The sequence below is a fragment of the Rhinatrema bivittatum genome, chromosome 11, assembly GCF_901001135.1.
Source record: "Rhinatrema bivittatum chromosome 11, aRhiBiv1.1, whole genome shotgun sequence".
Lineage (NCBI taxonomy): Eukaryota > Metazoa > Chordata > Amphibia > Gymnophiona > Rhinatrematidae > Rhinatrema > Rhinatrema bivittatum.
The window spans coordinates 86,828,955-86,973,133 of NC_042625.1; the positions used below are offsets into that span (position 1 = coordinate 86,828,955).

At 43.8% G+C, this 144,179-nt stretch overlaps 1 protein-coding gene and 1 long non-coding RNA gene across 2 annotated transcripts; both read left to right on the forward strand.

The window, feature by feature from the left end:
• Nucleotides 1–3,845: 3,845 nt before the first annotated feature.
• Nucleotides 3,846–21,296, forward strand: LOC115100596. The gene is made up of 3 exons (XR_003859143.1): nt 3,846–4,062; nt 11,012–11,097; nt 20,970–21,296. It is a non-coding gene; the product is annotated as an uncharacterized LOC115100596 (long non-coding RNA).
• Nucleotides 21,297–50,781: 29,485 nt separating this feature from the next.
• OPRD1 (opioid receptor delta 1) lies at nt 50,782–96,417 on the forward strand. The gene is made up of 3 exons (XM_029571895.1): nt 50,782–51,011; nt 93,173–93,525; nt 95,426–96,417. The coding sequence occupies exons 1-3, from the start codon at nt 50,782–50,784 to the stop codon at nt 95,956–95,958; spliced, it is 1,116 nt and encodes a 371-aa protein (XP_029427755.1). The 3' UTR covers nt 95,959–96,417.
• The last annotated feature ends 47,762 nt before the right edge of the window (nt 96,418–144,179 follow it).

Here is a 144,179-nt window from a genome sequence, read left to right on the forward strand (position 1 = left end):
CACCAGTGACCCTTCCTCCGCATTGCCCTGCTGCAGGCCAGGTGCACCCTGGGAGGGAAAGGCTAAAAGGATGACCACCCTGGGATTCACCCTCCCCGCACTGCATGGAAGCCCCGCCCTCCTGTCCTGGCCCTGGGTCTCAGTACTTCCAAGTTTCCCTTGCATTGCTCCATTGTGGTGGCGCCAACCTCACATGCCTAGATGCAGCCTGTGCCATGGCTGTTCCCCTCCCGCTCCTATCTGACTGCCACAGCGGGTGGGGAAGGGTCAGGGAGGAGCCCTGCTCCTTCAGCTCTGGCTCTGGCATCCTAGTTGTTGTGGGTGATGTCATCAACCCGCGATGACCACAGCAGGAAAAAGTGAGAGGGTGGTTTCTAGGCTGCTGGGCCGAGCAGTCAACATATCCGAGTGTCTCATGGGATTGGTAGGGGATCCCCCACCTGTCACGTTCGTCTGGGGGGGGGGGGGGGGAGGTTGAGAAGAGAGCTTGACTGACAATTGGTGGCAGTTTATCTGGGGGGAGGGGTGCAGAAGGGAAGATAAAAGGCCCAGGTGGTAGCTAAGCCTGGCTTCTTTCTCCTTCCTCCAGAGGGTGGCCTGAGCTGCTGAGCGTTGAACCCACCCTCCCTATTGTGAGAGCAGGAAGTTCCTTTGGGATTAGGTAGACTTCAGGCCATGTTTTAGATTCCGGTATATTGTTGCAGTTGAGTGGGTACCCAAGCCTAAAGCGGAGGCGGGAAGAATAATATTTACATTTTGGGCACTGTCTTTGCAGAAAGGCTCAAGAAACTGGTGGGAGACATCTGCCTCCTAGAGGACAGAAGACAGTTCTGAGGCAGCCCAGTGACAATGTTACAGGTTGGAGGGCCAGGCTGTCCTGAAGGTCTGGCCCTGCATCCTCAATGCTTGCATGGGGTGAGAGAGGGGAAGCTCTCTTTATCCTGCTTAGTTTAATATCAAATGTTAGTGAAGGCTCGGGGATGTAGATTAGACCTATTGTCAGGGTTTTGACTCTGTAATCAAGTTGCGGCCTGTTTATTTCCACTCAAATTCTATCTGCGGGTATTTGTGGCTGTTGAATGGTACTGAGATGGGGTATGGACCTGGCCTGGCTGCCCTGGTTACTTGTGGCCAGCTCATGAGTTATTGAATAAACGGTCCTGATTCAGGACCGGTGACGTCCCATCTCATTCTATTTATTTTGCTTATTGTTACGCACTTTGATTACTTTTATCTATTTATTTAAAATCTTTTTTAATCCACCTATACAATGGTAGTCGGCCTAAGCAGTTTACAAAAATAAAATATTAATAGTTAATTAAAAACATAAAACAAATGAGACAAGCAGGTAATAAAAAACAAATTCAGGTCAAAAACCAAAAATGAAAGCTCAATGAACTCCTTTTGATAGAAAGGTGTGAGAATGAGAATTCTTGGCAGGTGGATATTGCTGCTGCCTTCTCTATCAGAGAATCCCAGCTGCTTCCACACTGCTGCCTCATTGCTTCTGATCACCGGCAGTACTCTGGTGTCTTCCTAGGACGGTGCTAGGTCTGGGAGGTTAGAAAGGAAACACCACATAACCAACCAAAAGCCTGGAATAGGAACCTGGGGCTCATTAGAACCGAATTCACTAGAACACTGGCAGAAGGGGCCTCCAGCATAACATCAGCAATCCAATGTTCACGTCTCCTTTGCAAAGAACTGGTGAAGATTTGATAAATGAATCTGGCCTTGGTGCGCTGTGACCACCCCTCCAAGGACTAGAAAAAGAATGAAAATGAATTGCTAATGAACTGATTGAAGTCGGAGAAGAAAGAGCTGGGGCAAAGGGCACCATGGACTTGTAAGACAAGAACAGACTGTTAGGGCTGGTTATCATCTTTATAGTTCTACTAGATGTGTGCACACACACACACAAACAAGCCCATGCAGATGATTCATTCGCACACCAAATTTGCATGAACATACACATGCAAGACCTATTTCTTCATTCCATCAGAAATCACTTCTTAAAACATTACTTCCATACAACCTTTCAGCACAGTGGTTCAGCAAAGGGAGAGGGAGATCCAAGCTGAGCCCCAGATGGTGGGGGCAGAAGGCAGAAATCATTTTACAAACCATGTGCAAGGAACTGTGTGCTCCACCCTGCACACAAGGGCTCTTCCCTGCCATAAACTGCATTATCACTAATGGATCACTTGTCACCTCCCAATGACCTAGTGAGAATCTGCTTATGCTCATGGCAGTGCTCTGGAGCCTTAGGCAGATCAGGAACCCATTACCAGAGATTAGTGAGGCATGGAGATGGGAGGAGGTGGTGGTGGGGAACAAAATTTAAATTCAGTGCTTAAAAGCAAGGGTTGAGTGAGCTGAACCTGGGAAAGAGACCGAGTATAGTAACCAAGTTGTTCAAGATACGGGCGTGGATAGGAAACACTGTTCTATTTGTTGCTGACCTGGGCAGGGCCGGTGCTTCCATTTGGCAAACTAGGCATCACCTAGAGAACCAAATATCTGGGGGTGGTAAACTCTCGCCGGCATGAGGCACGGGGGGGGAGGGGCTGTGCCAGAGCCAGTACTACTAAAGAAGGGAATGCTGTGCTGGAGCCACTGCCACAGATAGGAGGGAGCGCTGAGCTGGAGCCACTGCCACAGATAGGAGGGAGCGCTGTGCTGGAGCCACTGCCACAGATAGGAGGGAGCGCTCAGCTGGAGCCACTGCCACAGATAGGAGGGAGCGCTGTGCTGGAGCCACTGCCACAGATAGGAGGGAGCGCTGTGCTGGAGCTGCCACCATTAGGTCAGTTTGGGGAAGGGGGTGCATGACCAAAGGTTTGCCCAGACCACCAAATACTCTTGCACCAGCTTGGACCTACCAAACATGTGCTAAATGACTATATTTGTGCTCAGGCGTGGATTTCCTGTCTATCTGACCATTGACATGTAAATTGCTTTATGCTACATGTGTGGGAATAATAATGAAAAAATCCCGAAGGGATCTTTGTAGGCAGCAATACCTTTTTCTTGGGACCACCCCTAAAGATATTGGAGACCATAAATGTCCTTCCTTATGGGACCGCAGCGTCCAAAAGGAAGGAGGAATATATATGACCCCTTGGCACCATCTGCAGATGACTAATGTGGACTTTTCCACCTCACAACATTCTGTGGCTATGAATGCTTCCGTCTTCCAGCTGTGCAGTCACATCTGCACAAGGGACCTGAGTCATCTCTGAAGCTCCTGCATTACAGCAATACGGAAACTAAGATTTGGCAGGAGTCCAAGGAATTAATCTTGGAAATCATACATTTTATAGCAAAGTTTGACTGTACAGAGAAACTTTTCTTAGTTTGAGATATATAAAAATGCTTTTATATCAATGGTAAATTTGTAAGGTTCTTATAGTTAGATCTAAGTGTGTGTCCTAATGCTCTGTGACATACTGTTTCATAGACTGGGGTGTTAATCATTGTTATCACCCATCGGGTTCTTTACTTGTTCTGCACCTTAACCAGGCAGGGAGGGGGTCAGCTCTTCAGGGCAGGTACAGGTGGATGGCATAACAAAGGGAAGCGGTGAGAGGGGGCAGCTAGGCTATTGACAAGGTGTTTTTCAGTACAATAGAAGCTGAAGTCTGCAACTAAGAGAGAGATTTACTGTTTAATTATGCACCATCTGCTGTTTTCTTCTCCTGGAATGTAGACTCATGAAAAACTCAGAAGGAAGATTTAAGGGACAAAACGAATGGGAGCCTGGAATTCAAATCAAGCAAGGTAAGAATGAAAGAAATCTCTGGAAGAATTTTCAAAGCAGGCCACATCAGAGGAGTGCAGGCAGAAGCCGCAATCTTGTTTTTGTGAGCCATCAGAGCTCTGGAGACTTGAGAGTTCAAATCCTACCTGCCCACAGGTGACCAGACTTTCTTCCCTGGTGAAAATGCTGTGGGCTCTAGTTTGACATGAAAGTCACCTTATGGGAACAAAATTACAGAGCGAAGGATCCACTTCAGGCATTAGCCAGCTAGAAGCACGGGGTTGAAAGATGTCCATTGTTGGGTGAGTAAATATGGCTGCCTGGTTTCACTATTTTTTCCCATTGATAAAAGAGATGGGGGCTCAGTATTACTGTGTCTGTATTGTTTTTCAAATATATGTGCATATTCTCCAGCATGAGTCAACCCACAGTTGTACCTGCTTACCTTGTAGCTAACTCTCAAAGAGAAACAACCTGTGGACCTTGCACCTAGGTGAAATTTTCCCCTATATTAATAACAATGAATCTTGGTTACAGCAAACTGAAATTAAGATCTCCAGAGCAACTTTTGTTGAGTTGTTGGGCTTATAGCACTTAGAATATGGTACATTATTGTGAAGAATACAATTACTATTGCTTCTATTATTATTACTACTATTATTATTATTCAATAGTATTACTGGATATACAGTCTTGTAGAGAAACACACAGAAGACAACCCTTGCTCCATGGAGTTTAAAGTGTAATCAAGATATATAAATCAATCAAATCAAGACAGATAAATAAGAGTCTTGCATTAAAATCAATAATTGAAGAATGGGATTGCTTATTATTATTATTATTGTTAAATGTATATACTGCCTATCAATATTGCTAAGCAGTTTTAAAAAACATACACAATTAATAATAAACATACACAATAATGCAAATAAAACAATAAAAATGGTAAAAATAATTTTAAAATTACATAAAATCAACATAAATATCTTAAAAACAAGAGACATTAGGTGGAGCAAACTTTTTTTTTACCTCTGAGAGTCTATAAAAGGGAAACAGGAACTGGGGTGGGAGTGTGCAGGGTAGGATGAGAGGGGCCATAAGTCAGATATTTAATTTGCACAACAGATGCAACTACTCTGCAAATAAAATTCTAAACCAAAATCACCTCTTAGCAGATGCCTAGGGCCAAAATTGAAAATATCCAGTTAACTGTCCCATTCCTAACTCTTGTTTCTGGGACTGACAGGTAGTCAAAGTTCTAAGCAATTGGAAAAGCTTCCTTGGTCTGTTTTCAACCCATTTCCACCTTTGCTCCACAGGGTTTTCATACCATTATAAGACAAGAATGATTAAGCAGTCTGGATGGGGTGATTATATTTTACAAAGTTTCTTTGCAACTTAAAGCAGATGAAGATAGTGAGGGTGGAACTTCTGATTGCATTTCTTTTGGATTATTGAGAGAGGAGACTATTAGATTTCTGTTGGTTTATCGGCCTCCTTCTCAGGAAGCTGCCTTATTTGATAATCTTATGGGTTGGAGATCTGAGAAGAGTATGGGGGCTCATAAGTGGGTGATTTTCATATTCACATCGAGACCTGCTTCCTAGCGCCACTGCAATTAACTGAGGTTCTGTAGTGGTTCAAGAATCTGAGCCTCTTTCCAGCTAGCATGCATTTCTTGGCACAGAGGAGGTGGGGCACTGTTGCCTGTGGCCCTCCTTCAGCATTTGTATGCTGGTATTGGTGTAAGATCTATGGACCCTTGTTGCTGTGGTGAGATTGGCCCAGCTTAAGGGGTAGGCCGCGTAGGCCCTCACTGACAGCAGGTAGAGCTACGTGGAGAGAAACTGAATAGGATCTTCACCTATACCAACCCCTTTCCCCCTGGGTTGAGCCTGTGGGTTCTGGGGGCCGGCAGGTCTTAGGCTGGAGTGGCAAGCAAGAATGGTTAGTGTCCAGGCAAGGCTCAGAGGTGGGCAGCAAACAAGAATGGTAAATATCCAGGTAAGGGTCAGATCCAGAAGTTAGTCCAAGGGAAGGCAGGGTGATGAGGCAAGCGAGAGTGAAGAGATGATGGAAGGTTGGGCTGGACAGATGCGGCAGGAAGCAAGAGCAGGAACAGGAACACAGGAAGCAGGAGCGGCAAAACACACACTCCACACAACTATGCAGGAGACCCATTGCTTAGGTATCCCCTGGAAGTCCGGGCCAACCTTAAGTAGTGGGAGTGTGAGATGCCATCAGTAGGCACCGGGTCTGAAGTTCCTGCTGTTGGCCCTTTAAGAGGTGCACACGCACCTAGAAAGGCCACAAGAGTGAGCAGGGCATCCATGCATGGCATCGGAGCCACTGTCATGCCTGAGATCTGCGTCATTCGAGCGGCATAGTAGGTGAGAGCTGTGGCTTGCGGGGCCTGTCTGCGAGCTGCGGCATGTAAGAGCTTCCCCAGGTTTCTGACCATGACCATCACTTTGCTCAGTCTGCGGCTCGCCAGTGCCCCCTAAATATGGCTCTTGCATATTATAGAGGTTTTTTTTTTCTAACAGAGCGCAGAATACAATCAAATCAGAGCTGGAACACATAAGTTAAAAAAAAAGAACCCATTTATGGCTCTGTTTGGGGAGAATGCTCAGGAATTGGCAAGACACACATCCAAAAAAGCTATACACTGCATTATTCATTATTCTCAGCTTGTAGATCCAACTCATTAAATTAGACAAATGCTCTGCCTCCCAACATGTAAGACCAGTGTGGGAGTTCATTAGCTCTTGCAGGTCCTGCGTTTCTATATGGAATGTTAATAAGAGCTGAAGACCTGATATAATTGTTCCAGACTCCTTACTGTATTTTATCAACATTGTGCAGGGCTTCTCAAACCTGTCCTGGGGACACCATGGCTGGTCGGGTTTTCAGGGTATCCATGATGAATATGCATGGGATACATTTGCATATACCTAGTCTCCATGATATGCAAATGTGTCTCAAGCGTATTCATTGTGGATATCCTGTGAGGTCCCCAGGACAGGTTTGGGAAGCCCTGCTTTAGCGTTTCTGGCATTAATAGGGGATTTTCTCTGTCTTCCTTTATATTATTTACAGAATGATTCACCTTCTGGCTAATGACTGTTGCTCTATCATTTTCTCATGGGGTGAGTTCAGGACACTTTAAAGAATGCAAAGATCTTATGCCTGGCAAGGGCTGGTCTGTGTCCAGGGTCTGATCAGTTCTTCTGAAAGGCACAAATGCATTCTCTGCGTTTCACTGTTTATGCGCAAATAAAATATTTGGAAAAGAAATAAGGAAACTCTTGCGGTGACACAGACTGACTTGCACAGACTTCGATTCAGATTGTCAGGGCATATGCCTCTGAAAAACGGTGAAATGTTGAAGGCATTCCTTCTACAGGGGTGGCCAACTCCTGGTTCTCAAGAGCTGCAAATAAGCCTGGTTTTCAGAATATCTGCAATGAATGTGCATGAGATATAAGAATATATTATATTTTCATATAAGGAGGCAGGGCATGCAAATCTAACTCATGTATATTCATTATGGATATACAGAAAACTGAACCTGTCTGTGGCTCTTGAGGACCAGACTTGGCCACCCCTGTCCTACGATGGTGTACGTGGTAGTATTTGCATGGGTTCACTCTGGTTTCAAACAGACTTGCCAATTGGCTTCATTTTTGCTAATCAGGCTGGACTTACCTCACTGCATGCACTCACCTCCCCTGTTGCATGCATGGACTTGCAGTTCCTGCTCTTCTTACGAAGAACAAAACTACCAGAAGAAATGGAGCTAGTCAGGAACCCTATTTAGACACCACAACAAAGATGAGGTCATCTAAATAAATAAATAAATAAATATGTGACTGGCACTTTCTTCATTACTGTCGAGTTTTGCTTTGACCAGGATTGAGTAAGAACATAAGAACATAAGAAATTGCCATGCTGGGTCAGACCAAGGGTCCATCAAGCCCAGCATCCTGTTTCCAACAGAGGCCAAAACCAGGCCACAAGAACCTGGCAATTACCCAAACACTAAGAAGATCCCATGCTACTGATGCAATTAATAGCAGTGGCTATTCCCTAAGTAAAATTGATTAATAGCCATTAATGGACTTCTCCTCCAAGAACTTATCCAAACCTTTTTTGAACCCAGCTACACTAACTGCACTAACCACATCCTCTGGCAACAAATTCCAGAGCTTTATTGTGCGTTGAGTGAAAAAGAATTTTCTCCGATTAGTCTCTGACTTAGACCCAAAATGGTGTAGAATGATCACCTAGGACTTTCCCAAAACTTGACACTCAATTCTCTTTAGAACTATAATTTAGGGAAAAAAAAGGTGAATTCTTAAAAATTAAAATTTGTTCTTTCCAAAACTACTGGTTGAATTTATAGACATGGGTGTGAAAGCCAAGGAGGGAGAGAGAGACTGGAGTCGGTTCTTAGAAACACTTCTTCACACAGTTCTCTTCTCAGGAGGTTCCTGGGTTCTGCTCCAGGCACCGATAATTATCTCAAATTTTCTGCCAATCCAGAAATGAGAAGTAATAAACTCTCCATGCAAGTGCAATGGAAATGGATGGCGGAAATCACTAATTTTAATCTCTTTGTTATAAACTTGCAGTGTCTTCTTAGTAAATGTAGAGTAAAATGCCTCTAAATCTGCAGCATCAGACTGAGGTTTGGAGATACCCGAAAATAACCCACAGGACCGGTTTTCTTGAACAATTTACCTACAAGTACGTTGTCACTGCTGGTGAGCAGCGGAAAACATAAGGGACTGCATGATAAGGACGTCTGAGGTTCTTTGCGCAAAAGTGAACAGCACTGAGTCCTTTAAGGATCTGCAGAGGATAAGGGTATCAGGGCGGGTTGGCTTTGCATCCTTTGGCGCACATGAAAACCATGCTTTGAGGAGACTTGGAAGACTGGAATCAGAAGGCCAAGACTGTGAATACAGTGACTTCAAGTGGAAGGCCGGGTTAGGCAACTGAAGATCCCCATCTGTGCTTGGCGCTCCAGCCGCAATATTCCAGGGCCGCTCTTCCCTTAGATTCTGCTTTTAGCTGTAGGGGCCACACGGCTCCAGCGGATTCTGAATCACCGAAGAGAAAGCTTTGCTCATCTCAAGCAGACAGTTCCGTCTGCAGCAAGGGCCGATGGATGCCCTGATGACGGGGTGCAATGGGTCACGTCAAAGAACAGATTTGCAGGACCAGCCGTCAGACCCCCTGAAGAGAGAGTCCCACACGCGTGCACTGGAGCGGGTCCAGGGAGCTCACTGGCCAGCACTTTCATTGTATTGCTATGCCACTTGTTTGGTTTTAATGATCTGAGAGCTAGGGTTTCTTTTTATTTCCCTAGGGACCTGCATTTCTCTGCATTCACTCAGCTGTCTTACAGCGCTTCAGAAGACGGTTTCCTGTAATTTTCTTAAGCGACCTGGGAGAACCTAGTCACCCACAAGTTCACTATTTCTGTCTGTTCCTTGGCAACTTCTGCCCTCAGCGTGATGGGAAAATTGAGACATGATAATAGTGCTGAGATGAGTGCCGCAGGTCCCCACAGCAGTAACACAGGTTCCATTAGAGAGCCGGAGAGGGGCTGAAGTGGAGCCAGGCAGAATCCCACTTAATCCCCAGCTTTAGAAATAGTTTTATTAGCTGTTTGATTTACAAACCCTCCCCCACCCTATTCTTCCAGCAACTCCCACTCCTAAGAGCTGGCTGGGGCAAGCTGAGCACTGTTTTATGTGGCAAATCCTCTCTAGAATAAAGAAAACCTGTTAGCTGGCTTGGATATTTTTTGTGACTGAATAACCAGTTAGATCGTTACACGCACATACAGCCAGAGTCACCCCTCACAGCCTCCATAAAACACGCAGCACACACCTCATCTTCCGAAGTATTTAAGGGAAGCTGCTTTGAACAGGGGGTTGTTGTAATGTCTGTCACATGCTGGAAGGCAGATGGCAATAAAGAACCCTATCGAGACGTCTGTGTGGGTCTGCTCTGAGTTCCAGTTCCTGTTAGGTTTTGCCAACTGGCTCCAGCTTCACCCGATAGAGTCGAGCCAGTCCCATTATATGGGAATGACAATAGGGAAATCAGAACTAAAGATCCCTGTGACTCCCAACCGGATCTCCCCCTAAAGGGAGCAGGACACAGGCTGTGGACCAAAGACAGAACTTTGCACTTGGGTGGGATCTTTCTGTGATTTGAGGTTCTCCCCTAGGATTTCCTCGTCTCACCGGGCAGTTTGTGCCACGATGAGGAAACAGCGGCCAGCTCCCTCACAAGAGCTAAAGAGTTGGACCCCAGCCCCCAGCAGAGAATCTATGTCAATAGTTCAAATGTCCAGTGCTTTTTGTGGAACGTTTGTGGGACAGGGATTAAGATTTTGGAAAGAATCAGTAAATTTTATTTGAACCCGCAGTCTGTGTCCTAGGAGAATCACCACCAGAGCAATGCACACACTTAAGGAGAAAGCCTCCGTCAGCTGGGGCCCGCAGAGAGAAGGGGTAGGATGGAGGAAGTAGCCTTGACTGAAAAATACTTTTATGGCGCTAGAGGAAACAGTAACCCCCCCCCCTCCCCCCAGCAAAGGGTTACACATTAAATGCTCTCTGGAAAGAGATGAATCCCTTTACGACTTGGCTGGTGGTTTTGATGGTTTTTGTTGTCGTTTTTACGGCTTGCCTTTTTTTCATGTCGCCCATTAACCTGTTTGGCTACTTTAAACAGATTAACTTTCAGTCTGGGTTTTTTTGGGGGGTTTTTTCTTCTTTTGGCAGTGCAACTATTTTGCTTCTACTTTGCTAGTCAAATGTAGGATTTCGATTTCCAGGTTCTTGCAATTAAAAAAAAAAATGTTGAATATAAAATCACACATCAGAAAAATTACAGAGCTGAAATTACAATAGGAGAGGTTTAAGTTTTGATATTAGGAAGGGCTTCCTAATCGAAAGGGGAGTCAGGTTAGCCACAGACAGAATCTTCAGTACTGGAGGAGGTTTTTAGGAACAGATTAGACACATTTGTCTGGGATGGTTTAGGTACATGAGGTCCTGCCTGGAGGGGAAGTGGCATGAACTGAGTGAGCCCTATCCTTTTACCAAATAATATTCTAGCCACAGAACGCACAGATTTGTCTAGTGATTTATACCATCAGCTGATGTTTCTGAAGCTAAATGAAGTCTCCCAGTACCTATCTAATATTATTATCACTTATTTATTTCTAAGGTGCTGTGCAAGAGATACAGGAAGCAAAGACAGAAATTCTGACCATCAATCTTGCTGATCTGTAACTGACCTGATGCAACCTTTGAGTATGTACAGTAGGATTTGCTTTAGTTTACTTCCTTCTCAGGTTTAAAATTTCAAACAATTTCTTTTGTAGTTATGGTTGCTTCCTGATTTAAGATTGTATGGCTACTGCTATTGATGAAACAGGTTCTCTTCTTTGCTCTGCTCTATTGGTTACCTTGTCACCCCCTTACCACAACACGTAGCTCAGTTCTGAAAATATATTTGGCTCTGTCCATTCAAGGGAACTTTCTCAGTTGGCTGTGAAAGCTACAACACACTGGGAAGACAACTTGACTGCCAGAAGACAATAATGACAATAAATGTTGACAATAATTATTTTAGTCAGCTGTCAGTTGTACGGTTGCCCCATGGGGCAATATTTTCCAAAGTAACCCTTCAGAAAAGTAATATATGTAAAATATACATAGATATAATTTTGTTGAACAAAGTTCCAACTTGGCATATCAAGAGAGAGAGCGCGAGAGAAAGCTTGCTTGAATTTTCATAGCCCTGAGTTAGGAAACTGTAATGACATGATGGTCAGGCTTCAGTGATAATTGCACACTTCTCACTAAGATTTGGCAGCTATGGGAATTAGATTAAGAAATATCTACCTCAAGCATGGGATAAAGGCACCATGCCTCCTTCCCTCCAGCTTAATTTATTCCCGTGGACAAACACAACAAAAGAGAAACTGTCATAAGTTTTTGTCGTCTGGCAAAAAGAAAAAAAAAAAGCAATTGTTAAACTAAAACCTTTCAATAAATTTGCCATATCCACCTCTCACTACCACAATCCCCCCTCACCTATACCTGTTAACCCACCCCCCTATTCAATTAACATGCAAACAAAACATATCACTCCACTAAATCCTAGCTTTCTATGTCACTTAATGTTGCTATTACTCTGCTACATTTAAACGTAACACTTTCCAGCAATTCCATGTATTATATATTTGATCTTTGTAATTTTAAACTAAAATGTTATAAAGTATTATCCAAATATTATATTGTTAATCTTTGTTACCTGTAAAGCTATTTAACGCTGCTTTAATGTTATATGTAAACCGATAAACCGATATGATGTTCCTAACGAATGCCGGTCTATAAAAAAAAATGTTAATTAAATAAATAATAAACTGTAGGCCATTAAAACATTCTAGAGCCAAATGCTGTGAAGAAGATAGATTCCGTTTACAATTTTATTTATTTATTTAGGGTTTTTATATACCGACATTCTCGATATACATTTCAAATCAAGTCGGTTTCCATAGAACAAAACTGTCGCCGGTAAGGCGTTACATTAAACAATAAACAGAGTATAGAACAAAAGAACGTACAGCGTTACATTAAACAATTTTGAACTTTTATCATATTTTTTTAAAACTCTGCTGAATGCACACACATAGACATGCTGTGGGGTCTGGTGGGTCTAGGGACACTGAAGGAACCAATGCCTAATTAGTTCCAGGAAAACCACAGGGGTGTCTTATTGCAGGCTGCACATAGTTAGATAGCAGAAAGCACGCATATGACTTGTCAAGAAGTTTGTGCAGCAGTTTCAACTTGTCATTTTGCATTGAAATAAATGCTGGTGAGGGAATTGGGTCACCCTGCCATGTGTTACACAGCTCATGCCTGGCTGGAGGAATGATGGCAGCAGCAGTCAGACGGCATCCAAGAAAAAGCATAGTGGGAGTCTTGTAGAACAGGAAACTGAAATGGGATGAGAGTACTAGTCTGGATGTGTCTTCTGGATCACCGTGATCTTTTCCTAATGTCTCTTGTGCATGGTTGAGGATTTCAGTTCATGCTGTGGGTGCCAGCAGGTGTGGTGGATTGAGTGGTTTCATTTATAAAATACTCTTGAACACACTGTGATGTTACCAGGTATAATTAGTAGCCTTATCATGTGTTCCTATTTCCTCCTGGGTTGATTGTGCATTAAAGGAATTTGGTGCATGGTCATATGGTCCTGAAAGACAAATCATAAAACTCAGTGCTTCTAAACCATTGTATAAGGTTGTGTTCAGTCTTTCTCATTACACTGTTTTTTCATGCGCACTAGTGCCAGAACAATGCTGCATGAGATATTCTGTACTCGATGAGACAGAAGAGTTACTGGTACAAATTAATTGACCTGATGAAGGGGGCATAGATCTTGAGAGCAAGTCAAATATGTATTAAGTTAGTCCAATAAAAAGGTCTCGCCTACAAATTATTTCTTGACCCTTATTTCTGGAAACGGAGACAAAGAGAGAAAAGAAGATCAGCTCTGATCTACAGCCCAGTGCCACTGAACACACACATCTGCAGCAGAGTTGTGACAATTCTCATGTGCAGTGGAACAGGAATTATCATAACGCCCAGTGACCACCTCTTGACATCATTGCATTGACCTTCTACAGGCCACCATGATTCTGAGCATTAAACAGTGATTTGGGGAATAGCAATTGCCTTTGTCTGTCTTTGTCTTGAAAAACTGTACAGCGCTGGGTACATGAAGAGCATCACGCTGCTTTAAGAAGAACAACAAAACCAGAAATGTGTTTTTCGTGTATGTTTAAGTTTTCAAGGAAGAATGGATTTTTAATCAGATGTCTTATCTTCATTTGGTGCATTAGTGCACAGGCACCGGAGGCCGGTTCCTTTAACGGGTCTTGGTTTTGGTCTGTGTACTGAATGTCTGTCTCCCTGCTCCTTGTTATGACTGTCTGATCTAAAATGCATGATGCATTGTGCTGTCCTGAAATTATGGCAGAAGAATTCAATTTTGCATTCTTCAGAAGCCCGAATCCCTGACCCGTCTACTTTGGCTCTGATATGAATATGAAATCCTTTGTCACCCCTCCTCTCCCCCTAGCACTCTCTAGCCTAAAGTATCCCACCAGCATACCAAGTCTGGAGCTGTCTCCTTTCAAGAGCTCTTAAATATAGAAGGAGAGATGCGTTTCTTTCTTCTGTATGGATGTAGATGTCACAGGTCAAGGACAGCATTTGAGAAGGGAGTTAAATTCTCTTTAAGAACTTAATTTTTATTGGATTTTTCTTTCGCTTTTTTTTTTTTTTAATTCTCAGTTACTGTATCTGTGACAACATCTCTCTTTCTCCTCCTTTGGTTTCCTTCCCCCTTCCTTGCATCTCTGTTACTGCATCGGAATCTCTTTCTCCAGGGCTTAATGCCTGCACTGAAATTCCTCCTTACCCTCCCCCCTTTGTGGCAAGAACAGTTCAACCTCTGCATGCCACCTACGGACACTCAGTCTTGTACCACTGCATTGCCCTCTCCTCCCATCCCCCCTCTCTCATGTCAGCTTGACCTGATCCTATTTAGCTCCTCTTAGCAGCACAGATGATAAAATATCAGACTCTGCATGCAGGTTGCATGTGCATCCTGCCCCAAACAGAAGACCGTTTTTACTTGATTATTAGCAGAGACCCAGAAAAACATCTGCAGTCAAATTAGTAACTGCACCGAAACAGCAAAACTAAAGGATTTCCATTTTCCTTTGCAACCGCTGTTGCCACTCATCCCTCATTTTTCTCTTGCTGCTCCCGCTGTGGTCTCTGTCAGAGGTACCCCTGAGGACCCCCCGCCACTCCCTCTGCAGTCGGTGTTGTGGTCCCCCCTGTGACCTCTCACACCGTTTCTTCTGATGTCTCTCTCATTAGCTCCTGTGCCGTTTCCCTGCAGTCTCTCTTGATGCTACACCTCTGGGTCTTCACACATCTCTCCCCGCAGTCCCCATGCCGCTCCTCTTGCAGTTCCCCATGGCAGTAGCACAGTCGTTTCTGTTACTGCTTTATCTGCTCCTCTGCAGTCTCTCGCCATGCTTCCCCTGCAGTCGCTCCAGCAGCAGTCTCTCTGCCCCTGAAGTCCTCCATGGCAGTACCTATCTGCACAATATCTCTCACTGCTCCCTCTATGATCTCTCTCGTTGCCTCCGCTGCAGTCTTCCTCAATGTACCCCATATACAGGTCGATACAGTAACGTGCGGTTAAAGATTCCCCGTCTGTAACGTGCTGGGAGCGCACAATACAGACGAGTAAGGCGATCCAGCGATACAGTCTCCAGTTTCACGCGTCCTTAGCGCTTCGTAAAATAGACACATAACCCTTTCCGCACGCAGCATGTATATGATGTCTAAATGAACGAATTAGCTGTATAATGAAGGAATTAGCTATTCCCCTCCGATACTGTAACAGGCGCTGATATTATCTCCTTAGTAACCCGCTGTTTTGCCGCGGCCTTAACATGTTAGTTTACCGCCTCCCCCTAGTAGGAGTTAGGACTGTGAGTCTAACAAATCCATCGACACCGCTTAAGATACTCAAAAACAATAAACCACAATAAAAAAAAAGCGATACAGAGATGATCGAGAAAATGTAATGATGTGGGACACATAAAACCTGTCAGAAAAAAAAATAAAAATTTTAAATACCTGTCGGAGGGCCGCGTGGGTCCAGGCGGCCGGCGGCTGGCGGGATCCGGGTGGTCGCGTGTTAAATCTAGGCCGCGGGTGGGTGGGCGCCTGTTCCAGGCGGCGGGGGCGGGTGGACGTGCGTTAGTTTCAGACGGCCGGCGGCGGGAGCCGGGGGGCGGGTGGTCGCGTGTTAAATCTAGGCCGGGTCGCACAGACGCGCATTCATCCAGGCGGAGGAGCCGGCGGCGAGCTGCCGGCTCCTCCGCCTGGATGAATGAATGCATGCCTGTGCGACCCCTGCGATTCGGCGCTCAAGGCGTGACGTCACGACGCCCGACGTCACGGCATGTGACTGCCTTGAGCGCGAAATCGCAGGGGTCGCACAGGCGCGCATTCATTCACTGCCGGTGGGGGCTGCCTCCGGCTCCTCCGCCTGGATGAATGCGCGTCTGTGCGACCCGGCCTAGATTTAACACGCGACCACCCGCCCCCCCGGCTCCCGCCGCCGGCCGTCTGAAACTAACGCGCGTCCACCCGCCCCCACCGCCGCCGCCTGGAACAGGCGCCCATTCGCCCGCGGCCTAGATTTAACACGCGACCACCCGCGGCCTAGATTTAACACGCGACCACCCGCCCCCCGGCTCCCGCCGCCGGCCGTCTGAAACTAACGCACGTCCACCCGCCCCCCGGATCCCGCCGCCCACCTGGACCCACGCGGCCCTCCGACAGGTATTTAAAAATTTTGTTTTTTACACTTCCTGGTGCCTGCCATTTCAAATGTCATTTGAAATGGCAGGCACCAGCGCACCCAGGTTACTGTATAGGCGCTGTATTAAGCGCCTATACAGTAAAATGGGTTGCGCGGGCATGACCCTTCCCTACCGCTTCACAGCCGCGGCATGCATTTGCATGCGATTAGAAGAGAGTATCAGGCGCTAGGTCAAGAGAACTGTGCGTGCGGGGAGGAAGGGTGCGCCTGACACTGCCGCACTGTTTCTACTGCGGCCTTACAGTATCGAGCTGATAGTCTTTTGCTGTTCCCCTGCGGATTCTCATGCCACTCCCTTTGTACTCCTCAAGATCACTCTCCCTAAAAACCCAGTGTTCCCTTTGCAGCCTTCGCTGTCACTCCTCCTGTACTCTCTCAGTATTCCCCTTGCAGACCCCCAAGCCACTTACCCTGCAGTCTCTCTGGATGCTCCCCCAAACTTTCATCCAGCAGTCTTTCTCAGTACTTTCCTTGGGCTCCCTCACACCACCTTTCAGGCCACAGTCTCCCTCAGTGCTCCCCTTGGGGTTCCTAATGCCACTTTTCAGCCCGCAGTCTCCCTCAGTGCTCCCCTTGGGATTCATTTCCTAACGCCACCTTTCAGCCCGCAGTCTCGCTCAGTGCTCCCCTTAGGGTCCTTCATGCCACCTTTCAGCCCACAGGCTCCCACAGTGCTCCTCTTGGGGTTCCTAACACCACCTTTCATCCTGCTGTCTCCCTCAGTGCTCCCCTTGGGGTCCTTCACACCACCTTTCAGTCCGCAGTCTCCCTCAGTGCTCCCCTTGGGGTTCCTAATGCCACTTTTCAGCCCGCAGTCTCCCTCAGTGCTCCCCTTGGGGTCCCTCATGCCACCTTTCAGCCCGCAGTCTCCCTCAGTGCTCTCCTTGGGGTCCTTCACGCCACCTTTCAGCCCGCAGTCTCCCTCAGTGCTCCCCTTGGGATTCCTAACGCCACTTTTCAGCCCGCAGTCTCCCTCAGTGCTCCCCTTGGGGTTCCTAACGCCACTTTTCAGCCCGCAGTCTCCCTCAGTGCTCCCCTTGGGGTCCCTCATGCCACCTTTCAGCCCGCAGTCTCCCTCAGTGCTCTCCTTGGGGTCCTTCACGTCACCTTTCAGCCCGCAGTCTCCCTCAGTGCTCTCCTTGGGGTCCTTCACGTCACCTTTCAGCCCGCAGTCTCCCTCAGTGCTCCCCTTGGGGTTCCTAACGCCACTTTTCAGCCCGCAGTCTCCCTCAGTGCTCTCCTTGGTGTCCTTCACACCACCTTTCAGCCCACAGTCTCCCTCAGTGCCCTCCTTGGTGTCCTTCACACCACCTTTCAGCCCTTGGGGTTCCTAACGCCACTTTTCAGCCCGCAGTCTCCCTCAGTGCTCCCCTTGGGGTCCTTCACGCCACCTTTCAGCCCGCAGTCTCCCTCAGTGCTCTCCTTGGGGTCCTTCACGCCACCTTTCAGCCCGCAGTCTCCCTCAGTGCTCCCCTTGGGGTTCCTAACGCCACTTTTCAGCCCGCAGTCTCCCTCAGTGCTCCCCTTGGGGTTCCTAACGCCACCTTTCAGCCCGCAGTCTCCCTCAGTGCTCCCCTTGGGGTTCCTAATGCCACTTTTCAGCCCGCAGTCTCCCTCAGTGCTCCCCTTGGGGTCCCTCATGCCACCTTTCAGCCCGCAGTCTCCCTCAGTGCTCTCCTTGGGGTCCTTCACGCCACCTTTCAGCCCGCAGTCTCCCTCAGTGCTCCCCTTGGGGTTCCTAACGCCACTTTTCAGCCCGCAGTCTCCCTCAGTGCTCCCCTTGGGGTTCCTAACACCACTTTTCAGCCCGCAGTCTCCCTCAGTGCTCCCCTTGGGGTCCCTCATGCCACCTTTCAGCCCGCAGTCTCCCTCAGTGCTCTCCTTGGGGTCCTTCACGCCACCTTTCAGCCCGCAGTCTCCCTCAGTGCTCCCCTTGGGGTTCCTAACGCCACTTTTCAGCCCGCAGTCTCCCTCAGTGCTCTCCTTGGTGTCCTTCACGCCACCTTTCAGCCCGCAGTCTCCCTCAGTGCTCTCCTTGGGGTCCTTCACGCCACCTTTCAGCCCGCAGTCTCCCTCAGTGCTCCCCTTGGGGTCCTTCACACCACCTTTCAGCCCGCAGTATCCCTCAGTGCTCTCCTTGGGGTCCTTCACGCCACCTTTCAGCCCGCAGTCTCCCTCAGTGCTCCCCTTGGGGTTCCTAACGCCACTTTTCAGCCCGCAGTCTCCCTCAGTGCTCCTCTTGGGGTTCCTAACGCCACTTTTCAGCCCGCAGTCTCCCTCAGTGCTCCCCTTGGGGTTCCTAACACCACCTTTCAGCCCGCAGTCTCCCTCAGTGCTCCCCTTGGGGTTCCTAACGCCACTTTTCAGCCCGCAGTCTCCCTCAGTGCTCCCCTTGGGGTTCCTAACGCCACTTTTCATCCCGCAGTCTCCCTCAGTGCTCCCCTTGGGGTTCCTAACGCCACCTTTCAGCCCGCAGTCTCCCTCAGTGCTCCCCTTGGGGTTCCTAACGCCACTTTTCAGCCCGCAGTCTCCCTCAGTGCTCCCCTTGGGGTTCCTAACGCCACCTTTCAGCCCGCAGTCTCCCTCAGTGCTCCCCTTGGGGTTCCTAACGCCACTTTTCAGCCCGTAGTCTCCCTCAGTGCTCCCCTTGGGGTTCCTAACGCCACTTTTCAGCCCGCAGTCTCCCTCAGTGCTCCCCTTGGGGTTCCTAACGCCACTTTTCAGCCCGCAGTCTCCCTCAGTGCTCCCCTTGGGGTTCCTAACGCCATTTTTTATCCCGCAGTCTCCCTCAGTGCTCCCCTTGGGGTTCCTAACGCCACTTTTCAGCCCGCAGTCTCCCTCAGTGCTCCCCTTGGGGTTCCTAACGCCACTTTTCAGCCCGCAGTCTCCCTCAGTGCTCCCCTTGGGGTTCCTAACGCCACTTTTCAGCCCGCAGTCTCCCTCAGTGCTCGCCTTGGGGCTCCTAACGCCACTTTTCAGCCCGCAGTCTCCCTCAGTGCTCCCCTTGGGGTTCCTAACGCCAACTTTCAGCCCGCAGTCTCCCTCAGTGCTCCCCTTGGGGTTCCTAACGCCACTTTTCAGCCCGCAGTCTCCCTCAGTGCTCCCCTTGGGGTTCCTAACGCCACTTTTCAGCCCGCAGTCTCCCTCAGTGCTCCCCTTGGGGTTCCTAACGCCACTTTTCAGCCCGCAGTCTCCCTCAGTGCTCCTCTTGGGGTTCCTAACGCCACTTTTCCGCCCGCAGTCTCCCTCAGTGCTCCCCTTGGGGTTCCTAACGCCACTTTTCAGCCCGCAGTCTCCCTCAGTGCTCCCCTTGGGGTTCCTAACGCCATTTTTCATCCTGCAGTCTCCCTCAGTGCTCCCCTTGGGGTTCCTAACGACATTTTTCATCTTGCAGTCTCCCTCAGTGCTCCCCTTGGGGTTCCTAACGACATTTTTCATCTTGCAGTCTCCCTCAGTTCTCCCCTCACGCTACTCTTCATCCCGCAGTCTTTTCCTGATGCTTCCTTTGCAGTCCTCGTGCTGCACCCTCTGCTGTCCTTTGGATTTTTCTGAGGAAAAGGAAGAGTCCTGCTTGCACCTGCTATGGGTGCACATGGAAGTTGTCACACATGGCTTTCCTCTCTGTCCTTCTCCCTCTCCCTTCCTCTATGCCTCTGTCACCCTTTGCTCCCTGTAACCCTCCCTCCTTGTTTCTCTCCTCTTAGAAAATGGTTACTGTAGCCTTTCATTAATCTGTTTACAAGGTAAACAAGGTAGCAGCCCCTTGTTCTCAATCATCCAGTTTGCTGATGTCTTGTAGCCCTAGCTGGTACTTCAACCTCTGGCATTTCTCACACATTCAAGAAGTGAATGTATTATTATGGACACAATGCTTTATTACAGGAGTGTTCGATTCCAGACCTTGGGGGCACCAACTGTCAGAGGTTTTCAGGATATCCCTAAGGAATATCCATGAGACATATTTGCATTCAGTTGGGGCAGTGTGCATGCAAATGTATTTCATGCACATTCAATATAGACAACCTGAAAACCTGACTGGATTGGCCCTCGTAGACTGGAATTGCTCACCCCTGCCCCATTGTCTCTTTCACCTACTGTTTGCTCTCTTTTATAATCATCTTGCCTGTCTCCAGCTTTCACTAATGTCTTCTCGAGCCTCCAGGTACTTGCCAGGTACTTGTGACTTGGCTTGGGCACTGTTGGACACAGGATGCTGGGCTTGATAGACCCTTGGTCTGACCCAGTATGGCATATTTTATGTTCTTATGTTTCATATTCTCGCTACTACAGTACTGCTAGCTTCTCTTTCAGAGTCCAAAGTATTTTCATTGATTGGTGGGAAGAGCAATCTGGAAAGGCATCTTCGTAATATGTATTTAATGGAGATGGAAGTTTGCATGCCACTGGACAAGTAATATATGATTTCAATTCCCCCTTTCCTCCGCCTTCCTCTCTGGAGGAAAATCCATTTCCAGCAGAATATGGCACATGTGCATTCACCGCCATAAGCTCAGGGACAGTGATTAGAAGCTCAGCAAAACATGAGAAAATGATGCTCCCCTCTTCTTTCCAGTTCATTGCAAAAGCAATGTCCTGATTGTAATCTCTTGGTGCAACATGTCTCAGCTGAGACTCCTCCAGTCCTGGCTAATGTATTCTTAAAGTGCATAAAGTCATCTCTTTGCTCTTGCATTGACAGGAAAACGTGATGTGGTGGGGACTCAGAAGCCTTGAGATGCCTTGATTTGCATTCCTAGACAGCATGCAGTAGGGAGGTACCAGAAAATCCAGGACAACAAAGAGAAACCGTGGCCGAAGCAATGTACAGAAATATCTAATACTGGAAATATTTCCTCTGAAGCTCCAATGAGACAGAGGAGAAGCACTATCAGGGCTAGACTGGAATGTTTCAAGTTTGTCAACATGAGGCCTTTGGCTTGTTAACTTTTCCTATGTTTCCTCTGATCTTGGTTTGTTTGTTTTTAATTTTGTTCAATTAATGTTTTTGTTATGAATGTTTTTGCCTTGTAAACTGCTTAGATCCACCCATTGTATAAGTGGTATATAAAAGATTTTAAATAAATAAGATGTGTAATGTTAAAGGAGATTGCACCACTTCTATGAGCTGCTCTCTAGCTTCCTGTGCATTGTCTTGTTTCTGAGATTACAGCTGGTCTTCACGTTGTCTTCCTTGACAGGATGAAGAGCTGAGTTGGCCATGGCATGGATTTCAATCTGGCAATGCTGGTGGGTCTACCCAGACATCACAGGCATGTGTCTGAAACAGGTAGCAAATTCGGGATGGATAAACTGGTTCGTATCAGCTATGTTGTTACCTTCCCTTCTCTCCTTCTTGTCCCCCCCCCCCAAACACACACTTTTAAGGCCATTGCAGTATGATTTGAAAAAGGCAAGCCAAAACCCAAAACTTCTTTAGGTTGTGGTGTCGATTTGCCCCAGCTCTACCACACACAACTTCTTTTGCCTCTTTTCTCAGCCTTCTGTGGCAGTCACAGAGGTGAAAGTCAAGTTTTCACCATATGTTCCTGAAGCATTAACAAAAGGTCTCAAGAAAAACTCCCCAAATTTCATCAACATTAATGACATTTCTTGGGGGGGGGGGAGGGGGGAGGGAGTGACTTGGATTGGCCACTGTTGGAAACAGGATGCTGGGCTTGATGGCCCCTTGGTCTGACCCAGTTTGGAATGTTCTTATGTTCTTATGACTTTTCTCCTCAATAAGCTTTGGCACTGGGTCAGAGTTCTGTCAAATCCTTGGGGGTAGATTTTTAAAAAAAAGCACGATCGCGCACTTTTGTTTGCGCAGCAGGCGCAAACAAAAGTACGCTGGATTTTATAAGATACGTGCGTAGCCGCGCATATCTTATAAAATCCTGGATCGGCGCGCGCAAGGCTGCCGATTTTGGACAGCTGGCGCGCGCCGAGCCGCGCAGCCTACCTCCATTCCCTCCGAGGCCACTCCGAAATCGGAGCGGCCTCGGAGGGAACTTTCTTTCGCCCTCCCCTCACCTTCCCCTACCTAACCCACCCCCCCCGGCCCTATCTAAAACCCCCCCTACCTTTATCCATGGATTTACGCCTCCCGGAGGGAGACGTAAATCCACGCGTGCCAGCAGGCTGCTGGCGCGCCAAGACCCGACCTGGGGGCGGTTCTGGAGGGCGCGGCCATGCCCCTGGAACGCCCCGGGCTGAAACCATGCCCCTGGGCCCGCCCCCGAAACGCCACATCCCACCCCCAAAACGCCACGTCGTTCGGCCCCGCCCCGACACGCCCCCTTCTAAAAACCCCGGGACTTACGCGCGTCCCGGGTCTCTGCGCGCGCCGGCGGCCTATGCAAAATAGGCGCGCGAGGGCCCTGCTCGCGTAAATCCGGGCGGATTTACGCGAGCAGGGCTTTAAAAATCCGCCCGATGGTGAATGACCCTGTCAGGGCTTAATGAGTCACAAAGGGCTTGGAGATTAGAGGTGAAATCTGAGCTGCAATTACTTACCCTCTCTATACAGGTGCTGGTACTTATAGGGAGAAAATGATTATTAACTGTGTAGAAGAAATGGATGGAATTACCTGAGAGAAATAGGAGGCCAGCGGATTCTGCTACCTTGGTTGTAGAGGATACTGAATGTTCATAATTACATTTATAGGTTATTATTTAGTACATTTTAAAGTTCGATTATCCCTCTTGCTCTGTAGCATCAGAGCAGAGTGAAGGAAAAGCCTAGTGGTTAGAGCCAGAGTTCAAATCCAACCGCTGCTCCTTGTGACCTTGAGCAAGTCACTTTGCCCTCCATTGCCTCAGGGTGAAGTAGTTTTTTCCCATAGACACAAAATGGGAGAAGGCCTTTAGATAATAAGCCCCTGGGGCCAGGAAAATACCCAAATGTCATCTGCTTTGAAGTGGCTGAGCAGTCATAAAAGGCACAATATAAATCAAATTGAATTAAATAAAGCTCCCTAGGATGATGCCAGAGCTATTTGTCTGGATGAAAAAAAAAAAAAAGATAAATCTTAAAAACCACCAAGCTAACAAAACGAAAAAGTCACGTACATCCTTAGCAGCGCTCTTTCATTCAGACCACAGAAGCAGACGCATTAACTAAGCCTTTCTCGGAATTCAGTTTTGAAAAAAAATCTGCTCTCTTAAAATAACCCTGCCTTTTTCTTCTCTCTTGTGAGCGGCTTTGTTTGAGATGGATGAGCCCCAACTGCTCTGGTTATCTGACTTGATAACATATTACTGCTGGTGCCTCCATTTCAAGCCATCTTTATAATGGCTTTTTCAGGAGAAAACAAACACCCATTGCTTAGTTTTGATTACAGATGAAGGAAAAATGCTGTCTGGTTCACCCAGAGTAGTATTGGGCACTTAGGGTTATCACATGACTACATGTTGCCTAGGAGAGGATGAACCCTCTGTTGTGCTTCATAGGGGAAATGCACTGGGGACAAACCATTTCTGTGGGGCTGATGTAATTAGCTGAGCATTAAAACTGTGTGCTGAAATTCAGTGCAGAGTTTAATGCACAAACTATTTTTTAACTTCTGATGCAGCAAGTTAATGGTATGCTCATGCACTGGGAGTTACAAAATGCACACCTGCTGGACAATGCATGCAAAGAAAAGGCTTAGCGCCTGATTTTAAAAGGCATTTACATGCCTAAAATTGGATTTTACCTAGGTAAGTGAGCCTTGGAAAATTGCTACAATAAATGCCATTGAATTGTCCATAGGTTATACACATGTAAGTGCATTTTAAGAGGTGAATTTTAAAAGCCCACCATTTGCATCAGGCGGGGGATGCAAGAATAAGTCGGACTCATGCACATTGGCCTTTTTATAAAAAGCATGGTCTGGGCAGGGCCCATTAACCTGAGTGTGCATGTAAATACTTATGCAACCTCTTATACACTGAGCTCCCCTGCCATGAAACTTTACTTCTGCTAGGGATGCCATATAAATTAAAAGTTAAAGAAAAGTAGGCAGAGCTGTGGGGTTTTAAGGGTTTGGACTAACTGGGGGGAGCAAAGGCCATCAAACCAGGGGGGGTTGGAGGACCTATATCTTAACTGGGCAAACTGGGGATGAACTGGTAAAACTAGGAATGGTGACATGCACCCATTTTAAAATCCCCTGATTTACGTGCTCTAAGCAGGCTTTGCACGTACAAGCACGCGCCCACTTAAAATTTGGAGCACATGTGCATGTGACCAGGCTATTTTAAAAGATGCGTGCATATGTGCGTGTATGTTATAAAATGTCCGCACCCCTGGGCATGGACCAACATATGCATACAAATGTGCACATGCACGCCGGTTTGAAACGTACCGTTCCTGTGCATAAATAACTTTTTTAAAGTGCTATGATAGCATGTTACATTTACACATGTAACTGTTGAAAATTACCTCCTATGTGCACAGCAAAATATGTTTTCTGTGCATCAGATCTTGATTGCAGGTCCCAGCTCTGGAATCAAGCTGACATTAGAGCTGGAAACTTTACTCCACTTCAGACCAGGAGTAAAATTTCCAGCTCAAAGAAAACCCGAGTTAAGCCAGCACACCTCTCTGCACTGGTGGGGGGGGGGGGGGGGGGGGGGGGGGGGGTAATAAGTAATGCTTTCATTTGCATGGGATTACCATGGGAGGGCACTAAGCAGTGCATACAGTTCCACGCACACATTTTTTTGTGTGCAAAACTCCTTATTGTATCTGGAGTAAAGTCTGCACACAAAAAATGAGCACACAACTGATCGTACCTCATTACAAGAGGTCATATATGTATAGAATTTGCTCAGTCTATGTGTTAGTCAAGGTGTGTTTCATGGTCAAAACCCATAACCACTTCGGGTTAAATTTTGGCTTAAGGAAGATGCTCTAAAAAGTGCAACATAATCTATTTTCAAGAGATTTACTGATTAAATGTGTTTCTTTGCAGCGTCCTCTTGGCATCATACCCAGAATTGTGTCTTAGTAACTTTAATTGAAGAAGAAACAGTGTAAAATGATGTTCTGATGGGTTGCAATGAGGCATCAGTTTTTGGCTCATTTCTCAATGGGCGAGGATGCGTTTTCACCTGCAGAGCAATGTCCGGCCTTCGTGCGGGTAAACGTACATGAGCAGCGGATGATGGCGCTTGTACGTTTTTACCCAGGTCCCAGCACACGTGTGTTTTATCTGTGGCTGAGATACGGTGTGCACCTAAGTAGCGGGGGAGGACGGGTAAGTCCATCTATGCATATATAGGCAGGATTATTTTGCCTGTCGTTTTTTAAGGACCCTTACAGTAGTAGAAGCTTTGATACACTTGCTCCAAAACAGGTAGGCATTGGAACAGGTGGCCCAAAGCATGCAAGAAAAATATTGTAATGTTAGAGAAATTTGGAAAAAGGGAAGACCATATAAATACTTCAAAATGATCGCCCACGTAAATGATCATATATCTATTTTTTATTTTATTTGTATATTTAAAGAAAGAAAAAAAAGAAAACATTTTTGTATTTGAAGTGAACTGCATCAGCAAGCCAGACAGCGTATCTCTTGTGAGTATGGAGATCGCTTGGTCTTCTCAATCATTTGCAGTCACTTCTATATGCGGTCAAATGAATATTACGTGAATTCAAGCATCCAAAAAAAGCGTCGCAATCATCTTTAGTGCCCTGCCATAGAATAAATATATCATCTATATACCGATGCCAGAACTTGATATATGATGAGAAAGGGTTCGTACATTCAATCCAGGTCTTCTCAAAATGGCCCATATATAGATTTGCTAGATCAGGTGCCATGGTGGCCCCCATCGCGGTACCACGTACTTGTTGAAAAAAGCTCTGTTCAAAAGCAAAATAATTCTTTTGCAATGCTTTGGTTAATAGAGAGCGTAAAAAATCAGATGGTATGCAGTGAGGTCAGGGATGTGATTCGAAGTATTCTGAAGAGATATCGATGGCTTCAACCTGGGGTGTGCATGTGTAAAGCGACTCCACATCCAGATTGACTAAAGAAATGTGTGCGGTGTCACAGCAAATGTTTTCAAGTAATGAAATCATTTGTTGAGAGTCCTTTACATAGGAAGGTAACTTATATACAAAAGGTGCCAGAAAAAAATCAACAAATTGGGAAAGCGGCGCAAGGAACGAATCCCTGCCAGAAACAATAGGTCTGCCAGGTGGATTAGCAATATCATCATGAATTTTAGGAAGAATATAAAAAAGAGGTACTTTAGGATTCTGACACATCAAAAAAGAAGCTTCCTTGTTGGTAAGAAAACCTGCCTGAGTGCCCGAATTGACAATTTGTTCAATTTCACTCAAAATGTCGGCAGTGGGGTCTTCTATAAGGGGAAGGTAGAAACGGGTATCTTGTAGTTGGCGTTCAACTTCATTAGTGCATTGAGAGTGGTCCATAACCACAATTTTACCCCCCTTATCAGCTGGTTTAATAATCAGGTCACGGTTCTCACGCAATTCTTTAATCGCTTTAAACTCTTCTTTAGTCATATTAGAAAAATTATGATTTATGGTAAAAGTACTACGAAGTTGACGTAGCAGTGCCTGATGGAAAGTGCTAATTACTGGGTCTGGAGCGCCCGGAGGAAGCCTCTCTTCTATCACATACACACCAATAACAGACCGTAAGAGTTAAAAATCTGTTTATTCACTAAAGAAGCCAGGTCTTGCTCAAGTGGCTTCCCAGGATGCTCGATGGAATGTGAAGGAGTTCAGGCAGCCCAATGACAGGTCTGGCAGACATGGATCCTGCAGGCCAAGGCTTGTGAAATGCCCAGGCTTATCTGAAGAAGAGGAATAGCAGAATGTACTTTGTAAATGATGCAAAATTCTCATTTTTTAGCTTTCGTTGCTGGATAAGACCTTTGTGCCTGGTTCTGATTGGAAAAACAAGGCAAGAGGCACCCGTACGATGAAAGGTGAACTTTAAAAGGCCAGCACATGCATTAATTAGGGGATGTGCAAATAAGTTGGGCTTGTGCGTGCCGAGTGGATTTTAAAAGCCGGTGTGTCTGGGTGGGGCATGGGCATTCCAGGGCATAGACCTGAGATCTGTATGTAAATACTTATATAATCTGGTGCACACCAAGGCCCCCTGCCGCATAACTCTACTTTTGCTATGGATGACATGTAAGTTAAAAAATAAAGAAAAATAGGCAGATCTGCAGGGTTTTAAGGGTTGGGGCTAACTGGTGGGGGAGTGAAGGCTATTAAACTAGGGGAGGTTGGAGGACCTGTCTCTTAACTGGACAAACTGGGGATGAACTGGTAAAACTGGGAATGGCATGGTGCACGCCCCTTTTAAAATCCCCTGAAAAATTTGGCACATGCGTGCGCGGCCAGGCAATTTTAAAGCATGTGCGCATATGTGTGTACATGTTATAAAACGGCCGCATCCCTGGGCACGGGCAGATGTATGCACACCAATGTGTGCCCATGCACCAGTTTGAAAGTTACTATCCCTGTGTGTAAGAACTTGGGCAGACTCAAGCACCAGGTCCAGTGGGAGAAGCTGAACCAATCCTGGTTTTGTCCCAATGTCTACAAGGAGATGTAGCTTCGCATATGTAATACATCAGATACCGATCGAATCTTGTAAACCGTTGTGATGGCGATACCGAACAATGGTATATAAAACTCGACAAATAAATAAATAAAAATAACTTTCTTAGGGATCCTAATAGGGAAATCAGAACTACATTTCCCTGCACGCATTGGGGGGAAATCAGAGCTGTCAGTAAATTTACCCACAGTAAAAAAGAAAAAGAACAAAAAACAATGACATGTCTGTAAAAATCATTTTGTGCCAGTAAAATATCATGAGCACGCTGTGGGCTCAGGCTCCAAAGGCTGCACCACTTAGACATTGGAGGCCTAGATCTTGGTGTAAAAAGGGCTGAATTGTGGCATCGCAGGTCCAGCTGTTCACAAAACCACAATGTGTCTCAGTAAAAATAAAGTTAAAACTGTCAGTACAAATCTTTCCATGAGCGGACGCCTGGTGCTCCTGTTCCTTTCCTGTGAACAGTGGCATACTGAGGGGGTGGGGGGGGGGGGGGGGGGGGGGGGGGGGGGGGGGGGGGGGGGGGGAGTGCACCCCGGGTGACAGCCAGGAAGGGGGTGCCAGCCGGGAGGTCAGCGGCCGCAAGCGGAGCCCATCTCGCTCACGGTAGAAGAGGGAAGCAGGCCTCCGGGCTGCGAGCACTGGGCGGACGCCTAGAGTGCCACGGGTCTGGAGCCGGCAACTGCTTAGCCTTTACGTCTTCCCACCCCCTGTGGCCCAGAAGAGGAAGTGGTGAGTCCGTGCGGGCGGGAAGAAGGAAAGGTCACGCCGTTGCGGCCCGAAGCAGGAGGAAGAGCAACAAAGCTGCCCCCCCACCGCAGATGCAGGACTTAGAGCCGCACTAGACTCCGTGTCACCTCGAGAAAAATGAAGAGTCCCCATCTGTTGCAAGGGCTGAAGGAGGAAACTGCTGCTGTGCTTCTGATGGGGAGCGGGGTAGGAAGTGAGAGAGAGAGTGTGTGTGTGTGTGTGTGTGTATGGGAGTGAGTGTGCATGTTTGTGTGTGAGAGAGGGAGCTGTGTGAAAGGGTGTATGTGAGAGAGAGAGAAATGGAGGGAGCCTGTGTGCAGAGGGGAACCAGAGATCATGGGGGGAGGGGAGGAGGAGGGACAGAGAAGTGAATCAGGGGGTGCGGCAAAGGAATTCTCCACCCTGGGTGCCGAATACTTTAGGTGCACCACTGCCTGTGGATAAACAGTAACTCATGCCACACTTTTCCTCAGGCTACAGGCTTCTAAAAAAAAAGGCATAAAGAGGATGTTAGATAAGTAATTCACGTTCTCTGTAAATCATAAATAAATTGAATAAGTTGTTCAGAGGAGCCCATTTTCTTATCTCTCTTAACAGCCAGGAAATTTACTGGAATAAAGATCAGTGAGCTTTGCGGGCCAGGCAGATGCAGGACTAGAATGGAAATTGCATGCCTGGTCAGCCTGGACCGAAGGAAGCATTTTCCTCTAATGTTAAAAAGCTTTCAGCTCACTTCATTAAAAAAAAAAAAAAATGTAAAAAAGAAGCAAGGATATCACCGATAAATAATTGCAGAAACTGGTGCCAGAATGATTTACACCTGTGATTACCAAAAGTGGCCTTCTGATTTACTGAGAGCTTGAATTATAGATCAAGAAAGGTTGTGTGGGGGTTAAAGCAGGAAGCCTACAAACAGAGGAGAAGGGAAAGGTGAATATATCCCCGATGTGATGCCAAGGAAAGCGGCGATTCCTCAGAAGAGAAGCTTGCCTCTTTACTGACTCCATGCTGGTGCACCCTGCTCTTATTCCAATGTCTCCTTTTTATTCATCCTGGCATGGTTCACATTTTAAATCCTTGCTCTGGAATTAAACTTCCTGTGGTTAAACCTCAGCTGCTCCTCTTCTCTTCATACCTTGCCTGTATCCGTGTGAAGCCCCGGTGGGGCTTGGAGAAGGATTGATAGCAGCAGCTCCCTGATTTAGACTCGTTCATAATGGCAGGCGGAATTCGCAAAAAATGTAAGAAAAATTAGTGCAAACAGCGGGAGGAGGGAGTTATTTTTAAATGGAAACTGGATGATTATCCAAAAGCAATTTTTGCTGATCTGTCTTAAATCAGCTGTGCTACCCAAATCCCTCAAAATATACATTTTTCTGTTTCTTAGCTGTTTTTTTTTCTTTCACTTTTGCTTGTGCATCACTTTGTAAACAAAAAGATGTTATTAGTGAACGATATAAATACTGAAATATATAAATGCATACATAAATCTTTTTTTCTCATCAGGACTATTTTTTAGCTCCTGTAAAATGTTTTTTTTACATCTTTTTGTAATAGAAACATAGAAATGACGGCAGAAGAAGACCAAACGGCCCATCCAGTCTGCCCAGTAAGCTTTGCACTTTTTATTTTTTTTCTTATACTTATCTGTTACTCTTGGCTCTTAGTAACTTTTTGGTTCTATTTCCCTTCCACCCCCACCATTAATGTAGAGAGCAGTGTTGGAGCTGCATTTAAGTGAAATATCTAGCTTAATTAGCGCAATAAGCAAGCTACAATGAAAGGCATGTGCCTTTTTTATTATTATTATTATTATTATGGTCAGGGCTGGTATTTGGAAAATAATCTCCTCTCCTGAGGTCACACTTTGGTCTCTATTACTCATGCAATGGTTTGATTTACTGGGCTGCTGCTTGCAGAGGTTTCTAGCTGTGGCATGACTAATGTAGATCCACAAGGGTCTAACTAGCTTGGAGGAAGCATGGTTTTCAGCTCTTCTGCCAGTTCTGAAAGACTTCCATTCCTAGAAGCCCTGAGAAGGTGCTTAGCTCTGGACTAGGTAACACACGATGGATAGTAAAGGCCACACCACCGAAGGCCTAAGTATGAACAGGGAGATTTTACATGATTTTCTCATGGTCAGAAGATAACTCTTCAAGACAGGATAACAACCTAGATCTTCAGAGTGTATAGCTCCATAGCCAGTAGGATACTCATCTTTTACTGGATTGCCATTTTAGGCAGGTAGAAGAAGGTGTGACACAGACCTCTGGCCCTCTTTCAATGCCTGTCTGTATAGACTCTTTTTGGTCAGTCAGATGGTTCTCGCCAGATTCTGAAGTGTGCAGGACAGGCCTCCAGGATCCTTGGGAGACACCATTTGACAGCTAGAAAGAAAGCTCCTGCTAACCAGGAGGCCGATGCAATAAGGTGTGTGTTCCTTACCTGCAATTGTGTGCACACTTTTTGTGCACAAATGTTAAGCCTGATGTAGCAAGGAGCTTTGCACACAAAAAATGTCCCTGTAAAGCTGTGCGTCCTACTTAGCGCCCTCGCATGGAGATACCATGCAAATGAAGGCATTTGCTGTTACTCCCAATGCAGAGAGATGCGCTAACTTAACTCAGGTTTTTTTTAGTGCTGGAAACGTTACTCCTGGTCAGAGGTGGACTAACGTTTCCAGCGCTTGTGTCAGTCTATGGGCAGAAGTTGGAGTTACAGACCTGGGACCTATAATCAGGATTAATGTGCAAAAAAACATGCTCTGCACATAAAAGGCCTAATTTTAAATTGCCAGCATGCATGCATAAAAACCACAAGATACACACGTGGCCAGGCCACGCGCACGCCGTGGGGATTTTAGAATGCCTGCGGGTACACGCAGAAGAGCCGCCGTGAAAAAAGGGGTGGGCGGGGGCCGGCCGGGACAGCGCCATTAGACTGCGTCGTAGTGAAGCCTGCGTTGGCAAAAGAGCAGGTAAACTGAAAAATAAAAAAAATTAGATTAGTTAGGCAGGGTTTAGGGATTGGGGCAGAGAGGGGAAAAGGCACGAAGGTTAGCTAGGGGGTTTAGGAAAGGTCTAGTCGTTTCGGTGCGCGTTTCTTAAAACGTTTCTTCCCCTTGCACACGTGAGTTGGCACCCGCCCGCACATGCGTGCGCCAATATAAAATCAGGTGCACGGGTGTGCACGGGTATCAGATTTTATAATATGCACGCAGCGACATGCAAACATTATAAAATCGGCAATGTGCGTGCACCGGGAACAGCGAGGACATGGACGCCCACATGCGGCTTTTAAAATTTACCTAAAAAATCTCACCTGCGCTGAAAGTATTTTTGTGCCTATAAATCCCCTCTGAGAGACTTCCTGACTCCCCCTGTTTAAAATGTGCATTCAGCCTGTGCTGAGCACTCATTTTAACTCGGGTTTGTTGCACATTTTCTATTCTGGCCACTTTTTTTTATCTCCCTATGTATTTGCACAGCATTAGCCTAACTGCCTCAGGAGTTATAAACATTTGTAACCTGTGCCTTAAGAGACTCTGCACTGAAGTTCATCACACAGGTTTAACCCATTGCCACTTAGAGAAAATGAAAATCGGGGAAGCCAACTCCCATTAAAATCAAGATGCAAATTAATTGGAGCTTGAAAAGTCACCTTTGAGATGGTTGTTGTTTTGTTTGATAATGGTGCAGTTCAAACAGGGTGCACTCTGAGCTCTTGCTGTATTGAACACCTAATTAGTTTGGAACATAAAGGAATATGGATTTGTACCACACCACGTGGACAAATTTCAATTATTTTGTTTTAACAAATGGCTTGAGAGTCAACAAAGCATAACAATACTTGCCTGCTTTTTCGACAAGACTTGGAGTGTTTCGCCATAAATATTTGGATTTATCTACTTGCCTTTGTAGGCTGAGCTCAAGCTAAGTTACCAAAGGTACTTTCTTGCCCCAGAGGGCTCTCCATCTAAATTTGTACCTGCGGCAAGAGGGTGACGTGACTTGTCCAAGGACACAAGCAGCAGCTGTAGGATTTGAACCCTGGCTTCCTTAGTTGTCAGCCTCCTGCTCTAACCACTAGGTGGTTACTCCACTCCAAGGTAGAGGTATAGTTAGAAACCTCCTTCTATCCTAAAATCTCAGGAATATTTTTTCTTACAGGTTGGGTGGGAGCGAGCCACAGTATTCAGGGGTGCTTGAGACTGAGAGGGTGGTGGTAAAAGCAAGGGAGGGAGATATCCAGAGATCAAGTTGGGTCTGGGGAGACTACAGTAACCAAGGGTTTCCTGGCAGATGGGGTGTGATGAGAGGTCCTTATCTCCCAACCACTATTATGTGTTATTCACAGCTGGGAGCCATATAGTTCCCTTGGTAGGATAAAAGCATTGAATCCTTCCATCCTCTCTAACAGGCCGATTCAGTAAAGTCAGCGGGAGAGCGGACGAACGCCCGCTGTCCCGGCGCGCGCGATTCTGTATTTAAATTAGGTGACACGGTAAAAACGGGGAAAAGGAGGCACTAGAGACACTAGCGCGTCCCTAGCGCCTCCTATTTGACAGGAGCGGTGGCTGTCAGCGGGTTTGACAGCTGACGCTCAATTTTGCCGGCATCGGTTCTCGAGCCTGCTGACAGCCACGGGCTCGGAAACTGGACGCCGGCAAAATTGAGCGTCCGGTTTTCGGCCCGACAGCCGCGGGCCGAATTCAAGTTTGGTTTTTTTTTTTACTTTTTGGGACCTCCGACTTAATAGCGCTAATTTCTGAAAATAAAAAGTGCGGCTTGGCTGCACATTTTACTTTCTGTATCCCGCGCTATTAGGTGCCGCGGGTTGGACACGCGTTTTCCTCCCCTTACTGAATAAGGGGTAAGGGGAAACGCGCATCCAATAGCAGGCTAACAGTGCACTCCGTCGGAGCGCACTGTACTGTATCGGCCTGTAAGGTAGGATTTGTCACCAGAAACTTCCACGGTTATTTCTACCACTTCTGTCCCTGTTCCAGGCAAAATTCTTCACCTCTCCCATTCTCTGTGTTGTGTGTAGAGTCTCTGAGAGGGCAAATCCAACGGAAAGTGATGCTTCTGTTTGCATTCCCATTATTTTATCTCATCTAAATGTAAATTACTACCTATGTTTTTAGCTAAACAAATTCAGTGTAAATCGTCCCCGCTGGTAATGTTTACAGAAGTACCTTAATGCAATTTTAAAATGGGAGGCTATACTGGACTGCTTTGAAAAAGAGAATCCTTAGTTTTGTAGTGGATTTCAGGGCACGCTTTCTGATGGGTGGCTACATTCCCCAAGAGAACTGGGGTGTAAAATATTGGAAACTTCCTGCCACTTGGCCGTGCCCACCTGTCTGAATTTATGTAAATCATAGCATTGCCGCAGAGCTCCTTCTCAGAAGCCTGATGCGGCCTAGTGGTTAGACCAATGAGCTGAGAGCTCTAGAAGCCAAGGTTCAAATCCTACTCCTACCCCCAACTGATGCTTCATGTGACCTTTATCTCCCATTGCCTTAGGTATCCTGTAAGCTCTGAGGGGCAGCACTTATTGTATCTGCATTTGAATAGTGTTGTAAGCTACCTTAAGCATCAATTGAAAAAGTGGGTTGCAAGTTGTTGTCATTATTATTATCCTTTCTAGGTTAAACAGGAATATGGCATGCCCATCTGAATGCAGGGGATTTTGATTTAAACAGGTTGTAGCCAGAAAATAAGATGACCATTGTATATCCCAAAAGCATCAAAATGTAAGACATGAAACATATTAGGCCAGAAAGGAAAGGCAATCTAGAAAAGTTCAAATCAAAGCAGGAAAGTCAAGAAATGGGTCACGTTGATGTTTTGTAGAATCTTGGCAAAGCACTGCTGCTAAAACCTGGGCACCTTCATAACATGAAGCCGCCAAAAGAAAGCGGCAGATGACATCAGACCGAGCATTAACCTGCAAACTGCTGTGCGAAGATGGGCAGAGCAAGTTTTCCACATTTTCCTTAAGGCCCTGTAGCTTGGCAGCTGAAGAGGTTCTTAGTTCTTCTACTCCTGTTGCTTTTATGTATCTTTGATATGTCAATCTTGGCACGAGGCTGTATTTAATGTTTGGAGATTTTTTTTTTTACGGTTGATGTTAATGAGCCCATTCGTGTTAGTGGTTCCAGTTGTCTTAATGTAATACCCCAGGGCATCACGCCTAAGCCAAAAATCATTTTTCTGACACGAAGACTGAATTTTCTTCTTTTTTTTTTTTTGTCATTTGCGCCCTTGAAATGAAGAGGGCAGCTGAGTATGAAGAACAGTGATGCGCCTTGTGGCAAGACAGGCAAATAAAAAATCATGAGGGTCAAATGATCTTATGTTGTAAATTTTTGTGTGGGAGGGGAGGTAGAAGGTGACAGGTTGCCATGAATTTTCATAAGCTGTACTATATCACATTCAGGTTTCAAGAGCTACAAATTTATTTTAATGTCACAAGTGAATAGATCCAGCTATACAAAAAAATATGATAGGTAAGTATATTGTCACAACTGCCACTACCAAATACTACTTATTACAAACTCAAAGAGCGGTGCGAGCTGTTGTAACCATAGTTTCAATACAGACCTCATTTGTATAGTAAATATATCACACATTAGTTTAATCATGTCAGTCCATAACTTTGCTATTTTTTCTTTTTTTGAAATTATATATATAAATATTTTAAACTTTTAAGAAAACAATCCAATGTTAAAAGTATGAAAGCACACTTGAAGATGCACACTTAAAAATGCATTTTCTTGAAAACGTATTAATGCTAACTTATCTTTATATATACATCATAAGCTTATAAACTTCACCAACTTAGGTTTCCAAACCTGACACAACCAGTCAGTGTTTCGATGTTATGAACACATCTGCCTCAGGGGTAGTTTCACTGCTATGGCTCCATAAATCAACACGATTCTACCTCGGACTTCAGTGAAAGTGTTCTGTAGGCATCTGATGTCACTTCTGGCATCACACATATTTAAACTGCAAACTGACTAAAGTACAGCCAATAAGAATCATTTATCATAGCAAAGATAACCAATCAAGTCCTCATTCAGCCCTTATGGAGTTACACTATTAAGGTAAAAAAATCCATTGTTGTTCCTTATAGTTTAAGAGAGATCCTAAGTCACCACCACTTAAGTACCCTAATCCAAAATTGTCCATTTTAATTCTGAAAATTGATGTTTGTAGGTAATACAACAATTGACCTTCGGGGCTTGATGTTTGCCAATATTTAAACAACTATGGTGTTCTGTTAACTGAGTTTTCACAGGTTTCTTAGTGCAGCCAACATACATTAATTGACAAGGACATATAATATATACATGACATATGATGATTTACATGTCATATTCATATGTTGTGCATATCTTTTCCCCATTACAGGATGATTCCATTCAATATCCATCAGAGTAGATTCACAGCACGAGCATTCATCGCAGGATGTATGTCCCATCAAGACAATATTGTTATCCACCGGTTCCACTCTATCTCCAATAATTTTTTCTTTTGAAAATACAAACTGTGGTAATTGCTGGAAAACTTAATGAGTAGGCAAAACATTCCAATATTTCTTAATGGCAACAATTTCATAGGTTCTGATAGTATATTGAAGGACGCATGATTATCTAGAATCTGGCTCCGGTTGTTAATAGATAAGGAGCAAGTCCCACTTAGCAAATTGTACTCTCTTACACACAGTGCTTATTCAAGACCATGGTTACCTCAATCTAAGGACCTTTTTGCAAGTTCCAGGTACACATTCTTAAAGTTTTCCAATTCTGAGCAAATGCATCTGAGATGTAAAAACTGCTAACAGGTACTCCTAGTTTCAAGCATCGTGAATGAAAACTAGAAAACAATAAAAAATAATTTCTGTCAGTCAGTTTTCTGTAAATGCTAGTCTGAATATTTAGCTCTCTTTTGGAGATAGTAGTATCCAAAAACAGAATGGAAGTTTGGCCAAAGTGCATAATGAACTTCAAATGTTTGACTTAAAGAGTTTAACCAAACATGAGAATGCTGTAAAGATTCCAAATCATCATGCCACTTAAATAAGACGTTATCGATATATCTTCACCAGCAGGAGATGTGCTGAAATCATACAGAAGAGTAAAGAAATTGGTCTTCAAAATTTGACACAACCAAATTTGACACATCTGGGGCTGCTGCGTACCCATGGCTACACTTCTAATCTGCTTGAAAACATCCTGCTGAAATAAAAAATAATTTGATGACAGCACAAAGTCAGCCAGTTCATTAACAGACTGCGTGGGAATACATAGTGGCTTAGGTCATAACTCTAAAGTGACCAATGCTAACTGTTGAGATACAGTATATTTGTATACAGTGAGTCCACATCCATAGTGACCAGGTGACAGGTCTTAGAATACCTGAAGCATATGGGATGTGTCCTGCAGGTATGACTTTGTCAATGGCATGAGCTCTTTAAAAAAAGTTTTTTCAACAAATCTTGATAATGGTTCACATAAAGAGCCCTTGCTGGAAATAATAGGTCTACTTGGTGGGTTTACAATGGATTTATGAATCTTTGGAATAGTGTAAATAGTTGGAACTGTTGGATACAAACATAAAAGAAAGGCAGACTCCTTAGGTGTTAGAAAACCAACCTTTAGAGCCTCTCAAATGGTCTTTTCCAGCTGATGCTCTATATCAGGCCCAGGATCAGATGGAAATTTAACATAAAATGTTAGGTCGGATAACTGTTGATCAATTTCAGCAATGTATTGTGTAATGTTCTGTAGGACCACACTCTCAACCTTATCTGTGGCCTTTACTACTATAGCAGAATTGTTAGCTAACACAGGGGTGAGCAAACTGGGGAGGGCGGGTCCCCCAGGGGGGCTTGAACAATCCTGAAACGGGGGGAGGGGGCAACTAGCGGCCCCATCAAGGGAGAAAAAATGGCTACACTGTGAAGTTTCAGTGCCATATAAAGGAATTTTATACCTCTGGATCTGCTGATCAGATGTCATCTGACAGGAATCACCTCTGCCAGTTCTTTTCCATTCATTGTTTTCTCCTGCAATTGATTCTTTGGAGGTTAATTTTATAATATTCTTTAAAGCAAACTTAAGGGCTAGATTCATTAAGGCTTTTCTCTCATTTTGGGTCTATGGGAAAAACCCTTAGGGGCGGATTTTAAAAGGGTTATGCGCGTAACCCTTTTAAACCCCTCCTGCGCGCACCGAGCCTATTTTGCATAGGCTCGGCGAAGCGTGCAAGCCCCGGGACGCGCGTGTGTCCCAGGGCTCAAAAAAAGGTGCGGGGTGTGGGTGGTTCGGGGCGGGGCAAGAGGTCTCTGAAGGCCCACTAGGCTGGGGGATTGTGCGCCGGCACTCGGCCAACGTGCGCAACCTATGCCTGCCCGGGGGCAGGCGCAACTTAAATAATAAAAGTAGGGGGGATTTAGGTAGGGCTGGGGGGCGAGTTAGATAGGGGAAGGGAGCGTGCATGTTATAAAATTGGGCATAGATTTGTGCGTGCCGGGTTGTGAGCACAAATCTATGCCCGTGCGTAGGTTTGAAAATCTGGCCCTTAGTGAATCAGGTATTTAGGGATGTAAATTTGCTTTGAAAATTATCCCACAAAATATACCAACACAAGCTCCTTTGTGTGGAGAAAGTGTTATCTGCAGAAATTCCTTTGAAAATTATCCTCTTGGTGTCTGTTTCTCTCCTATTGCACTCTACAGATGAAATCTATTTCTCTGACATACAGAACAGATATAATGCATCATATTTGTTCAGTTTCTGTAGAGGAATCTGGTGAAACCTGTCATTATTCGACAATAAAAAAAAAAGCCAAAAAGGAGACAACTTTCATACTGTGCAAAGAAGTGCAAAGTCTATGGGTACTTTTTACCTGCAGACTTTAAATCAGTTTTCAAAGAGAAAAAGTTCCCTTTGCAAACTGAGTCAGAAAAAGTATGTGCTGTGCACAGATGTTTTCCACTAAACTCCTGTGCATGCAGGTGTATAAGTATGAGCCCTGCCCAGACTCCACCCCAGGAATGCCCCGGTTCTCTGCACATAAAAGTGGCACTATAACGTATACTTTTATGTGCAAAGAGAGTAAGCATTTTCAAAGACTTCATTCCCACATATAAAACTGCTTTCTGTGTGGAAATGGCTTTGAAGATTGCGATTGCCCTCCCAGTGTAGACAGAATTTTAAAGTGCACAATGGGTTTGTCAGGTTTTAGCAGGCTGGAGTGGAATGCAAGAGTATGCCTAGGGTTAGATTACAGGGAGTAGAACATGGGGCACGGTCCTAGAGACCTCTGAGCTCCTTGGTAAATGCCCCAAACCACAAAAACTCAGTTCTATATGGGAAGAAAATGTATCATGGGCTTGGAATTCTTGCTGTTAAGCCTCTCTCCCTCTACCTTAAGGGGATTTTTCAGTCAGAACAGGCCAAACCCAATTGGTCGATTTGCCCTAGTCCATCATGAAACTCCTACGTTCATTGGAAGGCTTGTGCCAGTTATAATTCAAGGTCAATATTGAAACGCTTCATGTGGGTAGCTTTGTCAGTTAGCTGCACAAAAAACAATGGGATAGATTTTAAAAGGCCCTTGCACACGTCCTTGTGCGCGTGGTTCCCGGCGCGTGCACGTGGACGCGGCTATTTTATAACATGCGCACGTCGGCACGCACATGTTATAAGATGCGATTCCTGCGCGCACATGCACACATGCTCCAATAAGATGGAACTTCCCTAACCCTATCCTTCCCCTCTCCTCCCCGACCCCTAAACCTACCCTAGCTATCCCCAATTATTTTGTTTTTATACTTCCTGCTCCTCTGGAGCAGAAGTAAACTCTGCGTGCCGGCGTCTAATGGCACTGTCCTGGCCTGTCCTCTTGCCCCGCCCCTTTCTTCAGGCCCGAGTGGCCAGGCCCTTTCTAAAATGCGCTCAGTGCGTGCAGGGCCCAGCCACGCGTGTAATCCCTGGTATTTGCACAAGCAGGCTTTTTAAAATTGACTTGAAAGTTCATTCTCCCTGTTATTTGTATCTGCGCTTCGGCCTTCTTGTTATATGGTTTTTGTTAAGTTAACCCCTAAGTTTGATGTAAACCGGCCTGATATGAAGCTTGTCATGAAGTTCGGTATAGAAAAATGTTAAATAAATAAATATGTCTCCCCCCCTGCCCCACACACACTCCCGACTGCATAAATTTTGTGCACACATCTTTTCATATGATGAAGCTGTTCTGGGGGCAGTGCTAAACTTTAGCCAGCAAACGCTCAAAGGTCCTGATTTTCAAAGCATTTACACACATAAAACTGGGTTTTCCTTAGTAAATGCATTTTACTCAAATAAGTGGACTTTTAAAAATTGCTACAATATATGCCATTGAATTGCCCATAGGATTTGCTTGTATAAGTGCACTTTACATATGTAAATGGCTTTTGAAAATTGCTAAGATAGTAGTTACATTTACATGTATAAATCCTTTTGAAAATTCACCTGATATTGAGCACTTTCCAGGTAAAGTTATGTACACAAGTCTGGTCAGAACATTATCCAGGCAAAATACACATATATTTTATCCACATACATTCAGTGGTAGGTTTATCTGGGTAAGTCCCACCTGGATAACATAGCTGTTTGTTGGCTCTCTGAATATCAATCCCTTTGTCTTTGTGTATAACCCTGAAGACTATTGTTCAGTAGTTTTCCATAGGCACAGAATGGCACAGAAAAATCCTCTTTAAATAAGATCCAGCATTAGTGATGTTGGCTCCAGTTTGCACCATTGAAAATTGTGTTATGGAGCTGGAACTGGTCCCAGAGCCTCTATAGCTTTAAACAATTCTGATCGGGGCAGTAAAAAGAAGACGTCAACAATTCACTGAAACATCTTTACGAGAGACCTGTTATACTTCTGTCTCTCAACTGTATTTCTGTCAGTGTTTACTTATGCAGCCGTAAAATCTGACTTTAATTCTGAACTGAAGAACACCACTGCACCAAGGGATTTCTTTCTCCAAAAATAAAAAAAAGGAGCAACATGCCTTATACCCGATTCTGTCGTTGTTTGAGGTGAATGGACAAGAGACCAAGCCAAAGCACCATCTATGATGTCACCGGCTCGGTGAGAGTCTGGTCCATTATCTGTTATTGTTCAAGTTGAAAGAAGCACTTCAAGGTAGCTGGCTGAAAGAGCGGCCCAGGATTAAATGCTGCTTGTAGGCATACTACACTGTGCCTCAATCTGCAAAGAATCTAATAGGAGGAATAAATGCTATTTTTCATTTGAAAGATAGATCCATCCCTCTGTTAGTTCAAGAGGGAAAGAGAGGGGCATGGGATAGGCATTAAATAAATATGGCTTCCCTGGAGACCTATATGGTTGGTTGCTGGTACACAAAGGCGAGAGAGAGAGGAATGGATCTGTTTACAAAATGCAAAATGCGTCATGTTTGTGCATCCAGTCAAAACCTATTCCATAACACAGAGCCCTCTTAAAGGAGCACTTTTTAGAAGAGTTATGGTGTTACCAGGCTGCATGCATTCTAAAGGTTCTTCACGCTTGTAAAAATGCAGTTTTTCTAAAGTAAAAAGAGGAGTATAGGAGAACTGGGCCTATGTGCTATGCAGTGGTTAACAGAATTAATTCAGAGACTTTGAAGCAAGGAATTTTAATTTTTCAGAAATGATCTGTAGGCCTAGAGGTGAGAAATGCACAGAAAATGGAAAAGAGCAAAAAAATAAAAAGGCCAGAAAAGCCAAGGAAGGCTGAATTATCTATTGTGATTTCCCAGTGCTGCCTCCTATTTGCATTAATCATAGCAGGGGTGATGTTAATGCATTCACAGTTGCTACTGATACCTAAGGGATATTCTATTGCCAGTATGCTAGATATCCCATGTCCGTTACTAGTTGCTGAAATTTGGACAAAGCTGGAGTTGAGGACCTGGAACTGATTTTTTGCTGCTATAATAGGTAATGTATATTTTTCATGCTGATAAAATCTGCTGGGATTATGCAGTGGAAAATATGTTGAAAAACCACCTGTCAGTAAAGGCTTTATGGCTATTTAACACCCCCATCTCTTTTATAGTAGACCTCCTATCTAATGTGACAACTACAACCAGATGAAGTAGGAGTTGTGTGAGCACACTGCCCATATGTAATTGAAAGTCTGTTTCCCTATAGAAATATAGAAACATAGACAATGAAGCCAGAAAAGGACCGACCGGTCCATCCAGTCTGACCAGCAAGCTTATGTTAACATCTACCATGTAGCATCCGCCATGCCATACAGGTCACCCCCATATTTAGTTTCCCAAAACCGTCAATATCAGGGCCCTTGCTGGTTGGTTGCTGTTTGAGTCCAATTTCCCATTCCCTCTTGCCATTGAAGCAGAGAGCAATGTTGAAGTTGCATCAGAAGTATCAGGCCTATTGGTTAAGGGTAGTAACAGCCGCATCAGCAAGTTACCCCCACTCTTTTCTTCATTTCCATCCTCTAACCTTTAGGGATCCACAGTGCCCTTTTGAAATCTTTCACTGATTTAGTCTTCACCACCTCCTCTGGAAGGGCATTCCAGGCATCTATCACCTTTTCCGTGAAGAAATATTTCCTGACGTTGGTTCTGAGTCTGGAGTTTCATTACATGACTCCTAGTTCTACTGATTTCTTTCCAATGGAAAAGGTTTGTCGATTGTGCATCATTAAAACCTTTCATATATCTGAAGGATTGTATCATATCTCCCCTGTATCTCCTGTCCTCCAGCGAATACATATTTAAGATCTTCAATCTCTCCTCATAAGTCAATTGATGGAGACCCCCCACCATTTTTGTCACCCTTCTCTGGACCACCTCCATTCTGTCTCTTCTGTTTTGAGATACAGTCTCCAGAATTAAACACCAGGTGAGGCCTCACCAATGACCTGTAGGAGGGGATTATTACCTCCATTTTTCTTACTGGTTATTCTTCTCTCTATGTAGCCCAGTATTCTTCTGGCTTTAGCTATTGCCTTGTCACACTGCTTCACCGTTTTCAGATCTCTAGACACTATCACCCCAAGATCCCTCTCCTGCTCCATGCACAACAGCCCTTCACCCCCCATCACATACAGCTCTTTTGGCTTACCATACCCCAGATGCATGACTTTGCACTTCTTGGCATTGAATCCCAGCTGCCAAATCTTCGACCACCATTCAAGCTTCCTTAAATCACGTCTCATTCTCTCTACTCCTTCCAGCGTGTCCACTCTGTTGCAGATCTTAGTATCATCTGCAAATAGACAAACTTTACCTTCTATCCCTTCTGCAATGTCGCTCACAAAGATATTGAACAGGTACGGTCCCAACACCTATCCTTGTGGCACTCCACTTAACACAGTTCTCTCTTCAGAGCAGGTTCCATTTACCATCACACGTTGTCTTCTGTCCATCAACCAGTTTGTAATCCACACCACCACCTTGGTGCTTACTCCCAAGCTTCTCATTTTATTCACAAGCCTCCTATGTGGGACCATATCAAAAGCTTTGCTGAAATCCAAGTAGATCACATCAAGCACTCTTCCTCGATCCAATTCTTTAGTCACCCAATCTAGGGACGGTCCTTCTTGAGGGTCTTCTTTAGTGAACACCGAAGTGAAGTATTTGTTTAATATTTCCACCATTTCTTCTTGTCACCTTTCAGTTTCACTATACCACTTTGGACCTTTCTCCTTTCTCTGATGTATCTGAAAAATGTTTTGTCACCTTGCTTTACCTCTTTGGAAATCCTTTCTTCCGCCTGACATTTTGCTTATTTGATTACTTTCTTTGTCTCCCTCAGTTTCACCAGATATTCTTCCCTGTGTTCCTCTTTTTGGGATCCTTTATATTTCTTGAAGGCTGTTCTTTTTGCTTTTATTATGTCAGCCACCTCCCTTGAGAACCAAATTGGTTTCTTATTCCTCTTATTTTTGCTTACTTTTCTAACATATAGGTTTGTTCCTTTTGTAATTGCTCCTTTTAGTTTGGCCCACTGTTGTTCCACCACTCCCATTTTCTCCCAGTCTTCTAGTTCTACCTCCAGGTACGTTCCCATTTCGACAAAGTTTGTATTTTTGAAATGCAAAACTTGGGTCTTCGTGTGACTTCTCCATATCCTATTTGCAGTATCAAACCATACCGTCTGATGATCACTGGTGCTGAAATGGGCCCCCCACCTGGACATTAGAGACCTTACCCCCGTTAGTGAGCACTAGGTCGAATATAACTCCCTCCCTCATGGGTTCCATTATCATTTGTTTGAAGAGAGCCCCTTGCAGGGCATCCACTATCTCTCTACTTCTGGTAGATTCTCCAGTTTATGTTCAACTATCAACACTTCTCCTTTCTTTCCCACTTTTTGGATGTCTTCGACCAGATCTCTTTCTACTTCTTCCATTTGAGTCGGAGGCCTGTAAACCACATCAGTAAAAATGGATGCATCATCATCTTTTTTTAGGACGGCCCATAATACTTCTTCTCTACCCACTTTTCTTGCAGTTCAGTTCCTTGGATATTGTTTTTTACATAAAGAGCTACTCCTCTCCCTTTTCTGTCCTCTCTGTCCTTCCTTAACAAGTTATAGCCTGGGATGACCATATCCCAATCATGAGAATCTGTGAACCAGGTCTCCTTAACAGCAACAATGTCCAAGTCCGCCTCCACCATTAGGGCCTGCAGATCTAGGATTTTATTGCCCAAACTACGAGCATTTGTAGTCATAGCTTTCCAATGTTTCTCCCTTGATTTGTTGCACTTCCTAGGCACCTTTTCTGCTTTTTTTGCACTGATTTTGTTTTTTCTCCTCCCATGTCCTGTATTGCTTGGGGGTTACATGTCAATTTCATTGGCCATCTCCTACCACCCCCATTCTTTAGTTTAAATGTCTGATAATATATGATCTGAATTTCTCACTTAGCATTCTCCTTCCTGCTACTGACAACTGTAGGCCATCCTTTCTACATAGCCTTTTACTGCTCCATACACGACCCCAGCCTCCAATGCATCCAAACCATTTTCTGTACATCAGGTTTTGAGCCAGGAATTGAAATTATTTATATGGCATAGCTTCTCATTTGCCTTTCCATGAACAGGTAATACTTCCAAAAAGGCAATATTCTTTGCAGTGTGTCTTATCATCTTGCCTAGAATTTGGAAATCTTTTTGTACTTCATGGATACCATTTCTGTTGAGGTCATTGGTCCCCAGATGGATGATAACACTGATATCAAAGTTCCTACTTTCTTCTTCAATAACTTGGACTATCTGCTTTGCATTTCTATTAGCTGAGGATCCTGGAATGCATTTAACTATTATGTCACCATCAAAAAGTGCTCCCAGATTGGTTCCTCTGATGATTGAGACTCCCAGCAGAAGCAGCTTTCTTCTAGACATTTCATTCTGTTGCAGGGCTTCTGGGTGCATTGGGTGACTTCACTTTTAGAAATCGCTTCAGAATCTATTGCTGAGGTTTCTTCATTCTCCAATGCAGAAAAAACCTTATGTAGGGGTAACAGTGAGGAGAGTGGGTGTCTCTTCATCACAGGCCTTATTCTGCTAGAACCCACAGTTATCCAGTTGCTCCTGGATTTTTGAATTTTGGATGACTGATGCACAGGATGCTGTAAAGTTTGGGAAGGTGGGGGTCTGTTTGTCACATGTCTTGTTCTATCGGAGCCCACTGTAAACCATTTTTCCTGGGTTTCTGTAACTTCTCTGGGAGGTGGGCATGAGATACTGAATGGTTCAAGGAAGAGGAGTTTAATTGAAACCTAGACAATTCCCTTAGATGAATGAGCTCCATTTTAATTGCAGACCACTGAAGGCAAATGGGACAACCATTGATTCTCCAAATGATAGGTCTTGGGACATAAGCACCACAGTTGTTGCACTGAATGAAAGACATTTTGTTAATTTATCACTAATTCCTTAAATCATATGAATAAGGTAAGGTAAAATTTAGGTTATAGCAAAGATTTTTTTATTAGGTATTTGATGACTAAGAGTATTAGAGTTAGCTAGTAAAGAATAATAGGGAGAATTTGAAAACCAATTTTTCAAGCAATATGACAGTTTAAGTTATTATTATCCGAGCTGTAAGGAACTACTATGTAATGGCAGAAGAAGTAATTGAAGCTAATTAACTAGGAGTGCAGGGAAGACAATATAAGAAAAGTAAATCCAGGAGCGGGTGGGTAGAGGGTTAGGGAGGGAGAGAATTAAACAGTTGAGATTACTAAACAGTTAGAACTCAGGTAAACTGGCACTGGTCAGCCTCCCATCCAGGTCAGCTTAGAAATTCTGCCTCATCTAGATACCTCCCGCTGAGAAATAGTATCAACCCTGCCCCAAATATCTAGTAGAAACCAGTTCTCTGGGTACCTCACTGAAATCACAGATTCGGACTTTAAATTAATAATTAGCAAAGATTTTTCTACCTGAAAAGCAAGTTTAAAATTCAAGCAACAGAAGTGATTTAGAGAGGAAGTTATTTATTGTTTTCAAATTGTTCACTTATTCCTGGTGGAAGCAGAACCATAGGGTATTGTAGTGCATTTCATGTAAGCAATGACACACAGTAGGGAGCTCAGGACGAGGCAGTGATGAAAGTATATTTTACATAGCTCTTTTCACACAGATGATAGCTTCAAGGAAGGTGGTATAAAAGTGCAACACAGCATAATAATAATAATGATCGCATATTAATATTCACACAGGATCCATTAAACTGCATTAGCCCCGAATTAGCCCCCAAAGGCAAGGGACTAGAGCAAGGGTGGCCACCTCCGGTCCTCCAGAGCCACAACAAGGCCAGGTTTTCAGGCTTTTCACAATGAATATGCATGAGATAGATTTGCATACAGTGGAGGCAGAGCATGCAAATCTGTCTCCTGCATATGCAAGGTGGATTTATTTATTTATTTATTTATTTATTTAACATTTCTTTTATACCGATATCCGTTCGCACATCGTATCGGTTCACAGTGAACAAAAAACCATTGGGCAGTGCCTGCACATATAACATATGTGCGGGTGGATATCCTGAAATAGGTGGATATCCTGAAAGTCTGGCCAGCTCTCAAGGACAGGAGTTGGCCAGCCCTGGACTAGAGGAAAGTCCTGAGGTGGAATCTGAAAAGAGGGACAGTGCTGGCCAAACAAGTAGAACTTACTTCAAACATTAGGATGCAGAATTGGAGAAAATCGTAGCTTAATGTTTTCCAGTAGCATTTCAATGTGGCCATCCTAGTTACTGGTGACGCTAAGCCTAAAAATGGCATCTATTCCTATCATACTGTTTCATGTTTAGAGCTCTCTGCTGTCCCTTGACAGAATTTAAGTAGTCTAACGGTTCTTAGCTAGATCTTGCATAAAAAATGCACAGCCACATAGCTTTTCAATAGCAGCATATGTTTGCTAGACAGCAGCACACCTATGCAAAAGTATTTCAAGTATCTAAATTTAGATTAGCAAACAAAGTGACCTGCCACAGAATTCAATCAACATAATATAGACATTTGGAAGTAAATATTCATAGCTGGTCGTGTAAGTAACTTAGCCAGTTAGAACTATTCCAGTTAAGTTACGATGTATATTCAGCAGCATGGCAATGTTGCTGAATATATGTGTATATGTGCGCACCTTGCCGGATAAACTTAGATGTAAACTTATGCAACTAACTCTGAATATCGGTAGTTAGCCGTATAAGTTATATGGCTAACTTGCTCCGACTCCGATCTGCCCAGTACACGCCTACTTTTTTGTGCATGCAACTTTTAGCAGTATAAGGGACTTGTATGACTAATCTGCAGCTGCTACATATAGGCACATATTCAGCGGCCGCTAATTAGCCACATAAGTCCCGCTTACCTGGCTAAATAGCATAGAACACACTTTGAATATTGGGCCCACAAATCCTATATGTTGAAGAGCGAGAGCACTAAGTGTATTAGGGTGGCCAACCAGTACCTTGTGAGCCCGCGTGAGTCCCTGACACTGAAAATGCAGCTTCAGTGGCCAGGGCATTAGGGACTTGCAAAGTGAAGTGACAGCATCATTGGCTTGCATGGGAGTAAGCCATGAAGAGGCATCACTGGCCCACTGGGCAAACATAAAGAAGAGGAGGAGGAAGAGACATAATTTGCTGGAGAGAGGGAGTTGTGGTGGCTGCTGGGACTAGGCAGGGGAGACATACATTGCAGTGGCTGCTGAGGCTGGGGGGAACGGTGGTAGCTGGCTTTGCCCAGGTTGGGTGAGGAAGAGCTAGGGGTGAGAGAGCCCCCAGCAAGAAGGGAAGGGTTGCAACAGCTGCTGCTGGCCAGGCTGGGGAATCATAGTGGTTGCCGATGGTGGGGAGAATGCCTGGGAGAAAAGAAAAGCAAAAAAAAAGTAAGCAGCATACAAAAAAAGAAACAAACAAAAAAAGGAAAACAAAGCAGCAAAATAATAAAAAATGGAAAAACAGAGTGAACAAAATGACCCTAGCTCCTAAAAACGGTTTAGCTGGGTTCTCTTTAAGGGGCTGGAAGGGATGGCGCTGGATTTCACCTTCAGATGGTGGAGGCCAGGCTTTCCCTCTTCCTCCTTCGGCTTTAGACAGAAGGACAAAACGCTTGTGTGCTTTATATTTTCAGAGATTTATGGCCACCCACTTTATTTGTTCATTTTTAATGCTATCCTCTTGCCTTCAAATATGGTATTGGAAGAACAAAGAATTAGTTGAAAAATGTGCACATTATTCAGAGGATAAATGAAGTACACGAGCTCATCTATCAGTTCAGGGAAAGAAAAAACCGATGGCCTTTTGAGCACAGCAAACTTGAAGCTAAATGGAGCAGGGAGTTAAGGCAGGGACGCTTCCCTATCTGGAGCCTTGGCACAGGGTCGGGCTCAGCGCATCCCTCTGGCGCCTCTCGCTGGCTTCTTTCAGGCTCCGTAAGAACATTTTGAAAGCAAACCCTCCCCGGGGCTTGTTCAGCTGGGAAGGGGATTGGGTGAGGGGGGCGGAAGGATCTATGAAATCCCATACCTGCCAGAGGTACGAAGGGCAACGCTGACTCGCTCCAGTGTGTGCCGGGGCGAAAAAGGGGGACCCGAGCAGCTCTCTGCCTGGGGTTTCCTGCTTCACCTCGTCCAAAAGCCGAAGCTTCGGCCAGTGTCCGTCTCCAGAGGGACTGGACCTGCGCTCGCCATTCGGGATTCTCTGCGAGCTCTGCAGCCTGGGGAGAGCTGGGGGCGATGTCTGCCTCCAAAGGACGGACCTGACCTTAACGTTGAACGCTGCCAGGGAAGGGCAGAGGTGGGAGACCAGCTCCAGAGCGGCAGCAAGAGTGAAAGTCGCTGGCACAGCGAGGAGATGCGACGCACATTCCTTGCAGCCCTCGGAGAGGGCAGATGCATTGTCCAGTGCCCACTTTCTGAGGCCATTTGTTAAGCCACGAGCTCACTTTCTATTACCCAACCCCCACTGAGCCTCACGCACCACAGTGCAGTCATCGCATTAGATCAACCTGCCCATGTGTCATTGCAGGCGGGCCAGCTTCGCCCCTCTCATCCGCAAAATCGGCGGCTTGGTGGTCTCCATAGGTAATTTATGCCAGCGGGAGCCAGAGAGAAAGTCTTTAAATATTCTCTAATGAGACGTTGGTCTGGAGTGAATCATTAGGATCTGCTTAGGAGGAGGAGCTCTACCTCAAAGCCTAATTTCTGTAATTATTTTTCTTTCGTAGGGTTCGATTGGATAAAACGATCTTTTGATCTCCCGCCCCCAGACACCACGTGCTCTTTACACGTCCATTGTAGATGTCAAGGAAGTTGCAATATAGAAAATCTGAAAGATTAATAGAAATTGGGTCTATTGCCTGTTGGTTCCTAAACTGGAACCATCCTGCAGGTCTTTGACGTAACCCAAACAACTCTTTAAACGCAAGATAATCACTAAGCACAGAATCCACCTGCAAATAAAATGAACGGGGTGACATAATTACTTAAATCAGGATGAAAACAAAATATATATATATAATAAATGAAATACAATGCATTTTCAGTCTAGTAAGGGAATGGGGAGACGGAAGAGGTGGTTGGGTGGAAGGCACAGAAGCAATGTGGGGAATATTGTGCGGGCAAATAATATGGACAGGAAGCCCATCCAATCAAACGGTAAGAGGGAGGGCTCAGCTCAAAGCTGGTAGTAAGCAGGGGCTTAGGTACACGGGATCTCTCTGCTAGGCGAGAAGCAAAGCTGGAAACACAGGATACACAACTGCTGGATAAACTGGGGCGAAGGTTGGGCTAAGCATTGCTATCCGATCTTGGGGGAGAAGGGAAAAGGGGACTGGGATTCGTCACGAGAGGGCAGCAGGTGAAACCCAAATCTGATCCAATAAGAATTTAGTGGGAGTGATTCGTTTCGAGAAAGACTTCAAATACAGTTTACATACCTGATACAAGTAAACTAGACAGAAGACAGAGAGAGAGAGAGATTATATTATGGAGAAACAGGAGAACAAGGTGCAGTTGAAAAGTGGATTTTGCTGCGTCTTCACTCCCTAACCTGCAATCATATCTGTTGCCGTGAATACCACTCCTAAGTTTCTGCTCTGTTTGCGCTGGAGATTTCCTATGAAATCACTTCATATCAGAGGCTGCAAGTTGCAGCCACGTCTCAGGCAAAGTGTTACACAGCAGGAAGGAGGCAGCGAAGCTCGCCCGAGCCCAGATCCCTCCCCCTCCCGCACTCTCACATAAACCCCAGCAGCACATCTGCAAAGCACCCACTTGATTTGAAGCTGGAGCCCCATACTAATAGCTACCCTCGAAGACCTTACCGTCGGGGTTTTTTTTTTTTTCCAATGACTGGGCAAACCCTAACCCTTTAAAGGACTTCAGGGAGTTGGCAGCCCCTTCGGGAGGGCAGCCCTCATAGTCACGTTACCCCCATCACAGCCCTGAAAGAAATCAAAGCCCCACTGCGTGGCCAGCCTTGGAAGAGGAGTGACGTCCAGCCTTGAAGAGATGTTTCGCAACTGAACAAAACAAACAAACAAAAAAACAAAACAACAATCCCCAAACAGCTGTGCATCTGTGCTAAGGCGAAGGGACAGAATCCTGGGGGGGGGGGGAATGGAGCTGTCCACGGTTCCTGGTGCTGGACTCCAGGCTGAGTTTTTCTTCAACGCCTCGCAGGGCTTCACCATGAGCTCCTACTTCAACACCAGCGTGAATGAGACGGGACCGTACCCGGTGAAAAATGTCACGTCCATAGCCATTGCCATCGCGATCACAGCTTTGTATTCTGTGGTCTGTGTCGTGGGGCTCCTTGGAAATATCCTGGTAATGTATGGGATTGTCAGGTAAGAAAAGAAACGAAAAAAAAAAAACCCCCCTCAAGGGGTGCTCTCCGTTTTGTCTTTTTCCTTCTGTGGTGTGAATTGCGCCGCTGATTCTACGTGCAGGACCTGGTCCGAGAGGGCAAAGTTGCGTGGCACTATAGATTATCTCAAAAATAATGCGGCACTAAATAATAGCCGGGTCCGGAATATTAATGTAAGGCAAAGCCTTCCAGGTGATGCCCGATTCGGATACCAGCAGTGCTTCGAGGAAGTCATTTGTAGCTAAAGACTGAACGCTGACCTGGTTGTGACTGCCATGCTACAGCAGTGCCTAGCCTTGAAATTACAGTGTAGTATTGTTGTGTAGCTGCACTTGGTTCGCTGAGGGTCGGTGAAATGTAGCTACACAATGCTATATTCGATAGTGCGTGTGTCTCTGTGTATGCACAGAGAAAACACAATGTCCATAACCCACCTCAGTTATATTAAATGAAATCGTGTTCCTCGTAATCCAAACAGGTATGAATCACTGGCGATCTGTTTACATTTTGTTAACGCGTGACATGTGTACCAGTTGTAGAGAGAGAGAGAGAATAACCCTGAACTTGGCTAGAAAGCAGTGCTTTTATTGTCAATTTAATTCCAAGATCAACTCTGATAAAGTCTTCCTGATAGTATCTGTGCATCAAAAGTTATGTGACAGCTGCACTGGAAAGCTCTTCAAGCATGATTCACGGTATGCCATAAAATCTGGGATCGCATGTTAGTTCATTTACTTCTACAGTATACTTTAAGAGCTGGAAGCTTATTCCCCCTCACTGGAGATGTATAAAGGCTCTTTCCTGTCCGATAGGTGACCAGCGGTCTCATTGCTGCCCAGTTTTATGAAAGTTTTGTGCCGGTTTTACTCCCGTGCAAAAGCTGCACCCTGAGTACTGTGTACAATTCTGGTCGCTGCATCTCAAAAAAGATATAGTTGTGATGGAGAAGGTACAGAGAAGGGCAACCAAAATGATAAGGGGAATGGAACAGCTCCCCTATGAGGAAAGGCTGAAGAGGTTAGGGCTGTTCAGCTTGGAGAAGAGACAGCTGAGGGGGGATATGATAGAGGTCTTTAAAATCATGAGAGGTCTAGAACCGGTAAATGTGAATCGGTTATTTACTCTTTCAGATAAGGACTAGGGGGCACTCCATGAAGTTAGCAAGTAGCACAATTAAAACTAATCGGAGAAAATTCTTTTTCACTCAATGCACAATTAAACTCTGGAATTTGTTGCCAGAGGATATGGTTAGTGCTATTAGTGTAGCTGGGTTTAAAAAAAGGTTTGGATAAATTCTTGGAGGAGAAGTCCATTAATTGCTTTAATCAAATTGACTTAGAGAATAGCCACTGCTATTACTGGCATCAGTAGCATGGGATCTACTTAGTTTTTGGGTACTTGCCAGGTACTTGTAGCCACTGTGGAAATAGGATGCTGGGTTTGATGTTCTTATGTTCTACATGGGAATTGGCAAGGAAAATAACCTGCTAGTTTCAGTGGGGAAAAATACATGGGTAAAAATGTAATAAGTGAGCCCTAATGTTTCATAATTACTTCTGCAGTCTGAAATATAAATGTAGCAAAAGATAATTCCTTTAGTTTCCCTGGGCAATCATTTCCTTTGTAATTATTTAGTTCTTCTTATGCAACACTACTTTCCCTTTGTAGGGTCCCCCATGTCCATTTTTCTTCCTTGTCTTGTTATTCCAGTCTCTCCAGGCTGAGGAATTTGTTGACGGCAACTGTACAGAGCAATGATGAAGGGCAGAGGTGTTCAGTATCCACCACCCTTGAAAAAAATATTATTCAGTGTAATACCGCTAATAATTTGGTTGTATATCTTCCCTAGTCTTCAATAGAGAACTGCATGAACTTTACAGTGGTGGCACTTTAGAAGCAAACCCAGCAAGGTGGATGCCATGGCAACTTTTCAGTGCAATAGCACTTGCAAATAAGCCTCTGGAGAAGAAACATTGGTGTTGCTGTTCCCAAGACACAGGAAGGACAAGAAGATAAAGCATGTAAGCAATTTGCCTAAAGTCTGACCAAGAATCAGTGGGAGAGGTCATCAGTTCCACCTGTTCTATTGACCCATACCCTACTCTGACTTTGGAGTCATTCCTTCTGCCTGTGTGATGAGCGCCTGTGCTTTTAGGATCCCGAAATACTGTGCCTGAATTTTCCATCCTGCTTGCTTTTCAAAAAAAAATAAAAATTCAAATTAATTTAACACACACAGAGGCTATCAGATTGCACCTACTGTCGCTCTGAGACATTTTGACCACACCTCTCCCACTGAGAATTGGACTGAAATGATGACCTCATTACCTGAAAGATATCCTGCAACTCTTAGTGGCTAACGGCTTTTTGTCACTATTGCTCTGCACTGTATTTGAAGCCACTGAGCCACTCAGTACACCCCTGCTTAAAGATTTCTTTGCCCACTTCCACAGTGCCACACCTGTACTGTTTAATGCTGTGCAATAAAGCAACTTTCCAACAACAGTAGGAAACCTTCCAGGCTCTCTTCTCTGTACTGTCAGTAGGTGCATCTTGATGCCCAGTATTATAATTAGAAATATAATATTGGAGGAATTATCCAATTGGTTGTCTCAGCTGCCACCAACTTCAGTTATTCAGGCAAGCCAATGGGGTTGGGGTTGGGGTTGGGGGAGAAGGGGTTGAGGAGGAGAATACCCATCTCTAAGAACTGAAGACTAAGGACTAGGAGCTTCTGGCTTCAAGTCCATGGAGCAAGCTTCTTTATCTACCAGTGACTCACATTGTTTAACTGGGTCATGATTAATTTCATTGACTTGATTAACTTTTGAAAATTAGTCAAGAACTGGATGAGGTTAGCCCAGTAAAAAGGTATCATCTTATTATTCTTATTTTTTTGTTGTTGATCTTTCTTTCCGAGCATTCAAGTGGATTTACAGGGCTATCCATATTGTTATGGATAGAAAGCATTTTGGAGGTCCTGTTTAATACAAGGTGCATGAGAAACCTGAATTTTAGTTGCATGTGTTTTCTTTCTGGTGGAATTAATATCTTAATGATAAACCATGGAGCACCAGGAAAGACACAGGGAGAACATCCATTTAGAGCATTTATTGCATGCATCAAGGGTTTCCCTATTATTTTGGGGTGCACTTTCATCTGTACTTGACTATGAAGAGCAGCATCTCTACCGCCAGAATGGATCTGGTTCTGATGGCTCATGATGCCAGAGATTTGTGGTCAGTGGGGAGGGCCACAACACTAGAATTCTTAGTTTGCAGACACAGAGGCATCCAGGATGCCATCATTGTGAGAACAATCATAGAGCGAGATATAGACTGCACTTTACTGAATGGTGAATATCTTGAACATAGGGGATTGGCAGTGGGAATTGTTTTCTTTTGGGGAGGGGCAAGGGAGTAGATGCCCGTTTTCCTTGGTTCTAGCCCTTGCTTTGCCATATTTTGTATGATTTAGCTTCCTTGTGCTTCGATCAACCCAACGATATTTGCTCAGTGTATTAGACTGCATAAGTGCTAAAGGACCGAGATCATTTTACTGTATTTCTACAGCACTGGGTTCATGGATGGTGCTCTCTACTACTCCTTATTTGTAAAATGCTGATTCACGTACACAGAGCTGTACAGATATATATATATATGTACATATATATATAAGGGGCACAAATTCAGCACCATTTGTTTACTGCAGACAATGAAGGGACCAGATTCTGGTCCTGAAAGAAGATCTGTTATATTGTAAAGTACCAGTCTATCCTTGAAAAGTCTTATAATGCCACTAAACTGTGATGTTTGGAAAAAGAGCCAACATTGCATAACTGGTGAAACATAGTTTTCTCTGAATGTGTGAAAACCAAAATGCAAAGCAAACAACTGTTGTTTCCTATGCAGCATCTGTTATGAATGATGCTGTTCATGTTTAATAGACGAGTGTCCCCAAGAATGAGGTAATAATGTATGCAAAAGATATTTCTGAAACAAGCAGTCCTGCAGCTAACATAGAGCCATCCTCAGCATACAGGGTCTGAATTACACAAATTCACTGAAATGATTTAAAAACTGTAGAAATGTGTATAAAATTCTACTAGTGAGGAGAATACGTGTAGTATTACATTAATGGGCTAGTGACTGGATTAAAATGTTCTTCCCAGGGGATTGGTGAGGTATGAAAACTTTTCCCAGAACCATTAGTTCTGCTCCTTCTGAAGTGATGTTCTTAACACAACATTCTCTTGTGTGAACCAATAGTCTGGTCAGGCTGCACCATGGGAAAAGAAGTTTATGTTGCTGGGAGTAGGATATGTGGCTGAAAACTCTATACCCTGGCAGATGAAAACTCTTGATTTGGGAAGAGGGGGATGTGCCTGAGGAAAGAGAGTTAAGTGCCATGAACTAGGACATAGTGCTCACCCTGCAATAAGGAGGATTGACATTAGTTGTAGAGCTCTTGCAGTGGATGTGGCATTGCATTCCTGTTCCAGGCCATGCTGACTCATGCTTTGTACCCTTGCTTCAGTATGAGTGGAGACACTACTGGATTTTGAGTCTGAAACCTGCCTTAAGGCTTCTTTGAAATGAATGGTCCATGTTGAATATGCATTAGCTAATGGAGAGCAATCAGAGCTGTGACATGTTGAGGGCTTTCACCCCTCTTTGCTCCTGTACCAATGCTTGCTCCTCATTTTCAAAAAAAATTAAATGCAAGAGACTTAGCCTGAAAAAAGAAGGTTTACTAATCAGAGTCCTAATTCCAGGCAAAGATGGATCTGTGGCACCAGTTAGTTTGCCAGTCTACAGCCAGAGCTTAGAGTGAAGAATTTTATTGGGAAAGAGAAGAGACATTGATTCTCTAAAGTCTGAAAACTCCCACAGGTTGTAAACATTCCTTGTACTCTCTGACAGATAGACAGACATGGTTACACATAAACATCTCAGGTACACACAACCCATTCAGTAACACACAGAGTTACAAAGGCACATACAGACACAAACATCTAGGTGGAGAGGTCTCCTCATCATGATGCATACACAGACATATGGATTGGTCTCACTCTCTCACCCACACACACACAGAGTAATGCAGACACATAATTGCACACCTACATACACACAGAAACATGTGCACACTGTTACAGAGATGAACACATGTAGATTGACGCTTATAGATACTTGGACACACAGATGCATGTAACCATAGAAACAAGCTAGTACATATCCACACATGTTAACCGGTGGATAAAAAGGTATGGAGGGAAAATAAACACAGGCAAATATGATAAGATAACCAGAGCTGACATTCAAATATGTAGCATGCAGACACATGTGCATGCTCTCAAATATGCATCTATAAACAATCACACACATGCAACAGCACAGGAAATACAGAAACATCCATTGTGTAGCTTTTGACTTCCTGATTAATGTTCTGACACAGGAGTTGTGCAGTATTGTAGTGAATTATTGGGTGGGTGTGGGGGGAAGGGGGGGGGGGAGGAAGGAGTTGGAACTGTAGATTTTTCAGCCACATGACGTGCATATACTGAGGTATCCGAGACTCCTGTCTCTTTCTTACTCTAAGCAAGAAAACTGTATTACAGGATATAGAGCTGTAGATAGATTAGCAAGAGAAAAGCTGCCATCATATTTAATGAATATGTCTGTATTCTGGACAAATGGCTTCACCCCTGCTGCAGCCCCTGCTATTCCAGTACTGAGACCTTCCTCCCCAACATCTCTGCCAATGCATCTCACTCCTGCCCTGCAGCACCCCCTGCTATCCCAGTCCTGAGACTGTAGTGCAGCTGTTTTGGCGGTATCTATCTGCCAGTGCCAGTTCATGATTAGAATTTCTGACTTGTTAAATGATCGTTGGGCAGGCGATGGAAATTCTAATTTGTGAAGACAAAAAATCTAAATGGCTAGCCTGTAAATATCCTTTTATGTTTGCCATAAAAGTAGCACAGTAATTCCAGTGGATGTGAGTCAACTTCATAAAAATGCACAGGTACTGAGCATAGAAAACAAATGCGAGAGGGGAGGGGGAAGTGAATGGAGAGTTCTTTTTTTAATGCTTGCAAATATTTGCAGTGGGTCCTACAAGATGTTAAGAATCAGCCAATCAGCTGCCAGATCATGAGGTCAGTAATGGCTGTTATAAGAGCAGCTGTGGGCTAGGGATTGGAGGTGCATTTCATTCTGCCTGGAAGGTTAGGGCCAAATCAAAGTGGGAAAGAACAAAGGGCTAGTAAGGGGATCAGACACTCTAAAAGGAGACCACAGTGCAGCGTTTAGCAGCCATGTATTATCCTGTCGACATCGGGATGTTTCATGGAATATGCCAGCTTTCATCATGCCAACAGAAGTATTATCTATTAATGAATTTTGGAGATCATATCTGCAGAAGGGAATTGTATGGTCACCAACACTTATGTTGTCTCTTTGCTCATTCTCGTATTGGTCCAGTGAAAAATATCACAGCCTGTACATAGCACAGTTTCTGGAATCCAATGGATTACAAGATCTGAGGCAGAATGGTTTTACCAGAGGTAGGTCTTGTCACCCAATCAATTTCTTTGATTGGGTGATCAGAGAGTTGGATTTCAGTAAGGTCCTTAACATGGTTCCTCATAGGCAACTTTTGAAATGAGACTGACTGGGCTAGAAACTGGTTGAGTGGGAGGTGACAAAGGGTAGTGGTAAATGTCTTTTTTAAATCTTTTTTAAAAGTTTCTAATTGTTTTATGTTCAAATATTTATATACTTAACTTTGTTAATTGTATAACACTTATATAACTCTGTTAATTGTATAACGCTCCGGCGTAAGTTCCTGTTCACTGTACACCGACGTGATATCTTTGATGAGCGTCGGTATATAAAAATTTATTATAAATAAATAAATAAATAAAATAAATAAATGGAGTTAAATCTGAGGAGAGGGGCGTTACCAGGGCTTAATTTGGTGGGGGGGGGGGGGGGGGGGAGAGAGAGAATGGGGTGTAACTCAGCTCTTGCACTTCTTTTCAGGCATAAGAGGCAGAGCAGCAGGGTTGTTCTGCTCCAGCCCCTTCCTCCAGGCAGCCTGCAGGGAAGAGAAGGAGAGGGGCTGAGCCTGAAGCATTCAGAAGAGAACAACCTTTCTGCTCCCTAATCCAGCCTCTTCTCTTGTTCCCCCTCCTCCCCTCCTTCTCCTCCTGTATTGCAGGGACCCAAAGGGGTGATAGTGAAGCAGGCACTGCAGAGCAAAGAACAGACACACAAAGTTTGAATTAGCACAAGTCTGAAAGTTGTGAGCGGTATTGCCAATTGTCAAGGCTTCAATCCTGATCTTGATGAATGACACTACTGCTCATAACTTTCAAACTTCTGCTAATTCCACCCTTTTTGTGTCTGTTATCGAGGGCTTAATCTCTGGCAGAACAACCCAGAACAGCGATCTGTCACCTTTTTTCTGAGACCCGAGAAAGTGGAGCAGAGCCAGCAGCAGTGTTCCCTCTGCACGCGCACATGGCCTGTGAAGGCCGCGCACATGGTACAAAGTTTAGTGCACAGAGTTTTTAATCCTAGAGTTTTTCCAAAAACTAGGCAAATTATTAGGCATAAAATCATTATACTTGCACAGCAATGATGGGAGATACCTAACGTACGCTACATAATGTCTGTGCCACTCTGTGGGTTAAGAGATCTCTGACTCATCTCTACACAGTAAGTCCATAGTATTGGTTTAAACACTTGCTCCAAAGTTTCTGTAACCTCAGTGAATTTAGGCCTAAGTGCACACACTGATGCGGCTCTCTGACAGAGGCCAGGATATAAAGAGTTTCTGCCTGAGGAGTTAACAGTAGTTGATCAATACAACGACTTCAAATTCGTTATTGCTGAGAAAATCAAAGACAAAGTTGTTTCAAATTTGTCATTCAATGGCATAGCTGCATCGGTTCAGGGTACAGCGACACAGTATGGATGGGAGGGATGCTAGCATTGCTAGGCTACAGAATAAACATGCGTACAAGAATCTATGCTCTGCGTCAGCAGCTAGATGACTGAGTGTATATGACGCCATATGGTAATATAAATCATTTATAAAAAACATTAGAAAAAGATAGCGTCAACTGGTTAAGTTTAAATAAGTTGATAATATTTAAGTTAATTACAATTAAGATAAGATTTGAATGCATAAAAACCGAAATGAGTAAAGGTGTTAAACGCAAGAGAACAGCTACATCATTTAAATCAGAATGGCTAGATGAGACTGTTGAAAGTAATACCGCGAAGTTGCACGGCCTAACTCGTGTAGCTCTGCGCAAAATGTTTTCGTATGATGAAGATAAAGGAGTCATTTGTCTGATCTGCACTGAAGCGAAAGCTGTAGGAGAGTTTTCTATGGGTAAAAGTTGGAATGAGGTCTGGAAACTGGATTTCCTCAAAAGATATCTAGTAAGTAAATCTCACATTGACAGTGTAACAAAATTGAAAAATATGAATCCACTATTTCACGGTGGGTTGAAGAACCTGTTACTAGAGACTCCAGAAGAAAAGCAAAGGAGGCAAATTGTTGTAGAATGGAAGCGTTCAAATCCAGATGAGATAAAGGTCCTGATTGACAGCTTCTTGCTAGCCATCAAATTGAATTCCTCTATGCTGGCTGTTACAGATATAAATGAACACATGGCCAAATTTGTAAAGCTGCCAGATAGTTGGAGAAGTAAAAATTATGCATTTGAATTTCTTGAAGTCATCAACAGTGTTGTTGATGACAAACCTTTTCCGTAGGAAAAAAATCAGCAAACCTTTTCCATAGGAAAAAAATCAGCAGAACCAGGGGTCACGATTTGAAGCTCCAGGGAGGAAGATTCAGAACCAATGTCAGGAAGTATTTCTTCACGGAGAGGGTGGTGGATGCCTGGAATGCCCTTCTGGAGGATGTGGTGAAGACCAGAACTGTGAAGGACTTCAAAGGGGCGTGGGATAAACACTGTGGATCCATAAAGTCAAGAGGCCGCCAATGAAGAGTGGGTGACTCGCCAGAATGATGGCTACTGCCTGGAGACAATAGCCTTATTAAATAAACATACACATGCTTACTGTGACTCCAACATCGCTCTAAGCTTCAACAGCAAGAGGAAATGTGGTAAAAAGGATTCACACTCACAAAGAGGGGAGTAGCTGGCTTGTTACGGCGGTTACTACCCCAAATCAAATAAGCCTGATACTTCACTTTCAATGCATATACAGCATAGTTCTCTGCTTCAACGGCAGGGGAGAAGAAAAACTGATACTTCACACATCCAGCAGAGCTCTCTGCTTCAACGGCAGGGGAGAAGAAAAGAGGGTTCGCACTCACAAAGCGGGGAGTAGCTGGCTTGTTACGGCGGTTACTACCCCAAACCAAATGTGCCTGATACTTCACTTTCGATGCATATCCAGCATGGCTCTCTGCTTCAACAGCATGGGAGAAGAAAAACAACCAATAAGGGTTGTATAACATAGTCTGGGTAAAACAAATAAGCATGGGTGTAGCTTGCTTATTGCGGCGGCTACTACCCCTAACTAATCAAGCTAGATATTTCACTTGGATGCAGCTCCATCACTGCTCTCTACATTAAAGGTGGGGGTGGAAGGGAAATAGAACCAAGAGCTAAGAGAAACAGATAAGTATGAGAGAAAAAAATGTGTGAAGCTTGCTGGGCAGACTGGATGGGCCATTTGGTCTTCTTCTGCTGTCATTTCTATGTTTCTATGTTGTTCAAAATGATATAATACAAGAAATTTCTTCGGCATTGTTCCACACTTTAACCGTTGATGAAAGCATTGACATATCTTTGACCTAATGCTTAATACTTTACTTTAAGTATCAGCCTAGCAATGCTTTAGATTACAAAGTATCATTTGGTGGCATTTTGCGATTAGAACATTGCAATGCTGCTTTAATCGTATCTGCCATCAAACTCTTTTATACAGCAAACAAGCTTGATTTAAGGAAGTTGGTTATGTTTACATCGGACGGAGCCTCTGTTATGTTAGGAAGAAAAAATGGAGTAGCAGCACAGTTGAAAAAAGAAATCCCACACCTAACTCAGCAACACTGTGTAGCACATCGTGAAGATTTAGGAATAACTGATACATGGAAAGAAGTCAAACTGATGCAAGACATTGAAACTCTTATCAGAACTGTGTACTCAATGTTTAGTAGATCTATTTCGAAAAGAGTTAAATTTCAAGAAATCGTTGGCGCCTCAAAGCATGATTCAGTGGCATTCAGACCTTTAAATGAAGTGCGATGGCTATTGAGGCATTTTGCTGTTTTGTTACAATATTTTGAGGAAGAGTGGAGAAAAGACCCAATTGCCAAATACTGGCCTAGATTTATCAAAATGCAGTAAGTATTGCATGCAATAGCAGTGTGGTTTATGCAAATATTCAGTTTATTGCAATTTGTGCTAATTACCTATGTGAAGAGCTAAATTGTGATAACATTATCAGACTTTGCAATAGGTGCTAGACCTGTTGTATTTCCTGCATACAATGAGAGAGAGAGAGAGAGAGAGAGACTGGCCATAATGTCATCTCCCTAGCTAGGTATTTGTATCCCTATGGTAGGCCCACCTAGTAGCTTGAGGTGAGGTTTAGGTATGTGGGAGACATCACAAAAGGTGATAAAACCTTACCACCTGGGCACAGCATAATCCAAAAGGTTAAGTCTGTGCAATAGCTCTTCACAGACAGGCAAGCCCATTCCTCACCCCTTACTCTTCCAAATTTGCATCACACCATACAATATGGTGCTATCACATGTGTTAATGGGGCTTTACACTGACCCCCACTGTTTCAAGGAGCTGAGTTTAGGGTAGCCCTGGAAATTTTAAATGATATTCTATCAGATTTGGCTTCATTGTCTCCTCTTCTTCAGAAGAAGGGTTTAACAACTCTAGAAGTACAGGCATGGGCTGCATTTGATATTGGGTCACTTGTCAATTGTGACTTCGATATTGGAATTGATAACATAAAATCACTTTGTGCTCAATATAAAGAGTTTCTGCCTAAGGAGTTAACAGTAGTTATTCGTTATTGCTGAGAAAATCAAAGACAAAGTTGTTTCAAATTTGTCATCTATGTTGTTGTTTGTAACTCAAAATGAACAATTCAAAGACCTCGCTGTGTTGATGGATATTGGAGGAACATTCATGGCATCCAGTGTAGACTGTGAACGTGGCTTCAGTTTTTGGGGAGGTCTCTATCCAACGTGACTCAAAATGCCCTACATAAAGGCTAGCGATGCTTGGGGCCATCGTGGCCCCCATCACCGTTCCTCCCACCTGTTGATAATAGGTGTTATCAAATAGAAAAATTTTTTTCTTTAAAGCCAGCCTAGCTAGCTCTACAATGAAAGTAACTGGTAGTCGGATCAATGCTGCTTGTGCTGTTAATCATGTTTGAATCACCTCTAAAGCAGCTTCTTGAGGTATATTCGTGTATAGAGACACGATGTCAATTGTGGCTAAAGAAACTCCTTCTAAGGGAACATTTAAAGTTTCCAAAAACTGTATCAGTTCACCTGAATCGCGTACATAAGATGACAATGTAGGTATCAGTGGCCGTAAGAAAGTGTCGACATATTGAGAAAGCGGTTCAAGTAGTGAGCCCCAAGAAGAAATAATGGGACGTCCGGGTGGATTCACCAAATTCTTATGAATCTTTGGAAGATGGTAAAAAGTGGGCACCCTCGGATGCTCCACTTTCAAAAAACGAAATTCCCTCTTTGTAACCCAACCCTGTAACAGGGCTTCTTCTAATATGTTATCAATATGTTCTTTTAACTGATTTGTAGGGTCTCCATCTAATTTTTCATAATGTTGATCTGCTAATTGTCTTAAAGCTTCCTCCTTGTATGAATCCCGGTTCATCACTACCACCGCTCCCCCTTTGTCAGCACTCTTGACCATACGCACTGTGCCTCTTTGGAATGAAAATGCTGGTCAGAAAGATGATTTTCTATAGCAGACCATCACTGAAATATACAACACTTTTGGGGAGGAGATTTCTGTTTGTTACAGCCAATAACATTTGTGGTTAAGAGGAACCTCAGAATTAGTCCCATGGATCTGGTGGTAGCAGTGCTATCAGGGCTGAATTTAGGAAGAGGCAACATAGGCACATAACTAGGGTGCTAAATTCTAAAGGTGCCAAAAAAAACCCAAGACTCTCCCTGCTGCTGTCTGACTTCCAGTGGAGAAACCTCCCACCTCTGGTTCTCTGCCTGTGGGTGCCACAGTCACTGATGGTTCGTGCGTCTCACTTAAATCTGGCCCTTCACTGGCATGCAGGAGTCAAGTTTCCCTTCTATTGGGGCTGACTGGCCTGAGATGAACTTCAGAGGAGCTGCACTTGATCCCAGAGAGGAAGAGTGGGTGACTGTCACTACTGTGGTGACTCCTCTCTGACAATAAGAGTGGTCCTTCTTGAAGGTAATGAAGATCATGTTCCTCTAAGGGCTGACAAGCAGGCTGGGATTGGGGATGCTGGAGAAAACTCTAAAAAGAGGAAAAGAGAGGATGAGAGGGGAAGAGAAAAATTTCTGTGGCCCTCTTTATATCTTTTTTGTCTGCCTGTCTGTCATAGCTACCATCTTTCTGTCTGCCTCTACCTCTTCATCTACAACTATCATACAGTATCTGCTCATCCTAGCTAAATATAGATATTTATCTGTCTTCTGTATCTGTAGCATCTAAATCTAGCTCTCATTTATCCATTTATCTATCTTTTCTTCTCCCCACATTGCACATAGCTATCTGGTAAATTATCAAGCTTAGTGCCTGCCAGGGTTCTTGGAGAAGTTGGTAGCTTGTTCCTGAAGCAAATGATGACAGGTCAGTCCTTCTCCTTGTGCCAAGTTTTCGGATGCTGTTTAATCTAATTGCAGAAAATGAATCTTAGCATCACACTAAGATCCAGCAGTGTCACAGCTCCTTGCATGCATACATAATGCCCAATTTGCAAAATTAATGTATTATTACAATAAGGGTGATCGTTCCCTAATTAGCTTGATATAATTCCAATTACCAGCCAGCGTACACTTTATCAGATGGGACTTAGAGAAATTCCTTTGTTTAGATTGCATTCGGTAGTGTTTCAGCCCTGGTGGAAATGACTATGTGATCTGAGTTGGAAAAGAAACTTGCAGACAAACTTCAAATGCTCAGCAACACTATGCAAAATCAGAGAATTCAATTTCTCAATCAAAATAATTTGAAAAAAGAATAAGAACATCTCAGATAAGTTTTCCTGAGCTTTCTGTTGCTGGTTCATCTTTAAGGGAAAGAAAAGACATTTTGAATACTTTAGCTACATTTGATATAACTATGTTAGCTGAGGGTCAAAGACTATGGCTTAGAAAGTTAAATTAGCTTGTTTTACTTTTTCTTGACATTCTATGGCCATATGGTATGGAGGAGCTTTTGCTCCATTCCAGCCTAGCAGAGGTTCTCTTTGCAGCATCTGCCATATGGTATGGAGGAGCTTTTGCTCCTTTCCAGCCTAGCAGAGGTTCTCTTTGCAGCATCTGCCATATGGTATGGAGGAGCTTCTGCTCCTTTCCAGCCTAGTAGAGCTCTTTGCAGCATCTGCCGGAGGGAGGTGGGAAGAAGAGAAAAATGGAAGGGGTAAATGAATATGGGAGAGGGTGGGTTATTTCAGTCCCGATTTTGCACCATTGCATGCATGGATTTGTAGTTCCCATTTTATGAAAAACAAGAGCACATTACCATTGATGCAATTAGGATAAAACCAAGACTGACTCAGCCTGTCCCATTTGACATGGTGCTATATGATCACCTCAATAGAAGGTGGGGACAGAAAGGGCAAAATAGCAGTGAGAGAAAATAAAAAAAATGTTAGGAGAGAAGTGACAGGGAGTGAGAGGTAATGACAGAGAAGAAAGTAGGGAAGGCAGTGAAGCACTGTGCACTGTGCAAAACAGGGAAACTATGAAGTTTCCCCACTGTGAAACTGTTTGGGTTTTTCCATTTTTGAATATGACTCTAACTAGCCAGGATTCAGAAATGTTCAAGTCAGAAGTCTCTAGCTGTGACTATACAGGTAAGAAGAAGGAGTGTTTCTAAGAATTAGGGATGTACTACAAAGTTAGCAAGGTAAGTGTGTACTGCTGATTCAGAGACAATAAGTATGCCTATATCATAAACTAGAGTGACTCAAAATGCAATGGAATGGGAGTTTTAAAACATCCTTTGCTGGTTTTCCTGGGACTTATCTTACCCATCGCACACACTCCTAGCACTGCTCTCCTGGTCAGTACCGTGCATCGGACCCCTCTATAGGGAAAGGACAGGGGCAAGCTAAAAGGTACTAGAAAAAGGGAAACTCATGGGGCTGTGCAGCCCAGATTTAAGAACATAAGAACATGCCATACTGGGTCAGACCAAGGGTCCATCAAGCCCAGCATCCTGTTTCCAACAGTGGCCAATCCAGGCCATAAGAACCTGGCAAGTACCCAAAAACTAAGTCTATTTCATGTTACCATTGCTATTAATAACAGTGGCTATTTTCTAATTCAACTTAATTAATAGCAGGTAATGGACTTCTCCTCCAAGAACTTATCCAATCCTTTTTTAAACACAGCTATACTAACTGCACTAACCACATCCTCTGGCAACAAATTCCAGAGTTTAATTGTGCGTTGAGTGAAAAAGAACTTTCTCCGATTAGTTTTAAATGTGCCATATGCTAACTTCATGGAGTGCCCCCTAGTCTTTCTATTATCTGAAAGACTAAATAACCGATTCACATCTCCCCGTTCTAGACCTCTCATGATTTTAAACACCTCTATCATATCCCCCCTCAGCCCTCTCTTCTCCAAGCTGAAAAGTCCTAATCTCTTCAGCCTTTCCTCATAGGGGAACTGTTCCATTCCCCTTATCATTTTGGTAGCCCTTCTCTGTACCTTCTCCATCGCAATTATATCTTTTTTGAGATGCGGTGACCAGAATTGTACACAGTATTCAAGTTGAGGTCTCACCATGGAGTGATACAGAGGCATTATGACATTTTCTGTTTTATTCCCAACATTCTGTTTGCTTTTTTGACTGCCACAGCACACTGAACCGACAATTTCAATGTGTTATCCACTATGACGCCTAGATCTCTTTCTTGGGTGGTAGCACCTAATATGGAACCTAATATCGTGTAGCTATAGCATGGGTTATTTTTCCCTATATGCATCACCTTGTACTTATCCACATTAAATTTCATCTTTTATTTCGTTGCCCAAGATTCCAGTCTCACAAGGTCTTCCTGCAATTTATCACAATCTGCTTGTGATTTAACTACTCTGAACAATTTTGCATCATCTGCAAATTTGATTACCTCACTTGTCGTATTTCTTTCCAGATCATTTATAAATATATTGAAAAGTAAGGGTCCCAATACAGATCCCTGAGGCACTCCACTGCCCACTCCCTTCCACTGAGAAAATTGTCCATTTAATCCTACTCTCTGTTTCCTGTCTTTTTGCCAGTTTGTAATCCACGAAAGGACATCGCCGCCTATACCATGACTTTTTACTTTTCCTAGAAGCCTCTCATGAGGAACTTTGTCAAACGCCTTCTGAAAATCCAAGTACACTACATCTACTGGTTCACCTTTATCCACATGTTTATTAACTCCTTCAAAAAAGTGAAGCAGATTTGTGAGGCAAGACTTGCCCTGGGTAAAGCCATGCTGACTTTGTTCCATTAAACCATGTCTTTCTATATGTTCTGTGATTTTGATGCTTAGAACACTTTCCACTATTTTTCCTGGTACTGAAGTCAGGCTAACTGGTCTGTAGTTTCCTGGATCACCCCTGGAGCCCATTTTAAATATTGGGGTTACATTAGCTATCCTCCAGTCTTCAGGTACAATGGATGATTTTAATGATAGATTACAAATTTTTACTAATAGGTCTGAAATTTCATTTTTGAGTTCCTTCAGAACCCTGGGGTGTATACCATCCGGTCCAGGTGATTTACTACTCTTCAGTTTATCAATCAGGCCTACCACATCTTGGCACAATTGCATTCCTCTTTGGCTTGGATTTTGGTGCTCTACTAGGTAAGTCTTGCATAACCTAGGAGGGCACCAAAATCCAAGCCAAAGAGGAATGCAACTGTGCCAAGGAGGTACCTGCTCATGCTATCCACATCAAAAGAGTGCTGCTGTGATCCTGGTATTTCACCCACTATCTGATCTCCACTGTATCCCCCCACCCACTCTCCACACTCCAGTCCTGCCTATGGGTACCCAAATTGTAAATCCAGCCCTGGAGCTGTGGATTGAAGTCCAGCTAGAACAAAGATGATAAGATGTAGACCTTGCGAGATTAACAATAAATAAAGTAAAAAGATCTTTCTCAGAAAGGTCTTACACTATCTGATCAGGCTAGCTGGGGCCACCATTGACAAACTATTTGCCATTTCACAGTAGGGTGCGCAGAAACTATTTTTTTTTTCAATTTTTTAAATTAATTTGTTTTTTGTTTTGTTTCTTTAAAATGAAAAAAAAAAAAAGAATGAAATTTACAAAATGAAACTAATTGAAAAACAAACTAAAGTAAAATACAAATGTTGGATCCACAGTCAAACCCCTCCGCATTCTTGAGCTCTCCCCCAATTCTTCCCAGCTCCTCACCCCTGGACTCTCCTAACTTTTTACCCTCTTATGGAAAATGTATTCACAGGCCAGGAACAATCCACCGGACTCCTTCCACCCGAGGGGCTGTGAATGCTGCAGCAACTGCCATAGCATCCCCACTCATGGCCAACTCAAGGAGCAAAAACAGAGCTGGTGACTCAGATCTCCTGCACACATGCAGTACTGCCACTGAACCATGGAACTGTCCCCCCCTCCCCCCTCCTCTCCGGATTAGTTTGGCTGCCTAGGTTGCTGCTTCCTCAACTTGAATACAAATGTGCGTATCTGTTTGAGGTGATGAGCAATGTCAAGGTAACTTTCTCTTCTAGTTAAATCTCCACTAAGAGGGTTGTCCCACTTTATAATACACAATATTCATACAGCCCCCTTCATTTGTTATCCACACAAATCTACTTCTATGAGATCCTGATTTAAAAAAAATGAAGGGGGCTGTATGAATATTGTACAGCATAAGGTAACTTTCTCAGCACTTGGTGACATTACCAATCATCTGATCCACACCCTGAGCCAATAGAGTTCAGCTCTGCTCTCAGTGAATTCTTACTTATGTAATCTGACCATCTATTTTGTAGCTCCAATACACCACAAAAAGGGTGTGTGGTTGTGCATTACAACTATTGCATTTGAAGGGAGAATTGTTATTGCACTTCATGACACTCGTATCCTATGAATGATTTATAAGATTCTCCTTATTCATTAAAATAAAACTCAGGCTGTCAGTGTTACTGTACCATGCAATAGACTCTGATCCTTCTTAAGCACACTGCTGTCATTTCTGAGTAATTAAACCCATCAGACAAAATCATTCCACTCACACATTAAAGGCTTTGGATGGGCAATCCAGGACGCGAGGGGTAGCAGTGCTGCACAAACCAGTCCTCGGCATCCCCTTCCTCCAGCCAGTTGGATTTTCAGGTTTTCCCTGATGAATATGCATGATATATATATTGACATGCATTGGAGGTAGTGTATGCAAATATATCACATGCATATTCATTAGGGATTCAACTGGCAAGGGGAGGGGGCCCGAGGACTAGGGTAAGGAACTCTCTAATTTTTGGATACAGAAGCAAACAGCAGAGGAATTATCTATTACCAGCATGAGGATTCCTCTATCAGACGTTTCACTTCTAAATTACTAAATGAAATACACACGAGATCTTTCTTTGGGTATAAAGAAATTTGAAGTTCATCCATTCATCAGTAAAAGTTTCACAAAATCAATTTGTTGCAGAGTGTAACTATAATAATTCCTCTAAAGTGTTTTATAAGACAAGTTCATTAATACATTTCAACACAAAGAGGCTATAGTTTCCTGAACTCATTGTAGCCAGCACAAATGAAGCAGAACAAATCGAATTGCCTGTGTAACCTTCATAGTGTAATCCTCCCCAGCTCCCCAGCGGAGCCCTCTTGCCCCAGGCTCCCCCAGGCCAGCATAGCTCCCTGCACTGTGCTGCATCCAGTGGCTCTGACTAGACCGCAATCCCTAAATCTTATAGGCCCTGCAGCTGGAACTTCCTGTGGCGCCGGCTAATGACATCATCACTGCCTTGAGTTATAAGGAAGCTCAGTGCACCTAGCCAGCTCCTCACCAACAAGTCCTTCAGGGATCCCTCTGCCCAGGTGTTGTCGTTGTGCCTGCTCCTGTCTCCTGTTCCAGCTCCCCTTCTTGCCTGCTCCTGCCTCTGTACCGGCCCTTGCCATTTACCTGCCTCGCTCTGCTCTTGACACCTCACCTGTCCTGCTTGCCCTGCTCTTCCTTCACCTTTGGTCTGACGTTGTTGCTAATCCGGCCTGGTCCTTTGATGTTGCTTCACTGCTGCTTGCTCTGACCTCATCTCCGTCTGAACTCTGCCAACCCTGACCTTGGTCTGCTTTCCCTCCCTGCCTGGACATTGGCCATCCTGACCTAGCCTGTGACACATCAGTGGCCGCCTGTCGGGGCCTAGTCTGTGTCTGCATGAACTGGGCTACACCAGTCTGTCAGCAGGGCTAGGTCTTGCCTTCCTCAAACATGACACATAATTATTTTGAGGAAAGGATAGAAGCAGACTGGAAGTGGTTTACAGGAAGATTACGAAAATGGTACAGGTTGTGCCACAAAAACCACATGACATTTGACTTAGGGACCTAAATACACACACCCCAGAGGAAAGGAGAGAGGGGAGCTGTGATAGAGGCACTTAAAAACCTTAAAGGTATCAATCAGGTGCAAGAAGCAAACTGTTTTTCAGAGAAAAGCGAGCTCTATTTGTTTATTTATTCACAGTAACTTAGAACAAGAGGTCATAATATGAAGCTCCAGTGGGGTAGAACCAGGAGCAACATCCAAAAATATTTCTTCATGGAAAGGGTGGTGGATGACAGAATGAACTCCCCGAGGAGAGGGCAGAGGAAGAATGGTAATGGAATTGAAAAGCACATGGGAAAAGTGGCAAAGAGGATGATAAAGAAACACCGGGGAGACCTGCACACTTTCAACCCCAAACAGCAGTGGTATTAGAAGGCAGTGGGGTAACTTGCAATTTTGGTGGCTGTGTGGATTATTAGAAGATTTGGAAATAAGAGATGGAAGGGTCCTGGGTTTGAATTAAGTTTTGATTATGTTAAGATTCAAATGGCCTGACAGCAGAGGTGGTGGAAGACAGCACTTTTGACTGATTTTGAACAGAAATGGAAGACAGAAGTAAGTAAGCAAAAGGTTGAGAGATCTCTTAAAAGACAAGGTGGGGGCAGGGAGGAGTAGATGTTGGGCTACATATGGGTATCTGAATGCTTTTCTGCACAAAGTGGAAGAATCTTAACTGGGCAGACAGGATGGTTCAATGTGGTCTTTGTCTGCTGTCCAGGCCCAGCCCAATAGGGAGTGCATACCGTGCATTTGCAAGGGGCGGCACACTTGGGGGGGGGGGGGGGGGGGCAGTGCTAGATCTGCTGGCTGGTGATCTAGTGGAGTGCGAGCGGCAGGGATCAGAAAGCCACAGTCACTGATGGTTCGTGCAGGCAGCAGTGTGCCCTAAAAAACTGATTCAGGGGCTCGGGAGGGGGGGGGGGGGGGGGGGGGAGCTTGCTGTATCGACATAGCAAGTGTCTAAAAAAAAATGTGCTTACCTGAGCAGCAGCCGGGCTGGCAGATGAATCTGCAGCATGACTTATCAAGAGAAGCACTGAGGGCGGGACCCGCTTTTTTTTTTTTTTTTTTTTTAACTTCAGCTCCATCCTGCTGCTCTGTACCAGCAGCCAGCTCACCTGACCCCATTGACCTCACAGGCAGCCAATGGTTGGAACTGGCAGGGGAAGGTACAACTTATCTGCGGCCGGCCAGAAAGAAGGCAGGAGGAGCAGCATGAGAAGCTTCCAGGCAGGGAGGGGCTGGTTAGAAGGAAGGCGCACTATGTGCCCTGTGTTAGCTTGCATGGGACTGGGGGGGAATTTGCAGCTCAGCAGCAACTTTCCTTTGGGAAGAGGTGCCAGCCTGTTTGGAACAGGAAAAGGTAACTTGAAAAAGAACATTGAGCTGAGGGAGGGGGCAGGGAGCAAACTGGGCAGGGCATTGAGCTGAGGGAGGGGGCAGGGAGCAAACTGGGCAGGGCATTGAGCTGAGGGAGGGGGCAGGGAGCAAACTGGGCAGGGCATTGAGCTGAAGGGGGCAGGCAGAAAAATGGACAGGGTATTCGGTGGAGGGAGGGGCATGGGGCAGGGCATTGAGCAGAGAGAGGGAGGGGGCAGGGAGCAAACTGGGCATTTAGCTGAGAGAGGGATTGAGCCTGGGTATGGGGGGAACTAAGCTGGGAACTGAGGCAGGGGAGGTAGATTTTGGAAGATTTTGTCCCCAGTAACCCGACAGCAGCAGGGGAAGACAGAAGAAGGTACAGAGAAGGGCTACCAAAATGATAAGGGGAATGGAACAACACTCCTATGAGGAAAGACTAAAGAGGTTAGGACATTTCAGCTTGGAGAAGAGACGGCTGAGGGGGGATATGATAGAGGTGTTTAAAATCATGAGAGGTCTAGAACGGGTAGATGTGAATCGGTTATTTACTCTTTCGGATAGTAGAAAGACTAGGGGACACTCCATGAAGTTAGCATGTGGCACATTTAAAACTAATCGGAGAAAGTTCTTTTTTACTCATCGCACAATTAAACTCTGGAATTTGTTGCCAGAGGATGTGGTTAGTGCAGTTAGTGTAGCTGTGTTTAAAAAAGGACTGGATAAGTTCTTGGAGGAGAAGTCCATTACCTGCTATTAAGTTCACTTAGAGAATAGCCACTGCCATTAGCAATGGTTACATGGAATAGACTTAGTTTTTGGGTACTTGCCAGGTTCTTATGGCCTGGATTGGCCACTGTTGGAAACAGGATCCTGGGCTTGATGGACCCTTGGTCTGACCCAGTATGGCATTTTCTTATCTTCTTATGTTCTTATGTAAGTCCCAGTTTGTAGTGACCAAGGTGTGCGCCTGCGCTGCCTAGGTCTGATGTAATTTTACAGCCCTCCTGGGAGAATTCTGCATCTTTGAGTAGCAAATCAAATATAATAAAAAAAATAAATTATTACTCAAAGGGAATGATTGTATTGTGCTTTGATTTTAAAATATTGATTGTACACAATGTGCTGGAGGCTGGCTGTTTGGCTGAGCAGATAACATTTGTAAATTGTAATTTGTGCTCAACGATTCTGTATTTGGTGATGGTCTCTGTGTTCTGCGAGTGTGATGGAGGCGAGCTGATGTATTCTGCTAGTGTGTGGGGATCTGTAGCAGTCTTGTGCATTGTGGTTTACAAACAGGAGGTGTATTTTTGCTGTGGAGCCCGTGCAGTCTTTGCAGTGCTGCGCTTTCATAATACAGGCCAATACAGTACAGTGCGCTCTGGCGGAGCGCACTGTTAACCCGCGTTTGGACGCGCTAGCTTTACCCCTTAGTCATCAAATGCATGTTGATGGCCCTATTAGTTATTCCCGCAGCCAAGCCGCACATTTTACTTTCAGAAATTAGCACCTACCCAAAGGTAGGTGTAAATTTCTGCCAGCACTGGGAAAGTGCACAGAAACGCAGTAAAAACTGCTTTTCTGTGCACCCTCCGACTTAATATCATGGCGATATTAAGTCGGAGGTCCCAAAAGTAAAAAAAAACCAAAACAAAACATTTTAAATCAGCCCGCGGCTCGTGGGTTGAAAACCGGACGCTCAATTTTGCAGGCGTCCGGTTTCCGAACCCATGGCTGTCAGCAGGTTTGAGGACCAATGCCGGCAAAATTGAGCGTCGGCTGTCAAACTCACTGACAGCCACCGCTCCTGTCAAAAAAGAGGCAGGCCCTTATTTGAATACTAAATCGCGCGCACAGGCCACTCTCCCGCTCTCTCGCGACTTTTACTGTATCGGCCTGTAAGGTAGAGTTGTTGCTGTGTGAATGCTGCAAGTTAGCATTGCTATGATATGGCAGGTTTGAGGTTTGTTGCATATGTCCTGAGTGTTGATCTTCTTTTTGCAGGATTTTGTATTAGTTTACATTGTCAATGTGCCTGGTAGTAGAGGGAGTTTGTGTTACTGTTACTTATTTGACACCAGAATTTGAATATTCTTTTTTTGTATGGTGAGTTGTACAGGGAAATATCCTGCACTGCCCCCTTGCCTTTCTATTGTATGTTTGTTTTTTAGAAAAATGTTTACACTTAAGTGTTAGAAAACAGAATTAGGCAGGGAGATGGAGCAGCACAATCATTGTTCGCACAGGACAGCAAGAAGCCTAACACCAGCCCTATTACTCTCTAAAACAAAAATGCCAGATATTTACCAGATAAGCCAAAGACAGATGGAGTATCAGTACCATATCCTCAGTAATTTTAGGTTGGGTAAGTTCAGAATCCTCTAGGAGCCTTAAACCTAAAATACTCCCATCGGATTCCTTCTCTGAGTTATATGGCTAGAATTAAAACTTTGATGAAAAAAGATGTTATTTACCCTTCCTCAGATTCCTGAGGTGAAGGATAATACGAACGTGAGAAATGCCATGCTGCGTCAGATCAGTGGTCCACGGAGCCCAGTATCCTGTCTGCAACAGTGACCAATCTGGGTCACTTTGAAGCAGCCGGACATCTCTTCCTTCAAAAGGAAGAGGTGACATCTCCACGCCTGTCTTGCTATTAATTGTTCCCTAGAAACTTGTCCAAACCTTTTTTTAAGCCCAGCAATGCTATTAACTTTGATTACATCCTTGGGCAACAAATTCCACAGTTTAATTAACCATTGACTAAAAAATGACTTTCTTAAATTTGTTTTAAATCTACTGCCAGTTAGTTTTATGGAGTGTTCCCTGATTCTAGTACTATTTAAAGGGTAAGTAACTATTCCCTGTTAATTACAGACCAGCTAGACTGGCCTTTTTGGTGAGTAAATGAATGGAGTCATTGCTAAAACAGGATAGTGCAGTTTCTGGAATCCAATAGACTACGAGATCTGGGGTCGCAAGGTTTTACTAGAGGTAGGTCTTGTCAGATAAATCTAATCAATTCCTTTGGGAGAGACAGTTAGATTGGGGAGAGCACTGGATGTTGTGTACTTGGATTTCCACAAGACTTTGACTTGGTTTCGCATGAGCAACTTATGATCAAACTAAGCACCCTAAGTATGGGCCAGAAAGTGATTGACTAGGTAAACATTGGTTGAGTGGGAAGTGAAAAAGAGTAAGTGTAAATGGAGTTCACTCTGAGGAAAGGAGGGTTAACAGTGGTGTGTCACGGGGGAGGGGGGAGGGGGATAGTCCTCGGTCTGGTTCGGTGCAACATTTTCATAAGCAATATTGCAGAAGGGCTATTGGGAAAAGTTTGCTTTTTGCAGGTGATAGTAACATTTGCAGCACATTAAACAAACTGGAAGATGTGCAAAACATGAGGAGAGAAGTAGTGAAGCTCAAGGAATGGTCTAGGGTCTGGTAGTTAGGATTTAATGCTAAAAAATGCAGGGTCATGCATTTCGGCTGCAAAAACCCAAGGGAGTGGTATAGTATAGAGGATGAAGTTCTTCTGTGCACAAAACATGAATGAGATTTGGAGGTGATCACATCTGGTGATCTTAAGATGGTGAAATAGGTGGATAAGGCAATGGCAAAAGCCAGAAGAATTCTTGGGTGCACTGGGAGAGGAATTGCCAGCAGGATTAAGGGAGGTGACATTGCCTCTGTATTAGTTTCTGGTGAAACCTCATTTGGAATATTTTGTACAATTCTGGAGACCACATCTTCAAAAGGACATAAACTGAATAGAGTCAGTCTGGAGGGCAGCTACTAAAATGGTCAAAGGTCTTCATATGGGAACAGACTTAAAGACCTAAACATATATACCCTGGAGCAGTGATGACGAACCTATGACCTGCATGTCAATGGCGACATGCCACGACGTGTTCAGTGACATGCCAACATCCGCCAACACCAGACAAAATTATAGGACCCCGTAAGCCGTGGCGATCAACAGTAGGCCCTGCAGAAGCTGTGGTAGAGTGGGAGCCTCCCTCGAGGCTCTCTACTTATTTCTCTTGCTTTTCTCGCAGCTTCATAGACTTCTGCTTCTCTTCAATCAGCCCCCACCCCCCCCCCCTGCGACTGCGATCGCGTCTGCATTTTTGTGTTTTTTCTTTTCCCTGTGGCATCACTGATAGCTGCGGGACTGCTCCTTCCTCCTCTCACCACCACAGTGGTGGGAGACGCTCCCTCAGCCATCCCTCACACCAGCCCCGTCTCTCTCTCAGACCTCCCGCTGCCAGCTCACCACAGCTGAAGGCTCCTCACTGATTTCCGCAGACGGCCCCCCCCCCCTTTATGTTGGGGCTGTGGCAAAAAATAACTCTCTCCCCACCTATCCTGCATCAGATCTTTCTGCTCATGTCGTCCCTCACCAGCTGGTAACCCTGCCTTGATCCCTTCTGACCACCAATGTAAGTTTTTTTTTTTTATATGTATTTAGAAGCTGCATAAGAGGAGAGCGAGTGGGAGTGTGCAAGGGAGCATGTGTGCATGTGTGTGTATTTGTCAGTGGGTGCGAGGAAGCATGTGTGTGTGTGTGTGTGTGTGTGTGTGTCACCAGGTGTGGGAGAGCGTGTGTGTATGTTACCAGGTGCAAGGGACCGTGTCTGTGGATGTCAGCGGGTACAAGGAAGCATGTATGTGTATGTCAGTGGGTGCAAGAGAGAGCGTGTGTGCTTGACTGCATAATTGCTGTTTTCATCCTGCTTGATTAATGTGCTGTATGAAACTGTTTTTAATAATGAATCTGCTTTTCCGTTATTAGTTGTTTTACTTCTTTTTCATTTTTGTAATTATTTGACATTTTTATATATATATAATACAAAGACACGATGGGGCTGTATTTTTTGTAAATAAATGAATATGTAAAGAATGGAGTATATTTTTGTTCGGGGGGGGGGGGGGGGGGGGATGACACACCAGCAGAGTCAAGTTAGGCATTTTATGAGTTTTTGTCCCACTGAGCCTAAAAGTTCTCCATCACTGCCCTGCAGGAAAGGAGATATGATAAAAACACAAATATTTCCTAGAAAGGAAAGCTGAAGAGGTAGGCATCTTTCAATGGAAAGGAGGCAGTAGAACAAGGGTGGTGAGGGGAGGGGTCATAGGATGAGGGTGAAACAGAGTAGACTCAAGAATACCCTATGGAAATGTTTCTATACCGAAAGGGTGGTGGATGTATGGAACAGCCTCCCTGTGGAGGTGGTGCAGAATTCAAGAAAATATGAATTCAAGAAAATGTATGATAAGCACAGAGAATCTCTGAGGAAGGGACTTTATTGCTGGGCAGACTGGAGGGGCCATATGATTTTTGCCTGCCATCATGTTCTATGTTTCCATTCCATACCACAGAGGATTCATAGCAGCAGGGAAATGAAAATAAAGCCAGTGGCCAAGTAGGATCTGTGGTTCTTCAAAGAGAAGGAGAAATGGGCTTTTATCTACTGTTCTAATTTCTTCTCATAAGTTTGAAGAGGTTGGCTTGTCATGAACAAGGCAAGTTTACAATAGCCATGTAAATAGGGTTACCAACTCATTCACTGATTCAGTCCTAGTTTAGTCCCATTGTCTGCATGAAGTTAGTTTTTTGGCTAAAGACACCTTTATGATTTCCCTTTCCACTTTCTGTCCAGGTTCTTTCATAAGTTTAAACCATTTCCAAAAAAGATCTACATGTTCTGAGTGCCATCTCTTCCTCTGTCTGGTTCAGTGTTCTTTCAGTCTTATCAGACTAAATGGACTGCCCAGCCCTATGTACTGCTGAGCAATGACTTGCCTACAATCCTCAGCTCAGTTACAGATCTCACCCGGATGTGCTTCAGACAATGTCCATAGCCCCCCTGAAATCCTTCTACAGTACCACTTTTGACTGAGTTAGGGACATATTTGCACAAGGGCTCCAACAGAGATCTAGCATTGGACCTGTACACTGGAAGAGCATTTCCACCATATTTGAGCCTGAGGAGAAAGTGAAGAGGTAAAGAGAAATGGCTGCACATAATTTCCAAGTCTAGCATTGAACATGGATTGGTTCTAAGTCATTTTCCAACTCAACCCACATCTCCATTGTAAGCGGTAGCCTTGAATGGAGTTATATTATGCCATAGAACACACACACACACTCGCAGTCTTATAAAAACAAAACTCAGTTTACTAAATATGGTAAAGTATGGTACATAAGAACATAAGAAATGCCATACTGGGTCAGACCAAGGGTCTATCAAGCCCAGTATCCTGTTTTCCAACAGTGGCCAATTCAATTCACATATACCTAGCAAGTGCCAAATATTAGATCACAAGCTACTATTGCTTATTAATTACTGTAATAGCAGTTTATGGATTTAACCTCTAGGAACTTATCCAAACCTTTTTTTAAATTCAGTAACACTAACTGCTGAAACTACATCCCTGGCAATGAATTCCAGAGTTTAATTATGCGCTGAGTGAAAAAGAATTAGAAAATTGTATAATCAGCAAAGAGAAATAATATCGCACACTATCACAGTATTATTGCAAAAATCAATAAAAGCAAATAGCTATTGTAATAACAAAGATAGGACTAAAGAAAAGATTTTATATAAAACATACTTCCCTCATAGATCTTCCATTCCTTGAGCCAGTGTATCCTGTGAAACGCAAGACAGTTCAAGCTCAGGGACCCCAAGAACTAGCTACCCATTCTTGACCCTGGATTATCCAAGGAATATTGTCAATTGCAGCTTCTTATATTCTCTTCTCTGGCTCTAATCCAGGGTCTGCAAGTTAATTGTTCTAATTAAGACTCACAGTTACAATAAGATTTATGGCCCGGTTGTGGCTATCAGGGAGGCATCCTGCCACTACCTAACTCTAGGCACCAGCCTTATCTGACAGAGAACAGATGTTTTCCTTGCTTTTATCTTAGTACCTGTTACTGAGCACAGAAGAAGGAAATAAAAACAATATGCAATTTAAAAATATCTTATGCTATGCTACGCTATGCCATATATATTGATCCACATTTATCAATTTATTGGTGATTGCATTAATCCACTATTAACCCCTACCTTCGCATACAGTACTCTTCCAATCCATTAATTAACTAGCTCCCTAAAATCATTTTCTACATCCATTCCATATGCATCTAGTTTGGAATTATTTGACCAAACTTCAAAGCAAATAGTATCAGTTTCATGCTACCTTCCAATATTTTTAAACCTGACAAATATTTGAACAATCAATCAACTCAAATAACTTCCTGACTTTTTGGCTGATTAAAACTAGCTGTGATTATCTGATTATGTTTCCATACACCAATGTGGGTTAGATTGGCATTACCTCAGCTTTAGGATAATGTGTGAAAAGAATACAGTCACTGGAATCCAAGACCCAGGCATCCTTTGCCAATGTTATGCCCATTTAAGGGTTCAGCAGAATTTCAGTTAGAGAAGAAGCCTTATCTGGAATATGTCAATGACTGCATACTGTTCTTTATATGGGGAAGCAAAGGACACTTAAGCATGATACTTTGATGAAGTTTCAAAATATATGGGAGCCTTATATCTTGTAGCTGAAGAGTGATACTCTTTAAACGGGTGTTTGATAATGGCTGAAGAGCATGCTATTGTTATTTAATTATCCTTATACCTGTCATACCATTTGTATAGTTGTTACCCTCATCTATTGGTCTGGGGGATAATGGGGGGATGGTTGGGGGAGGTGTCTATTGTAAGACCTAGAATGCATGGCTGTCTGTTGACATCTCAATAAAATGTAAATTGTATATAAAAAAAAGACTAAAAGCCTGAAGTATGAAGGGAGAAAGCCTCCAGCTAAAACCAACATCTGTATTCTTTCCCTCCTCAGCAATTAATGAAATAATTTGCCATTAACTCTGCCCAATCCTGTGTTCTTTTCTAGTGCTATTGACAATAGATTAATGGTTGTTGGCAAGGTCACTTAGCAGCCTAGTAAGTCTATAATACAAAGACTTTCCCATTCTTTCTCATTTTCATAATGTTGACATGCAGTTCGTCTTCCTTTCCATCTAATATGGTTCATCACTCTTGTTTCCTCTCCCTTGAATATGTGATGACAGGTACCATTGGTCAGATCCTGGCATTGCTGAAGACTTAAGAATTTGCAGATGAGCTCTTTTTTTTTTTTTTCATAACAGGTTGGTGCAGTTCTGGTTTTTACCCTATTGCATGCTGGGACTTGTAGTTATGATTGCCATAAGAAAAGTGGGACTACAGTTCCATGCAAGCACTGGAGATAAGACCAGCAGTGGAACAAGAAAAAAAAAGTATGGAGTCTATTGGCAAACCTTAGCTGGAGTGCAATCGACAAAAGGGTCTAAGATGGGGAACAAAGGCAGGGAGGTGAAACAGAAGTTGGTATATAATAAGATGTCAATGGCTAAATATTGCATGATCCCCAAAATAGATTTCTCTGCCTGTATTGTTCCCCTCTTCTTTATAGGTCTTTTTTCCTTTGTTCCTATGGAGGAACTTATTTTTTCCTATATACCCAAAATATCCCTTTGGTTCCTTTAAAGAAGCGGCACAACTGAGTCTGTGGCATAAAATAAGAGTAGTTGAAGTATGTACATGACTGACTTTAAGCATTGGTTCATTGACTTCTGTTTTCCTTGAATTATCTGCCTTTTGGTAATTATGATGTGCAGTGATCCATGGGAAGGGGGGGGGGGGGGGAAATTCTTCTGTGGCACTTAAGCAAATTACATTACATGGCTACAAAAACAATTTCTTCCAGACACCAGAGAGTAGGAGTCAGTCAGAGCAAATCCCTAGCATAGCACGGATAGCAGAGCCTTCCAGGAGAAGAGGCAGGAGCCGAAAACACGGCAGAACTCAAACCTGCATAAGGCAGAGAGAAAGGGACCCTAGCGCTGAGAGAAGGAAAGGAGATCGCAAATTGAGTAAGAGAGCTGTGGCAGCACAGTAGAATGACAGATAGGGGTAGACTATGTGGTCCATAGGGTTTCTAACCTCAGGACTACTTCTTCCAGTAGGTGAACTATGTGTTCACTTTGGGTGCCAAAACCTGGGGGTACGTTGGTAAAACCTCTAAGAAACCTCCAGGTGCCACCTACCTACTTTAAAGAACAGTGCCACAAGAGAGAAGGGAATGGATGCTGGGAAGATGTAGGTGATGGAGACAGAGGGGAAGCTGGGTGGGAGGGTTAGTTGAGGAGAGAGGGTGCTGGGTGGATGGAGAGAGAGAGGGTGCTGGGTACTGCAACAAGGAGCAAATAAATTGGGGTGATGCTGGTGTGCTGAGCAGAGAGTGAAGGGGAGAAATAGGAGAATGCTGGGGGACAAAAGAAAAGGGGGAGATGCTGGATAGAGGGTTAGAGAGAGAGGCTGCTGCGCACTGTGGTCATGGCTGAAAGGCAAGGGGATGCAGGACTTGGCAGGGTTTGAAAAGAGAGTGAGAAGTGGATGCTGAGTGGGTAACAGAGAGGCTGACGCTGTGCCAGAGTTACTGCCGATGGGCAGATGTGTAAGAGGAAGGGTGCAAGATTGAAGGTTTGCCTAGAACGCCTAATATCCTTGCACCAGCCCTTTGTATCTATATTTGTATGACTAGCCACATTTACTAATTATCGCAGAATATCTCAGAAACTGCTAAGGAAGCATGATGAAGAAGGATCAATCCAGCATTCAAAGATCAAATGGTGCTAAAGAAGAAACTCTGGAATTCCTTTCAGATGATCAAAGAGTTTACTCACAGTGTAATAAGAACATAAGAACCTGCCATACTGGGTCAGACCAAGGGTCCATCAAGCCCAGCATCCTGCCGCCAACAGTGGCCAATCCAGGCCACAAGAACCTGGCAAGTACCCAAAAGCTAAGTATGGCAGAAGTTGGATCGCAGGGTTAAGAACCTGAGCATCCTAATTCTATTTCCTGCATCCACCAGGCAACCTTCCCCGTGAGGACAGTTTTAACATAATTAACATATATAAATAGCGATTTAGGAGTGTAAAATGGCCATCTGCAGTTTGCCCTCCTTCGATAAGGCTAAAAGTATGTGTCCTGTCCCAAAACACTCATACTGTTGGCCACATTTAGAGGAGGCATCTCTGGCAATGAATTTGGATTGGGGAAGAAATTAAATAACGTGCGCACATTGCATTTTTTCATCTCTACACAGGTTATTTTCCTTGGGAAAAGGAATGGCACAAAAAAAAAAAAAAAAAGCAGGCATGTTATTCCTCTTTGGAATCTGATGCAAGATCTGCATATAAAAATTACCTGCTGGCTTTGTCCCACGGTTAATGACTTGAAAATTGTCCCCACCCCACCCTTTTCCATCTCTATGTGCTCAGCTATGGCTCGTGGGCGCATGCTTTAGCATTCGCAGTGCTCTGCGCATGGACGGCACCATGTGAATAACAATAATACGATTACTGTAAAGTGATAAGGATTCTCTTGGCGAATGCCCAGTTAGGTGGCTGTGAGAGAGAGCCTGATCCAGGTACCTGGATTCCCTCTTCCACTGATTAACAGAGCTTTGCCTCCCTCTCTCTCTCTCTCTCTTTCTAGCAACCTAAGAGGGCATGTGGGCGCACATGTACTGTAGAATTTAAAAACTTTTTCCCCTCTGTTACCCCAACATAGAAATAGACAAGTCATTACAACAGTATAAGTATCTATTTTTATTCAATGTAATATTACATAAGTACATGCAGGGTACTTCTGAAAAACTAATGCATACAACCAAGCTTATATGTTATCTATTACAAAATTATGGTTAAAAAAACTCCAACATTTCAGATGAACTAATCGTAATTTCACTTCTTAAATTTCGTTTCATCTTCTCATTCTAAATCATGACTAAATTAACAGGTCAGCATGACTCAGACCCTCATCACAATTACATACAAGTGCAGCACACGTTTAGTCACAAAGATATCTCAGCATTATATCTATTTTCTATCACACATAATTAATTCTTCAGCCTTGGCATAGTGGTATTATGCCTGTCTAAGGATTGCTTAATACTTCAATATTTTACCTAGTGCAGGGATCAGGTTTTGCAACAACTAATACATCTGGTTGTATGTAAGGAATAATATTTAGAAAAAGAATAAGCATGGGACTTTTTGCGTTGACTTGAACAGAGAGATGCAATAAAACCTTTTGATGTTGACAGTACGCACAGATGCTGGCTGATGCCAAAGATTGCGGCCATTTTATAGCAAATGAGAGTATATGCATGCATGTTATAAAATAGGCTGAAGGTGCGTACATGTGCATACAACTTTATATGAATGTGCACATGTACGCGGAAATGCCGTCTCTACTGGGGACACGTGCCGACGCCATTACTAGTTTATCCAGTTAAGGGGTAGAACTTCCAACCCCCCCCCCTAGATTATTAGCCTCCCTTTCCCCTTGTTATCCCCAACCTTAAAACCCCGCTGACTAGCCTAGTTTTTTTTTTGTTTTGTTTTTCCATAGCAGGAGACCACAGTGCACGCCTGTGCACATAAATCCTTATGCGCATATTGCATGTTAAAGTCCCGAAACGCCCATGTCCTGCCTTTGCCACACCCATACCCCGCCCCTTTTCTAGGCTCTCTCATCTGTGAGCGTACGGGAGATACGTGCGTACCCGCTTGGTGCGCAGCAGCTAGACATTCTCGTGTTTGGTGTGTGCTGGGCTTTTAAAATTCACCTCCAATTGTTCTTGGAGAAAATTAGATTTTTTTCTAGGCTGTGATACTTTCTATTGGAATAAGCTAGGAATTTCTGAGAAATGATGATATATATGAGTATTTAAAAGTACAAAGGCCCACATCTGAAAAAGGTCATGCATAGTGATAATGCTCTTTCTCTGAATGTTTCTCTCTTCCTCACTATGAAGTCTTTGTGATGCCTTTTGTTAAACCAACTAAAATGATGTAGTACATGAGCTTCAGAGACAATACAGCCACTATTTTATGTTTCATATCTTTGTATATTTCTCCTATTCTTTATCACTTTTCCTCTTCCCCTTCCCCCAGGTTCTTCTTCTTCTTATGCTATTCTGCTCTTTCATGACTCTTCAAAGCAGATTACGTTCAGGTACTGTAGGCATTTCCCTACCCTTAGAAGGCTTATGATCCTATATACTAAGCATTTTCTCATAGACAAAAAATGGGAGAAAACCTTTAGTAAATGACACACACGCACACACACGCACACACACACACACACACTTTGTACCTGAGGCAATGGAGGGTGAAGTGATTTGCCCAAGGTCACAAAGGGCACGAGTACAATTTGAAACTTGACTTTCCAGGTTTACAGCCTGCTGCTGCAGCCATTATTTATTTATTCTATTTATGCAATTCTCATATACCCTTACACAGAACACAAGGTTCTATCTTTACGGTTTACATAATATAAACTATTATATAACAGTTAGAAAACAGAATAAATACAATAAAAAACTTCAATAAAAATAACAAGATAGCTAAAATCTACTCATAAAATAAAACTAAAATAACATAAGTATAGTTAAGAAGATAGAAAATCTGATGGACTGCTAACTTATATATCATCCTGGGCATTAATTCCATATGCTTGTTGAAAGCACCATGTTTTCAAGTCTTTCTTGAATTTCTTCAAGTTATCCTGCACTCTAAGTTCCAGTGGCAAATTATTCCAAAGCTTCGGCCCTGCAATCGAAATGATGAGCAGATCTAACAGTAGGTACTGATAGTAATCCTTTATTAGCTGACCTTAGTTCTCGTTGGGGTACATGCAGTTTAGGTTACTTCTCCACACTCAATAGCTTGCTCTCTCCCCATCCTTTCTATCATGTACGTCCCTCTGCCTTTTCCCCCTGCTCAGTAAAAGTACTTTAAGTGTTTTCTTTCATACACTTCCCACTCCTTGTCACCGACTTGATATGCAGCCAGCTACATTATACCCATATATCTTAAATTCATGGCCTCACATAAAGTTACACTAAAAGTAAAAGCTTTGGGAAAACGATTACGTGAGAACGTGATGGAACTGGGAAGAGCTCAAGGCTGGATCGAACACCATCCGTGACTTTAAGGAGGGAGCTCTCTTTCACCATAAACTATCTAAAAAGGTCTACCATTTCCCCCTCACTTTTCATATCACTGCCTCCTTGCTAAAAGTTACTCATCTCTAATGGGGAAAAGTTTGCCAACCAAGAGTCCACATGTGTGAGTGCATGGTCTCACTTTGACATCAGGATACTCAACTGCCAGCTCCCTTGTCTCGTGCCTTGCTGCCCTGTCTCTTCACTGTGCAGCCCATCCCTTTTCTTTTGTGCTGCCTTGATCAGTGGTGGATTTGTAGTATCCCTGCATTGCCGTTGTCATATTACTGTCATCTCTTTATCACTCCTGCATGGTCGGTTTTACTGTGAAGGATGCATTTTGCCACTTGTGCTTGTCCCAACAGTGGATCCACAGGACCCAAAACTTTGAAAATTGGGATGTGGGACTATGATCGCAAGTTGGTTTCAGCTTCCTTTTTGCCAGACTGTGATCGCTGTCATTTGGCCTCTGATATGAGATCCCAAACAGATGGGTGGATCATAATCTTCCCATAAGGTGTTCTTGTTGATTCTTCATACAAGAACAACCAAACATGCTTCTACCACATAAGATTTTCCCTAGGTCAAGAGAAAGGTTTATCCATGTCAGTATGATGTCTTCATCAGCACCATCTCCGTACAGTGGATTATAGTGTCATAAGAACATAAGAAGTGCCGTGCAAATGCTAACGAGGAGATCAGTTCCTTGTTGCTCACTCCCAGAAGTAAGAGGCGGCAATCCCTGCATCTAGCTGGCTAACAATTGTTAATGTATCTATCCTCCAGAAACTTGTCCAGACCTATTTTAAACTCATTTATACTATTAACCTTGACAACATCCTCTGGCAGCAAATTTCACTGAAATGGTGGAATCTTCTCTAAAACAGATGGTACCAGATGCTTCATTAGCGGAAAGGCCAATAGGATATTGTCTGTATCAGGGCCACCTCCGTGCCTAGAACTGATGGTAGACAATACAGCTGTGAGAGGTGCATACTATCAGCTGATCCCAGCAACCTTGATGCAGCGTCCACTCATACCTTCAGGTCATTTAATGACCTTTGAAGATACTGCTACTAAATCAGGGTTAGAACTGAAATTAACACATGAAAAATCCAGGGGTGGAGCGGGGAGGGGTTGAGTTTAAAAGCACTAAGTTCCCTAAAATAATAGTTGGCTTCAAACTAAACTGACAAAGACACTCTAGCAATGGGCTGTAGGGTCTTACCATGGGCCTTCACCTTTTGACATTCCTGACTTTGACTGGTGCTCTGCCTTGTGATTTCTCTGACTACATGAACTTTGCTTAAACCCCCGAATGAACAGGTAGGCTCTGCATACACTGATAGTGCCCTATGATCAATAGGTAATCTAAAATATAAAAGCTTCATTTTCACATCCTCAGATTGTGGCAATCATCACAAATTAAAAGCTATTCTTCCTTTTTAGTGTAATATGTAGGAGAAATGGAGGAATCAAGAATTAGGGACATTTCTTATGAAATGTAATGCAAAAATCAGTTGTCCCTTTACACATGCTTTGATCAGTCAGGGCAAAAAAAAAAGGAACTTGAAATGAGATGGTTTTGCAAATAATTCTCCAGGGATGATTGATCCAGTTTTCACACTTTTTACTAGTGGTACAAAAAAGCTTTCCTTGCAGTAACTTACAGGTATCTGTCCTGCAAATTTCCTGGGCTGTGCAGTTAGGTGAGCTTGAAATCTTGGCCCCCTGATATTATTCTTTTGGTATCTTGAGAAAGAAATTCAAGAAGATGAACTTTTCTTCCAGGTAGAGGAAAGTGCTTTCTATTGTGCTGTGCTATGCAGGATTGTGGAAGTAGACCTAATAAACTACATTACTAGACCTATAGCAATTAAAATCAGTGCTGTTAAGGCCTTACTCATGCATCTGTTGGAGGTGATCTGTGGGAGATTCTCTGGAATCAGTCCTGCTAACCGAAGTCGCATGTGACATCACACCTGCACGCATACACTGAGACCCGACTGGATCCCAGGCAGTGTCTGACGGCCCCACAAATCTCTCGTTAAACAGAGCGCAAAGAAAGGGGAAAATAATAACAGTCCCAATTGTTGATTGATAGAAGGTGAGTAAGTGCTGCTTTCAAAACACTGCATGGCACCCGGAGGGTGAAACTCTTAGAAAAATCCCATGTTCTCATCCAAGACGGACATGATTGAAATTGTAAACTCAATAGCATTTCTGACATCAGCGCCTGCATCATTAGAATTCATTGTGCTTGCAAATTGATCTTCACTTGTTGAAAAATGTTCTAGAAATTGCTGTTCAAATGCAGGCAATGTAAGGCTTAGCCACGGGTGAGAGGGAATTTTCCGATAGAGATAGAGCTACACACAGGGAAACTACAGGTGGTTAGAGCAGCAGACGCATAGCCAGGGTTCAAATCCCGCCGCTACTCCATTATCTCAGGTACAAACTTAGGGTGGGATTTACTAAAGGCTTTTTCCCCATTCTGTGTCCATGGGGAAAATGCTTAGAAAATGATGGTAAGCCCTCTGGGAAGAGGAAAAATACCTACAGGACCTGCCTATAACTTGCCTTGAGCCAGCAATGAAAAGGCAAGAGCTAGAACCAAATAAACACGACGGATGTGAATTTGTTCCCTCCGTTTTGGTGCTATAGTACACGTAGGGAAAGGGATAGCACGTGTGTATCTCATTATTAAAAATAATTACTATCCATTTTGTGCATGGGTACTAGAAAGTTGGCAAGGCACATTCGCAGCGCCGAACTGGAGGAAATGAATGCACATCCCTAATAAGCACTGGGTGACTTATAAAAGAAGGATGCAGTGCAATGCGAGGCAAGAGTGATTTTTAAATAGCCGGGGCAGGACTAAAGACTTTCGCCCACATTTTCAAAGTGGACTGATGCACATAAGTCTGCTTTCAAAATATGTGGGTTGTTCTGGTACATGCATGTGAAGTCACGCGTGCTCTTCAGTAGGTGTAACTTTCTGTACATTTGTGCACATACTTTTATCCACACAACCCCCCCTGCCAGGGGAAATTTGTGAATGAAAAGCAGGAGTTATATGTGTAAATTACCCCCCATAAGTGCACATGAGAAATTGCAATTCACACCCTAATTTAAGCCTCTCCAAGAGTTACAAATGACTTCAGGCTCCCTGCATCCAATTGGTTCATGTTGGCTATGATGTCACTAATGACATCACAAAGACTGCAATCTAGCTCCTTCTACAGGGGGCAATTTGTGACCTAACTCTAAACTCTTATTTATTTATATTCCACTTAAGTGCTCCTGGGAAGCTGGGAGTAGAGGGGAGGGGGGGATTGTGTATTGTGGAAAATCCCTAAGAAAACACCTTTTGGGATTCGCAGGAAGGCTCCAACTTGGCTTTGTATATTTCTGCCAAACTCTATGCAAAAGTAAAATTTGTAATAAACAATGATAGCCAGAATGCAGTTAGAGACTTTGTAAATATTCAGCCGCTGAGCAGCTAGTTAAGTTAGCCGGATACACATATCCAGCTAACATAACCGGGATATTCAGTGGCGCAGCAGTGCTGCTGAATATATCTGCATAAGGTAGAGTTAACCAGATATCCGGCTAACTTTAGACCTGCCCTATGGCGCATCTAGAGTTAACTCCATTCCTCCCCAGGATCCCTTCCGTCTGCCCCAGGAACGCTCCTGACTTACCTGGCTAAATTCTAGCCGGATAATTCATTATTCGTTATCTGGCTACAACTTAGCCAGATAAGCCTTTTAAATATGTGGATAATCTGATTAGATGGATAACTTTCCTGTTTATCCATCTAAATGGCCTTTGAATAGCCCTTTCTCTTTTTATTATCATATCACATGCAAACTGATGAAACAGATTACAGTCAAAAACCAAGAACCCAGGCTTTCTGAGTGGACCCAGTTAGAGCTGCCTAGAATAAGACCAGGACTGGCCTAACACCGGAATCTTCTGCCTATACCAGCCACCTCCCCCTCAGGTTGAGCCCTCAGGTTCTGGTGGCCAGCAGGACTTAGTAGCAAGAGCTGTTCACACGAGAACTAAGGCACCCACAACGGCAAGCAGGGCTGCTAGTGATGCAGGGAATGAAAGGGTGCCCTTAAAACAAGATAGAACAGAACCAGGACTAGTCTCATACAGGACAAACAAAACCAGAAGGCCATAAAACCAGAGCCAGTGCAAACAAGGACCAAAACAAGAGCAGAGCACACAGATCCAGAAAGCCACAAAACTAGAGCCAAAACAGACAAGGGCAACCAACAGGACACAACACGCACACAGAGATCAAGAAGGCCACAAAACTTGGGCCAAACATACAAAGCAGAAGGCCAAATACAAGACTAGAATAGGGCAAAGGAGAGCCACAACAGGGACTTGACTTGTACCCAAGCTGAGGCACAGACCTCACAGAAAGGTAGGCTTGTGTCTTCTGGCAGTGCAAAGAAACATGGCCGCCTGCTGGACCTACAAGCCATTTTGTTTTATTTTTTTATATAGGGCAACCAGAACTGCAGTTGCACCATGGATTGATACAGAGGCATGATGATACCCTCTGATTTATTTTCCATTCCTTTCCTGATAATACCTAATGTTCTACTTGTTTTTTTAGGTGCTGCTGCATAATGGGCCAAGGATTTCAAAGTTGATTTAAGGACTTCAAAGTATTGTCTAAGACTTTTTTCCTGGGTGCTGACAGCTAATATGGAAGCCAGCATTGTGTGTCTATAGACCCTAAAGTAAAAGGGCCTGGGGTGACGGGATATTTGAAATGTCATTATTCTGGATGGCAGAGGGCAGGTTATATGGCCTGCATGAGAAAGCAGCAGTGCTGGAAAAAGAGCAGGCAGCCATTGGGTTTCTATTTAATGATCTCGCAGCAGGGATCCCCAGATAAGTATCCTACTCTGTGACTCAGTCCAGCAGAGTTCATGAATAGAGTGCACTGACAACTGGATACCTTTTTGCATGGTTAGAAAATGCTAGCAGCTTGCTAATCAACTGGTCATTGAAACACCAGTGAGGTGAAGAATCCACCTAATAACAGCAAACCATGTTTTATGCTAGACTATTTCTAAATTCATAGTGCAAAGGACTGGGCGTGGTATTTATTAGCTTACAAACTGCAGGAATCATCATGTTTAAATTCATCACCTCATTGGGACTGACCTTCAAGTACATTTTAGACTCCATGTGGACGAATTTGGCATCCAGGAGGCTAGGTTTCTCATTTTACCAAGTGTTGGTGCTGGCTCTCTTCTTTTTCAATACCCACTTTTATTTGATCTACAATGTACGCCTACCCAGTCCCCCTTTTGGTCTTCTTTTCACAGAGAGTATGTATATACAGCCCAGATAAGCGTGTAGCCAGGCCTGCACTTAGACAAAGGCACCTTTCTAGGGTTCCAGATTTTGAAGGTGCCAAATTTCTGGGCTGAAAAGGAGGCTGTTTCTGCTCGTCTGGGAGCTGTATGCTGGCTCTGCTTCAAGGGATGGGTGCCGCCATAGCACCTCTGGGCCTCCTCATTCCTGCCGATCTCCATGGTTCCTCCTCACCTACTTTCCTCAGTCTTGCCTATGGGTACCAAAATCTTAAATCCAGTTCCTTGATCAAACATTTCTTTTGCACATGCAATGTTATAAATTATAGCCTTACAAGCAAATACAATCATAGGTTCTGTGAACCCCTCGTCCCAGATTTAATCTTTGTAAACAAATCTAGGTCTCCCAGCTCCTTCTCATTTCCCCTTTCCCATCCCACTGCCCATGCCTGCACACATCCACTTTGCTACCAGTAAAATCACAGAAATGAAACAGCAGATGATTTGCCAGTTGATGTGAAAGATAATTAGGTATAGAGGAAAAATAAATTAAAACAGCAGGACTGCATAAGTAACATCTCCACATGGCTTTAATGTGCGCTTTTGCACACCGAAATATATTCAATTGAAAATCAAAGTCGGCCAAAGAGAGATTTGCAGCAAGTTCTCTCTTTATTAATGTCTCCGTTTATTCTCTCTGGAAAGCATCTTTTCCATTCATGTTTCTCTTTCCTAACCCTCCAGAGCAGACTCCTGGGGCTTTAAGAACAGGAGGCAACTCATTCAGTTAATAAAGACGTACAGTCAAATGCAAAGCACAAAAATAAAAATTCAAATTCTCTATTTTAGATCTCTCAGGTATTTTGTTAATTTTCTCATGCCATCATTTCATAAAAATGTAACATTGATTGAACAATGATAGCAGGAGGGCGGCCATCTTAGTTACCTTGAGCCCTAAAGACCCATAGTGCATTACAGCTGATGATGTCACAGAGCTCAGAGTTGGAGGAGGTGCACATTAATGTTTGGCATAGAGAGGGAGGGCACTGGTGATGCAAAAATCTTTGGTGCAGTAGTTGATAGAGAAAATGCTGAAATTGTAGAAATGGATGTCAGGAGCTGCCAGCTGAGAATGAAAATATTCTGCAGTATCTTAAAATACTGTGATACTGTGCAAGATTCTTTCAGCGGTGCTGCTGACTAAGCTTCATGTAATCAGGAATCATGGAGAGTTATTGGCAGCACTACCAACAGCTCAAGCACTGTGACCTCATCAGGAGTCAATTACCCCTCAATGCCCTGGGGAACCTCAGGGATTCATCCTGGCAAATAGAGGAAAACTCAAATTATAGATGATGAAAACTAGTCAAGCCAAGCAGCGAAATGGGGTAAATTCTGGGAAAAAAGTATACAAAATAGAAGAAAATAGTTTTGGGTTTTTTAATACTTTCACGTCAAGAATCGCCACCAATGCCACTCTTTGGTCACCTCTAGATGTCATTTAGATAAAGACTGATCCAATCTTTATGATCTTTGTAATTACTGTGTCTAGTAATTCACAATCTGGGTTTTTGTTTACCATCCCATGATTCTCAGATTGCACTTTGTGGTTTGTGGATGTGAATCCTGAGTTGCAAATCACTTTTGGCAGAGGTTGTGTGACTACTTAGTAACCGGCGTTTGAATCTCATGGACAATGGAAAGGGGGGAGGATTAGCAAATGCAACTAAATAAAGATTCAAATAAATAAATGAATATACCTGAATAAAAGAAAAATTTGTGCGACAATGATTGCAATTCACAAATGCCCCAGCTATTAGTTTTTGTTAGAAAATGGCAAAAAGACGTGTGACCCGTTCTTATGATCTAAAACTAACTCTGTGATCTGCATATTACTAGTTGAGGGTGGTTTTTATTTTAATATTTATATTCCATCTTTTGTAATGAGAAAGTCGTTTCAGAGCAGATTGCATTCAGGCACTACAGGTATTTCTTGGTTGGGGAGTATCATAACAAATCTGATGGGAGATTTGATAACATTTCCTGCAGGTTTCCCAGATTTTTATCTTAAACCTGTGATTGCAGCCATGAAAATCCCTGCCCAAACAGCCCATGTATTGGGTGGCGTTATGACCAGGTTTTTGTGGTACAAGAGAAGGTTCTCGAGTTACTATAAGAAAATCCATCCCCGATCTCACTAGGAGTCCAAGCCTGTGCTTGAGTTGGGTGGTACCAAGAACCTAAACATCAGAGGAACCCTCCTTTTCTCTCTTTTCTGTTTCTAGCACGTTAATGTCCTTTCTGCTCTTAATTTATTCTTTTGCATGATGTTGATTTGTTCTACTCTTGATGTTTATGACTCCCTGCAGTCCTTTCTTTAGGTTTTCAGTCCATCCCAAGCCCGACCTCAGGAGCACACAGCCAGTTGGGTTTTCAGGATATTCACAAATGAATGTGTGTAAGATATATTTGCATACATTCTGGATATCCTGAAGCCTGACTAGCTACGGGGTCTTGAGGATTGGGTTGAGAACCACTGATCTATTCTTTACACTATGAGTTTGTTCTAGTATTGGAACAGGCCCAGTTCAACTTGCACAGAATGGTCCACTTCTGTTTTTCATAAAGGCTCATGCTGCTGCACTCTGGGATTTCTCCTTAGAGGAGATAAACCAGGATGGAATATCCCGAAATGAAATGGAGCGGGTTTCTAGGAAAACCAGACATGGATGGAACCACCTATCAAGACTGAATTGGATCAGATGACAATGCTGGCTTATTCTCTAGAAAAGAACCAGGCCACTGCTTTTTGTACCTGCATCTGACATGCAAAATAAGTAAGGTCACTAGAAGGAACCATCCTATAGTTCAAATGAGCAGCAACTTCTGTAGCTTTTCGAGGCACTAACCAGTAGGGAAGGTGTTTCATAAAATACATGACACACACTCCAGGGGTCACCTATTAAGATAATTTGTTTCCCTTATTAGGTGTTAAAGAGCCTGGGAATTGCATCAATTCAGGATAAAACATTGTCTGTTGAGTATTACTGCTGAGCTTAATGCATCCCCTGTTGTAGGGGGATGATTGCTTATGCAAGCTGTTCCTTTGCCTTTGGCCAAACAGTGCATATTAACTCTGAGCTGAGCATGAGCCCAGGGGATCTCAGAAGGTAAACCGAGGTCACAACTACTTTGTGGGCACTCCAGTTGCATTTTGCAGGATGTCAGTCAGATGATCATGGATGGAATGCCAACAAAGACTGTATTGAAACCAAGATGCAATTCTCCCTTTTTAATCTAATTTTTTCAGTAAAAATAATTCCAAACTCTTCATTCCTGACTTTCAAGCTATTAAAGAATTATGTGGAAATTTGAAAAAAGGATTTATAAAAATAAAAAAGCTATCAAAAAGCACTAAATTCACTTGAAAAAGAAAATCTGATTGATATTACAAAATTATATGCTTTTTTAAAAATTTTATTGCCAGATACACCAAAATGAAGACTGCCACCAACATTTATATCTTCAATCTGGCATTGGCTGATGCCTTGGCCACGAGTACCCTACCATTCCAGAGTGCCAAGTACCTTATGGAGACCTGGCCCTTTGGTGAGCTGCTCTGCAAGGTGGTCCTGTCCATCGACTACTACAACATGTTCACCAGCATCTTCACCCTCACCATGATGAGTGTGGACCGCTATGTGGCTGTCTGCCACCCCGTCAAAGCACTGGACTTCCGCACACCCATGAAGGCTAAGGTCATCAATGTCTGTATCTGGATCCTGTCTTCTGTCATTGGGGTGCCCATCATGGTCATGGCAGTCACCAAGAGAGACAAGGGTAAGTGGAAGTTCCCTCTTCATCCTCTCACTTTCTAACCCCTATATGTCTCTATTTATCCAGTTTAGTGCCTGAGATGTCAAGTCAGTCCTGACATTTGATCACTCACAGCCCAGTGCCTTCTTGTAATTGCGAAGTATAAAACATCATGTTGTAATATATAATTGTGTGATCTACATAATGCTTCAGAGAAGCACTGCTTAAGCACACATGTTATAATTATGATCAGTGTAGGCACTATGGGGTCATTTTTCAAAACGCGATGGGCCGTTATTGCGTGTGTCCTCAATTTCTGTGTTTCTTTTCTTTTTTCTCATTTTCTCGTTCCTTTCCAACCTGTTGTTTTAGGGTTCGCAGCCACAGTTTTCTTGTTTCCCTGTTCGTACTGGGCTGGGAGGGGGTGAGAGGGATGGATGTTTACATCTCTCTGGGGTGAATATGGTATCCATGTACTTTGATTATAGAATGTTTTGATTTTCTCTTTGTATGGATACATGGGTTAACATTCTATTATATTGTAAATGAAAACTCAATAAAATCTTTATGCAAAAAAAAAAAAAATTGGGGTGGCCCAGTTGCGCTGTGGGCACTATGGGGGGCGCTATGGGGGAGATAGTGTACGCCGTGGGTGAAAACTCACCGCCGCGATGTGGTGGGGTGCACACTATCACCCCCTTCCCCTTTTCTAGCCACGGCTCTTCATTCTGCTATATTTATAGCGAAATGAAACATCCTACAGAAAGTTAGATTTTAGGACACAAGAATTGGTTTATTTAGAATCATTGATGCCTGTACAGCCCCTCTTTATGACACATATTGCATTTTTCAAGATTTGACACTTCATATAGTGAGGCCATCAGATAGCTCTTGCACATAAAATTAAATCCAGAATCAGACTAGAAAGGCATTTGACATCCCCCTACGAATTTGATTCCAGCAGGGTTTCTCCCATCCTGTGCCTTGAGGAGAAACCATTCATGAATCTGTCACATGTGGCACACATGTGGAAGGTCTGTTTCCCAAAGTTATGAGTTTGCATGCTTTCCATTAGAGCTCTCTAGTGTGAGGGTGGAGGGCGGGGAAGGAAAAGGGGGTGAGAGTGGTCTCTGTTGCTATAGTGATTGAGCTAGATGGAAAGGTGAGGGTGAGAGGGGTTTGTCAAAAAACAAAATCAGTCTTTCTCCTGGGTACTTGTAAATGAAATCTTCTGACGATGTAACTCAGAAGAGTCCAATTTTGATTGACTTGGAAGTCAAGAGGAGCAGGAGAAATTGCCAACCCCCTACCCCCCCCCCCCAAACACCAAATAGTTGGGTAAAGATGGTAGCTTGAAGACATTACATGAAATAATATTTAATTATGCACGTAATATTCCTTTCTTTGCTATGTTATTTTTAGTCCGCACCTTGGCCCTTTAATTATTGCATCCCTTGGGAAACAATGCTAACAATACTTATACATCATTATGCCTAAATGTCTCTTTGTCCCGCAGACCACTACCATACACCATTGAAAAGCTGTGTGTTAGCTCCCCAGTAATATAACGTATACATTTGTAGAATGAATGGATTCAGAAACACCCTGATCTAAAAATGATTTTAAATAAAAAAAATCATATCCAGGATTAGTTAAAAAGATATATGTTATTTATTTTGATTTGTTTTCACAAACAGTGAAGTGAAATGAAGGAGTTTCCAGAAATTGTGATTGTTGGAAACTGGGAGGGTATGACAGGGACTAGAACACTCTACACATGCCCCGTTTCTTCTAGCTTCCCCTAAGCACCCACTGCTGACTATTAAAGCAGGTGGTATACGGGACAGATGGATCCTGTGACCTGACCCAGTATGGAAGTTCTTATGTTAATAAAGTGCATTTGTTCTTGTCTCCTTTCCTGCAGCGGGAACCATTATCTGCACCCTGCAGTTTCCTGGTCCTGACTGGTACTGGGACACTGTGACCAAGATCTGCGTTTTCATCTTTGCTTTTGTGGTGCCTGTCCTGGTGATCACAGTCTGCTATGGCTTGATGATTCTCCGCCTCAAGAGTGTGCGCCTCCTCTCAGGCTCCAAGGAGAAAGACCGCAACCTGCGCAGGATCACCCGCATGGTGCTGGTGGTGGTGGCGGCCTTTATCATCTGCTGGACACCCATCCACATCTTTGTCATTGTCTGGACCCTGGTGGACATTGACAAAAAGAACCCCTTTGTGGTGGCCAGTTGGCACTTCTGCATCGCTCTGGGCTACACCAACAGCAGCCTCAACCCCGTTCTTTATGCCTTCTTAGATGAGAATTTCAAGAGGTGTTTCCGAGAATTCTGCCTGCCCTTCCGCTCAAGGATGGAACAGAACAGCTTCACTCGAGCTAAGAATGCTACCAGGGAACGGATATCCACCTGCACCCCTTCAGAGGTAATGAACAAGCCGGTATGACTAGGCATGGACAAGCGCCAACGCGGTTCCCGAGGCAGGGCAGAAGAGGAACTTCAATCAGAAGTGACTCAAATCACCACCACTGAATTTTAACCAAGTGTTTGGGGGAAAGGGGAATTGGTAGGGAAGGGTTAAAAAAACAACAACTCAGTAATAGTTTCTTTTAATTTAACTTTTTTAAAGAATCAAAGATTCTAAAGACTTCCTATGGAGAGTGGATGTCTTTAATCAGATTTCCAGTTGAAGGAAACAGAAGAGACAGTTTATAAAGAAGACAATTTAATATTAATAATAAAATAGAAAGATGGAACCACAGGGAATAAAAAAGAACAGAAAGAGGCAAGTACAAGAACAGAGAGAACTGATCTCCCAGGACGTGACAAAGATGAAGGGAATGTCTTAAATCGCTCATTTTGGCTCCTCAGTTCATTGCAGAGAGGAACACAGCGATAATTTTAAGGTGGAGGGGAAAAGAAGGTACATGACAGTGCCTGACAAAGCTTTTCAGATCTTAATTTTTTTTTTTTTTATGGAAGCAGAAATTGCAAAGCCACACACATAGGAGGAGGAGTGAGCATTTTGGGGAATGTTAACAGACTAAAAGCCTAAAGGGAATAAGAAAGTCCTTTCTAAAAGGATACCAGAATAAAAAAAACATATTCGCTTACCACCAAAAATCAATTCAAGAGGGCAGAGGCTTCATTCAGACAGCAACCTGTTTTATTCCATGGGATACTAGAAGGGCAGCCTTTTAGGGTTCTTATTGGTCATAGAGCTACTCTGCAACTTGTGCTAACCTTTCTTGGCTCAGTATCTGAAATATCCAAAATGATGCAGTGGATCTCTAACTATGGGAACTGTGTGGCTTTGAAAACTCCCGCACCTCATCCTTGGTGGATGATTCTGTTGTTGGGCCCATAAAAAGCATCAAAACCTGCAAAGGAAGCGGGATTCTGGGGCCAGAGCCTCAAAATGGCACTTCAGAGTTCATCGATCGCCCTTCGCTGCCCTTTGACTGAACTGGGCCGGTGTTGCCCATGTTGAAAACTGTAGTCCTTCAAGTGCCACTGCTCATTCAGATATTAAACTCCATTCAAATCATGTTTTAATAAATGAATCCATAATTTAATTGCTAATTAAGATTTTGCGCAAATGAATATCAAATGAGAAATGCATGCAAAGTGAAGTGCTTATTTTGAACAGATTGTAACACATGTACTTCTCCCGTCCACCCCCTCTGCTTTCTTTTCCTCCTGGAATGACTTTCCTTGATAACGCAGGTCCCTTGCTTGCCTAGAGCCGAAAGGAAAGTCACAATCCCAAGTTTGATCTCCTCATTACTGCTATGAAGGGAGCAGGTGGGGGCCACTTCTGCGGTGGTCCTCCTCCTCCTTCCTCCTGAGGGACCCCCAGAATATCACTACTGGCCCACCCAAACCCTGCTGGCCTCACCAGATAGATGACTCAAGCACTCCAACACTGTAGCCAAGCCACAGGACCCGCTCTACACAGAACACAATGTACTTCATTTTCCAAGTCAGCAAGAGTCACAAAGGTTGCCCACACAGTGCCAGGAAAATATTATGCCCATTTTCCTTTATAGGCTATTGAGATATGAGCATGCAAAACCATTCTCCTTATTATTTAATCACTAGTTACAAAACTCAATATATTAGTATGCATACTGCAGAGTTTACACTATACTTATTCATAAACTAAACTAGATATGCAATAGTGTCAAAAAATAGTATGAAGGAAAATCCTATAACTAAATCAACAAAATCCTACATACACATACCATGAAATTGAACATGATCTTAGTAAATGTCTCGGTAGTGCCTATGATGAAGGTCTATGATTGATTTTGCATGGTATGTGCATGTGGGTCTTGGTTGATTTAGTTATTCATTCATAAATACATGTTTTTGGTGGAGTTTGAATTTGAAATAAGCACTGGAACTTTTTAAAGTTATTGTCCTGTGAAATATGGAAGGCTCCTAAATTCTTCTTGCAGAATGAACAGGAAGGTGCCGTTTACTGATATCAGCTCCTGAAGAAGCCTCCAAAAATCCCCCAAGTAGTAACTGAATTTGCAACCCGAAGCTCTTCAAGCTCCACTTTTGGAAGGCTGCAAAATAAGTCCAGGTTTCAGGCCGTGCACCAGGAACATTCAACACAAGTACTTGTGCGCTTCTTACCAGATCAGGTTAATCTGCATATATTTAGGCACAAGCTAAGCAAAACTACAGTTCTGGGAGTCAAATTATGAGGGAGCACTAAATAGAACAAATATTATTACATTTCAGATTTTTGTTGATAAATCCTATGGAGCCTTAGTAGGTCTTAATTCGACGCTGGGTACCACTTAGAAGCTGCACCGTTTGCAGCCCTCAAGGAATGAAGCTAACGATCCCTGCTGTATTTGGACTGGACTTTTAACCTGTAGACTGAGCAGAAGTGATCTGTGAGTTGGATCTCTTTCTTGCAAAGTGACCTGCACCATCAGAGGCCCCCCCTTACATTCTCGGTCTGTACTTCAGTCAAGGCAGAAGGTGGCACAACCCTGACAATGGAAAGAGGTTCAGTTTCCAATCCATGGCCTTGCCCTCACCAGTTATCACGTTTTCCTTGCAGCTAAGATCCAAGAGTAGGGTCTGAGCTACGATTTGAGGATGGTCCTTTGTTTTGGCCTTTTGGCTGAAACGGAGACCCTCTAACCAAATGTGAGGCTTCATCCCCTGCCATCCGACCCTGTTAAAGACGGGAAACTGTTTGGAGCCTGGCCACTCTGCGAGGATTAAACCTCATATTAAAAAATAAATAAATACATTCAAATTCTAGAGCAGCAAGGCTTTGAAACAGAAGATAAGGGCACTGAGGCAGCAGGATGCTCAGGTGGTTATGTCGCATTTTTCCATTGCAATTCACATTTTGCCAAACAAGCAGCACCATCTCACTTTCTGAAATGTAGTGCTGAGACTCTGATTTTTTTTTTTTTTTAAAGCCTGAAAAAGTAGTGTTAGCCTTCTCACCAGCCATGTGCCAAAGCCTCAATTTCTGGGTCCATGTGGCAGCAGGGCACCCTTAGAAAAAGTAGTACATTCTCTGGGTCCCTTTTGCACCAAGTTGCACGGACAGAGTGCACCCAGTCCCCTCCCCACCTCATCCTGAAGCCTCAAGGGGGGAAAAGGGTTTCCATGAATTGCTGTGGAGGCAGACCAAGGACAGGCAGCTGCCTGCAAGCAACTTGTACATATGTACATTACTAACCAGAAGCAGAGCACAGCTGCTTCCACGCTGTGGCAATTTCAGGAGCCGATGGTTATAAGTTCATCTCTGGGACATGGGACTGATTGTCATGTATTTTGCATTGTTCTTTGGGAGCTGTATATTGTTGCTTTATTTTATTAACTGCATTAGCTATTGCCTTACTCAAAGCAAAATGAAAACCTATGAATTCTGAAACAGCAGAACTGTCTTAGCAAGCCTAGGGGTGCGAGTGCGATGCTTAATCAATAAGGCATAGTGGCTGGTTAGTGAAATGCCACATTTAGGGAACCAGCAAGACTCAGCGGGATGGTCTCTCCTGAAATTACAAAGCAGATTGCTGTGTCCGATTCAGATTTATGTCTAAGGCAAGGGCATGCCACAGACCAAACTGAAACCGGAGCAGCTGAGCATAGGCTGATGGGTGGACATAGTGAACGATTTTCTTTTACTAACAAGGCAGTTGGAGACAAGAGGGTGTGCCTTGTCTTTGTGAGTTTGTGCAGTGGAAAGCTTGGCCTGAATATTTAGGGCACTTCAGGATGACATTTACCATGGTAAAAGCTGCATTCGTATCCCTGTTCCTCACAGAACACTCAGGCCTTGGTGTTCCTTATGGCACTCCATGATATTTGGTGTTTTAACTTGATTTTGTTTCTGTTGAATCAAAGAGTGAGTTAGCCAAGGCCATTTTGCTGGCAAGCAAGGGCCCAGCTGCTACTGCCAACTAATCAGGGCCAAGTACAACAAACACATGGCAAGAACTGGCTTGGTTGTTGCAGAGAAGATAATATACAAAAAGGCGTCAGGACAACGAGGACAGCGTCCTCATGGGGATCCCCATGTGAAGGTGACCAGTGTGTATTTATATTTATACAGCTCTTAGTGTCATATTGTTTTAGAATTCCTTGAGGTGTTGTGGTAACTTACACTACTTACCATCTAGTTTACATCAAAAAGAGGCTATTTGCATATATGGTGAATATTGAGCCAATGGCATCAAGAGCAGCCTCCATAATAACTAATAACATTGTAAGGCTTCATTGCACACTCAAGCATCTACAGTTTTTGGGCTCCAGCCACTGAAACCCATATCATTTCACATCTTGACAATTCAGCCCCCATGTTGGAATTAAACTGGAAGATCTCTCTCCTAAGGGAAAACCGTTCCCCTCTAATGGTGAGTGTAGCAGAGCCGTTTGCCATCCATCATGCATCATGAAAAATGTTCCTATTGCTGGTGGCTAGCCATGGGCAGGTTATACAAAGGATTTCCTTATCATGTACCTGCTCTCAGACTACGGGCCGTACTGGATTTAAACGGAAATCTATATCAGTACATACTATAGAAATATTCAGTTTTGCTAAAACATGTGATTGCCACCACTTAGGGATTAACAGTTTTGCTCAAAGCAAGCTGGCCTGATCTTCATATGAATAGCCAAAGGGGTGGTGGGTATCCTAGGACTTTTGCTTTAAAATATTATTTTTCTGATTGAACAACATTAGAAAATTAAACTTTAATTGGAAAAAAAAAATGCTTCAGAAGGTCTAGAAAATACCTCAGGATTTGTGGGGTTGACTATGAAAGAATAAGGTTTTGGGTTTTTTTTAATGCCTATTCTGTTTCCAGTCAGAAAGGAAAACATGTTCCCCAATTTCTTTGTAGCACCTGTGATATTGTCTTCCCATTTTCTATCTCTCATAAAAAATTATCCAATAAAACACAACAGTAGCTAAAAGAATATGCCGCTGCTAATGTGAATATCTCTCTGCTCTGGCTGAAGCAGCAGGTGCAGCGCCAGTGAAAGGCTGCAGTTCCCCCTTCTGGCCACTAGATTTCAAAAGCACTACCGGATCCAGAATTGGAGAATCCGCTCTATTTGGATTGCTGTTGCCTGGTTTGTCATTCCCTTCCCTAGCTGTGCTGATTGTCTCTCCTTCTTACTGGTGAGAATCTGACTGGATGAGAGAGTGAGATACAGAGAGAGAACCATAATCGGCTATCAGCACAGTACTGCTGCTGCCGCCCTCTGCAGGGCAGCATTTTTTCAGCAAAAGCATAAATGCAGACTGTTCTCCTGATTCCGCCACAGCCAGCCAGCCTGTTTGCGCCTTTTGCAATGGCTCCTCAATTCTGTGCTCAGCTGCTTATTATGTGGCCTCTCCTGCAGCCACAGAATCATGGGAGACTGGTGTACAACTGGTGTACATCGTCTGCACTGCAAGAAAAGCTATAGGGTTACCAACTGAAGGATAGACTGATACAGGTCTGATTTTATCTGAACTGGAAGTTTGTGCAGGTAATGGGGATTAGCCTGTCCTGAAGAAATGGAGCCAGCTGGTCACCCTGCATGTGCATCCTATTCCAGTGCTAGACCTTAGAAAACTGAATGTCTATTGGTGACGTATACTCTCTAAGCCAGAAATGCCAACTAATACCAAGCCATAATGGGATACTGCACTCTGGGCATTCTCCCTGCACTTGTCAATACAAACGACTTGGGGAGGGAGATATATTAAAAAAAAAAAAAAAAAAAGATACTGTGACCAATCTCAAACTGAAGAAGGCTTCTGGAGTGCTTGGTAAGTTGGAGCCTGAATTTAAAAATTAAAAACATTTTTTCAAGGGGGGGGGGGGGGAGGAGAGGTTCGTCAGGGGTTGAACATCCAATTGAACTCTAATGAAGTTGTTATTCCAAGTTTATCACAGGACAAACTTTCTCTCTAAAGACAAGCCCCTGAGTAACAAGTTAGGCTGGGGCTGCCTACTGAAGCTGAAGAACCAGATCCCGGACAACTGAGGATCAGGAAAGCAGTTTTCCAAAAGTTGTTACCTGGGTAATTAAGCAGTGAGATGAGTAAAATGAGGGGAGGCTACGGATAAATGTATCCCTGCTACAAAGGGGAGGGGACGGGGACAGCAGAGGATGAGCAGGAGTTTAATTTTGAATATAAGAGCATAAGACTTGCCATACTGGGTCAGACCAAGGGTCCATCAAGCCCAGCATCCTGTTTCCAACAGTGGCCAATCCAGGCCATAAGAACCTGGCAGGATCCCAAGGGTCAGTCAGATCCCAAGCTGCTTATCCCCAGGAATAGGCAATGGATTTCTGCAACTCTACCTTAATAATGGTTAATGGACTTTTCCTCCAGGAACTTGTCCAAATCTTTTTTGAACGTAGCTACACTAATAGTTTTCTCCATGTCCTCTGGCAAAACATTCCAGAGCTTAATTATGTGTTGATTGAAAAAATATTTTCTCTTATTAGTTTTAAATGTATTACCCAGTAACTTCATTGTGGGTCCCCTGGTCTTTGTACTTTTCGAAAGAGTAAACAACTGATTAACGTTTACTCATTCCTTTTGTTGTGAGTGAACGGTTTAGTGGACCCTTGGTCCGACCTGTGAGAGACTGGGGAGAGGTGTACTATAGTCTCTGGTGAGTGACAGGTCGGGAGGCGGATACCAGGCAGGAGCTGGAGGTGAGGTTCACCCTGGAAGCCGGTACTGCCCCGGGAGGAGCCCAGCCACTGGGACTTAGGAGATCACGGAAGCTGGAGCTGGAGCAGACAGGCAGGGATCAGGAGACAGGCAGGAACTGAAGCAGGACTGGCTACTGGAACCAGACAGGAGCTGAAGCGGGACTGGCTACTGGAACCAGACAGGAACTGAAGCAGGACTGGCTACTGGAACCAGACTGAAGCTGAAGCAGGACTGGCGACTGGAACCAGACGGGAACTGAAGCAGGACTGGCGACTGGAACCAGACGGGAACTGAAGCGGGACTGGCTACTGGAACCAGACGGGAGCTGAAGCGGGACTGGCTACTGGAACCAGACGGGAACTGAAGCGGGACTGGCTACTGGAACCAGACGGGAGCTGAAGCAGGACTGGCTACTGGAACCAGACTGAAGCTGAAGCAGGACTGGCGACTGGAACCAGACGGGAACTGAAGCAGGACTGGCGACTGGAACCAGACGGGAACTGAAGCAGGACTGGCTACTGGAACCAGACGGGAGCTGAAGCGGGACTGGCTACTGGAACCAGACGGGAGCTGAAGCGGGACTGGCTACTGGAACCAGACGGGAGCTGAAGCGGGACTGGCTACTGGAACCAGACGGGAACTGAAGCGGGACTGGCTACTGGAACCAGACGGGAGCTGAAGCGAGACTGGCTACTGGAACCAGACAGGAGCTGAAGCGGGACTGGCGACTGGAACCAGACGGGAGCTGAAGCGGGACTGGCCACTGGAACCAGACGGGAACTGAAGCGGGACTGGCCACTGGAACCAGACTGGAGCTGAAGCGGGACTGGCCACTGGAACCAGACTGGAGCTGAAGCGGGACTGGCCACTGGAACCAGACTGGAGCTGAAGCGGGACTGGCTACTGGAACCAGACAGGAGCTGAAGCAGAACAGGTTACTACAAGCAAGCCAGACAAAAGCAAGACTTGGGCACAGAGCGAAACAAGTCTCAGGCAGGAACGGAGTCGCTAACGCAATAGCACACTCTGGGGCACGGAGCAACAGAGGACCGCAAGGAACCCCATTGCAAGGCAAAGTCCTGGGCTCCGCAGCGGCCTTACATAGGCCGCGGCGTCTGACATCATCGATAGGGCGGAGCTTCCAATGGCGGGAAACGGCCTTCATAAGCACGGATTGCGCCCGCCTAGGGAGAAGGCGTCCAGGCAGGGCTTCTCGGCGGCGTCCTCCCCCCCCGTGGGGATGCCGCGAAACAGGCCGCAGAACCTCGGAGACGGGCCAGGACCAAGGAGGTAAGGGGCATTCTTACAGGGACTCCTTTAAAGGAACATATTTCTCCAATTTTATCCAAACTGCATTGGTTGCCAATTAAATATCGGATTTTGTACAAAATATTAACCATAATTCATTCTCTATTAAATAGCCCTAATTCATCCTGGCTATGTTCTGTTTTGAGAATATACAAACCTTCTAGAGCACTTCGATCCTTGAATATGAACCTTTTGGACGTGCCTTCAGTCAGATTAGCAAGATTAAATGTTACCCAACACAGAGCTTTTTCTGTAGCTGGGCCTATACTTTGGAATGCTCTACCAAATGCCCTACGCCAAATTTCAAATACTAAGGAATTTTAAAAAAATCATTAAAAACATACTTCTTTAGAGAAGCATTTAGAATTACTGAATACAAGATTAAGCAGATCCATTTTCTTTTATTATGTTGTGTTATTATGTTATTTTAATTTTCCATCTTTATGTTTTGTTAAATTTAAAGTTAATTTAATTTTATTTTAATATCTTTTAGGATAAATATATTTAGTAATATTGATAGTGATAAGTTACTATGTAATTTTATTCATACTTTTTATTATTTTTATTTTTACTTTCACTTTATGAAAGAATAGTATTTATTATTTTGCTCATTATTGTAAACCGTTTTTATTCAAATCTAATTTGCTAAAGACGGTATATAAAAAGTCTTAAATAATTAAATAAAATCTCCCCTCCAAGCTGAAGAGTCCTAACCTCTTTAGCCTTTCTTCATAGGGGAATTGTTCCATCCCCTTTATCACTGAAATCACCATGCTCAGTTTCCTGGGTTCAGTCTTTTGAAAGCTGCCATCTCAGGGGGTAATTTTTGTAACACCTTCCATGAGTTATGCAGGATATGTGCATATTAAATTACTTCAGTTTTCAAAGAGAACATATGCCCGTAAGTCCACTTTGAAAATAACTGACAAGACCACACACACACACACACACACACACACACACACACACACACACACAATTGCATCTGCTATTTGACTTGTATGGGTTTTGCCAAGAGAATTCACACACATGGCTTTTAAAATAAAAAAGTTTGCATGTTACATCCCAAACCTGCCCAGACTCCGCCCCCTGAAACTTCTCTCCCCTTCCATATAAAAGCGCACACATACAGCATGTGTGTACCTAACTTTACGCACACGTTGGTCACACTGTTTCCTAAAACAGCCAGTTCTGCAGGTAAAGCACCACTTTTATCAACGTCCCTTTGAAAATGACCCCCCACACACACACACACTCTCCCCTACACCTAAGATTTACGTGGGGGAGAGGGGGTGGTACTGTGTCTGATCCTTCCTTAATACCTTGGTGCAACAAAATTAGCCTTGCTTAGGAATGATTTTTTGAAAGTAGAAACATCTTTATTGTACCTACCTAAATTCAGAGTTTTTATTGGAGAAAAAAAATGATAAATATTCAGAGACAGAAATGTTCACGGATGAATAATGGAGAGTAACCTCTTATCAGATAAAGAACTCACAAAATGCACAGCAAGCATTCTGCTGTTACATGATTCAGGTATGTGGTTTGTAAGGTTGCATGCTTTCAGAAGATCTTATTCCCTAAGGCTGAAATAGTTTTCTCCTTTATTCTTTGCTGTTGCACTTAATATTCTGTCGGCTTGGTCTCCAGCCTCCGTGCTCTCTTTTATTTTGTAATTTCTCTTGACCTCTTGCCCCTCTGTAAACTGTGAGTGAGATTTCATTTCTTGAATGCTGTGACAGCCCCAATGAAGGTTATTCTTCTTTCACGGGTCCTCTGGGGTGATCTGTCACATTTGTGTGATGTATTATGTAAAACAAAAACTTAATACATAGAGAGTTTAAAAACTAAACAGAGTGATGTAGTCTTATTACCTCCTTATGGCTTGGGGCTAGGTTGCAGCTTAGGAAATCGGAGACGAATGAAAATCTTCTTGTATTCCATATATTTTTGTTCGACACCACATTTACTATTTATTTGCAAAGAAAAAAAAAAGATATATACTGTGTGTGGGGTTAAATGAGAAAGTATATATTAAAGGGACCTTCTGCTCCCCCATGCTGCATATCCATTCTGAATTGTGACCTATTGAATGAGGAGCAAAGCATAATTTGCCCACAGAGGATAGACAGATGTCTAGGAACCTGTGGGCTGATCTGTAACTACATTTTCAATCCCAGTTTAAATGATTGTCCTTCTATGTGCTCAGGCACCCTTTCTGACCAAGGAATCTCCTGACTATTTTTTCATGTCAATAAAGTGATGGCAGTTCTTTAATAAGTGGATGAAATCCTTGGTTCTCCGTTTCTATTCCCATTCAGGGAATTGTCTGGAATGAAAAGGGAGAAGATACTCTCAGAAAGGGTTGCTGGGGAGAGAGAATGGGACGAGCCCTTTTGTGAACACAGCCTTCAGTGCAGTTTCTGTAGTTAATTTTTTTCTACTTTTATTTGCTCTGCCCTTTGGAGTGAATTTTCAAAAGAGTTACACATTTTAGAGTAGCATATTTATTTGTTTAGTTCGTTATTCCACATATATGCATGGAAGTAGCCTGCACTCTCGTACATGCTAGTTTATAAGGATCAAAAATATGCACAGAATTTTGGTTTTGCATAAAATAAGGGGTGATTTAGGGATGTGTTAATTTGTCTTTTTAAATAAACAATCTAGGCAGCATTTAGTAAAAGAAAAACAAGTTTATTCACAGGAGAAGTAAAGGAGCAACTACAAAGAGCTCAGAAAGATAAACAAAGCACAAAAGCTTCTGAGGGATGGAGATCTTACTCTGCTACGCTGCCAAAAACCGGCAAAGCAAGATGTCAGGCAACGTATCCTTTGTTTCAGTCAGGTCCTTATACCGTTCTTATCTCGGTTTTGCCTACATTTTACTTTTTGCCCTTTTTTTGGTCTAAAATTCCATGACCACATTCCCGAGCACCTGCCTATCGCAGTGCTTGATCCATGCATGGTGTCTGACACATATACAGAGAGCACTACGTAACTGCATCTAAAATGTATATTAAGATTCCTCAGGTGTTGCAGGGTGGGACCAAGAGGTAAATGTGGAAATTGCTATTATCTAGAGCAATTGGTATCGTCTCATCTGTTGTCTGCTATTGGTTGAGTGGGAGATTTGGCTAAATAAGGGGTGTTCAGGGTGAAGAACTAGGAGGGTCTCAATGACCTGCAGATGGATTGGGTGAAATGGTGGAGGTATTGGCAAACTGGTGATTTCAATTACATGCACATGTTATAAAATATACCAACCTCCACGTATAAAGCCACTTTATGTATCACTATTACATAATCACCTTTCCAAATCCAAGCAAGTTACAAGGTCAAGTATAATAAGTATTTCCCTGCCTTAGAGAGCTTACAGTGCAAGGGCCTGGTTTTCTAAGGCTCTTCTTCCATTCTGTGACTTTGGGAAACATGCTCAGTGAATGACCACCCTGATTTGGAACCTGAGGCAAGGGAGGACAAAATGACTTGTCAAGATCACAAGATGCATCAGTGTGGAAAGCAGGATTTGAACTCTAGCTTCCTTGGTTTACCACCCACTGATTTAACCAGTGGATTACTCCCCCTCACAAGGTTACCACGGTGCACAGTAATGAACCACTGTATCCAGTACCCACAATTAAAGCAGCTGCACCCCTCGGCACAATACATACTGGGAAGTTTCTTGATTTAGAAACAGAAGAATAAAACAGCAGGTAACAAGTACAAAAAAAAAAAAAGAGTATACATATGTGGGAATGGCACTATCATAGTTCTGGCAGTGTCTTCCCAACCAGTGTGTGAAACTTGCCAAATGAAGTGCCACCCCACACTCTCAAAACGCAACATCCTACCTCCCTTGGTTTTGTCTATGGCTGGACACGAATTCCCCATAAGATGTCTTACTATATGCGCCATACAAGAATGCTTACAAGCTACAAGGACCATCAAGTCTGATCACTTCCCCTTCCTGTCGCATTGCCTTAGACCTTGTTTGATCTCTGGCTTCTGTATATAGTTTTCCTGAAGCTTCGATGTGGACTTAGTAGGAAGATCATGGTGATAGATGACTTCCCAGCCAGAGCTCTGCCTTGATGCCACATGTTCCCAGTATAACACAGAGCTGACCACTATTTGATTTAATTTATATTCGGCTTTTTGGCACTTCAAAGTGGATTGCATTCAGGTGCTGTAGGTACTTCCCAATCCCCAGAGGACTTGCAATCTAAGGGGGTTATTTTCAAAAGCGTGCAATCACTAAATGGGGGCGGAGTCGGCCCCGGAAGAGGAGGAGTCGTCGTGGCGGCACCGGGGCCGATGCTGTGGACACATCGCTGGCGGCAAAAGGTAAGGCTGTCGCAGGCCCGTCCCCTGTCTGCAACCTTAGAAAATCCAGGCGTAAGTTTGAACCTGAGGGTAAAGTGACTTGCCCAAGGTCACAAGGAGTGACATGGGATTTGAGCCCACTACTCTCACCGCTAGGCTACTCCTCTGCTCCAGTGCTAATTAGTGCTAAAAGCATGGTAAGCCATGGCCAGCTTCACCTAAGTCACTAGAGCTCATATTGAGCCCAGGCCCCACCAATGATAAGAGGAAGTAATAGCAGTTGAGGAAAGCTAGAGTTTGCTCAGTAGGGCCATGTCCTTTTAATATATCTACAGAGCTGCTGTCTTTAGATCAGAAGGTTGGGTTGGGTTCCCACATATGACCACTCTCAGTCAGCAAGGGTCGCCATTAGACCATAGCTAAGAAGTCTCAAATTCTTCCACCAGATTGTCTGCATCTAATTATTGCTGGACCTGTTGATAGGAATAAATAGAAAGCTTTTTCAAGTTAAGACCCTCTGCTCATTGTAAATAAGCTATGTAAAGTTATCTCGCCTGAGGAAACTCATCAAGGAAACAGACTGGAAAAAAAATGCAGCCTGTTAATGTTTTGGCCCAAGTTCATGATTTTAATATGAATGTCACAGAAATAGAATTCCGCCCTGTGTTTGTTCGCACACCAATTAGACAGATGCTCCCTTCCGGCAAACTCAAGGATTAGGCTGGCAGGAAAGAAACTCCTGTTATCCCTTCCCCAGCAACTCGGAAGGGACAAAAAATAAAATCCGAGAGCCTCATTAACATTAAAGATGGCAGAGACCTGCTGACAGTGCAAATGAATGTAGCTTGCTCTTCTCTATCAACTGGAAGTTAACAAGTGGCTCTGCGAACTAATGAATATTAGCATTGATTGGAAGCGGGAACAAACATTAACATCCGTATTTCCTCCATGCAGTTAGCTGCAGAGATCCCTGTCATGTGTGCTAAATTTATTCTGGCATTTCTAACAGATTGAGAAGAAAATAATAATAATTTTCGACGGAGAATTGGTGAGGATTTTTTTTTCTTCTAGTTGTTGAGCAAATTGCTCAGGTGCCTCCTAATACCAGTTCTGCAGCATCAAAGTTATGCACAGGAGCTTGGAAACATTCATTCTGTATTCTTGGCTCACAAAGAAAACTATGCACTAGAATTCTGGGCTTTCAAAACGAAATGTGTCTAATTCACTCAGCAGTCCTACCGGCTTTGCTCCCTCTGCTCTCTTATGGATCTTCTCTGCCCTTTGGGGGTTTATACGTCGGTCTTTAAGATAAAAGGTGCTTTTTGCCAACTACGACAATCAAGAGTCATCTGAGGATGTTGTTCCTGAGGACAGGTGAGCGCAAAAAAGCCCCTTCCTCGGGTGCCCTGTTTGACCCTTTTCTGTCCCGCATCCTCATTTTACGCCCAAAGAACTGCCCTACAGAGCCGGGAGATTTATTCTGGAAAATGCATACAGAAATGTCTCTCATCGTTCTTCACAAGAGAGAAAACCAAACCTGACTTGTAAGCGAAGTTGTCACTACCTCAGTCACTCTGTAGATGAGTCAGTACAGCAATCGCACAAAAGCAGGAGGGGGTGTGCATTCATTTTTAAACGCAATGAAAAAAATGCCAAACACTTGCATTTTGTTTGAAAATGAAAGGTAACAACCTCCCTCCCAGGAAATTCATTTGTTTTTTTTGTTGACTTTCATTTAAGAAACTCAATGAAAAAAAAAATTAGAGAAGCAAAAGGTATTAACTCTCTCCCTCCTTCCCCCAAGTCTCCCATCCTCCAGAGCACATGTACCCTTCCCCTGGGGGTCTCCGATGTAGAAAAGGGTAGGAGTGATCCCGGTTCCAAAATGGCACTGGCTGGCCCTGAGGCGAGTGCCATAAAACAAAACGTTGCCTGCCTTAGGCCCAGCCTGTGCCTTCAGCAAACCCAGAGCCAGTGGGGCATCGCTCCTGGCTCTTTCTAGCTCCAGCACCTCCGTGCGAGAGGTTTCTTTTTAATTTAAAATGTTTATTTCAGTCCAGGAAAGGAAACAAGCTGAAATAAACATTAAATGACCTGAAACCCCCAGGCAAGAGAAAAATCAAACCGGTAGCCACCCAGCAAGTTGGCGTTCCGAGGCCAGGACTCAGCAACCCAGGCCTGGCCGTGCCTGGGAACTATGGTGGCTGGGTTCCCAGTCTCCAGGAGAGAGGAAAGGCGCCGCTCTTTGGTAACGCACAGATTCAGGGTCTTCGCTCATGTGCTCTGGGCTAGTGTAAGTGAGTGGGGATGGAAAATAAGGGCAGAAACTCCAGTCTGCTTTCCAACTGAGTTAGAGGTACAATGAAGGAGGAGAAAACTGCCACAAATGGCTGCCTGGTGGGGCACTTTAGCTCCTCTGTCATGAGGTCAGCAAAGGGCTGGGGATTCCCAAAACAGATTTAAGATGCTAATGGGAGTCCCCAGCATGTCCATGCAGCAGAGAGAATAAACAGGGCTGGTGGAGCCTCCCCCTGGGCCTCAGAAGCAGGATCTAGGACAAAGGTTTTATGAAAACCACTTCTGCAATTTTGTTGTGCCCTTTCCCTCGTTATATCTTACTCCATGGTTGTAAAGTAATTATATCAGTCTGCTTGGGAGAGGTAGAACCTGTCTGTTGTGTTTCATTGTCCTCTTACCCAGCCAGAGTGCAGTGATGTCTTGTATGTCATGAAAGACATATATAGAAACATAGAAATGACGGCAGAAAAGAACAAATGGTCCATCCAGTCTGTCCAGCAAGCTTATGGTAGCATCTACTGTGCTGTGCAGGTTACCCTCATGCTTATCAGTTTCCCAGACCATAAAAATCAGTGCCCTTGTTGTTTGCTGCCTGAATCCAATTCCCCATTACTTCTTGCCGATGAAGCAGAGAGCAAAGTTGGAGTTGCATCAAAAGTATGAGGCTTAAATGATTAAGGGTAGTAACAACCACATCAACAAGTTACCCCCATGCTTATTTGTTTCCCCAGTCCATAAAAGTTGGGGCCCTCATCGGTTGCTATTCAAATCCAATTCCTCTTTTCCCCCACCATTGAAGCAGAGAGCCACACCAGCAAGTCACCCCCATGCACTCTTTTCTTCATTCCCATCCTGTAGCCTTTAGGGAGCCACAATGTTTATCCCATGCTCCTTTGATTTTTTTACAGTGTTTTTATCTTCACCATCTCTTCCATATGAGCATTCCAGGAAATCTACCAACCTCTCCATAAAGAAATATTTCCTGATATTGTTCTGCATTGTCCTCCCTGGAATTTCATTTCATGATCCCTAGTTCTACTGATTTCTTTCCAACAGAAAAGGTTTGTTGAATGTGCATCAGGTATCTGAAGGTCTGCATCCTATCTCCCCTGCACCTCCTCTCTTCCAGGGTATACATATTCAGATCCTTCGGCCTCTGCTCATAGATCTTCTCATACAGACCCCACACCATTTTGGTCACCCTTCTCTGGGCTGCCTTTATCCCGACTTTGACCCTTTGGAGATATGGATTCCAGAATTGAACACATACTCCAAGTGAGGCCTCACCAAAGACCTGTACAAGGGCATTATTATTACCTCCTTTTTCTTACTGGTTCTTCCTTTCTCTAAGCAGACCAGCATTCTTTTGGCGTTAGCTAGCAGAGATCCCTTGCCACATTGTTTCACCATCTTCACATCTCCAGACACTATTGCCCCAAGATCACTCTCTTGGTCTGTGCACATCAATTTTTCACCCCCCAACACATACAGCTCTTTTGGATTACCGCACCCCAGATGCACGACTCTGCACTTCTTAGCATTGAATCCCAGCTGCCAAATCTTTGACCACTCTTCCAGCTTTCTTCAATCCCTTTTCATTCTCTCTACTCCTTCAGGCATGTCCACTCTGTTGCAGATCTTAGTATCATCCGCAAATAGACAAACTTTACCTTCCATTCCTTCGCAAAGTCGCTCACAAAGATGTTGAGCAGAACCGGTCCCAAAACCGAACCCTGTGGTGCTCCACTTAACATGGCTTTCTCTTCAGAGCAGGTTCCATTTACCATTACACTCTGTCTCCTGTCAGTCAACCAGTTTGTAATCTACTCCACGACCTCTGCACCCACCCCCCAAGCTTCTCATTTTATCCACAAGCCTCCTATGCGGGACTGTGTCAAAAGCATGGCACCTTTTAACTAATATTAGAAGAGCAAAGGAGTGCACAGAGAAGTGTAATGTAAATATTAAAGGAATGATGTTTGAATAGTCAGAGAATACACTTCAGAAGCAGGGAGCATATAATAGGGAAGATGTAACTTTAGATTTTGCCGCAATACCTTCACAGATGAAGACAATATGTCATGTAAAGGTCACTGTTGGGTGAGGAAATGGATAGCTCTATAAACATGTATATCCTAGATCAGGGGTGAACAAACTGGAGAGTGCCCCCCCCCCTCTACCAGGGGGGTTGAACAATCCTAAAGGGGGGATCACGCTGGCCGCCCAATGAAGGAAGAAAAAACAATGTCTGTGCTACTGAGTCTTGGTGCCATGGGGGCACTGCAACCTCAGGAGGGAGGGAGCTGCCAGGACATCATCGTAGGCAGGCCACGGCTTAGTCCTGCATCTCTTTCAATGGGGAGCAGGGAGAGGCGCTGCCAGGACATAGTGACATCATCGTAGGCAGGCCACGGCTTAGTCCTGCATCTCTTTCAATGGGGAGCAGGGAGAGGCGCTGCCAGGACATAGTGACATCATCATAGGCAGGCCACGGCTTAGTCCTGCATCTCTTTCAATGGGGAGCAGGGAGAGGCGCTGCCAGGACATAGTGACATCATCGTAGGCAGGCCACGCCTTAGTCCTGCATCTCTTTCAATGGGGAGCAGGGAGAGGCGCTGCCAGGACATAGTGACATCATCATAGGCAGGCCACGGCTTAGTCCTGCATCTCTTTCAATGGGGAGCAGGGAGAGGCGCTGCCAGGACATAGTGACATCATCGTAGGCAGGCCACGGCTTAGTCCTGCATCTCTTTCAATGGGGAGCAGGGAGAGGCGCTGCCAGGACATAGTGACATCATCGTAGGCAGGCCACGGCTTAGTCCTGCATCTCTTTCAATGGGGAGCAGGGAGAGGCGCTGCTCCTGCTGTGGCAGGCCCTGGGGGGGGGGGGGGGGGGGGAGTCGCTTACTCTGTGGCACAGCTGGATATGGGAGCAGCCACTGCGGTGTCCCACGATCCAGGAAGAGCTGCCATCCTCTGGCTCAAGCCGGAAGGAGTTCCTGATGCTACCAAGTCCCTTACCCAGGAAGAGAGATCACAGCTGTTGCCTGCTGGAGGAAAAGAAGTGGTGAGGAAGGTGAGGGGAGCGGGCAAAGAGGCCAGAGAGAATGTAGTGGGGATAGGAGAATAAAGGCATGAAGAAATCAAAACATGAGAAAAAAATAAATGAGCAAATTAAAACAAATACAAAAATATATGGAACAGTTAGTGGAAACAAACAAACAAAAAAAGAGCCTGGTAGGGTGGGATGGAGTTTTTCTCCACTGGCACCTACGTTTTTTGAAACATTTTCCAGCCTTTACCACTGTGGTGTGTGCCTCTGTCTCTGTATGTGATGTGCTCTGCCGGGGTTTGGATGGTTGGATACAGCACCTCTGTTTGTGACTGTGGCATGTCTGCGTGTCTGTCTTCTGTCTGGTGGGTGTCTGTCTAGGTCTTTCTGTTGGCATGCGGTATGTTTGTGTCTCTGTGCCTGTCTCTCTGTGGGATGCCTGTGTCTGGGTTTGGAGGGCCTTTGTCTCTCTGGGTCTGTCTTGGTATGGAGTAACTATGTCAGTCTGTGGGGTCTCCGTGTCTGTTTCACTCTCTGACTGTCTGGGTACCAGGTATCTGCTTCTCCGTGCCTATGTGTGAGCTTATTCCTTTCAGTAACTTGAAAAGAAACAAAATAAGGGTCCAATGGTTGGTAATGTGGTTACCTGATGTATATACATATATATATATATATATATATATATATATATCCTTCACAGGTGTGTGAGTTTATACGTGACATATGACTCTGTGCAGATATATATATGTCATGGGTTCATGCCCCCGGCCACTCTCCCGGTCACAATCCGGCAGGAATTCTCTGGTTACATAATAAACTGAGCCACTGGTTAAGCCTCTTGGAGGGTGGGGGAGGCGGGGATTTTCTATGGTCCCACTGCCCAACTCCTCCTTGCAGCTTCCCTGGTTCCACCCTCGGAGGCTCCCCAGCCAGGTTCTCCAGTCTCTATTGCCTGTATACTTTACCTCATTCCTTCCAGGGTGTCACAGTTCAAATCCTCTTACCCCACAGAGTGAGCTGGGCTTAAGGACACATAGTCCCAAGTTATCCCAGTAGATTAAAATCTCTATAGCTTTACTTTATCAAACCACATTAGTCTCAAAGTCAGAAGATAAGAAAGCAACTTTTGCCTTAATCCTCCTGCATGTTGCCTCCTGCACAGCCTAAGCTTGGCTGCACTCTATGGATCTGGTTCTTAGGGAACCAGGCCCTACTGCCACCTGCAGCTTCCCCTTTCACCATGGCTGCAACTACATTCACCCCACGGCAGTGTTCAATTAAAATGCCTCACCTGCAGTCTCCATGAGTGTGTCCTCCTCTGGAGGGGGTCTCCAGCACTCGTCTCCCAACTCCATCAGCTCTGGCTCATCCTCAGAGCTGCTCAACACCTCCATCTCCATCTCCTCTGTCACTTCATCTGGATCTAATAGGACTCCTTCCTGATCCTGCCCTGCTCCTCCTTCAGACAAGTTTTCACCCTTCTCCCACTATGCCCGGGCAAAGCACGGGAAGTTCCGCCCCCTTCAGAACTCCTCTGCCTTCTGGGAGTTGGAGTCCACCTGCTCCTATTCTGATTTCTTTTATGTACTGGATCTCCTTCCCAGGCTTTCCTTACAGCTTGCCTTCTTGCATTCACCAGGGGAATATAATGGCCATCACACTATATATACATCTCCATATCTCTCTCTCTCTCTCTCTCTATATATATATATATATCCATCTTTGGGGGGCCCCAACCAATTGCATGAATGAAAGGGTGGCTGTGGCTCAAAACGTTTGCTCACCCCTGCTCTAGAGGAAAGGCGGGATAGGGGAGATATGATAGAGACATTTAAATACCTCTGAGGTTTCCATGCACAGGAGGGGAGCCTCTTTCAATGGAAAGGAGGCTCTAGAATGAGGGATCACGAGATGAGGTTGAAAGGGGGTGGACTCAGGAGTAATCTTAGGAAATATTTCTTTACAGAGAGGGTGGCGAATGCATGGAAGAGCCTTTCCGTGGTGGAGGTGGAAGAGATAAAGGCGTTATCGGAGCTCAAGAATGCATGGGATAAACACAGGGGATCTCTGAGGGAGTGGTAGGAATTTTAAGCAAAATTGGTGTAGATTGGTGTGGCCTTTTTCTGACATCACATTTCTATGTGATATAATCTATATCTACCTATATGTTGGCTAACTCCATATGAGTTGATCTATATTAAAGTCACATATGTCTATGAAAATGAGAATGGAATTATAATTATATCTATACATGTGGTTATAGATTAATGAGAAAATAGCACCAGAAAAGTATGGGATCCATATGTGTGATCATACGGTCTGTGGTCATTTGAGAGCCTTCAGACCGTAAGTGCAAGGAACCATGAATATTTGATTTATTACTTGGAAATGGTAGTCACTTATTAATAGTATGGATGAAGTGGACTGACCAACAGGCAAAGTAAGCAAGCACCTACAGGCGGCTGATCTGCTGCCCGCCAATTATTTTACGTAATCAGCTGCAGCGCCGTAGCATCTTGCGGGGGAGGGAGCACCAGGCGGCATAAACCTGCTGCTGAGCATGGGGGCGACTGCCTTAAGGATTCCACGCTGGAATTAATAAAATGTAAAATACCACTGTCTGTGTACTTACCAAGCCGTAACTTTTTTTTTTTATGTTTCGTAACTATGGTGACCAACTCTGAAATAAAAAGTTATAAAAAAAAAAAAAAAGACATTATGTGCGTAAGGAGCTTGGTTAAACCCATGTAGATTCCAGATGCCGGCATGTTCCTGGCTCCAGTCTGCCTTGTACATTTTCCTCTTTCTTTGATGAGGTCTGCAGTGCAAGCTTTCAGAGTTTTATTCTCTCTAGTAACACTAACAGCAGCTCTGCCTGATGCATCTGTTGTCTGCCTTTCCTCGCTCCCTTGATCTACTTGCTTCAAAGCCACAGAAGAAGAAGGCCTCATGTATTATGAACAAGCCTCAGCAGTAGATGAAGCTGACTTATTCCTTGCTCCCCCTCTCCTGCAGATTCATGGCACCTGTGTTCTCCAAAGCCAGGGTCTTGTCCAATCAGCCGGTAATGAGATTACTTATTTTCTTGCTCTGATTTAGCACGGATGAGCCATGCAGTGTGCCCCAACAAGACCTATGCCACCTTAGAACCTCATTTACACAGACACAGAATTGGAGAAATGCCTTTAGTAAACCAGGCCCTTACTGTTTTGTTCAATTCTGTTAGCATCATATACCACCCCATTATAATTTAGCAACTGGTGGAATTGACGTGAAATAGGGTTCTTGTGGCCGCCAAATCAATCATTTGTAGCCATTCTTGTTCTTGGTGGCCTGTTCATTCATTTGCTGTCCTACCCTGCCTTTCAGAGGTAGCCATAAAGCTTTGGCATGGTCAGAATAGCTTCAGACCTTGCACTGAAATCTTGGCCAACATCCGTTCAACCCCCAAATCACTTCTTCTTTCTATTGCAGCTGACAATTTGCTGATATTGGTATATGATGACCATTTTACCGATGACATTGGCTGCACAAAGAAGGCAAGCCTGAATTTAAAGAACATAAAGTATACATGGATGTCTCAACTGGTTTGTCAGCCAGGCCTTGGGTAGGGGAAGGGGGGGGGGGAAGGGGGGTAAAGGGGGAGAAGCGGGACGGGGAGGTTTGGAGAGGGTGAGGGTTTGGGGATAAGCATACTGGACTCCTGTTCCTTCTTGTTTAAGCAGAGCTAGCCCGCTATAGTTGTTCAATATGTCAGACTGGGGGAGGTATCAGAGTGCAGCCTCTCCTAGTTTGTTGGCGACATGAGTATTCTCTAGGGTGGCTCTAGAGATGTCTTAGACACAGTTATAGATATCTGGAAGGGGGAAAATTGAGGAGTGTTTCCTCATGGTTCTGTGATTTGTGTCATCAATATCGTTTGCTGTATTATGTTTGCTTGTCTGTTATCGGCAAAGTTTCATATTGTGTCTCAATAAAAATATTGTGACTCAATAAAAATTGTATTACAAAAAAAAAGAACATGCCATACTGGATCAGACCAAGGGTCCATCAATCCCAGCATCCTGTTTCCAACAGTGGCCAATCCAGGCCATAAGAACCTGGCAAGTACCCAAAAACTAAGTCTATTCCATGTTACCGTTGCTAGTAATAGCAGTGGCTATTTTCTAAGTCAACTTAATTAATAGCAGGTAATGGACTTTTCCTCCAAGAACTTATCCAATCCTTTTTTAAACACAGCTATACTAACTGCACTAACCACATCCTCTGGCAACAAATTCCAGAGTTTAATTGTGCGTTGAGTAAAAAAGAACTTTCTCCGATTAGTTTTAAATGTGCCACATGCTAACTTCATGGAGTGCCCCCTAGTCTTTCTATTATCCGAAAGAGTAGAAAACTGATTCACATTAACCCATTCTAGACCTCTCATGATTTTAAACACCTCTATCATATCCCCCCTCAGCCGTCTCTTCTCCAAGCTGAAAAGTCCTAACCTCTTTAGTCTTTCCTCATAGGGGAGCTGTTCCATTCCCTTTATCATTTTGGTAGCCCTTCTCTGTACCTTCTCCATTGCAATTATATCTGAAAGCACACATAGTCCCTTTTCTCTGAGCAGTTATTGAATATGCTAGAAAGGTGGCTAAGCAAATTTAGTAGATAGAAGCTGTTATGGAGTTTCGTATTTTGTATTGTGACATCACCAGAAGGACAATTTCACCCTCATTCCTCACTCAATGCCTTGAGCTGTTAAAAGAACAATGCATGCCCTGTTGCGTCTAATTATTTTACCACGTCATTGTCATGCAAGACAGGGCCTTATACCTTGTTCATATATTCTGCTGGAAGTCTTTATTAAACAAGGACATAAGATAATGCCAAGAGACCCACAGCTCCCAGACCATGAATATATTCTGCTTTGAAACCCAATTAGTGTGGCTGCACAGCTGAAAACCTTTCTACACCCACCACCACCGCTTGATAAAGTCCTCCACCCCCACATGCTTTAGAGTTATCTCACGTGGATCTGAAATGTTAATCCACCAGTTAAAGCTAACTGGATTGTAATATGGGTGTAGGGGGGTGGAAGGGAATTCATTTTTCTTCACTTAAGCTTTAAAGATAGTTTGTCTCATGAGTTGCTGGAAAATTCATCACTTGCATAATTTCTCTTGCGCTTTTTAAATATAAATGAAAGCACACATTGATATCTATTTTCCTTTTCATTTCTGTTGGACCCTATGTTACATTCAAATTCACTTTCCAGAAGTCATTCCTCACCACTTTGAGTTTTCTGACACAATTGACCAAAACTCTGGGCCTAATATTAAATCCATCTCTTTCTCTCCACCAACACAGCTTTTCCATCTCTACAACATCCAAAAATCCAGTCTTTGCTGACTGTTAACTCCTGCCATATTCTTCTTCTTACGACTGTACTACTGCAGCCCCTTTACTCTCCGGCCTCCCAGACACTACAGTTCATTCATTGCAAGTCCTCCAAAACTCTGCAGCTCACCTTCTCCATTGCCATCATCATTAATCAGACATTACACCTTCAGTGCTGTCCCTTTTCTGGGTCCCTATGTGCACAAACTCCTAATCCTCACAGATAAATGCATGCATGGCCTTGAACCACCCCCTACCCCTGTACCTTGTCACTTTAGGAACCGAGAGGTCCAGTAGAGACTGCATTTGTCAGTCAGACGTATTTGTCAGTCAGACGTGTTTCTACTGCACTTGCTCAAACCCTTTTCTAACCATTGAAGTTGGATGTTTGTTTGGTAAGATAAGTGGCAAGATCTAATCCTCTAATTCCTTGACTCTCTTCATTGCTGCCTCTTCTTTCTTAGCCAGTATCACGAGCCCACTCATTCCCAAGCTCCTACCTTACCCTTTGTTCTACTGACAAAGCAGGTGCTCTCTCCCTTCCAAACCATCTCCTGCCGGAAATTAATAATTCCAAGTCTCTTCCCGTCTTATCTTCCAAACCAAAGGCTCAGTCCCTTCTGGCATTTCACTTCCCCTGACTCCTGATCCCTCTATTCCCCTCTTCTGTCCACCCTCTGACTTGTCTCTGTACCATTATTTGGTTTATCACAATACCTATTGTAAAACACCTGGTCTGTTTCACATAAAAAAGTAAAATGCATTTTTGCATTTATTTCTATTCCCAAAATAAAGCTGTCAGTCCAAGAAAAAGGTATGGCATGCCTGCAAATAAGCAAAAATAAGAATATCAAAACAATATTTTACCACCCAAAACAAAAAAAACTATTTAAAAAAAAAAACCTTCACAAAAAAATGATTGCATTATACTATTGGAAGAAATGCACTCAAATATTAAATATATCCTATTTACTTTGATTAACATTAGTACAAAATATCATCCATTTTTCTACCACTATTGCCTAACCTCTAGCATATAATGAAGATTTTAGTTTTAAATATCATACACCCATAACACTCATACAAACCATTCATACCACTCATTCAATACTGAAAAAAAATTGCTGTCTAGTCTACATGTGTCATCTTACAAAAATGTTACCTCCTATTGCAATGTATCACATTAATTACGTCAAATTATATCTATCTCTTTTATAAAAACATTTTCACTAAAATACTGCATCACATCAATGCTCAATGCAAATTAACAAACTCCAACATATATTTCAGAAATTGCATTATATATCCCTCTAAAAATTGGAAAAAAAAAAAAAGCCCAACAAGATCCTTGTTTCACCAACTAATAGCCTCTTCAGTCTGATGTAAATATCACTTAACTTTAAGCCATAGGAAAACATCTTTGTAAAAGAGAATTTTTCTGTTAAGAGATTTTTTTTTGTTTTGGGTGTTAGAATATTGTCTTGATATTCTTATTTTTGCTTATTTTAGACTTTGTAGAGTATTCAGGCCAGCTGTGGCCACAGGAACAGTTTCAGGAATACCACAAGTCTTGACTAACTTGGCTCGGGTGCAATTATTTATTTACAGTGCACCAAAAAGTGCACAATTCAAAGTAATAGCTCACCTTGCATCAGATGCACAGCGTACGGATATCCCAAGAGGTCCTACCAGCTCCCCCAAGGCCCTCCCAAGCTCTTTAGGTCTGGGCCCTTCTGTCTTAAGGAGGCCTGGGTTAAAAGCCTTAAGGTAGAATGAGGGAATTGTCAATAGAGTCCATCACAGACATCTTATTAGCCATGTACAGCTACCACTGGATGCAAACAAATCAGCTTTGCCCTGGACCAAGAGTATGGTTCACTTATTATGATGAACGTTTCTTGTATGAAATAGCTTAACATAAATATCAGGAACGTTGAGTTTATAAACATTTCTTTGTAAAAATGTTAAGTAATGAGTCGCCACTCACTGTGAGTCCCCTGCCCTCAGCATCTGGAGCAGCAGGAGGTGAATGGGAGGAAACCCAGTTTTTGGCCTTTAGCCTGCTGCCTTCCTGCTTTCCCTTTATTAATGTTTAAAGTTGTTTTATTTGGTGGTGGACTGCCGCAGCTATAGTTTTCCTGTCACACGTGGATTTTCTATTCGTAGAGATTCCCGCAGACGTTTCAGCTCTACGCTTTGTTTGGCAAATGAAGACAGTGAGGAGAACTGGTGGTAGCAGCCAGCACTGTGGTTACCCCTCTGGTCATTTCGCCTTCCCCAAAATTTACCCCATTTACCAAAGCTTTCTGCGTCTTGCTGCTCAACCGGCTTCTTACCCAGTTTTCAGCTTCTTGGTTTCCTCCTCTACCATCTTGCTGGCTTACCAGTCTTCTATGTAACAGAGTTTCAGGAGCCTTACTAAAGGCCCCCTGGTCTGACAGGATCTTACTTTTGTAAAACCATAGTGTCGTCTGATGCCTCCTGCAGCCCCCTGGTCTGACAGGATCTTACTTGTGTAAAACCACGGTGTCTGATGCCTCCTGCAGCCCCGTGGTCTGACAGGATCTTACTTTTGTAAAACCATGATGTCTGATGCCTCCTGCAGCCCCCTGGTTTGACAGGATCTTACTTTTGTAAAACCATGATGTCTGATGCCTCCTGCAGCCCCCTGGTCTGACAGGATCTTACTTTTGTAAAACCATGATGTCTGATGCCTCCTGCAGCCCCCTGGTCTGACAGGATCTTACTTTTGTAAAACCATGATGTCTGATGCCTCCTGCAGCCCCCTGGTCTGACAGGATCTTACTTTTGTAAAACCATGATGTCTGATGCCTCCTGCAGCCCCCTGGTTTGACAGGATCTTACTTTTGTAAAACCATGATGTCTGGTGCCTCCTGCAGCCCCCTGGTCTGACAGGATCTTACTTTTGTAAAACCACGATGTCTGATGCCTCCTGCAGCCCCCTGGTCTGACAGGATCTTACTTTTGTAAAGCCATGATGTCTGATGCCTCCTGCAGCCCCCTGGTCTGACAGGATCTTACTTTTGTAAAACCATGATGTCTGATGCCTCTAGGCAGCTTGTTGCACAGGTGCTTCATTGCGCTTCCTTCACCAGCGTGTCCACATTTTTTGCCCACTACTGAAATGAGACCAGCAGGTCTGTGGGTTGCCTGCCTCCTCCTTGCCGCCACTTTTGTGCAGCAGGATGGCATCCACCCTCTCCCTCAAGAGGGGCCGGGTCAGCAGGCTCGTGAGCTCTTTACTCTCCTGAGGTGTTCACCATTGGGCCCCATGGCCTTTGTCCACTCTTGGTTGTGTAACTGCTTCAAGGACCTCATCCTTTGTATTTTGATTTGTGATCGTGCCACATTTATCAAGGCACTTTTCCACCTGAGGTCCCTCGTCTTCCCCTCAAGAAAATGCACTTAAGACTTCTACTTTTGCCAGTCTTCACTTTCATAAATCCCACATTCTCTCTATTTCCTCTTATGTTGGGGGGTTTTTTTTTTTTGCCTCTCTTTTATAAATTGAAAGCAGGTTTTATCTCCACCTTTTTTTTTCAGCTGGGCAATTTTCTTTTCTGTTTGGGATTTTGGGGTTTCTTTTAGTAGAAGGTTTAATGCTCCTGCTTTGGCAATGGTTGTTACATCTTCATGACCCCGTTGGAGATTAGGTGGCAGAGCATTAGCTTCCTCTCCCCCCCCCCCCCCCCCCGCCCCATATTCAAAAACATTCAGTAGCATCCAAAAAGGGACCATCCTCAGGCCACAGCTGTAAATTCCATGTTCGATTCCATGACTGATCTCAGCCCAGAGGTTACTGGGCTAACCACTACCACCTCCCTTTCTTTTTCCTCTTAATTCTGCGATGCTATTTATATGGCAGTTAGTACAGACCAAATGAACCGAAGCTGATTTGCTTTTGCCCAGGGCCAATTCATCAGCACATTCGGAGGAGCTAGGTGTAACAAAAATGAGACAAAGTGAACATAAAATGCATGCATAATTTAAAGCAAATATACATTAAAATGTTCTGTCTCAGACAGAGAGGCTTTTGAGGCATTCATTTACCTGAGGGAAAACTGATCTAATTACCATACATTTGCTTATCGCAAAACTGCAAAAAATCTTGGAATAAAAAAGGCCCTATCTTGCTTGGTTTCAATTGTTTTCTGGCTGATGCAGAACACTTCACTGCTGACTCACCAGTGTTAAAAAAACAGAGATATATCATTTTGTGCCATTGTGTGCAATGAGAGTACCACATTATCTCTGTTCAGATGGGGAAGGGAGAGAGAGCTGAAGGTGGACTTTCAAAGTGGCATGCATGGGCCTGAGAGAAAAGCAATCAGACTTTTAGAAAACACATCAGAAAGCCAATGAAAGCCAATGAAACGCCTCCCAGAGGGAGCACTTAATAGGTAGGGGGAAATCACGAGCTAAGCAGAATTCACTCTCTCTGTATTTCTAATCTGTGTTTTCTGGGGTGGGGAGATCTGAGTATGCTGGAGTCGGGCTAGGGTGAGGAAGGGCGTGCTGGGGTGAGGTTGGGAAGAGGGGAGTGGGAGCTGGGATCAAATGGGGAAGTGTGCTGGGTAGAGCTGGGGAATTTAATCAGGTTTCAGCTAATACACATAAATATATATTTACATATACACATACGTATACACACACACACACACACACTGGATTCATAATAATGCACTACTTTATTGAATCTATAGATTCATTCATTTATCACTTTCCCATAATAGCAGCCGGCTGGCTCCAGCTCACCGTTGTCTATCTTTTCTTGGCCAGTCAGGCAATACCTGATCCTAAGAGAAATTACATCTTGCAAGACAGAAGCCCTCTCACCCCAAGCCTCTGTCAATGCCAAAACCAAGGCTCACATCAAGGGCAAGGGAAATGGAACTCAGTCTTCAAGGCATTAAGGGAGCAGAATGCTTTGAAATGAAATGTGCCCCCATGCCAGCTCTCAGCAATCCTTTCAAGTTATTGCATCGGGCAGAGTTCACTGTTTTCTTTCTGTCTGTGCTTAGGGCTAGGGGCTGGTATGCATGTCATTTTATTTAAAGAAAAGAAGGGGGTTTGTCTTTTCCAAAGCTTGCGTTAATGCTCTTTTCATGAAGATGGTAAGGCCTAATGCCGTTGTACTAAGCTCGCTAACGTGCACTATTATTTATTTGAATAAATGTTCCTTGCTGGTAAAAGCAACCCATAAGCAAATTCCCTAAAGTTAAAAACAATATACATTCAAATGATGTCATAAGATATTAACATGTCTATTTAATTATCTAAAAAAACCACTAACCAGGAGAAAGACAGGGGGGCACGTTAGCTGCTGGGGGGGGGGGGGGGGGGAATCTGGGAATGAACGTGCTAAGTAGCAGCAGCTGCAGCTAAAGCTGGGCACAGGTTGACCTGCCTGGGGAGGGTACATTTTCAAAGGCATTGCCATGGGGTAAAAAAACCAGTGCTTTACTCCCCAAAATGCCTTGTTATAAAATTGCTCTCCCAACATGCAGGCCACCTTATGTGCATTTATTTGATGTTCTGCTTGTGTCCTTCCAGACTGAAATCGGCATGCGTGCGTCCTGATGGCGCAGCAGCTTTCCTGGATTGAGTGGAGGAGTTTCTGGGGACAGAGTTAGGGAGGGGCTTTGGATCTGCTCGCTTTACTGCTGAATTTTGAAAAGTGTGCGTCTAAAACGTTCAAGGGGCAGAGCCTTCTGGCATGCAGACCCTAAAATTATGGAATGATCTTCCTAAGGGAATTAGGACATTAGAGTCTCATTTAAATGTTAGGGAAGGAGTGAAACCCTTACTGTTCCACCTGGATTTTGAGATATGGTGGGTAATGTTTATCTGAGATTCCTCCTTCCTTCCTTTTACTGTTGTCGGCCCTTTGAGATGTGATTTAATGCCAGGTAGAACTGTCTTAGAAACTTTTATTCTATGTGTTTGTCAAGCTTGGTTATGGCTGCAGTTGTAAAGTATTAATTATGTGTTACCTAAGGCTGTGAATGTGCATTTTGCCCTGACATGGATTTGTGTAGTTTTAGTTAGTATTATTATGCTGTTTTTTGTTAACTTATTTCAGCTTTGTACATTAGTCAATATATTTTAAGCTGTAGCTGACTGCAAGTCCTTCATTTGGATGGGCGAGAGAAAGAAATCAGAACAAATAAATAATAAAGCTTATTTTCCAAGATAAAGTACTTGCACTCGTCCTCTCTAAAAATTACAGTATCCTAAAATATAGGTGCTAAAAAAACACCTACATACTATGGGCCTGATTTTAAAAAGCATTTACATGCTTACAATTGGGTTTTACATGGGTGAATGCACTTCACCCATGTAAATGGGCTTTTGAAAATTGCTACAGTATATACCATTGAATTGTCTATATAGGATATTCACATGTACAGTAGACTTACATGGGTAAATGGGTTTTGGTGATTGCTACGATAGGATGTTACATTTACAAGTGTAACTCCTTTGAAAATCACCTCCTTTGTGATATTTGAAAATTGCCAACACTGTATGAGAGAGTAAAGGTATGCCCGGCGATCAATTACACACCTACTTCTAACCCATCTGTCTCTAATCCCAGGTGACATACACAAATAAAAGCAAACTCCATGCATGAGCAAACTTTCAAAAGCTGCTGAACGGACAGTGAGCTATGGGTCCATCTGATCCCCTCCACTTTAACCACCAAATGCCCCCTTAAATTAAGCCCCCTTCACTTGCTCCCCAAATGTTTTGCTACACGCATGGGAAAAAACAGGCAGGCTCAGAGGCAGGGTTAGGTCGGGGAAGGCTGTAGCATGTCTAATTTTGCAATTTCAGAATAGGTTGCATTGTTCTGCAGCGGAAAGCGCACTCCCAGATAAAGAAGGTGCAACTCTACAGGGACTTCTTTTTTCTTGAGTTCGTTTTCGAAGAGAAAGTACGTGGGAGCTGGGGCAGAGTCCACGGACCCAGGCAGCTTACCTGCCTGGTTTTGAAAATTGCTACCTAAAAGATTTTGGATGCGAGTTGAAAATAAACAAAATGGGCTGTACTGATCCTGGAGAGCAAGCCAACCTCACTGCCTTTCCCCTTCTTTCATTCTTGCCCTTGACAACCAGTAGGCATTTTCCTCAGTACGCCTTTGTTTTTCCAGGGTCATTTGTAAATCAAAAGCATTTCCATGCTGGGTTGAGTTCGTTTTTTTATTATTCCTGACCCAGTTACTTGCCAGCCTTCAGAAAGCTTCCAAGTCATATTAATCAGCAATCACAGCTATGTGAGCTTTCATAAACAAAATCTAATCAGAATCTCGCTGCTGCTCCTACTTTTTATTGCTTGAATGTGACTTGACTATTGTGCTTAAAGCAGTGCAAATGAACGGCATTCTTGCACAATGCCTCGGCAGAACAATTCTACAAATCTTTCAGCAAGTAAGTATAGTGCAAGGCATTCCCCCCCCCCCCCCCCTCTGGTTTGCAAGAGAGATGCAGATCACTTTCTTCCTGCTTCATCAATACATTTGCAAATAATCTTAATCAGCACCTGTTTGCAAAACTGCAGAGGCATCCTTAATTGGTGGAAGGGCTTCTCCTTGTTCCTCTTGGCTGTTTCCTAAGCCATGACTGGCTACGTTACCACAGGGAGATACTAGAATGTAATTTAATTTGTGTATATTAAATTGGTTACAAACTTGCCATTATTATTGCTGTTTTAATTACATTTTAGAAGATTTGTGAAAGACTAGTGTATTCTTACAATTTAAAAAAAAAAATGCATATTCTGCCTTTTGTGATACTTTAAAGTGAATTTCATTCAGGTACTCTAGGTATTTCCCTGTCCCCAGAGGGTTTACAATCTAAAGATCTAATTTGCTAAGGCTTTTCTCCCATTCTAAGGGGTAGATTTTCAAAGGGTTACGCGCGTAATATACGCGCACAACCCTTTAAAAACCCCCCCCCCCCCCGCTCGTGCAAGCCCCGGGACACGCATATGCCCCGGGGCTTTGAAAAAGGGGTGGAAAGGGGCGGGGCAGGGGTGGAGTGGCGGTCCGGGGGTGGTCCCGAGTCCTCCAGCACAGCGGCTGTGCCAGGGGATGGCGCACCGGCAGCCAGCTGGGGCGCACAAGTTACGCCTGCCTCAGGGGATTTAGGTAGGGCTGGGGGGAGGGAGTGAAAAGAAAGTTCCCTCTGGAGGGAATGGGGAAAGCCATCGGGTCTACCCTAGGGCTCGGCGCGCTCAAGGTTGCACAAGTGTGCACCCCCTTGCGCGTGCCGACCCCGGATTTTATAACATGTGCACAGCAGCGCACGCATGTTATAAAATTGGGTGTACATTTGTGTGTGCCGGGTAGTGCACACAAATGTATCCTGCATGCGCTCCTCTAAAAATCTGCCCCTATGTCGATTGGGAAAATGCTTAGTAAATCAGGCCCTAAGTTTGTACCTGAGGCAATGGAGGAAGAAGTGTCTTGCCCAAGGTCACAAGGATCTGAATCCTGGCTTCCCTGCTTCTCAGCCTGATGCTCGAACCCAATGCTCCACTCAACTTGAGAGAAGATGTGCATGTCAGATATCTGTAGTGTACAGTTCCTGTCTTTTTCCATTGTGTTCACATGAAATGGGGATAGATAAGTCATTTCCCACAATTTTTCAGTCACCTGAAAATTTTGATTCTTGAAATTAAATACCCTGGAATTTAATGAAACCAATCACCTCCCATTTAACAAAATAAACAGAAGTTTGCATACATTTCTAAAAATTTAGTTTAAAAAAAATCTATTTTTGCTATCCCTACCCACTAGACAATAATAAATACGGAGAGGTCATGAGTTAGAGCCATGGAGAGCTCTGCTTTTACAGACAGTATTTTGGACGGTGCTGCTCTTTTCCTGCACCACAAATCAGCACCAGGGAGAGAAACTGCTATGGATGCACCAACAAATCAGCACCAAGGAGAGAAACTGCTATGGATGCACCAACAAGTCAGCCCCACGGAGAGAAACTGCTATGGATGCACCAACAAGTCAGCCCCACGGAGACCACTGCCATGCCTGCGTCAGCATTCAGGACCATGGGGAGTGCTACCAGATTCAGAGAGCATTAGTGGCATGATAATTTTATATGCGTGGCCAAAGTAAGGTAAGGAATAATAAACAAGGTAAGCAAAGAAAGTAAAAAATTACAAAATGATAAGTCAAGGTACAGGTTACAGAAAGTACAGCATCAAGGATATGGCTCAGGTTTTGGTGCTAGTCCATATTGTCTCTAGTCAGGTTTCATTTCCGGCCTGGTGGCAGGATATTTTGTTGCTATAACTGCTATTTATTCGCTCCCCCACCCCCAAGATTATAAAGAGTTATTCTTGGATGCCATGCTATAATGCAGTGGTTCTCAACAGGTGTGCCAGGAGGTGTGTCGCAGGGCCAGCAGGTGGCTGCCTCCTTAGCCTGCTTGGGAGTTGGTTGACTTCTCTTACATTGCGCCTGATGGGAGGTTACTCTCACTTCCTTCTCTTCTTTCTGGCCCAGTGGAAGGCTGTTTCCTCCTTCACCCAGATCAGAGGAGACATTGCCAGCTCCTGCTGTTCTGGGCCTATGGGACACAAGCTTTATCTTCCCCTGCTGAGACTGGGAGTGATGCTGATGCTGATCTCCTTACCCTGTGGGGGGTGGGGAAAAGAAGCTGAGGATGCTGAGCAGATAGAGGTGGAAGGGAGAGTCAAGCAGAGGAGAGAGGGAGCACAGGGAAGAGGATATGGGACAGGGTCAGGAACACTGGGAAAGGATGTGAGTGTGAGCAGATGATTGAAAGGGAGTAATTGGGAGAAGTGAAGGATGATGGAGGCATGCAGGGGGAGTGATGGGGTGCAAGAGGCATAAGATGTCAGTTTTGGGAATGTGCTTTTCTTCTGTTAGTGCTCTGCTTAGTGTAGGAGGATATGTATTTCTGTTTCTAATTCTCCAGTTTTGCATTGCATGCAGAGTGGCTTTATGAGGTTTCTGTTCCAGATTCTGTCTCCACATTTGTAATTTGTGGTCTTTTATTCTATATTTGGCAAAGGCTGGATCTGTATGTGTGACTGAGGTCAGGTATTTTACTAGTATATAGGGATTTGTAGTCAGTCTTATTTGTTGCGTTTTCTTATTCTCAATAGAACATGCTCTGGTGGTGCACTGTTACCTTTTCAAAGGAAGGGATATTGCTGCCTGAGGTCTTGGAGTTAGTATTGCTATGGTATGACAGGTTTGCTACACGTCAGTATTTTTTTTTCTTTTTTGTATATTTACAAAGCACCTGGTAGTAAGGGAGTTTGTGTTTCGGTTCCTGAGATAGCACCAGAATCAGAATATCTTTTTTATATGGCAAGTTGCATGAGGAAATCTCCTCTGCATCCATTGTTTGGGGACGGGGGGTACAGGTGCGGTTTCCTGTGGATGCAGAGTACGTGTTTTCATTGTGTCTTGCATGTAAGCATTATCTGTCAGGTGTGTCCCAATAAAAGAAAGGTTGGGAAACACTGCTATAATGTATAAGATAATTCACATGGTTAAAATTAAATTACATGCTAGATTTGAGCACAAGTAGGTGAAGTGACATCTTCAAGGTCATACAATGCGTGACGGATAGGGGAACAGAAACATAAAAAATAACCATACAGCCTATCTAGTTTGCCTACCCTTAGAACTGTTCAATAGAGGTGTGAATCGTGTGATCGATCATCTTAACGATCGATTTTGGCTGGAGGGGGGAGGGAAATCTTATCGTCGTGTTTTTTTGTTTTTTTTTAAATCGTTAAAAATCGTAAATCGGGGGAGGGCAGGAAAACCGGCACACCAAAAAAACCCTAAAACCCACCCCGAACCTTTAAAACAAATCCCCCACCCTCCCGAACCCCCCCAAAATGTTTTAAATTACCTGGGGTCCAGTGGGGGGGTCCCGACGTGATCTCCCTCTCTCTCTGGCCACGGCTGCATTGAGAAATGGCGCCGGTGGCCCTTTGCCCTTATCATGTGACAGGGCAAAGGTAGCGCCGGCACCATTTTGGTTCCTGGCTCCCGACGTCACGCGTGCAGGAGATCGCCCCCGGAACCCCGCTGGACCTCCAGGGACCTTTGGCCAGCTTGGGGGGGCCTCCTGACCCCCACAAGACTTGCCAAAAGTCCAGTGGGGGTCCGGGAGCGACCTCCTGCACACGGGCTGTATTGCCAATCTTCAAAATGGCGCCGGCGGTACCTTTGCCCTCACTATGTCATACGGGCGACGGTCGCCCGTATGACATAGTGAGGGCAAAGGTAGCAAAATGGCGCCGGCGCCATTTTGAAGATTGGCAATACGGCCCACGTAGGGCCGGCGCTACCTTTGCCCTGTCACATGAAAAGGGCAAAGGGCCACCGGCACCATTTCTCAACGCAGCCGTGGCCAGAGAGAGAGGGAGATCGCGTCGGGACCCCCCCACTGGACCCCAGGTAATTTAAAACATTTTGGGGGGGTTCGGGAGGGTGGGGGATTTGTTTTAAAGGTTTGGGGTGGGTTTTAGGGTTTTTTTGGTGTGCCGGTTTTCTCGCGCCCTATTTAACGATACAATACAAATGCCCCCGACGATAAATCGGGGGCATTTGTATTGTATCGTGCACTCTATCGATTTTGGACGATTTTAAAATTATCTGACAATAATTTTAAATCGTTCAAAAATGATTCACATCCCTACTGTTCAACCCTAAAATCCCTCTCACTCCCTCAGAGATACCCCCATGTTTTCTTGAATTCAGATACTGTCTTTATCTCCACCACCTCCACAAGGACGTTGTTCCATGCACCCAGCACCCTTTCATCAAATAAATATTTCTTTGGATTAATCCTGAATCTACCCCCTTTTACCCTATCCCCATGACCACTTGTTTCAGAGCCTCCTTTTCAATGAAGTAGGGGGTCATGCTTGTAGTGCTGTGCCTGACCACTACACTAAACCGGCAGACCTAAAATATAAAGCGATACAGTGAACTCTGTTAGTATTCTAACTGAACTACAGAGAGCTCTGCAATTCTTTAACTGAAGAGCACAATGGACTGCACATTATGGGCCTGATTTTTAAAGCAACTTATTTACATAAATTCCTTTTCAATCTATATCTCGCCCCACTAACAACTCTCATACAGAGCCTTTGATTTTTCCAGTTATGTTTGTGCTGATGAAATTCAACTGATTGCTACCAGTGACTCTGGTTCCCCAGTACCTTTTGGAAAAATGCAACAGTTGCCTGACCAAAGTAGCTGAGTGGCTAACATCTGCCAAACTGAAAGTAAATCCTACAAAATCTGAGGCCATCTGGTTCACTAAGAAAAAAATGAGTGATAGTCTTCCATGCCCACTGACCGTAGGAAATCCTATTCAGTTAAAAAAAATCCAATCACCGTACTGGGAGTCACGTTTGATGTATCACTAGATTTCTCAACACAGGTCTCTAAAGTTGTGGGGATTTATTTTTTCTTAAGATTCCTCTTTCTGCTCAGGCCTTACCTAGATGTGAATGATCTCAAAATTCTAGCACATTCACTTATACTACTAAGCTGTCTTGACCACTGTATCTCTTTGCAGTATAGTCTCCCATCTTATCAGACCAGGAGACTTCAACGTACAAAATACAGCTGCAAAACTGATGCAGGACCTTTACTGGCTTCCAGTCTCATTGCACATACTCTTGAAAACTAAGCATCCTATTTTAAAGGCTGTCCGATGAGGTACACCTATGTATGTACCTTACTTGTCTTATCTCTCCTCATTGCCCTGCTCATGCACTTCACTCATCCCAGCAAGAATTGTTAGTTCTACCACTGCCAAGAGAAATCCAGCTTGAAAGCACAAGGGAAACTAGTTTTTCCTTTTTGGCACCTTAGCTATGGAACTCTTTTCCGCTGACCATATGGTTAGAAAAAGGACTACCTGAAATTTCAAAAGGCCTTAAAAGCCTCTCTCTTTCAGACGGCCTACGCGGTGGGTTTACGCCCGCCGGGCCTATTTTAAAAAGGCCCAGCGACATATGTAAAGCCCTGGGACATGTGTAAGTCCCGGAGCTTGCAAAAAGGGGCGAGGAGGGGTGGGGCAGGGTGGTGTGTGTGGGGGTTGGGTCAGGCTCCCGGCATAGCGGCCGTATTTGCTGCTAGGCCAGGGATCGCGTGCCGGCAGTTGGCCGGCGCTTCCAACTTACTTCAGCCCCTGGTCTTCCCTGGTTAATTATTCATCAGCCTTGCACTGACTGGGCCTCCCTGCAGTTGGCAAGCTGGGGTCCTACCTGCCACCAGCAATGCTTAACCCCCATCCAGCCTCCTGCCTTGTGCCTAGACCATGTATGCCTTTCGATGCCACAATATGTGGAATTCTCTGATGTTTTCTGCCTTAAAATGCAGATATGCTACATCCTCATAGAATGGGCCTGGCCACGCACATAAACCCCGGTACGTGCACAAGTGCTGGGCCCTGAAAAATGGGCGGGCCAGAGGCGGGGAGGGGCAGGGCGGGGCGGGATGAAGGCCAGCCAGGACAGAGGCTATTAGCTGCTGTCCTGGGGAAGCACGCGCCAGCAGCCGACTGGTGAGTGGAAACCACTTCTGCACCGGAGGAGCAGTAAGTAGTGAAATAAACAAATTTGGGATAGTTAGGTAGGGGTTAAATTAATTGGAGCGAACTGGGAGGGAACTGGGGAGGCCTGATTGCGTCGCTGCATGGATTTTAAAATCCAGCATGCATGTGCGTGCAACCATCAGATTTTATAATATGCGCACGCCAGCATCCATGTGCGCACACCGGGAACTGCGTGCACATGGACTGCTGTGCGTTCCTTTTAAAATTAATCCCATTATTTTCCATAGAAATTTTATCCACAAAAAAAAAAAAAAAAAGCAGGTACAAAACGTTTGTGGGTACCTCATAGTGGGGGAAATTTTCAACAGGGGAAAACAGGTCCAAAGTTTGTGGGTATAAAGCAACCTTGGATATTGCACCTAGGCGAGCAGATGGAATAGTAAGAGCTACACATGAAATAAATCTTCTCTCTTGATGTTAGGAAGATGATCACAAAACAAAAAGTATTCCTCTCTTTCATGCATGAAAACTGAACAGGAAAACACTTCACACACTAATGAATTCAATATCTCTGCTCATGGAGGACTAAACACAATTTATGCTTCCTCGCTTGCATAAGTATTAGAGTACTTCATAGTTTCACTTGAGTCCACCACTCATGACTGAAGTAATTGCCAGAACAAATGAAAACAATAATGAAAAAGCACCTTCATGCAAGATGGAAACCTTATCTCCCTGGGGATAAATACACTACTTTTAAACCAAGAAAGAAAACAGCTAGTTGTGTAATGCCCTCTGCCTTACAACATACAATTAGACAACAATCCAATTCTTTCTTTGAACCTTCAGTCTTCAGACCAACTTTGTAATTACATGATTAAACACATTTATTTTGTGTTGTTTGCATTCCACAGGATGTTTTTTTTCTGAAAGAGAATGTGAAAACCCAATGCATCACATTGCAAGAAATGTCAGAAGAGATGGGTTGCATCACTTACAATACCACAATAAATAATAACTTTTCTTTATTCATATGTGACAGTTCTGACTGCTTTGACATGATTTCCAGCATAGCAGGGCTAAGATGAATATCCATCTGTTGGATCACTCACACAGTTAGACCACAGAGTGTGCTTAAAATACAGCATGCCTGTTGAATAATTGAAAATATACTCCATGAAAGCCAATGGAGCCATGAAAAGTTCTGAAGCCAGCTTTTAACTAATCAGCCCCCATTATCGAACATGCTCAGGACTAAATGATTGTCAATAGCCTGATGATACGGACAGAAAAAGTGAGATGATGTGCAATATGTTCACACACAAATAAAAGGGCGAATGACACAGGCCAGAGCGCTCTTCTATTTCACTGTTGACTTACTCTGAATAGAGTTTTGTTGTTAAAACAATTTTTCAGGAGCAAAATGCAGCACATAAGGTGGTTTAAAGTTTACCAATGATGCTTATGTGATTGAACACCTGATGAAGGCACAATTAAATCAGGAGATACCGAAAACCATTTGATTTGACTTTGCCTTCATCATCCAAAGTATTAGGTTGTTTTAGAAATCCCAGTTATTACAGCATGCTACATATCCTGAGGGTAGTATTGTTAGATCATGGCAATCCTTATGAGGGCAGTACTTAAAGTCATTAAAGCAGTGTTTTACTGGCTGAAATGGGCTCCTTGAATATTGTCCACTCTCAATGAAAAAAACTGTATAACTGTGCATGTTAAGGTAAAGTTTGCAGGTACCTTTGACATGCAGACTTTTTACCCTCAAATATTCAAAGCAAAGAAATACACATAAGTTTGCTTTGAAAATTCTCAAGTAAGTGACCTGGAATGTGCACAGACTAACCTAGAGAAAGTTACTCCCACTCTATCAAGGGCATAAACTGTGCAGGTTACCTACACACACTACAGATTTTGAAAAGATTTACAGGCTGGTTATAAGACAAGCCATCCATATTATCACTCAACCAAATAAAAACATATTTTATTTTTGCTTTGATTTATTTAATTTATTTGCTTGCTTGTTTTTGTTTTTATAACAACTGGAACATAAAACATCAATGGTATACTTACATTGAATATTTATCCCCCTGACTATAACTGTACAGAGACTGGCATGGGTAAAATGGAAGAGACCATACATAGACCCTTGGATACAAAAAGAAACAGCGAACAGAAATATTAAAGAGTCAAAAAAAAAAAAAAAAAAAAGAAAAACATAATCAGAGCCAAAAACTCACTAGGACTGGTGGATTAGAAAAACGACTTTTGCTTATCGTTACATACCAATTCTCCTGCTGCCTTTTGCCACGGATGGAGTTAAAATGTCAGGAAATTTCAGAATGTGACCATGAACCATTGCATAGGAGATGAAAATGAGAAGGTCAGGTCAGCCCCTGCAGGGAGGCAGTGCCGGCAGCTTACGATGTCTTTACTCAGGAGAGAACCTCTTCCTTCAGTCAGCTCCCCCCCAGCCTCTTGCCTGATAATCAAAATCACTATAAACAAGTCCCAAGGCCATCATTCCTAATTAAGGCAGTGGAAACAGGATGCAAGGTGTGAGCTGAGAGACAGACAGAAAGCGGGTCAGCATGTGCAGGGCAGCACGTGGGAGGAGGCTGCAGAGACCCCAATACAGGAGGCAGAAAGAGAACAGGGAATCCATGTGCATGATCAGCAACTAATTGTTGCCAAACTTAACCTTGAGTTTTGAAAATTGGCTGCTTTCTATTTATCATCTAGAAATATGAAAATATCCCGGTGGAATCAATTAAGGAATATGACTCTGTTGCGTAAGAATTAAATTTAGTAGGACTGCCACTGCCTCAGTTTAATGATTGCCACTACATAAGCTGAACATCCAGGTCCATATTTATCATGTTTTAAAGATTTTTAAAATCTTTGCATATAAAAAAAAAAAATGGCCAACAGGGTCTAGATAAACTTTAAGGGGTGAAATTTAAAAGCCTGGTGCACGCCAAAACCAGGGGGATACATGCAGAAGTTGGGCCGGCACATGCTGTGCAGATTTTAAAAGGCACTTGGGTACGTTCACAAATTTTTTTCCCCAAAAAAGCGGAGGGGAGTGGGTATGGCCTGGGTGGAGCATGGGCCTTCCAGAATTTCTCAATGGATCCAGCTGCGTGTATATACTACGTACACAAGCCCGGGCCAGAGTCCCCTACCGCGTAACCTTACTTCTGCTACGGATGCCATGGAAGTCAGAAAAAAATCTTAAGAGGTGTTTTAAGGGTTGAGGTTCACAGAGTAAAAGGGAGGCTAATTAACAAGGGGAGTTAGGAAGTCTGATCCCTTAACTGGGTGAACTGGGAATGATTTGGTTTAATTGGTAACTACATCAGCACTTGAGTTTACTGAAACACCCCCACTTACGCGGAAGTGTGCGTCCATATAAAACTGCAGGCACGTGTAGGCGCATAAGCCCGGATTTTAAATGCCCTGCGCGCGTAAAATCCGAGCTTTAAGCGCATGGCCGGGTCCCCTTCAAAAATTGGCTCAGCACGCGTAAAGCCCAGTACGCGCACAGGTGCCAGGCTTCTTCGAAGGGGCGGACCGGGATAATTCCATTGTTTGCTGTCCCGAAGACCCGACTACCGGCACGTGCAAGAAAGAAAAGAAAAAGTTAGGGTTCAGGGGGTGGGGAGGAGAGGGGAAGGGAAGGGATGGGATGGGGACGGGAGGTTAGGTAGGGGGGGAGGGAAGTTCCCTCCCAGTCCGCTCCTTAATTGGAGCAGACTGGGAGGGAACTGGGGAAGGCCGAAATGCATCGCCATGCGGAAATTGCAGAAGTCCTCCCCCCCTTGCACACACCGCCCGCACATACGCGTGTGGATTATAAAATCCGCTGCGCATGTGAATGCAGCCCATGTATTTTATAACATGCACACACTGGTGCGCATGTTATAAAATCAGCGCGTCCATGTGCACATGGGCGCGCGCTTTATAAAATCTACCCCATATAGCCTGTTTTATACCGTGTGCGTATGTTATAAAATGGCTGCATCCTTTAGCACGAGCTGGCATACGCATGTACATGTGCGCCCATGAACCGGCATCAAAGTTACTGTCCCTGTATCTCTTGAAAGTACTTCAATGTCCCAACTTTACTGAGCCAAACAACAAAAGAAAATTATTTCCCAAAGACCTTAACTTGACTAACAAAATATCTGAAAATCCCCCACACAGGGCTGTGTTTCATGTCAGACTGCTTCAGGGGGTCTTCTTGTATTAATCCAGGCTCACTAATGGATGGTCCTTCCACTACTAATATTAAAAAGTCTACAAAATGTAATTCTTACTCAATAGAGTCATATTATTTAAATAATTCCACCAGAATATTGTCATATTTCTATATTGTAATTTTCCTAGGTGTTAGTTTGTATTCTATTTATCGTCACCATTCTTGAGCTATCAAAACACCCCTCATTCATGGGCACTGAGAAGACAGGTTTTTTTTAATGTAAAAGGCAACCTGCACAGCACCTCTTGCTATTACAGTACAGACCTCCCCTTCATAGCCCCCCCCCCCAACATAGTGCTCTGCAATGTACCTCAATCCCACCCTACAGCACCCCCTTTTATTCCAGTACTGAGACCTGCACACACAACTCTGCCAATGAACCTCAGTCCTAGCCCACAGCACCACCAGTACTGAGACCCCTTCTCATACATTTATTTACTTACGTATATGAATGAATTGCTTCTACGAAGCCACCAAAAGTGATGTACAACTCAGCAAAAATCAAACAATATAATCAATTAAACCCCTACTAAATATCATACATATTATCAATATAATAATTCCCCACTCACCCATCAAAATCTGACATAAACCGTCTCACCTCCATCCCAACTACTCATCTAAATACCTATCACCCCACCTGAAATGCAGCATGAAATAACCATGCTTTAAACATCTTTCTAAAGCAAACATAATCCTTTATACCATGGAGTTCTCTTGGAAGTTTATTCTAAAGTATAGGGCCAATTACCGAAAAAGCTCACCCTTCTAGTTCTCTGAAAATGAAACCCTCCTGTGATGAAATGTAACTCATGAAAGGGGGCGCATACAGATAAATGTCAGTGCAAATACTCCAGCACAAGACTATGCAACGACAAATTATTTATTAAAAGCAAAAATGTGTATTCTGCCTCATACAGCATTTTGTTGACCTGGGAGGGTTGCAGTAAAAACAAACATCATATAGACATAATAGCTAAACCAAACTATGCAACTCAAAGCATAAGAATGAAACTCAGCAAGGCCCTGCAGCATCCCCTGCTTGCTATTCCAGTACTGAGACCTCCCTCTCCCTCTCCCCCCTCCCTCACACCTCTGCCAAGGCTTCTCAGTCTTGGCATGAAGCAACCCCTGTTGTTCCAGTACTGAGATCCCCCCCCCCCACCAACACACACACACACACACAGGTCTGCCAGTGCACCTCAGCCCTAACCCACAGGACCCTTCTGGCTGTCTGCAATGGGAGACAGCTCTCGTAACAAAAAGCTGGCTTTTATCTATATCCGTTTTAGTCATTTTTTTATGAGATGATGTTTTAGCATTGTTTTCCTATAAACCACATTATGCTACACTGAGGGGAAGTTATTACTGCACTTTCAGACTTAATTCCATTTTGTCTATGAATTTCTGGAACTGCAAAATATAATGGGCTACAAAGGAGCTTCCCCTTCAGTGTCATTTGCTGTTATCTGGATTTGTGGTGTAGAGTACGTTTTTTTAATTTCATCTGTTGCTCTCCTCTCTGCCAGTAGTTACTCTGGAGAAGCATCAAAAGTGGAGAAAACCGTTCAGTCATAAAAAGCACACATATGGTGCAAACATCAACACGCACACGCTAGTGCAAGACGAGCAGAGCTCATCGAACAGCCACCAGGGAATTTATGAACGAAAGGTGCCGAAATATTCAATCTGCAAACTGAGGAGCAGTAACCAACAAAGGACAATCAGCAGAATATGCACTGGGTAGAAGGTTTTATGCAGAAGTAATGCAGTAACATTCAAATATGTGAACATGCTACAAAATACTCACACATGCACAGACTCCCACTCAAAACGCTATAGCACTGTGACACAGTCAGACATAGCCACGCCCATTCATATTATTCAAAGGCAAAGCCACAGATGTAAATACATGCCCATTCATACTGGTGTGGTTTTACGGGGACATACGCATCCATACTGTATAGTGACACAAACCCATGGACACCCCATCCATATGTCCTGGATGGTGACAAAGTGGAACACCGGTCTCACCTGGATTCAGGGCGTCATATGTAACATATAGGGTGGCTGGGTTAATCCCAACTAGGATGACCAGATAGAAGGCTAGAACTGGAGATATAAAGGATTCATTTCTAATTAATAACAGACGACTTTGAAGTTTGCCCTAAGTGGCAGGGCTGAATAAAAAGAAAGAGCAAAGACTAAAGCAGCCCATGTTTTTTTTTTCTTTTTGTTCGTCTTTCCCAAATATCTCCCTCAGGAGCCTCTGTCACTCAACCCTTTCTGATGACATGCTAGGATGGATCAAGGAACCCTTACAGGCTTGGGAGGTGTCTCCTCCAAGGCGCACCCTCAGCACCTCTTGGTGGCCAGAAGGAGCCACCTCAGAAACAGGGGTGGCCAGACCTGCCTGTCCCTCATGACTTGGTGTTCTAAACTTGAATCCCTTCCACCAGAATACACAGTGCTACAGTCTGAGCCATAGGACCAGTCCTCCAGTCTTAGTTTTAAACATTATTCCATTGGCTATAGGAACTTATAGGCCAGTCTTTTATAGGAAAGGTAAGAATACAAATTCTTACACCCAGTGGGACAAGCCAGGCCTGGTTCAGACTATCCTTGATGATCAGGATCTGTCTGGTAAATCAGCCTCAGTCCTGTTAAAGATCAAATTAGTTAACACCACAATGTAAAAACCTGAAGAAAATAATTCACTTGCCAGATAAACATTTATTTACTTATTCAAACTTCGGTTTTGCTACTTTCACAGTGTTCAAAGTGGATTACATAACACATACACAATTATTAAAACAGAGCAATAAAACATAAATAAAATATAAATAATAATACAGTGCACTAAGGGCCAGATTTTTAAACCTAAGTGCGGGCGTAGATTTGTGCGCGCACCCCGGCGTGCACAAATCTATGCCCGATTTTATAACATGCGCGTGTAGCCACATGCATGTTATAAAATCCGGGGTCGGCTCATGCAAGAGGGTGCACACTTGTGCACCTTGCACAGGCCGAGTCCTAGGGGAGCCCTGATGGCTTTCCCTGTTCCCTCTGAGGCCGCTCCGAAATCCGAAATCGGAGCAGCCTCGGAGGGAACTTTCTTTCTGCCCCCCCCCAATCTTCCCCTCCCTAACCCGCCCCCAACCCTATCTAAACCCCCCCCTCCCATGACCTTTGTTGACAAAGTTGTGCCAGCGCGCGAGCCCCTGGAATGACCGCTGTGCCGGAGGCCTCAGTCCAGCCCCCGCCCCGCCCTCGGCCCACCCACTCCCTGCCCATTTTTTCAAGCCCCGGGACATTATACGTATGGCCGGATTTTGGACTAATTGTAACACGTGTAGCAAATAATTTGCCATACCCATACATAGAGAATTGCAATAATCAAGATGGGTAAGTACAATCCTCTGTACCATTGTTCTGAAATCCTCTGTTAACAAGATTGCAAGAAATGGTCTAAGCATTCGTAACTCATGAAAGGCAATCCTAGCAATTTTCTTGACTTGTGACTTAAGTGAAAGCTTAGAGTCAATTATAACCCCTAAATTTCTAACCTCACAAGAAACCATGTCTTCCAACCTTCAGGAAAAGACTGAAAACATAGATGTTCATGAAAGCATTTCCGGACCCTTAAAGATTCACTACCATCAAATGCAGCATTACTGAACATTTCCTATTAAACTGAAACAGTCTCTATCTACCAATCATTACAATGTTTTACTTCTCGTTAAACTTTTTATCTTTCCTCTAACTCTAATCCCAGTTAGAATGACCCCCGTTTTATTGTAACTTTTTTCTTCCATGCACTTGTTTTACTTTTTAATGTATACTCTTATGTTATTAGTTATTTACGTTATAATGTATTTCTCACCCCTTGTTTTATGTAAACCGACATGATACGAACTCCATGAATGCCGGTATAGAAAAATACAAATAAATAAAAATAAAAAAATTCAACTGTGGAAGCACAAGTAAGCATATTGCAGACATAACCTGAAGTTCTTTCTTCCCCAGCCACAAAACAGGTTTTTTCACAATTAAGCAAAAGACCATTTGCATTTAACCAGTTTTTCACCAACACAATAGATCTATTAACATTTTGATATGGGACTTTGCCAGTTTTTAAACTGGGAATATAAAATTGGACATTGCCCAAGTAAAATTAAAAATGCAAACCAAATGAGGACAACATTGTTATCAGAGGTTGCATAAGCACATTAAGCAGGGCTGCTGACAAAGCGGCAGAGTTCGTACACCAATTGGAGCAGGCGTCAGCAAACTGTACCTGCTGGCTTCTGACCTGCATGCAGGAGCTGAACCAGGCTAGAGCCTTGGCTCCAGTGGCCGTAGCCTGGAGAGAAAAATGCCATAACAGACAGGATCAGAGGCAGCGGAAATATCCAGCCGTACCAAGATTCCTGATTTGGATGATTCCCTATCACAACAAATATCATAGGGCAGGGATAATAACCTATTTTCCTGCATACTCTGTTTTTAATGTAAACCGGTATGATTTGTATCTGATACAAGAATATCGGTATATAAAAATGCTAAATAAATAAATTAATAAATAATAATAGCAAGGTTTCTAGGAATAGAGGGTAAGAGCATTGGTTGTGCACTGCATGAACGAGTGTCAGAATTGGCAGTTCCTCAAACAGTGAAACAGTTAAGAGGTTTGTTAGGTTTGTTAAATTTTTGTAGATTGTGGATTCCAGCTTTTAGTACTAAAAGCAAGTCACTGAGACGACACCTTAAAGGCAGCCCAGCTAGTGATGATAAATTGATTTTGACTGAACAAGATTTGGAAATATTGCAGAACTTAGTGCAGTCAGTATTAAATGCTCCTAGTTTGGCTCTTGTTGATTTAAATTGTGCAGTTGATTTATGGGTATATCAGGGTTCGGACGGTTGGACAGCAGTTCCAAAACCCTTCCTGAAGCCAAATTGCTCTTTATCTGCTGCACAATTTACATTTAAAAAAATAATCTAAAAAAGCTTCCCAAGGTTCATGGGGGTAGGATAGACTGCTTAGAATCACACACCGCTGCTTTATTTGTAAAACTGGCACCTGAGCAGAGCTGCGTAGGTTTGTAACAGCCTAAGGGGGGAAAAAAAAAAAAGACAGAAGAAAGAAGGACAAACTAAGGGGGTCATTTTTCAAAAGGGGCAGAGTCAAGACCGGAACAGGAGGAGTTGGGGGCGGCACCAAGGGGGGACACCGCGAAGACAGCATGGATGGCGAAAAGGTAAGGAGCCTTTTCGTTGCCTATTTCACGCCCAATAGACCACCTTTTATGATGGCGCTATTGAGTGCGAAAGCCGGCAGCGGTGCGATCGCTGCCGGCTATCACAGGCCCACCCCCCTGCACCGTGCAATTCATGCCGCTGCGGTGTTTTAGAAAATCTAGGCCTAAGGGGGGTCATTCATCAAAACATGATAACTACCGCATCGCAGCGGTATCATTTAAATTAGGGAAAGGGGCGGAGTTAGGGCAAGGTTGGGGGGTGGGGAAAAAAGATGTTTTTACTGGTAGCGCTGCTTGCGATATTTATCGCCGGCAGTAGCACCGGAAATAACACCACCTTTTTCAATGGCGCTCTGGGGGCTATAGTGTGCGGCACGGATGCAACTGTGGCGGGCAAAAACACAACGCCGCCACGCGGCCAGCTGCACACTGTCGCCTTCCCTTCCCTTTTTTTTCCCCACGAGTAATCATTGCAGAATGATGAAGCCCCCAGTAAGTGAAAGGCTCATGCTGCAACTGGGTGGCATTGGTATCTGGCTAAATGGCCACCGCGGATGGCATCACTGGGCAACAAAATGGCTCCTCGCCGCCCCCAGAGCTACTGAATTAGATCACATTAAAAATGGCAAAATGAAAAATGCAATTGTGCCAGGTTCCTGCTGGTGCACTGCTCTAGACTTCACGATTTCAGTACCAGTAAACAGGGATTCTCCTTTCAAAGTCATTCATTACCCTGTCCCCTCCCCACACACACAAGTTTTGGGATATGGGACACGACACTGACGTTATAATTCTTTTGTCTGCTTTGCAGTTAATTAACCTTTCATTTTTGAGTTCTCCTGTCAGTTTATTACAACTGAACTACATGAAACTCCCCTATGATTTGCGAGGACCCTTTCACTGGGGTCATTCATTATTAGTTTCTCGCCCCGGGTTCTTCTCATTTCAAACAGACCTTAGGTTTCCTCCCTATCACTTCCTCGCATTTCCATTTCTCCTCCAGCCCAGCTAAGCGTCAGAAATGCTTGAACTCTCCATGTCTATTTCAAACATGGCCCCGCCCCTCCCTCGTGGATAACAAAAGTCAATTCAGAAAATTATATATTTTTTTAATGGGCTGGAAAAACAGACAAATAAGTCCTGCAGCCACGAGCAAGACTTCAACGTTGATTTGTTTTTTTTATCCAAAAAAAAGGGAACCTGAAGAGATAAACAAACCCCCCCCCCCCCAGATTGAGTAGGGAATTAAAAAAATAAAGTAACTCCAGGAATAATTAGCCCTTTTGTTTGTCAATTAAAATGGGAAATGCATTATGCTGTGTAATTACTGTCTGGAATGATTTTTTTTGCTCTGTCTGATCTCCTGCTGCAGCTCAAAAACTCGTTCTTTTTTCTGTTTGTTTCTTTGTTTCTCTCTTTATCTAATTTTTCCAGTAATTGAGGCTGGGAGGGGCTGGCAAATATATGGCTCTTAACAGTGGTAATTTATTTTAAAGAAAAAAAAAATGGTACCGGGTCAGAGCCAGAAGTGACCTCTGCTTTCCACCCCAACTGCAACAGACAAAAGGAAGCAAGCAAGGTTCTAGATCTGTGAGAGAAGGTTCCAGATCAGCATCCTGGCAGAACGTAGAAGAAAATCACCACTGCTCAGGGGGGGTCAAGCTGCCAAATTTTGATTTTGGGTTGCTTCAAGAAGTTTCCTTGAGAAGAGGGGGGTTCATTTCAATTTTTAGGGTTTTTTTTTTAATTTTTATTCATTTCAGGAATCCTGCTGTTTGGCAGATAGCATGCATTAAATCCAAAGAGTGCACTATTTATAAACAGTGCCCACGCTTCCAAAAACAACATAAAATAGAAACAAAATTTAATTTCCCTTTTTTTTTTTTTGTTACATAAGAACAGAAAAAGTTGCCGTATGGGTCAGACCAAGGATCCATCAAGTGCAGTATCCTGTTTCCAACAGTGGC

Excerpts from the sequence above, each read along its gene's own strand:
- OPRD1 (XM_029571895.1), top strand. The coding sequence starts at position 50,782 with ATGGAGCTGTCCACGGTTCCTGGTGCTGGACTCCAGGCTGAGTTTTTC. Across the intron at positions 51,012-93,172 it reads GTAATGTATGGGATTGTCAG|ATACACCAAAATGAAGACTG; the intron begins GTAAGAAAAGAA and ends TTTTATTGCCAG. Across the intron at positions 93,526-95,425 it reads AGTCACCAAGAGAGACAAGG|CGGGAACCATTATCTGCACC; the intron begins GTAAGTGGAAGT and ends CCTTTCCTGCAG.